We start from the raw sequence: 110,654 nt of genomic DNA, 5'->3' as shown, positions 1-110,654 counted from the left end.
ATCCTGTGTGATACAGTCTGCTGAGCTGTGTATCTAATCCTATCCTGTGCGATACAGTCTGCTGAGCTGTGTATCTAATCCTATCCTGTGTGATACTGTCTGCTGAGCTGTGTATCTAATCCTGTCCTGTGTGATACTGCCTGCTGAGCTGTATCTAAAATTATACAAAATAATCAAAACTTTATTCAGATATACACAAAATACATAGACACAGAGGCGCCATCAGCCGGGCAGGGCCTAATAGGCTCGTATCCATTCTTAGGACCACAGCTGCCATGAAACCTATTGGGACCACGCGGTCGCCATTGACAGCGGTCCGGATCTGAGATAGCGTTGATCCCAGCCGTTGCAGCTGGCACCCAGTGGGGTACTTAGCAGTGGTGTGGTCTGCCCCCATGATATGTTGCCCTTGGTGTTCGGGGGCAACGCCGAACTTCTGCTTCTTCACATAAATACACTGCAGTTTCCTCCAGCCACCACTAGGAGGAGCTGAGTGCAAAGATTTTACAGTTCCCCTTGTGTTCAATGGTAACGGTATATCTTTCAAGACGCTTAGCTCCTCCTAGTGGTGGCTGCAGTTTTATCATGTACTGAAACCTGATTTTGCAGACTGTGAATCTATACAAAGCAGGTGATCAGCCAGAGTGGCCTGTCCCCATGGGCTGTTCAGCGAGACCCCACTTTCTGGGCTAAAACAGCATGAAGATTGTCATGACTCCCATAGACGGATAACAGGGGCAGAGTTTTAATGTGAAGTCATTTTTAGTTTGATTTAAAGTCGGCCTGCTTTAATGTATTGGGTCAGGACAGTTAGGACCATCACCTACAGGCCTCATTGTTTGGTGGCGCCCCCTGTGGAAAGGTGCCGCTACATAGTATCAGTGTGTAAGTCCTGAATTATATACAGTAGCTATATTCTAATATATAGGAGCAACATTATAGGAGTCATATTCTTGTACATAGGGGGCAGTATTATAGTAGTTATATTCCTGTACATAGGAGGCAGTATTATAGTAGATATATTCCTGTACATAGGAGGCAGTATTATAGTAGTTATATTCTTGTACATAGGAGCAGTATTATAGTAGTTATATTCCTGTACATAGGAGGCAGTATTATAGTAGTTATATTCTTGTACATAGGAGGCAGTATTATAGTAGTTATATTCCTGTACATAGGAGGCAGTATTATAGTAGTTATATTCCTGTACATAGGAGCAGTATTATAGTAGTTATATTCTTGTACATAGGAGCAGTATTATAGTAGTTATATTCTTGTACACAGGAGCAGTATTATAGTAGTTATATTCTTGTACATAGGAGGCAGTATTATAGTAGTTATATTCCTGTACATAGGAGGCAGTATTATAGTAGTTATATTCCTGTACATAGGAGCAGTATTATAGTAGTTATATTCCTGTACATAGGAGCAGTATTATAGTAGTTATATTCTTGTACATAGGAGCAGTATTATAGTAGTTATATTGTTGTACATAGGAGGCAGTATTATAGTAGTTATATTCCTGTACATAGGAGGCAGTATTATAGTAGTTATATTCCTGTACATAGGAGCAGTATTATAGTAGTTATATTCCTGTACATAGGAGCAGTATTATAGTAGTTATATTCTTGTACATAGGAGCAGTATTATAGTAGTTATATTCCTGTACATAGGAGGCAGTATTATAGTAGTTATATTCTTGTACATAGGAGGCAGTATTATAGTAGTTATATTCTTGTACATAGGAGGCAGTATTATAGTAGTTATATTCTTGTACATAGGAGCAGTATTATAGTAGTTATATTGTTGTACATAGGAGCAGTATTATAGTAGTTATATTGTTGTACATAGGAGGCAGTATTATTGTAGTTATATTGTTGTACATAGGAGCAGTATTATAGTAGTTATATTCTTGTACATAGGAGCAGTATTATAGTAGTTATATTCTTGTACATAGGAGCAGTATTATAGTAGTTATAGTCTTGTACATAGGAGCAGTATTATAGTAGTTATATTCTTGTACATAGGAGCAGTATTATAGTAGTTATATTCTTGTACATAGGAGCAGTATTATAGTAGTTATATTCTTGTACATAGGGGCAGTATTATAGTAGTTATATTCCTGTACATAGGAGGCAGTATTATAGTAGTTATATTCCTGTACATAGGAGGCAGTATTATAGTAGTTATATTCTTGTACATAGGAGCAGTATTATAGTAGTTATATTCTTGTACATAGGAGCAGTATTATAGTAGTTATATTCTTGTACATAGGAGCAGTATTATAGTAGTTATAGTCTTGTACATAGGAGCAGTATTATAGTAGTTATAGTCTTGTACATAGGAGCAGTATTATAGTAGTTATATTCTTGTACATAGGAGGCAGTAATATAGTAGCTATATTCTTGTACATAGGGGGCAGTATTATAGTAGTTATATTCTTGTACATAGGAGGCAGTATTATAGTAGTTATATTCCTGTACATAGGAGGCAGTATTATAGTAGTTATATTCTTGTACATAGGAGCAGTATTATAGTAGTTATATTCCTGTACATAGGAGCAGTATTATAGTAGTTATATTCTTGTACATAGGGGCAGTATTATAGTAGTTATATTCTTGTACACAGGAGCAGTATTATAGTAGTTATATTCTTGTACATAGGAGGCAGTATTATAGTAGTTATATTCCTGTACATAGGAGCAGTATTATAGTAGTTATATTCTTGTACACAGGAGGCAGTATTATAGTCGTTATATTCCTGTACATAGGAGGCAGTATTATAGTAGATATATTCTTGTACATAGGAGGCAGTATTATAGTAGTTATATTCTTGTACATAGGAGGCAGTATTATAGTAGTTATATTCCTGTACATAGGAGCAGTATTATAGTAGTTATATTCTTGTACATAGGGGGCGGTATTATAGTAGTTATATATCTCAGAGGACTTTGACGCCTCTAAAGGCTCATTATCATGACCCCCTGGTAGGTATAATGAGGGTGTAGACCAGGCATGTCCAAACTGCGGCCCTCCAAGCCTGGATAGCTTACAGCTATTAGAGCATGCTGGGAGTTGTAGTTTTGCAACAGCTGGAGGGCCGCAGTTTGGACATGCCTGGTGTAGACGGAAGCAGTTTGTATATATCTCAGTGGTCTCACCGACCATGCAGACGACCTCCAGTACATTTTCGTTAAACCATTCGCAAGTCTTTGGCCTACAGACCAGAGGACAGGGATGTATCAGATGTGATGATCACTTACTGCAGTGTTTCCCAACCAGTGTGCCTCCAGCTGTTGCAAAACTACAACTCCCAGCATTCCCGCACAGCCAAAGGCTGTCTGGGCATGCTGGGAGTTGTAGTTTTACAACAGCTGGAGGCACACTGGTTGGGAAACACTGACTTACTGGACCAACTGTCACAGGGTAAAGGCGTCTTGCACAAGAACATTGTGTGCCCGTGGCTGTATTCACTTGAACGGTTCCGCAATCACGGAGAGGTGGAACGGAAGCACGGGTCGGAACCCCACGGAGTGCTTCCGTGGTGTTTCTGTCTGTACCTCCACACTGCAAAAAAATAGAACTTGTTCTATTTTTTATTTTTTTTTGCAGTGAGGACGGATCACGGACCCATTCAAGTTAAATGGGTCTCAATCCGTCCCGGCCGCCGCCCGTGCATTGGGGGACAGCAAATTGTGGTGTGCAAGAGGCCTAAGTGCTGATTTTCCTGTATGTCCATGGCATACTGCAGGAGGAGGTATGAGTCCTGGGGCCTCTAATCTAGTGTTACCCCCCCAATCAGTATTACTGCAGGGAGCAGAACATTATTTTCTTTTCCTATTATTTTTGCCAATAGAAGTCAAATGACTGCTGACTGCATTAGTCCCCGTTCCCTTGTATTGGAAGTTGAGGGTCGTGTTACGGCTGATGGGTGTATCCCTCCCCCTAATATCAATCATCTTTTCTACGGATGTGAGCGCAGCCATAGAGTAAACTTCCGTTATTCCCTTGGTTCTCTCCATAATGACCTCACGTCCGCATCTTTTCCCAAACTTACCGCAGTCTACTGACCAAATATGAAAACCGTTGCACGGAGATGTGTCTTGTGCCGCCATTTTCTTTTTAGACAGAGGACACCACAAATCTCGGTTCTGGAGTGTCAGAATTTATTGCAAAGACTCGTTTCCATTGCTTGTGTACAATGAGCACTTTAGAACAGTCGCCTTCATTAATCCGAGTTACAAAATACATGACACAGTCAGAGACAGGGTTACAAGTGTAAACATTCGCACCTCGCCGGCGCGGTCGCACAGACACATGTAGTCACACACACACAGAGGCCAAAAGAAGATTGCACTTTAAAGAGAGAGCAAATTACGAATGAGCGAGCGAGGTTCGCCGCTGTAGTGTCTCCACGCGGATCTGTGGACATGGAATTCACATGAGTTTCCTTTTGTGGTGCGTTACCAGTTTTTAACACAAGGTGGCGTCGGTGTAATCCGTCGTGCACTTTAATCTGCAGAGCTTTAACTACAAGTCCCAGAATGCAGATGGCAGGGCAGGCTTTAGGTATAAGCTACCAACCCATCGGCTGTATTGATTGGCACTTGTGAGAATCCTTAAAATTGTGGCAGAGAGAAAAAAAATATGACCCAGAACTGGAAGCGTCCGGGGCAAAGATTAGGCTTTAAGGCGCGGTGAGAACTTTGCATTCTGGGTATTGTAGTATATTTGGAGAATGTGAACTGATGAATTAGAACTGACAGTTTTTGGGGTTTTCCACTTAATGTTACGCTGCATCTGAAGAAAGGTTCTTATTAGCTTAAAGTGGTTGTCCAGGCCCCTACCGCTGAAGGATAGGCCACCAATATGTGACGGGTGAGGGTCCCACCGTTCAGCATGTAATGGGCTGAGCTGGTTGCTGCAGTGATGCTCCGGGACGTCGGACCCCCACCAATCAGATAATGATGGCTATCCTAAGGATAGGCCATAAACAGACAAACCCTTTACCATGTAGACTTTTGCTCCAATGAATCATGTGTTTCCAGCTCCTATGCGGAGCCATGCATCTCCATGCGGTGTCAGGGACAGGTGGAAGGGAGTATGGTTGCGGGATCAGACTAAACCGGGGTGGTTTGTAGTCTGTAACCATAGAGAGACACATAGGTCTGCAGAAGAGCTGTATACACAAAACACTAGATTTTCAGATGCAATTAAAGAATGGTTGCAGAAGTCTGCACGCCCTGTAATTGTGATGCTGAAACCTCCAGTGAACAATCCATGGTGATAAATAAGTCAGAAAGTTGCAGAACTTCTCATTCTGCAGTATATCTAACGCATTTCCGTTCCTCACCATTTTCAAGATCTCTGCTGCTTGTCAGAAAATGGGAACATCCTAGTTTACAGACAGACCCTTCTCATGGGTTGCTGAGGATGGTCTAGACTGGATAAATTGCTACGAACCCCCAGCTGTGAGAAGTCTATTAGAAATCTGCAGTTCCCTCAATTATTTACGGCAAACCCCTTTTCAGATGTCAGAACATTAGAAGTGATGACAACATACAGATACAGCAGAGCTGAGTTTGTCATTTGGTGTTACATGGGACTGCCTGGGAGCATGCACCAGTACTGACAGAGCGCGTTCTTAAAAAGCATTAGTGACACATTCACCTCTGCTACATCAGTGTAGGAATGAAAGATTACACCGTCAGTCGGAATAGTCTCCTCGCTGCAGGCTTATAAAACCCACCCATTGCAAACCCAGAAAAAATACAAAAGGCATCAACTTCAGGAAACGACACAGCAGAGCCACCGCGCGGGGACGACGACAAGGGAGTCATAACGCCGGCGCCTGCAGGACTCCATGATGGCTTTTCCGTTCAGGAAGGTGATGGAGTCAGATATGCGGCATATCCGGCGAGCTCCTTGCCTTGTCTTTTGGTTATGGTATACAGGCAGTAAACATGGCATCGAGCTGCTAATATATCTCCAGCAAACCGACTGTGGCCGCCATCTTGGATTTAGAGGGGGGGAAAGAACCCTGAAAATGTAGAAATCTGACCTGATTGTGCAAATAGTGTAGAGAAAGCACTAAGGCCGCAGGGAATGTGTGCACAAGAACCGGTCCGACGGGAAGATCCACGACCAGACGGTTCATCTCCAGGCAAACAGCAAAACCCACTTTCCGGAGCCATCAATGAAGCCGGAGCCTCCCCTGTAAACGCTGGCGCTGCGGCCACCATAGTGGAGAAAGAAACAGGGCTGATGACGTCACTGCTGAAATCGCCCAATCAGCGTCGGCCACAACCTGGTTGCAATCGCATCGAAGCACTCTATTAAAAAAAAAAAATTAACCCCTTCACTGCAGGCGAACAAACGAAGCCGGGGCTCTGCCTCTACGCCGTATATACAAGAACGGAAAAAGCGTCCAAACAAAGATGGAAAATAACGTCATTTCACTCTAGCGTCTATTTACAGTCAATAAATATTCAGATAGGGAAAAAAAATATGATAAAAAGATTTTTACACTAAGAAATAATTTTTTTTTTACAATAATAATAATAATAAAAAAACCTCCGCAGATCTGACCGTCGCTGCCGGGAAGCTGAAATCGCTGAAATTGTTAACTTGGCCCCAAATTTTTCTTTAACAGAAAATATTTACAGGAGAAAAATGACTGTACAGGTTTGGAGGAGGGGGCGCCGTTTAACCCTGTGATGCCTGCAAAACGGGAGAGACCATTCAAGCCTAGCCTTCCGCCCCGTGGAAACGTAGGGGGTCGATGTTTTTGTGGCGCGGGATCTTTGGTGCGGTTTGAGATGCTGGATCGGTCAGTGGTCACGAGAGGCCATCAAAGGCGTCTCCAGGTTTTTACAGGTTAAAAAAAAGTTTTTTGTTTTTTTTTCCTTTTTACAAAGTGCTTTTTTTTTTTTTTTATGAAAAATGCACAGAATTATGGTATCCACAGGGTGTATGTACATTAAGGTCCCTTTAAGGGGCTAGATGGCTAGTGTCGGGCCGGTCTGCCTCTCATAGCCTTCCGAGTCTCTTAACTGTCCGCACCCAAGACTGGGCTGACTCCATTTAATACTGGCACCCTGGGCATGGCACAGGCTGGGCACTGTCAGAATCCATGGTCTTCTTATCTACTCAACCCCCTTCCCTTAAAGGCACCTGTGGCATGGAGGCGGATGCTGGGATCCTGATGGCGTCGGCTGCCCCTGAACTTGTCTCGTGTCGGCCTTTTATTTGGAGTCCGTTCAGTGGAGACCCCAAAAACTCCACACAGAAATCTGCTCTTGGTTGCCAGTTTTGTAAAGTCAGAAGAAAAGGCCGGAGAGGGGCTCATTCCATAGGACGCAATAGTCGTCCTCCCCCTTGGAGAAAGTGCTATCCTTGGATCCCTCCAGAGCTCTGGCTGGGGTACGGTGGGCAGACCTGGGGTATCAGAAGATGCCCTTTGCTATCTTGAGTCCTTTCTGTTTCATGCGGGGTAACGTGGAGCTGGACCCGTGCTTGATTTTTACCCCTTTGGAAAAGCCGCGTCTTTTCAGTATAAAGTCATAGTTGGCTCCTGAGTTCATGGCGTAGAAGACGTTGGCATTATCCGGGATCTTCAATTCTGAGGAAAGACAAAAAAAAACTCCAAATGTTATTGTGCCCATAGACGCCATCACCCAGATTTCACGATTTGGACAACTACAGCTGCCCTCGAGGCAGTCACCCAGCTTAATGGAGGAATTTGTATATTTGTAGATTATCATTATTATCATTGCATTACTGTTCAAGGCTCTGGGAAAGCTGGGTGAGCAGCGGTGGTAGCCATATTTTCTGGCACCCACAATACTTGCTGCTTTACCTTTAAAGACCCGAAACTTGTCACAAGTTTCATAGAAAGTGGCCGGGCTGGTCTGTAACCGCAAAACATTTCCTGTCCCATTGCAGAAATTCCATTACCTCTCTCCTCGGAAATGATCTGAACAAGTTCGTAGTCCTCCGCCCGCTCCCCGTCCAGGTTGTGTTTTGCCATTGCTTTGCGGATCACTATGGGGGTCTTGTCCTGACTAGTTACCTGCGGAAAAATGAGAATGTGGACAGGGCGGTCAGAGAGAGAAGATTAGATAAAGGTTCTGCTTTATTTCCAGGAACTTCGCCACTTCTGAGAGCTGCAATACCAGACATAGCCTCTGAACGAGAGTGGCGCCGTTTGACAGGTCTACGCTGGGAAGCACATGGGGGGGGGGGAGATAACTCACCAGGATGCTCTTGTACATATTGCCGTTGTCCACGTCTAGGCTGACCCGGATGATGCAGCAGTCATCTATCTGCTGGTTGTAGAGAGGAAGAGACAGAGATGAGTAACTGGAGATCCCGGAGACGGAGCGCTTGTGCGTCCGAGAGGCAGACACAGGTGTGGAGGAGACAGACGAAGAAGAAGCGCTGCTTGACCCTGATCCGATGCCGGACGTGTCCAGAGACGAGAGCGACGTCGACTCCCAGAACTACAAGCACAAAAAAATGAGTGTCAGATATTGGTGGAGAAGAAGCAGACCTTTATAATACACAAGTGAAGAGCCCCTGTGTATTATAAGAGAATAACGGACCGCCAGCTATAAATTACGGCCCACCGCCCCTTTATAGCCTTATAATGTACAGCTGTGGTCACGTTATCCGGTATATTGAAATGTAGACGACAAGCAGGAAGAGGAAACTAAACCCCTAATGGCCTTAATACTCTGCTCGGCATTGGCTCACATGTCTTTCTGGGAAAGCTGGGTGAAAACCAATATGGCCATCGTTACAGATCTAGGAGAAGGAAAATAATCTGCCTTCTTATGCAGTAGTACTGGAGCCTGGGACATCAGTCCGTCTCTGTTTAGGAGCTTGAGTGACGCTTCCTACAGAGGCAGCCATTTTGTTTGTCATCTACAGTATTTACTGCACCACTGATGACATCATCTGTGACTGGACTTGCCCATTTGACTCTAGGGGTGTAATTTCCCGCTTACACTGAATGACGCAAAAGTTTTCTATAATCCTTTTCCAACACAGCAAAACACAGAGAGCAGGGACTGACCCCCAGGGGAGCACAGCGTTCTGTGGCCTGTGCCGGCGGATCTTTGGGCTGTTCCTCTCGTACCTTCTTCTCCTGACAATCCGGGGACTCGGGCACAAAGCTGATGTTTATCTCCTCCACGTCAGAGCTGCTGGACCCGGCAGATGTCACACTGACGGAGTCTGTGGTGTCGTTTCCGCAAAGGTGCGGGCTGCATTTCAGCTGATCGAAGGACTTGGAGTGAGAGCTGACGCTGGCGCAGGGCTCTGAGCTGGGAGGCTGACGGCTGCGGGAGACAGAAGGGTTAATGGAGACCATCGCAGCCAGAGAAGTGGTGCCAGAGTCTGGCAGCTGCTTATCCCCCCTCCAGTGAAATACCATGCAAGCTTAGTGAAAGGCTGGAGGGTTAGATACTCTCTGGCCCTTTAAATCTGGGGATACTCACTCGCTCCATCGTTTGATGATTCCGGTGTTTTTCTTGGCTTTTAACGTGTTGCTCGCAGATTCGGATAAAGGTTCGATCTCACAGGATAGGCTATAGCTGCAGCACAAGAAAAATATACAGTTAATCCTGGGACAATTACTGTAAAATTCCTGTGATCTGACCTCAGCAGGCGCCGGATTATTAAACTAATTATGTTCATATTACAGAATTACATAAATAGCAACTGCCTTATGATGGTTGTGATAATAATACAGTCGCCACAAAAGATGGATTTGCACATTCTGCAATTTTGCGCCATGGACAAATGCACTGGTCTTAGATCTAGATGCAGAATTGCTGCAGATTTATCACTTTCCATTGCAAAGGGTGAAAGCGCGTTCTGCGTGCAGCTGATTTGTCCATAGGGTAAAATTCCTGTTAAGTGCACACCTTGCTGTTAGTATCTACATTGGAGATTTTCCACCTGCACATCCGCCACGCAGGGCCGCACCCATAAACCGCTCGTCACCTCACCTCTCTGCCTCGGTCAGCCGCTCCACGCTGTGAAACCACTCCACAAATGCCTCATCTGGGATAAAACTGTAGTTGTTACAAGCCGACTGCAGAAGCTTTATCTGAGCAATCACCTCAAACTCCTAAAAGTGCAAAATATATAAAAAAAATTCTAATAAATCAGCCCAAAGGAAGCAAAACGTTAACAAAAGCGGCACAAATTTTAGTAGAAAACTGACAGTATATAATAGGATTATAAAAGACACTCACCTTCCGTCTCTTCTCAAAGTTTATAAGGCCGCCCTATGGACAAATCAGCAATAGGTTAATCAGTAACCCTTGCAGCATTTTCACTTTGTGCATCTTTATATTATCTACTGATTACCCGACAGTCAGGATGTAAAGATACTGACCTCTAAATAGTCCTTCATAGCAGTGTCCAGCATCACCAGGTCAGTAAGAAAAGTGCCGAGGTAAGGAATGGTTCCTTGCATGACGCCCTGCAAAGAGCATAAAATAATATATATATAATTAATTAGCACTACTGCAATGCAACACTAGGGGGCGCATCTTCTGGTCGTATCGCCTCCTCATTGGTCTGTACATAGATGCCGACATGTCGCTTACCATTTCTCTTTGCTGTTGGTGTCTCTTCTGTGCTCTCTTAGGGTTAATATCAAGGGTTGCAAATTTGGAAGTGCCCTCCTGAAAAAGGTTAACAAAGGGTTACGTGTCCCGCAGAGGGCAAGAACTCTTCACAATACAAGGGTGGGTGTTAAATCACTTCGGATTCCTGGTAGATCGCCCACATCAGGGCAGGCGCCGGCAGCCTGAGGCTATTGAATCACACAGCAGCCCCCCCCCCGCGCATTGATAGAACGCCAGATCGGCGAGTTGCAATGTGAACTATGTGCAAGCAATTGTTTTGTGGTTAAAGTCACTTGGAAATAATAGGTGGAATCCTCGTGACCAATCCAGAAATAGGAGAGGCCGTGGATTACAAGCTCCTGCTGCAAACCAGGGACATAAAGGTGCAGCTGCCATGGGGTTTATGGGGAATGTAGACACAGGAATGCGATTGGCTGATGTTCTAGGTGCACCACTTGGGCTCAGCTGGCGTTGATGGGGGTTGTAGTGCAGGAGGGAATCCCTCCGCCTCCACATGGAGAGTATCTCTGCTGCTCCCCAGCACGCCCAGTCTGACACATGAACGTGCACTTGGCCTGATGTGTAAGGGCGTGAGCTGAGGGTTTCCTCGTTGATAACAGCAGCCGTGTCTGGCACGCACACATGAATCATATCAGGGGAGCCCCACACATATGACGTGTGCAGAAATACCGCAATACACTAAAAACATGCTTAAAGGGAGAGCATAAACAACTGCTGCCCTGTCCATTTAACACAGCATGTGACCTGTCCGGGGGAGAAGTGTATAGAAATGGAGAAAAATGGCTGCCTTCTTCCAAAAAAAGTGTCACTCTTATGTGTGGTATTGCATCTCCGCTCTATTCACATCAATTGAAGTAAGCTGCAATACCCCAGACAACCTATGGACAAGGGTGGAGCTGTTTTTAGTAGAACACATCAAGTTTTTCCCCATCCTGCACAGCCCCTTTCCTCACCTTAATCAGCAGCTCCCGGCTTAACGAGTGGTTGTTCTCATCAGAGAAGATTTCGGAGAGTTCTGTGAACGTCCTGAGGCTCTCCCTGAAATAAAGAGATTATTTTATAATGCACAGCGCCAAACAGTGGCCTCTAACCTGATGCATAACTACAACTCCCAGCAGGCCGCGACCGCCTCTGGGGTGTACTCACCGTGACACCTCATCCCACGTTTTCTTTAGCCTGTGGATGGCGTTACACTGGAGCGCAGACAGAATGGCACGGAGAGAAGAGAAGTTCTTCAGGATGCGACATTCCTACGGACAGAGGGTACAGGGCAGAAGACTATTTAAAGGGCCCCGAGCAAACGTTTCAAGATAAAATGCATGTGGCGAGGAAACCTAGAGCACTTACCCTGGCCACGTCTATCCAGCGCTCCACCACCTTGGCTCTCTGCTGGGGCTTCAGTGACCGGTCGCTCAGGCACGTGGATATGACGCAGTTGGTGACGCTATTGAACTGAGAGACGGTGGCGCGGATTGTAGGTGCCAGGTGCTCCTTGCCCTTCTTGTCCCTTTGGGACCAGATACAACCCAGGCAGTGATATGGCACCACTTTCTTAAAGAGGTCCTATGACGGACAAAAAGAGCGTTCAGCTGTATGCTTCAGCCGGATAAAGTACATATGGCTTTTATAGTCAATGTCAATTTAAAAGCTCAATTTTTCTGAAGCAGAGCTCCAAAACCCCAGCACTGACAGTAAAATTGTAACTGCAGCCACCACTAGGGGGAGTCCACTGCATACTGCATTATTACTGAGATCAATGGATAATCAGTATGCAGTGAGCTCCCCCTAGTGGTGGCTGCGGGTCGCTGAATTTTACCATATCATACAGGGGATTTGGACTTCTGTATCAGACAAATGGGAGTCCGATCCCTCTGGCAAATAGCTATATTATAACCTGAGCAAACATATAGCAAGATGCAGATATGGTTCATATATAATAGAGGACACCCGAAGCAAAGAATGCGGGTACTCACAGCATCCATGACTGTAAACTGTTCTGCCACCATCTCCTGCTGGAATGACAGGAAGTCCGGTTTCCCCTCCAGGAGGGCGCTCTCCTCCACCAGGCGGAAGGTGCAGCTTGTGTGGTCCACAACTGTAAAACACAATGCTGTCAGGGGCAGGCCTTTGTGCGAACAGAGGCGGCCATTTCTAAGGTTGTCACCTTCCTAACTTACCATACTGATCCAACTCGCTGATCTGCTGCCGCTGGAACTGTGACAGTAGATTGCGAGCTCTGCGCTCCAGGTCTGAGCCCGGGATGTTGTGCCGTACGTATGCGATGAGCTGCTTCAGACACACGTAATCTGGTGCTTGTCGAAAATCCTCTGAATACTGATCCAGCCAGGCTCCCAGGATGGAGGAGATGGTGCTGAAAAGAGGAGACATGCTTTGTTAACATTCTCTGGTCTTCTGTAGAGTGTTAGCTCTGTGGGTCAAAACACCGTCGGCATTGTGCTGTCATTACATGAGGGATTGCTGCACTATATATATATCTTCCAGACGGGATTATGTGGTAAACCTGCATGCCCTCCAGGGCACGGTCTGGATTCACGTCTCCTCCTTCTACTCTTTCATCTTACAGAACAGGATTTTGTGGACACAGAAGGGAAAGGCTTTTGTTTGTTTCCAGGCTGGAAAGTCCCGGCATTTTGCAACATGACTTCTACAATAAGAAGCTTATAATTGTGCTGAGCTAATCAAATGTGACACAGACTTTTATTAAAGGGCCGGTACACCTTAAATCAGCATCTTCAGGTCATGCTTATGGATGCACAGAGCATTTGGAAAGATATTTTCACATTTTGCTATGTTGCTCCTTGTGCCAAAATAAATATAAATTCTGCACTCAACACCCCATAATGAGAAAGTGAAAACAGAATTTCACAAGTTTTTGCAAATAAAAAGGAAAGATAATAATTTGCCCCGGACATAAGTATTCAGCCCCTTTGTGACATTTAGCTCTGGGGCCTCCAATTTCTCTTGATTATCTCTGAGACGTTTCTTCACCTTCATTAGAGTCACTCAGTGGATTGGGTACAATTCGGAAGGGCACAGCCCTGTCTATACAAGAGCTCACATCTGACAATGCAGATCGGAGCAGGAACAGAGGCATGAGGAGGAGAGAACTGCCTGTAGAGCTCAGAGACAGGACTTTGTGGAGGCTCAGATCTGGAGAAGGGGACAAAAACATTTCTGCTGCACTGACAGTTCCCGAGAGCACAGTGGCCTCCAATATTCTTACATGGGAGAAGTTTTTGAACAACCAGGACTCTTCCTAGAGCTGCCGACCTACCTAAGTGATTGGGGGAGAAATGCCTTGCTAAGGGAGGTGACTGAGAACCCAATGGTCCCTCTGGCTGAGCTCCAAAAGATCCTGTGTGCAGATGGTCGACCATCACTGCAGCCTCCACCAATGTGGGCTTTATGGCAAGGTGGCCGGAAAGAAGCCTCTCCTCAGTAAAGGACACATGAAAGCCGCCTGGGGTTTGTAACAAAAAAAAAAGACCCGAAAGGACCTCAGATTGTGAGAAACAAGATTCTCTTAGCTGATGAACCCAAGATTGAACTTTCTGACCACAATTCTAAGTGTCATGTCTGGAGGAACCAGGCGCCGCTCATCACTGCCCAATATCAACCCTACATTGAAGCATGGTGGTGGCAGCATCATGTCCGGAGGAACCAGGCGCCGCTCATCACTGCCCAATACCATCCCTACAGTGAAGCATGGTGGTGGCAGCATCATGATGGGGCGGCGGGGGCAGAGAGACTGGTCAGGGAGGAGGGAAAGCTGAATGAAGTACAGAGACAGAGACATTCTTAACGAGAACCCTGAATCCAATGGAAAATCTTTGGAGAGACCTGAAGACGGCTGTCCACTGACAGCCCCCGTCCAACCTGACAGAGTTGGAGAGGATCTGCAGAGAAGAATGGCAGAGAACCCCCAAATCTAGGTGTAAACCTTGTGGCATCATCTCACTGGAGGCTGGAATCACTGCCAAAGGGGCTGAAGACTTATGTCAATGTGAGATTTTAGTAAAGATTTCTAACAATCTATTTTTAATTTATCATTATGGAGCATTAAGTGCAAAACTGGAATTTTTTTCACATGTCGCTGCCCTGTTCTGAAATTAAAAAGAAAAAAGTGAAAGGGTCTAAAGACTTTCCGAGTACATGTCCGTGGTAGGTCTCAGCACTGGAGAAATGTGACATGGTGACGATTATGGGGAGGTTTCTGCTCTTCTCGTCACTCCTCTTACAGAAGGACACTACAGTCACTCTTTCTCAGGACTGATGTGGCTGATAACAGGGTGCAATAGACTGTATTCACCCGGGCTACAGTATAATCAATGGGTCTCCAGACTAATAGGACGGACGGCAGGGAGCAACAGATTGCATTTGCCTGCACAGCTCTGAGAGGCCAGACTGCTTGCAGAGGTAGTGTGTGCCTTTGAGGTTATCAAAATGGCCTCCACACATATCGGGTCATTATAAAAATTCCATCTGCACATAAGGCGTCAGTGATAAAACACCCGCTGCTACTATATGGTCATCTGCAGTATCTGTGAATGAGTCTGATCTCTGCTCGGGCAGGAACACCTTGTATTTCTGGGTGGCAGCCATTAGTCCTGCCGAGGTTTATCAGCAGCAGATGGATGATCACACTTACTTTTTCAGCTCGATCCGATCGTCGATGGTATTATGGGAGTGTTCGCCGTTGAGCTGAGGGTGAAGACGCCCAAACCTTAAAGAGAAAAGACGTTTCATTTAATATAGGGTGATGTATTAGACCAGGCATCCTCAAACTGCGGCTCTCCAGCTGTTGCAAAACTACAACTCCCAGCATGCCCGAACAGCCTACAGGTATCAGCCTACAGCAGGGCATTGTGGGAGTTGTAGTTTTACAACAGCTGGAGGGCCGCAGGTTGAGGATGCCTGTATTAGACGTTCACTGGTTCTTGGACGCGGTAAGTTGTCAGACGCAGATCTATTGTGTTCAGGGTTGACTACAGCGCTCATTATCAGTTTAAGGATAGGTTATCAGTATCTGATCAGTTGGGTACCGACACTCCTGTACCGCCGCTCGCAGCAGCGCTATCACCTTCTCCCAGATTTGCCTAGGCCATGTGACGTCACGTTCATCGGTCACATGGCCTATCCGAGGATAGGTCATCAGTAGTGTTGAAGCAAACTTGTGTTTTAAGTTCGGGTTATCGAAGAATCGTGTTATGGATTCTAAATTCCGTTATGGTCAGTGGTAGCGGAATCCATAACGCAATTCTTCGATAACCCGAACTTTAGACGCCGAACTTAAAACACAAGTTCGCTTCAACACTAGTCATCAGTTAAAAAATCCCGGAGAACCCCTTTAAAAGGGATATTCCTGAGGAGGGTCGGTCTTTCAGACTCACTTGTTCAGCAGCAGGTCCAGGACCTGTTTAGTGGTAGCGAATGCCCGGTAGGTGCACAGGAAGATGGTGACGTAGGTGGAGTCGTTGCCTTTGAACGCGGAGACCAGGTATTCCACCAGCTTCTCCAGGGTCCCAGCCTTGATGGTCCGCACCTTGCATGTCTCATACAGGCTCAGGGCCGTCTCGTTCTCAAACTAGATAATAAAAACACACGTTGTCGAACTTTAGAGTGAGCATGCGAGAAGGTTTTCTAGCTTCTAGGCCCCAAGCATTAATATCTGCACCTTGTCAATCTTCCGGTGACACAAGAAGTCAGGGAAAGCAGTAAAATACTCTGACAGGGTTTCACTTTTCTTGCCCCAGGTCAGGTGGGGGTTAGGGGTGAAGTTTAGGATCTCCAACCTCTAAAGAAAGCATAGCTGCAGTTGTAGAGTTCACTGGAGAACCCCCTTATCGTCCCGAATTTCATTAGCCGGATAATTAGGGACTTGTATAAGGAGGGTGTGAAGTCGCCCTTGACGCTCTGCAGCCGCCTTGAAGAATATCCTGATATAGGACAGGATGCCAGCAGCTATTTGCGGCTTTCCTTCCTTCAAGTGCAGAGGACTGGGCGATATAGTCCCCGAGGAGGAGAGGAATGTCAGGACTGGGGAGTTCTGTAATGTCTCACACTTATCCTTCCGTTCATGGGTTTCTATAAACTAAACTATTCCCCGCGGAGACTGGCCGGGTCACTATTCTCAATTGGCTGCATGTTACCGTATAAGCTTGGCTGACCTCAACTTGGCCGCCGTCATCCCCGCCGCACCCCCGTCCTTGACAGGGAGGCGGTCGGTCTAGCAGAGGTATAAAAAAAAAAAAAACACACACATGTTGTTTAACTCTGTCTGAACATGGAGGCTTCTAGTCAGATGGCAGCCAGAGATTTCACAGCCTAGGAAAGGACATGGGGCAGAGGCGGCCATTTTGTCGGTGATCATAAGAACAGAGGCAGCCCATAATTCATAAGCATGGATGACAACCCCTAGAGTAGCCCCTTAAAGCCATACCTCAGCCCAGCACCTTACCACTAAGACATAGAGGCCACATGCAGATGCATGAACTGCACTTCAACGTGTTAAATCTATTTTAATGGTCTGCATTGGGCTGGCAGTGCCAGGCATTAGTGAGGGTGGCAGACCTATGCATGGATTCTTGCTGTCCACGTCTGCCCCGACTACAGACATCATTTGTACACAGCTCCACTCCCCCATCCTGGGTGGATACATCCCACCATCTTCCTCACCGTAGTGTCCCGGGGTCCAGAAAGCCCGCCTTCAGCAGTGCCCATGGGGGACGGGACCCTGCTCACCCCCAGCCATCGCTGCCCCTTGTTGGCCGTGTGGTGCAGCTGCACTTTCCGCAGGGAAATGCTGTAGATAACACCGTCATCCACCTCTTCTCCGATCTCCTGGGCGGAGCTCTGTAAGGACGAGACACATAAGGGGTTAATGCGCCAGTCTCATGATTCCAAACAATCACACCCATCATGCACTAACATACAATATTATTCTATAAGGTGCAGGCTGCAGTGCTAGTGATCCGCTGCATGCTGCGAGTTGTAGTTTTGCAGCAGCCGGAAAGCCACAAGTTGGGGGTCGCTATCCTACAGCAATATATTGTCCCGGTCTGGGCGCCCCCATGCTGATCATGGCATCGCACAGAGGGTCCCAGAGCATTGGGCGGTGCCCACCATACACACGCTGCCATAAAAGCTTCTTGCCACTGGAGCGGCTTTCTCGACGGCTTCCATATAAATCCTCTATGTAATGTAATCGGATCCGGGGCCTCTCTGATAATGACACCCACCACACGGCGCCCGTCGCAGCTGCCAACCACCAGATGGCCGAGAAACGGCGAATCACATAATGAGCACAATGCGATTAGCGGGTAAACCTGTAACGGGATTACATGTCCTTCTCTCCATCCATCGGAGCAAGAAATGTAGGAGATCGAATTCTACGCCTCCCACAGCGCAATACACCCCCGACCAACGCACTGGAAATGAGCCGCTGCTCCACAGCATCACAACATGTACAGCTAGAGTGCCAGCTCCTGGGACAAGAGATGCCTAGACCAGTTCTAGGCGAGGACACCCTAGTAATGCATATGACCAGGGCAATGAGCGTAAGCTTCTGGGGCAAGAGATGCTTAGACTAGTACTGGGAGAATACACCATAGTAATGCAGCTGACCAGGGCAATGAGTGTAAGCTCCTGGGGCAAGAGTGGCAGTCGTCACCTCTTGACGGGTCGCAGAAAATCTCAAGTTGATTGTTTGGAATGTTCTCGTAACAAGATTGAGAAGGTAAACATGGCGGTCACACTTTACCACTTCTGAAGTGACCTCGTCAGAGGCCATCGGTGCCAGACCGTGAACGATGAGAGTAGGATAAGGCTCAGTGCACACAGCGCTCCAGCCGCCTGTCCGAGGGATACGTGCGGAAGTATCACACAGGGTAGGATTAGATACACAGCTCAGCATCACACAGGGTAGGATTAGATACACCGCTCAGCAGACAGTATCACACATGGTGGGATTAGATACACAGCTCAGCAGACAGTATCACACAGGGTAGGATTAGATACACAGCACAGCAGACAGTTTCACACAGGGTAGGATTAGATACACAGCACAGCAGACAGTATCACACAGGGTAGGATTAGATACACAGCTCAGCAGACAGTATCACACAGGATAGGATTAGATACACAGCTCAGCAGGCAGTATCACACAGGATAGGATTAGATACGCAGCTCAGCAGACAGTATCGCACAGGATAGGATTAGATACACAGCTCAGCAGGCAGTATCACACAGGATAGGATTAGATACACAGCTCAGCAGACAGTATCACACAGGATAGGATTAGATACACAGCTCAGCAGACAGTATCACACAGGACAGGATTAGATACACAGCTCAGCAGACAGTATCACACAGGATAGGATTAGATACACAGCTCAGCAGACAGTATCACACAGGATAGGATTAGATACACAGCTCAGCAGACAGTATCACACAGGATAGGATTAGATACACAGCTCAGCAGACAGTATCACACAGGGTAGGATTAGATACACAGCACAGCAGACAGTATCACACAGGGTAGGATTAGATACACAGCTCAGCAGACAGTATCACACAAAGAGTTAACCTCCCGCTGCTTTCCTTCCTCATACTTTGCAGTCACTTATGGTTTTATGTACATAAAGAAAAATACCCAAAATTTCATTCATCTTCCTTCCTCATACTCAGATCTTGGAAGACCGGCTGACCATTGTAGAATGATGGGGGGTGTAGTACAGTGTGCTTTTTGGAGGCTGTATCATTGGCTTTAATACAGTTGACTGTGCTGATGTATCTCTCACGATAGGATTAGATACACAGCTCAGCAGACAGTATCACACAGGATAGGATTAGATACACAGCTCAGCAGACAGTATCACACAGGATAGGATTAGATACACAGCTCAGCAGACAGTATCACACAGGAGAGGATTAGATACACAGCTCAGCAGACAGTATCACACAGGATAGGATTAGATACACAGCTCAGCAGACAGTATCACACAGGGTAGGATTAGATACACAGCTCAGCAGGCAGTATCACACAGGATAGGATTAGATACACAGCTCAGCAGACAGTATCACAGGATAGGATTAGATACACAGCTCAGCAGACAGTATCGCACAGGATAGGATTAGATACAAAGCTCAGCAGACCGTATCGCACAGGATAGGATTAGATACACAGCTCAGCAGGCAGTATCACACAGGATTAGATACACAGCTCAGCAGACAGTATCACACAGGATAGGATTAGATACACAGCTCAGCAGGCAGTATCACACAGGATAGGATTAGATACACAGCTCAGCAGGCAGTATCACACAGGATAGGATTAGATACACAGCTCAGCAGACAGTATCACACAGGATAGGATTAGACACACAGCTCAGCAGACAATATCACAGAGGATAGGATTAGATACAGCAACTCCATCACACAGGATCGGCTTAGATACACTGTTTCACAGTAATTTCCTCTGCATTGCACTTTCCTATACACGTCAAGCTGCTGCACCTTCAGAAGTGCGTACAATTCTGTGTACAGAGGAGCTTGCAATCTAACCACAAGTGCAGGGTGCTATGACTAGTGGGCTGACGGGTGAAGAATCACACGGGCTGAAGGAACCACATGTGATAACACCTCACAGGAGGCATCATATGCAGCAGAGGTACGAGGCATTGCTCCTAACCACTGAGCCATCCTGATCTGCCCAGCCTTAAAGGGACAGTAAAGTAAATCTGCAGGTTGTACCCAGGCATCACAAGGGTGGATCTATATACCCTGCGGAGTTCATGCCAGGTCAGGCAGCTGGCGGCTCTTCGATGCAAATCTGATCCCTTCATTTCATAAGAACCGATAGTCTAAGGCATGCTGGGTAATAAACAAATCGGGCAGACGAGACACACAGAGCCGGCTTAGCAAGGGTTAATATTTTTTTTTTAACATAAAATAAGACACTTACTGGTAACCTCTGCTAGTGGGCGACAACCAATACGGCCTCCATTGCATCTGCAAAATGAGTAGTCACCCAGCTTTCCTGGACTCCCGAAGGCAAGTCTCCCTGATTATACAGCGATGTGAAACGTGCGAATAGAGTGGACAGATGTATAAGAGCCTGGGTGATGTGGCGGCCATATTGGTTGTCACCCAGCTTTTCCAGAGATGGATTCTATTGTAGATTATTTTTGGGGTGGTCACATGGCTGCTGTTGTGGTTTATATTTATACCCTGTTTTGTAACGTTCACTTCCTCTTTTTACTTCTTATTTTTATACTAAATTGTTAATGAGTCTGAAGGAAACTCCAAGGGGGAAGCAAGTGATGATGGGGAAGGGGGCATGGAGGGCGTCCGTGGACATGCAGAGAAGTGGCGGTGGTGGTCCCAGAGGTCAGATCCTCATCGATCAGACACTTATCACCTATCCTGTAGGTCCCCTGAAAATAAACGGATCAAAGAGAACAGCTGTGGTGGAACCCGGCAGTAAGTGTTCATCCTCCCTACAGCGCCACCACAGGAGAAATGAAGTATTACATGGTGTCCACTGAAAGTTTTAGGGATTGTCCCTAGAACGCATAGGGATAGTCTTAAGTTTCTCTTCCAGCCTAGTGGAGGCTCCCATACTGAGGATATCGCTCCTCTCTACTTCCCTTTATTAAAAAAGACAACAAAACAAAAGCAGAGATGTCACCAAGACAAGAAGCAGCAGCAAAACGTGAATGGCGAAAGGATCATGTACTATTGTGGTAAAGTTACCCAAGTATTAGTCATACAGTAACAATAGCAGGACACATAGTGACGGTACGAAACAAAACACGGCCTGCAGCCCTGGTTGTCACTGCGGCCAGGTCACATTATATGGAGGTGGTGGCGGAAGAGTGATCATGGAGACTATGTATAAAACAAACACAGAAAATATTCTATACAAGTAAAAAAAAAAAAAAAAATATGAAAGATTCAAATAATTTATTTTAAAAAAAGTAAAAAAAAAAAAAAAAGGAAAAATAAAAGTTGAAAATTCAAAAAAAGGAAAAAAAAGTTAAAGAAAAATAAATGTTAAAAAAATAAAATATAAAAAAAATGTAAACTGCATTTATCTGATCAGATCCCATGACATCATAAGAAAACCCAAGCGCTGTAGCTCCAATATACAGACGCGGCGGCACTTTGCGTGCAGAGGGTGAGCGCGGCTCGTCATCCGCCACGGGGTCTTGTGACACCACCAGAGGCGGCCAGGAGCTCAGCAGCAGATTAGGCCTCTAAACCGCTTAGCTCCAGCAGGAGACAGACTGTTCCGATTTGGGAAGCTGAAAAGGCGAGGCATTGTTTCTTGAAAATTCAACAGAAAAGCACATCTTAATGACCCCCGCCGCGCACAACACCGAATATAATCCAAGGGGGCTCGGGGCTGATTTGTACACGCCAGGCCTCTCAGTTTCATAACGTATTAGCCACCAATTCCTCGTGTCTCCAGTCACATCCAAAGCTGCATCTACGATTCCAGGAAGCAGCGTGTTGTGGGCGTTCAGAAGCGTCACACAAAGTGCAGATGGTCGGTTTCCAACAGAGGACCGGCAGAATTATGAATGCAGCTCTGGAGGTGACTGGGTTATAATAAAATGGACTGTCTACAGTGACGAAAGCCATAAAATCTATCATCAGCAGAAATCTACAACCAGGCCGCAATTAAACATGGCGGATGTCACCCAGCGTCCCGAATATAAAAGGTCACGAATGCGGACGGAATAACACTTCTCTGACATTTCCGCACGCCATCATAACCTATCATTTCCCCTTATATAATATCATTCCTGACGCTTACTATAAATACCACGCCGTGAAATAAACCTGTCCAGGGCGCGGTGCGGAGGTTGGCATCCTGACACAAAAGAAAAAAAAATATTAGATAATTCTAAATATTACAAAATGTTTACAAATTGTTACAACTGAATGTCAAAAAAGTAAAGAGATATAATACAAAAATGCAAAAAAGATAAATAAATTTGCTAGTTTTTACTTAAACTCACATTGAAGTCTGTATTTACTTTATTTTTTTATAGAAATTCTGCAATTTTATATCTGTTGCCGACCAATATGGCTGCCAGCTGATCTGCAAACCCTCCTTTACCTTATTGCTGTGCCACTCCCTGAGTCTGGGAAAGCTGGGTGACAACCAATATGTCCGCCACTACAGCACCCAGCTTTCCCCGATCTTATGTTAGGCCTCCGGGTCTGTCACATGCGGAGTTAATTCGACCCACTAAATACTCGAAGCAGATGTAATTCGCTCAGTGTCAGGGCAGAGAGGAGAGTTTTTGAAGGCCTTTTGAGTCAATAGATTGGGCTGGGGGGGGGGGGGGGGGGGATCTTGGCCTCTTCTCTCTATTTGCCTGATACAAAAGCTGTTTGCCTGGAGTCAGTGGCCGGGGACAATGCGTCGCCCAGATGCAGATGACCTCTCACAGAAAGAGGGACTCCGAATTACACGGATGGATGGACCGCCGCTGAACACAGGCCTCCCCTCCATCATACAAAATGTACCATCTACTAAAGAAGGGGCGGCCGATAATAGGAATCTGTTCGGGAATAAAAAGACAGACTCCTCGTCTGCATACTGTAATGAGGTATGAGGTTCTCGGTGCCTCAGAGCAATCCCAAACTGCTAGAGGTCAAGCTAACCTCAGTTCTGAATGGTATATATGTAAATAACTAAGGTAAATAGGGCGCGTTACATAATCTAGTTTGCATATGCAAACGACTCTTACCTAAAACCCTATTTATAGTATTAATTTCTGGATGCGATGATTTGCAAATAAATTAGGACGGGGTTTCCGTGACAGAATTGACTTCCAGATTCCTGGATAGGGCATGCCCAAAATCATCGGCGCATCTCATTTCTACCTGTAGACGGTGTCCTGAGGACAGTACTGTGCACTACAGTGCGGTATATGGCTGATGGTGGGGGGAGACGCATGTGCAGGAATGTACTGTTTCCCTATGGATCCAGCACAATCCAGGCTGTATCCGGTTCACTTGACAATGTCCCTAAAATGTGTTACCATAGCAACATTCACCGGGGGTTTCGGGAAAGGAGGGGGGGGGGGGGAATGTCCTATTTTGCAGCCAGAAAAAAAAACTAGAGGGACTCCTCATGAAAACAAGAAATATAAAAAAATAAAATAAAATAAAAATTACAGACTAACACAATGTAATAATATTTATATATATATGTGTGTGTGTGTGTGTGTGTGTGTATATATGTGTGTGTGTGTATATATATGTGTGTGTTCCGCGATCACTCAAAAACACAACCATCGATTGTAACGACACTTGGTATACACATCCTTTGCTACCTGGAAAGAAATCCTGTGGGGGTCCTCCGCCCCTGCACAGCAGCTGCATGGAGTCTGTTTGCTCTGTTTTTGCTGCACACATTTTGTTCTGTAACTCAAATACTCATCGATCGATTTCTACTAAACTTGGTGACATATCACTTACTATCTGGGAAAGAATACTGTGGAGGTGACATGCCGGTACACAGGGAGTTTGTCTGTCTGTTCTTTATGTGCGACCAAATGACTGGACCGATCTTCACCAAATTTGGCACAGAGGTACATCAGGTGTCCGGGAAGGTTTTAGACCAGGTCTGAGCTCTCTAGGACGTACCGTTCATGATATATTCCCCAAAAATTAGCCAATACAAGCCTGCAAGTCTTTCTCTTCATATCCCACCTGCCATACACACGGTCGTCACATGTCCCTTCTCATCCAATAGAAGCTCACAGGCCCTTAGTCTCCACACACACAGCTTTACTCCAGGTTTCCATAACAACCCAGCCAACCCAAGTCGCACGACACATAAGGCACAACTACGCTGCTACATGCATCCATCTTTGATGGATTTTTTTGCGACTGTCATGTCGCAGTCGCAGCGCAACACCATAGCCTATCATTATTAAAATTGCTGAGGCTTAAAGGGGCAGGGCCCTGTGGAGGTCACTGTTAAAGGGGCGAGCACTGTGGAGGTCACTGTTAAAGGGGCGGGCACTGTGGAGGTCACTGTTAAAGGGGCGGGCACTGTGGAGGTCACTGTTAAAGGGGCGGGCACTGTGGCGGTCACTGTTAAAGGGGCGGGCACTATGAAGGTCACTGTTTAAAGGGGGTGCGCCTGAGAAGGTCAATGTCAAGGGAGTGAGGTACTGTGAAACTCACTGTTAAAGGGGTGGGCTGCTGAAACTCAAAGTTAAGGGGACGGGCTGCTGTAGGCGTCCCATTGTAAGGAGGCAGGGGGGTCAGTGTTAAGGAGTGAGGTGCTGTAAAGGTCACTGTTAAGGAGGCAGGAGCACTCTGCGGGGGGGGAGTCAGTGTTAAGGAGGCGGGGTGCTGTAACTCAAAGTTAAGGGGACGGGCTGCTGTAGGCGTCCCATTGTAAGGAGGCAGGAGCACTGTGCGGGGGGTCACTGTTAAGGAGTGAGGTGCTGTAGAGGTCACAGTTAAGGAGGCAGGAGCACTGTGCGGGGGGTCACTGTTAAGGAGTGAGGTGCTGTAGAGGTCACAGTTAAGGAGGCAGGGTGCTGTAGAGGTCACAGTTATGGGGGATACTGTGGATATTTTTTAACGACACACAGAAACATTGAATAAAATAGATGAAATATACCCATGCGAAGCCGCGTTCTTCTGCAGGTATAATAATATAAAATATAATCATTTGGGGAGAAATTCTAAAATAAAAAATGCAAACACTACAAATATAAAAAAAAAGGGAAAAAAATGCCTGGAATTTAGCGTTTTGTTGATTTTTGTAACCAGTAAATCTGGGGTTACAATCATAACATCTGAGTTTTTGTTTGGATTTCTATGAACTTAAAGGGAACCTGTCACCGGTATTTTGTGTATAGAGCTGAGGCCATGGGTTGCTAGATGGCCGCTAGCACATCCGCAATATCCAGTCCCCATAGCTCTGTGTGCTTTTATTGTTTAAAAAACCCGATTTGATCCATATGCAAATTAACCTGAGATGAGTCCTGTACTTGAGATGAGTCAGGGACAGGACTCACCTCAGGGTATTTTGCATATGTATCAAATAGTTTTTTTCACACAATAAAAGCACACAGAGCTATGGGGACTGGGTATTGTGAATGTGCTAGCGGCCATGTCCTCAGCTCTATGCACAAAATCCCGGTGACAGGTTCCCTTTAAAGTTCAATGAACACTTTTTCAAAAATGATGCCCCAAAATAAACTAAATAAAAAAAAAAATAAGCATAAAATCGAAGTCCTTGGGTCCACGTGGCTTAGATGTACCAGTTACTGCAGAGTCTGAGCTACCAACATGGCCGCCAGCGGTCACCAGTCTGCCCATCTTTCAGATCTGACCCGTACCGGTAGCCATACTGGCAGTCATCCAGCTTCTGAAAATATCTTTTGTAACTTTTTTTTAAATTATTTTAGCGGTGTATATTATTATTACTTAAAAAGGGACATTTTTCCCCTGCACCAAATTAGCGGCCATCTTGTTATTGCTAATAGATAGCAATTAGTCTTTCAGTGGAGCACGACCTCAACTTCGCTGCCCCCTCCCCGCAGCCCATACAATAGAAAGTCAGTTGTGAGGGACATATTGATTCTCCTGAGAGACGTGAATCGCTCTCTTTTTAGACAGACGTCCCCCGGGACGAGCGCTGTTTACTGTGGAAAGTAAAGGCTCCGGGGACAAGGAGTCAGAAACCTCCAGTGATAAACCTGTCCGAGAAAAATAAATAAAAAACACAAGATAAGGACTGGTGACTGGCGGCCATTTTTACCCCTCCCCCGAGTCCGATGACACAACCTGAGATGGGTATGAAGGAGTGAGTGGCGCTTCCCCCCCCCGTCACTTCAGAAAAGAGTGAAACTGGTTAATTAGGGAAATGACTCGTCAGAAAATCCATCGCGGTTGTCAAGTGTAGCAGCTTCGGAAATACCGGAGGATCACTTCTGCAATTATGTCTGAGATTTATTATGGAGAACAAGCGGCGGCCTGCCCGCGGTGCTCACCTACGCCGTATCATAACTGTATAGCGCTGTAATCCCATATGGCCGCACCCTCTGACCTAAAAACACCTGGTGGCGGCTGAACAGAATGATGGGAAATGTTCTTAAAGGGATGCTCTGGGCAAAACCGCAGGAGGTGGAGTGTGACAATTTTAAGTGTCCTTAGCATCCCTGTGCCAATTCAAGACTGCAACACAACGCATCCGTTTTACATGGAGTGTCCCTTTAAGGCGCAAAGAGAAAAAAAAAAAAAAATAAGGAAAAATTCCTCTGAAGCATCACTTCGCTTCTTCTGCCAAGGAAAAAAAAAAATAAACACTTTTCAGGCCTGACAGCCCCCGGACGTCATCTGGTTTCCACTACTATGAAAAGCTTTTGAGAAATTGGGTCATTTTTTTTTTTTTTTCTTTTGGGAAAATGGAGAAAAAAAAAATTATTCTCACACTGCAAAAATGTAACACTTTACACTGACCCCCCCGGAAGCTGAGAATTAACAGACATCTGCGTTTAATTCCAATGGAAGTTTTTCATGCGAGCGTAAAATAAAAAAAATTAAAAATAAAGAAACAAAAAACATAAGGAATCCATTCCGCCGACGCAAATAGAATAGAAAATTCCAAAAGAACAAATTAGTCGTTAAAATAAACGTGAAGAACAGCCAGAAATCAAGAAAAACTGCTAGGACAAAAACATATTAAGGCCTCATTCACACTTCAGTGTTTGGTCAGTGATTTCCATCAGTGATTTGTGAGCCAAAACCAGAAGTGGAGCCTCCATAGACATGAGGTAGAAGGGAAAGATCTGCTCCTGTTCTATGTTTAGAGCTGCACCTGGTTTTGGCTCACAAATCACTGATGGAAATCACTGACCAAACACTGAAGTGTGAACGAGGCCAAAGAAAAAAGTTTTCAGTTTTTATTATCTCACGCCTATCGGAGGCTGCACTACTGAGACATTTTGAGGACATGTCCCAGAGTCGTCTCCATCAGCGTTCACATATGTACTCGTACATCGGTCACGTTTTCAGTAGGAAATGTTCGCCGTTTAAAGGGGAGGATAGGTAGCAAATATGTCTCATTTCTGCCCTGTGTGAACACTCCAGCCAATCAGAACCCTAGAAAGAGGTCATGTGACACTTCCTTGCAGTCCTGTACTGTATCGGTAGTCACTGGGACAAGGCTCCTCCTCCCAGATATGACTGTCTGTAACCCCCGGAGGCTATTCAGAGGCTGCGGCTGCGCCTACTAGTTCATTTTTGAAAGGACGCCCTCTAGACGCCCCAATTTAATCTTGTGACGGTTCCCCTTTAACATCTCCTCGTTATTGCCTCTCAGATTTCAGCCCAGTCAATAATTAAGCCGCAAATAACGCTAATTGATACTTTCCAGCGATTGCTCTGCGAACAATTAGCTCAAATGACTTGCGGTTGATGTTTTTCATAACTTTTTTTTTTTTTTTCCAAAATGGCCGAGAACGTGTGTGTGTGAGGGGGGGGGGTGTAGAGTCTGCAGATGGTGAGAGACTCTGCCAGGAAAAATAAACTGGGTTCCAGAATGGAAAAAAAAAAAAAAAACGAGCGTAAGGAAGGACTATTACTGCAAATACTGCACCTTGCTGGAACGTTTAACCCCACGCGGTGCAACATGATGACATTTTAATTTTTTAAATTTTTTCCCCTCGTTCCTTTCATTCCTGACTGCAACAATAATAAATTAAAAAAAACGTCAGTAAAGCAGATCCAGGATGGGGGAGATAAGCCTCCACGTTGGGTGAGAGGTCGATGGAGGTAAATATTAACCTGTACAGCAGATAACAACCAAAGTGCTCACATTGTCTCCTGCACTTTCTCAGGACTCCTGCCAGGACCGGCGCAGCGCATTCTTTTTGTACGTTTTTTTTCTGTATTTTTTTAAATATTTGATTATTTTTGCTCTCACATCTATACAGTTGTTTTTTTGTTTTGGGCATCAGCTGATTAAGTCATCCCCCGAAGAGCCCCATCCTCCTGACTCCTAACCCCAATCAGAGAGTCCCCAGTACACAAACGGCAGCTAATTTCGACGTTACTGGCCGACCATCTAATATGCCTGTAGGTGCCCCAACATCTCCAAAATCAGAGGTCGGGCATTTTGGATTTCAACATGCCTGACCACTTGTTATGGGAGATGTCTGATGGCAACTTAATCCCCTTGTCCCGTTGAGAACACATGCATGCTCGGTCAAGTGAGCATGTGTATGGGGGAGGCTTGGGTTGTAGAAGAAGCCATACTCACCCCTGTCAATCTCTGTGTATGGGAGAGGCTTGGGTTGTAGAAGAAGCCATACTCACCCCTCGTCAATCTCTGTGTATGGGAGAGGCTTGGGTTGTAGAAGAAGCCATACTCACCCCTCATTAATCTCTGTGTATGGGGGAGGTTTGGGTGTAGAAGAAGCCATACTCACCCCTCGTCAATCTCTGTGTATGGGGGAGGCTTGGGTTGTAGAAGAAGCCATACTCACCCCTCGTCAATCTCTGTGTATGGGAGAGGCTTGGGTTGTAGAAGAAGCCATACTCACCCCTCATTAATCTCTGTGTATGGGGGAGGTTTGGGTGTAGAAGAAGCCATACTCACCCCTCGTCAATCTCTGTGTATGGGAGAGGCTTGGGTTGTAGAAGAAGCCATACTCACCCCTCATTAATCTCTGTGTATGGGGGAGGCTTGGGTTGTAGAAGAAGCCATACTCACCCCTCGTCAATCTCTGTGTATGGGGGAGGCTTGGGTTGTAGAAGAAGCCATACTCACCCCTCGTCAATCTCTGTGTATGGGAGAGGCTTGGGTTGTAGAAGAAGCCATACTCACCCCTCATTAATCTCTGTGTATGGGGGAGGTTTGGGTGTAGAAGAAGCCATACTCACCCCTCGTCAATCTCTGTGTATGGGGGAGGCTTGGGTTGTAGAAGAAGCCATACTCACCCCTCGTCAATCTCTGTGTATGGGAGAGGCTTGGGTTGTAGAAGAAGCCATACTCACCCCTCATTAATCTCTGTGTATGGGGGAGGTTTGGGTGTAGAAGAAGCCATACTCACCCCTCGTCAATCTCTGTGTATGGGGGAGGCTTGGGTTGTAGAAGAAGCCATACTCACCCCTCGTCAATCTCTGTGTATGGGAGAGGCTTGGGTTGTAGAAGAAGCCATACTCACCCCTCATTAATCTCTGTGTATGGGGGAGGTTTGGGTGTAGAAGAAGCCATACTCACCCCTCGTCAATCTCTGTGTATGGGGAGGCTTGGGTTGTAGAAGAAGCCATACTCACCCCTCGTCAATCTCTGTGTATGGGGGAGGTTTGGGTGTAGAAGAAGCCATACTCACCCCTCGTCAATCTCTGTGTATGGGGGAGGTTTGGGTGTAGAAGAAGCCATACTCACCCCTCGTCAATCTCTGTGTATGGGGGAGGTTTGGGTGTAGAAGAAGCCATACTCACCCCTCGTCAATCTCTGTGTATGGGGGAGGTTTGGGTGTAGAAGAAGCCATACTCACCCCTCGTCAATCTCTGTGTATGGGGGAGGTTTGGGTGTAGAAGAAGCCATACTCACCCCTCATTAATCTCTGTGTATGGGGGAGGTTTGGGTGTAGAAGAAGCCATACTCACCCCTCAATCTCTGTGTATGGGGGAGGTTTGGGTGTAGAAGAAGCCATACTCGCCCCTCGTCAATCTCTGTGTATGGGGGAGGTTTGGGTTGTAGAAGAAGCCATACTCGCCCCTCGTCAATCTCTGTGTATGGGGGAGGCTTGAGTTGTAGAAGAAGCCATACTCGCCCCTCGTCAAGCTCTGTGTATGGGGGAGGTTTGGGTTGTAGAAGAAGCCATACTCGCCCCTCGTCAATCTCTGTGTATGGGGGAGGCTTGAGTTGTAGAAGAAGCCATACTCGCCCCTCGTCAAGCTCTGTGTATGGGGGAGGCTTGGGTTGTAGAAGAAGCCATACTCGCCTCTCGTCAATCTCTGTGTATGGGGGAGGTTTGGGTTGTAGAAGAAGCCATACTCGCCCCTCGTCAATCTCTGTGTATGGGGGAGGCTTGAGTTGTAGAAGAAGCCATACTCGCCCCTCGTCAAGCTCTGTGTATGGGGGAGGCTTGGGTTGTAGAAGAAGCCATACTCGCCCCTCGTCAAGCTCTGTGTATGGGGGAGGCTTGGGTTGTAGAAGAAGCCATACTCGCCCCTCGTCAATCTCTCGCTGCTCCCGTTCCGACACCAGGTCTCTGCTGCTCTCTGCTTCTTGGTCCCGTCTTGACACACAGGAAATGCCTGCTTAGCCAATCACTGACTGAGGCGGGTCACTGCTGCGGCCGGTGATTGGCTGAGCAGGCATTTCCTGTGTGTCAAGACGGGACCAAGAAGCAGAGAGCAGCGGAGCCCTGCTAAGTGTCAGAATGGGAGGGGAGAGTATGGATTCCTTTACTATTTACGCCTTTAGCAATAATTTTTACCCCCGGCACAACCCCTTTAAGAACACCCAGAGTGGGCCATTTGTATTCTCCAGCTCCCTGACGGTCCCTATTGGTTGGGAGCCGGATGCTCATTCACATGACCGCGTGTGTGCCCTTGTCAATTCACTTGAATAGGCCGGCAATCCACAATATACGGCATAAGATAGGACATGTCCCATCATCTGTGGTGTGGAGACATGGAACAAAAATCCCACGGCAGCGCGTCCCATCGGTGCCTTTGCACTGTATATTGAGGATTGTAGACCCCTTCAAGTCAATGCATCCGCATCCGAGGGATTCTCATGGCTGCTGCCCGTATATTGCGGAACTGCAGTTTGCGATCCGCAATACGGGCATGGACGGCCTACGGTCGTGCGAAAGGAAAACCACATACACGTGGATCCATACTAGGCTGTAGACATCCCATGTACCGCTGTATGGCACCCACCTGCCAAGGTCATAGCATCTGATGGATCATTGGAAACCCAATATCATTTCTCATATCTGCCCTGTTTAAAGCCTCTCAGCCAATCAGAACCAAGAAGAGGTCACATGACACTTATTTGCAACCCTGTCCTGTCCACGTGGTCATCGGGACACGGCTCCCCCACCTTCGAGCTCCCCGTCCGTCACCCCCGCAGGCCATGTAGAGGCTGCACCTACTAAGATCATTTTTGACAGGCCATCCTCTAGACCCCAGACTCGAACCTGGTGACAAATCCCTTTAAAATCTCGTCATTGTCTCTCTGCCTTCAGCCAACTCCATAATTAAGACGCAAACGGATGAGCCCTTATTGCAAGGGTGGGACATGACTAACCACCTCATCCTTGGCTCAACTACAACTCCCACAATGCTCAGCGAGGAAGAAAGTTGATGAATGTAGTCACTACAACACAATAGTACGATTAGAGGCCATTATCACAAAATGGCAAACACACAGACATAATCTGATCTTCCCTTTAGTATCTAACACAAATAACGTTATCACAGCGACACAAAGCCCCCCGCCCCCCATACAACACTGCCGCACCAGAGGGCCATAACGAGGCAACAATCAAGCCCGCAACACAATGGCGATTACAAAAAGTGTGAAAAACCTGGGACATGACATCACCAGGGTCAACAATGACATCATCAGGTCAGATCAGTCCATCTATGGGACCACCACAGGGTAACCAAGAGCAGAAGAGAAACCCCGTCCAGAATGGATCTAGCCCCAACTGCAAAGCATCATGGTCTGAAATTTCAGGACCATAAACAATACATTTTGCCTTTTTTTTTTTAAATATATCTAATAATTGTATCCCAGTAAAACTGGGGGCACATGGAGCTGCCCTTTAAGAGACTTCAAAGCTCATTCGATGGCTGAAAAATGGGTCACGGCTGGCGTCATCAAAAGGATAAGACGCAATGAAATGTAGGAGCAGCGCGTAAAACGACGAGGAGCCGCAGGCTTTCCCACTGGGGTAACGCGTCGCATGCATTGTGAGCGGCCGGATCGGGGCACGTATAGACTGTACACTGACGTCAGCGCAGGTAACACAATGCAGATGGAGAGGTCACACCCAGCATTGGTAATAACCCTCGTCGTTGTGACAAAGTGGCGGGGCGGCTAGGAAATACACGGGCCAAAAATAGAAGAAAATAATGCAAAAAATTCAAATAAGCGCTGACTAAGGAGTGACGCCTGCGGGCAATCCTGATGCTACAGGGAGCACTGATTGGTAATAGGCACTCTACCGACCGCCATGGAGGCAGCTTTCAGAATATTAGGTAATCGCTGGACAAGCAGTTGCCCAACATTCGCCCTGTAAACACATGGAGGTCTATGGAGTGGTGAAGGGGGTGAGCCTTCTCTGGCCGCCGGGCTCAATTTCTGCTGAGGTTAAATGCAGTTTGGGAAGTGCTATGTAAGCGGTTTTCTGCCATCTTACGATGTAGACGGCTACCCCCGACTCAGCCTCTGCTCTGCAATTCCTGTATCCCAGAGAGAGAAGGATGCAGAGGAATGCAGCGCGGCAGATGAAGAGGAGGCGCATCTGCTAAGTATTAACACAGGCTGTGATTTGTAGGGGGTGGGGGGCAGCGCGGCCCCTCCTGTGAACTCTGCCGAGTATAAACAAGAGCCCCTCTGCCTGCTCCAAAATATTAACCCCCTGGAGTCCACAACAAGGACAAAAACATACATAGTGATATACACAGATGTACCGGCACAATACACACATGTAACACATACATACACTATATAATATGTTATATATATATATATATATATATATATATATATATATATATATATATATATATATATTTCTACACATACTATACATATTGTATCAACAAACACAAGGTACACAGGCAACGATACACCCTACACACGTACATATAGTACCAGATGCCCCCGGCCGCCATGTTGCTGGCAGTGGAGCCCGCTGTGCCGCCTGCGGCTGGGACTTGATCCCTTTAATGTGATCCATAAGCAGTGCGGGCGTGGACGGTTTTGGGAGCCCAGCAATGAATATACAGTATCAGTTATATCAATGAGCCGTCCTGCTACTTTGTCATAGACTTTGTCACCATTTGCAACATCTCTGCTTACTGTCAGCAAACAGGCACAACACTGTTTACACTGGTTGCAAAACGAATGTATACAAACATTGTATCACTGTAGGTAACAGTTATCAGCATGGAGCCAGAGGGTTATCTGCACTGATGCACTGTAACAAACCTTCAGCTCAGAGGCGATAATGGATACGAAGAGGCGACGGTGGCGTTGCTAGGGGCGACCAGCGATTCTGCATCATTCCAGGTGGAATCTCCCGACTACTTCTCTCCAGATAGAAGTGACGCCCGGCAGCTGACACGCGGCGTGCGACGTCTTCTGCCGCTTATCTTTCCGTTTACGGGATCAGACGAGCGGTAAATAATTCAGCACCGATCACACAGAAAAAAAAATAAAAAATCTGACACCAAGAAATGTGACCGACGGCAGCACGCTGCAAGATACTGGCCCCAATATGGCTGCCACACAGCTTTCCTGCAGTCCTGAAAGGCAAATCTGCCCAGTTATATAGTAATACAGCAACACAGGGGAGGACGCTGGGACTAGAGAGAAATTCCTTCCATCCGGCACCATCCTGACAGTCTGATAATCCAGCACACAATATACCGTGGAGACGTCTCCAAAGGGACGGCAGCAGAATTTGGGATAACATTAATTTTGGGCTCTTATAGGTTCTCTACCGCTACACGTGATCTTTATAGACCTCTCTATGACCGTCCTATAATCCAGAATATTTAATAATCTCACACCTATCAAGATACAACTCAGGAGATCACAAAATAATCAAGAACTTTTGATAATCTGGCATCTCTCAATATAATCTAGGAAATTCCCTAATCTGCAGATATCATGTGATAACCCAGGACATTTCCTAATCTGCACCCATCAAGAAATCAACCAGGACATATAATCTGGCACCTATCAATCAATAATCCAGAACATTTGATAATCTGGATACATAATCTAGTACCTTTCATCAATATTCCAGGACATTTGATAATCTGGCACCTATCTAGAGATCAACCAGAACATTTGATAATCTGGCACCTCTCAGGTCCCACTGATTCTGGATTAGGCTACTCCCTTTCCGCTATTAAGATCCTTCATAGGATCTCAATAGCGGGGGAAACCGCTTCCGTTTTGTCCCAATTCATTGTCAGCAGCGTTTTTCTGTCTACGATGTGGTGCGGACAGATCCGTTTTTCACGGACACAATAGAAAACGGATTCGTCCCCCATTGACTTTCAATGGTTTTAGAGACTGATCCGTCTTGGCTATAACAGATGCATGCGGTTGTATTATCAGAACGGAGGCGTTTTTGCTGATCCATGACGGATCCAGAGGACTGCCCTATCCCTGGCCTCAGCGTCCTTCCCATAGCTGGCATTCTGGGCCGAGCTCCTCACGTGCAGTACGCCGTTATTCACACAGTAGGAGTGGAGCAGCTGCTGACACGTCGCTGTCACCCTGATGGCATCTCACCGTCCTCACAACAACAAATACTGCAATTAAACCGTGGAAATAATTAAGACGGAACAAGAGCCCTTCAGGGAGCCTCCGCCACCATTAGATTGGGGGGGGGGGGGGGGTCGGCTTTCTTCTCCGTCAGAATCTCCATGTCCAGGGGCTACAGTCTTTATGATGGAAACTTTTTCGCCTTTGAGAGAGAATTTGGAGTATTTGGCACCACTTATCATAACTGAAAACCCCCATGGCCAGCTGTAAATGACATGTTGATGCAAAGGGTTAAACCCTGGACGTCTATTGTCTTTGGAAGATCCGGAGGAAGGAAAGTGAAGCGGGGGCCCAACCAGAGCCCACTGGGACTCTATATTACTACTCTGACAACCAATATGGCGTCCATGGCAGCTCACAAAAGGTTATCCACCCAGCTTTCCCAGGCTCCTCAGTGTTTTCCCTGGCTCCTTACTTCTGTATTAGCAGTGTCTCTGGTTAGCTATATGAACACCCAGCATTCCCAGGCTTCTGAGTATTCTCCCTGCCTCCTTACATCTTATCCTTACTTCTGTATTACCAGTGTCTCTGGTTACCTATATGGACACACAGCTTTCCCAGGTGCCTGAGTATTCTCCCTGCCTCCTTACATCTTATCCTTGCTTCTGTATTAGCAGTGTCTCTGGTTACCTATATGGACACCCAGCTTTCCCAGGCTCCTGAGTATTCCTCCTGCCTTCTTACTTCTATATTAGCAGTGTCTCTGGTTAGCTATATGGACACCCATCTTTCCAAGGCTCCTGAGTATTCTCCCTGCCTCCTTACATCGTATCCTTACTTCTGTATTAGCAGTGTCTCTGGTTATCTATATGGACACCCGGCTTTCCCAGGCTCCTCAGTATTCTCCCTGCCTCCTTACTTCTGTATTAGCAGTGTCTCTGGTTAGCTATATGGACACCCAGCTTTCCCAGGCTCCTGAATGGGCAGACTAGTTCTGTAATGAGACCACCTCTGGCGCAGTCACCTGGCAGATTTGCCATTTAGGACAGTCATGATGGCCCTACTGATCGTCACCCAGCTTTTTTAGAAACAGATATGAAGGATTGCGGGGCATCATCTACCATGTACGCGGCTCTACAGTAAACACTCAGACGCCAGGTAACAATGCTGCGCCCATTAGTGTATTCTGCAGAGGTCTGGAATTATCATGGAAATGGTACCACAAGCGCCGCCCCCGCCCCGGCACCATCCTTGGCCTGTTCCCTCCACACTTTGATCATCTAATCCCTTTCCCAGTCCAGATCCTTTGGAAGCAGAAACTTTGCCCAATAAACCGATCCCTGAGAACCTGAAGTGGTTTTTCCATCCACCGTAATCCACTGATGATTAAAATTCCATCTGCGGCCGCTCACCTCTGGGCACCACTGCCAAGACAAACCGCGCCGACCCGGGGGCACTCATTTAACCCTTTACAAACTTGTGCAAAATCAGTATGCGACGATGGTATGTGCAGAGGTATGGCGCCCGCTTACTGTCCGGACACACGCGCGTTCCGCAGATTCAGCTAATCTGATTCAGAGTCACGTAAATAAGTCACAATCAGCGGATAATGAGAAGTTCTGCAACTTTTCTAATAGACTGCTTCCTCATCGTTCAAGATCTCTGCTGGCGGTCAGTGAATGGCTTTGGGGTGTCGTTACAGCTGGTGTAATTTTATGTCGCAGCCGGATCCGCGCATCTCACATGGCGGTTTTGACGTGGACTTGGATGCGAATTTGCCGTAGGAGTACTGCAGGATTGCTGCGTATTTCAGCCTCGCAAGGCAAGTCGCAGCAATTCTGCATGTAAATCCTGCCGATTTGTCTGCGGAGGAGAACGTGAAGGTATCCTTAGTGTAGGATCACATTTGTGTTTAAAGGATCTGACAGAGAACAGCCTGCCGGAATTCAGCGGATCTAGCCTAGCCGGATACTGCCGTTCACCGCCGGACGCCACTGACTTTAATGGGATCCGGCAGGGATGGAGCCACTTTCCAGCTGGAGAGGAGTCGTTTCATGCAACCAGCACTTATGCCGGAAAGCGTCCGAATCCCATTACAATCAATGGAGTCCGCCAGTGAACATTGATATCCAGCTAGGCCGCATCCGTTAAAGCAAATGTGAACTTACTCTAAGGGCTCATGCACACCAACGTTGTTTGGGTCCGCATCCGAGACACGTTTTTTGCGGACAATAGGCTTTTCTATTACGGTTGACCCATTCCGTTCTGCAAACTACAGAACGCACGCGGGAGGTATCCGCGTGTGCGCGAGCTCTAAGGGTATGTTCAGATGAAGGATTTCGTCTGTACTGTGTTCTCATGCAGACCCGCACTAGGTTTAGTGCCATCGGCTTTGCGAGGAGTCTGCTCAGTAACCGCACCATGAATGGATCTGGCCATTCTTAGGGCTCATGCACATGAACCTATTTTCTTTCCGTGTCCATTTCAATGGGTCCGCAAAAAAAAAAACAGAAGGTACGTGTGCATTCCGTTTGTCCGTATTTCCGTTTCGCAAAACAATAAAACATGTTCTATTATTGTCCGCATTACGGACAAGGATAGCACTGTTCTATGAGGGGCCAGCTGTTCCGTTCCGCAAAATACAAAATGCACACGGACATCATCCGTACTTTTTGCAGATTCGTTTTTTGCGGACTGCAAAAAACATACGGTCGTGTGCATGAGGCCTAAGCGCGGTCTTGAAAAACATTTGGAAAAAATCCTCATCCTGAACTGCGGCGCAAACTCCCATCGAAAACAATTTGAGGTGGTGAACACCTGGTTTTCGGGACCGAAACCCATCTGAACATATCCTAAGACTATGGTCACACGCTGCAGATCTCACCCTATGCACTCGCAGCATAAGATTTATAAGTAGCTCCTTAGGGTAATGAAAATCGTATCTATTGTGGTGGTGCTGTACTGGCTCGTACTGGTTAGCCTGGAAAACTGGAACCCATTCTTAGGCCTCATGCACATGACCATTGTGTGTTTTGCGGTCCGCAAAACAGGGATGGCGTCCGTGTGCGTTCTGCCATTTGCGGAACGGCACGGACAGCCATTGATATAACTGCCTATTCTTGTCCGCAAAACGGACAATAGGACAGGTTATATTTTTTTGGGCGGGCCGCAGAACGGAGCAACGGATGCAGAAAACACACAGAGTGCTGTTCGCATCTTTTGCGGCCCTATTGAAGTGAATGGGTCCGCATCCAAGCGACAAACTGCGGCTCGGATGCGGACCAAAACAACGGTCTTGTGCATGAGGCCTTACTCAGAGAGCTGCAGTTGGTTACCATGTATCAGTGTAGATGGGATCTGTACTCCTGAACTGATACACTGTAACAAACCATCAGCTAGGACAATACAGGTTATCGACCCATCACTGACAGCAAGCAGAGCTCTTGAAACAATGAAGAACTGTAAGCCAAAGTACGTTCAAAAACTGCAGAACTTCTCATTGTATGGTAAATAAGATGGACTCTAGGACGGAGTCTTGTATATGATGTATAAGTAAGTGAAGTAAATAGAAAGTCTCACCTCCAAGGGGGGCAGATCAGGGTCTAGCTGAGTGAAACTGCTGAGGACTACAGGACTGCTGTCCCCGGCCACCTCCAGCTTCACCCCATCCCAGAGACTTCTTATCTTCCTGGAGCCATCGAACATCTTTTCTGGGGTGCTGGTTTTGTCATGATGAGGCTCCAGCAACATTAGGAAAATCATAGGGGCCGCTTGTCAGTTCAGCATTTCTATGGGGTAGAGCTGGGATCCAGGACCCTCCCAGGTTGGGGAGGGGGGGTTACTGGAGCTGTGGCCCCATATTCTGTCTGCAGGATCCTATCCCTGCGATCTTCTGTAACCAGATCCTCCGTCCTGTGCCGAGACTTTGTATCCCTTGGGTTTTAGAAGGTTCTTCTAGGCTTGTAATATCCTCTGTGATGATACAATGTATCTCCTGGCGTGACTGCAATACATCCACTGCTGTTCTGGGATCCTCCTATGATACAATGTATCAACAGCTCTGAAGGGAGTTGTAGTCTTCTGTGATGGGACTTGATACAATGTATCTTCTGTTCTTGGATCCTGTTTATACAATGTATCCACTGCTCTGTATGGAGTTCAGCTCCTGATACAATGTAGCCACTGCCCTGTGTCCTCCAGCCCTGCGCTCTCTTCTCTTCTGCCTGTGCTGCAGGATTTCCAGGGCTGTGGGTTTTGCCATTCACACTCTGAACACTCCCACACAGTGATGTAAGAAAACATGTCCTCACCCTCTGATATGCAAACAAGGAACCCGGCTCAGCGGGTGAGAAAACCTGGCCTGGATCCGCCTGTCACTGGGCTGGAGGGAGCGCTGCATGAGGTTTTGTGTGTTACAATAGAAAGATCTGCAACTTTCTAAGAGGGACAGTCTAAGGGCCAGTTCACACAGAGCTTTTGGCACTGATTATGGAGTGTTTCTGCCTCAATATCACCTCCAAAAAAACACCTCACAGCAGCCTATCATCGGATTTCGGTTTTTGGGTTTTTAGGCTACTTTCACACTTGCGGTAGAGTGATCTGGCACGCAATTCCGTCGCAATCTGCAAGCAAATGGACAGCATTTGTAGACGGATCCGGATGCAGAGCCGTCTTACAAATGCATTGCAAAAACGGATCCGTCTCTCCAGATGCATCCGGAGAAACAGATCCGTTATATATATTTTGCTCACATTTTTACCGGTCTGCGCATGGACGGATCCGGCATTGCGGTATTTTTAATCCAGCACTAATACATTTCAAATGTAAATTAATGCTGGCATTCCGGCAACTGATCCGGAATTTTGGACGGAGATAATACCGCAGCATGCTGCGGTTTATCTTTTGCCTGATCAGTCATAATGACTGAACTGAAGACGTCCTGAACGGATCGCTCTCCATTCAGAATGCATCGGGGTGAAACTAATCCGTTCTTTTCCGGTATTGAGCCCCTAGGACGGAACTCAGTGCCGGAACAGAAAGACGCTAGTGTGAAAGCACCCTTACACATGTAAAAAAAAAGAAGCTTGGAAAAAAAGCATCGTGCCCCATCTTGGGGCAGAATCGGTGCTGAATCTCCCATTGAAATGGATAGGGAGCATAAAAAAATAACAGTTCATGCGTTGTTTTGTGCGTTTTTTGGCACAGGTCTGCGTCAAAAACCTCAAACTGAAAATGCATCTTTGTACTGAAGTGAACACTCATTGGGGCAAAAAACAAAAAAAAAAAAGATGCATCAAAACACGGCAGAAACCGCACAAAAAAAAGTGTGAAATCTACTAAAAGGCACCCACCTCAAAAAAGAAATCAACTTTTTCCTAAATTCAGAAAATGAATTCGCAGGTGGAGATTTTTGCCAAAATTTGCACCACTTTCTGGGTCTAGCATTACTAAAGGCTTTAGGCCACGCCCTTTCTGATAAACCACACCCACTGCATCAACATATTGAGATGGCGGGGTAAATGGCATCATACTTGCGCAATTTGTGATTTTTTTTTGCGTAAACTGCAACTTTTTGCTGAAAACTGGGTAATATAATACATATAGCCCTATTGTGTCTCAATTCTTGATGATTTTCTATATCTCTGCTTCATGTCAGTGAATAGCAACAGCTCAGCTTGCCTGCACTGATACGGTCAGGACAGAGTTTTCCCCCATCTTATCGCTAGGATATATTGTCACTTTCTAATTGGTGAGGGGTCCAGTCAAACCTTAGAATTTAGGGGCCCCAGCAATGTTTCAGCACTGCGGACCCCTCATTTTTGTCCCCCCTGCACAGCGGCGCCCTGCTACCCTGCTGTGGAAGGAGCTGCAGCTCCCCTGCGGAGTTAGTGGCCGATGCGAGGTCGTGCAGGGGCAGCAGTCCTAAATTCGAGCTGCAGCCCCTTCATTTTCCCAGAAGCCGAACCCCAACTGACCATAAGGTAACGGCGTATACCAGCAAAATAAGGCGGCAAAACCCCTTTAAGGCCTCCTGCACACTGTGCGGATTACCTGCAGTTTTCAGAGTGGATTCTCATGAGAATAAACTGCGGCGTAATAGATTACCGAGATTAGACCAATCCCAAGTACCATTTCTGCGGATTTCACCCTTTTTAATGCAAGGGTGAGATCTGCAGAAAAACTGCATCAAATCCGTAAGTAACACGTGGTTTTCGCTGCGGAAACGCATGGAAATTCTGAAGGACAGCCTGCACACGTGTACAGGAAGCCTTAAGGGCTCATGCACACAAACATATTATTTGTCAGGTTTTCTTTTTTTTTGCGGGCCCACAAAAAAGAAAGAAAACGGAAATGACTCCGCGTGCGTTCTGTGTCTGTATGTCCATCGTGCCGCATAAAAATAAAACATGTCCTATTATTGTCTGGACAAGGATAGGACTGTTCCATTAGGGGTCGTCCTTGGCGCAAAATGCGGAATGAACATGGCCGGTGTCCGTGTTTTGCAGATCTGCAATTTGCGGACTGCAAAACACCAACGGTCGCGTGCATGAGCCCTAAGGGTGGGACTAGACGCTGACTTTGGGTGCCGCGCTGCTTAAATCATATCTAATGAGTTGAAATCCAGCAGGTTTGGGTTTCTGCCGCATTCGCTATCATTACTCGTTTATTTAGCGACATTGTCCAGCAGCAAAAGTCGCCTTAAAATCAGAGGATTGACAAACGTAGCTACTGAATCTGGAGCATGCTAAAATCCAGCAGCACGCACTCGTTAACGTACTGCCACGTTATGTCCCACTTTTACCGTGGCGGGGGTCAGTTCTCTTTTGCCGCGGGCGCCCTTCGCTCTCCTGCCCTGGAGCTGCTCTCAATTCATCACTCCCTGCACAATGAGAGGAAACATAATCCGCCCGTCACTTATTTTCTAAGCTGATAATTGCCGACAATTCGATTTTTCGAATGACTCCACGGAACGGATTCATCACTATGACGGCTGCATCGCTTCATGATTAACCGCGTTGGCCATCATCATTTCATTTGCGACTATTGGTAAACTTGCGGCCCTCCAGCTGTTGCAAAACTACAACTCCCAGCATGCCCTTCTGTAAGACGATCGCTGTAGGCCGTCATGGAATGATGGGAGTTGTAGTTCTGCAACAGCTGGAGGGCCGCAGGTTGAGCATGCCTACTGTAGGCTATCCAGTTTCACAACAGCTGGAGGGCCGCAGGTTGGGCATGCCTACTGTAGGCTATCCAGTTTCACAACAGCTGGAGGGCCGCAGGTTGGGCATGCCTGGCTTAAGGGGTCTGATATCGTTACTCTTTAGAGATAAGTGGCACAAGAGATACCTGGCAGCTGCTTATCTCCATTGCTATGATCTCTGCACAGCTAACATGCAGGTTATTGCAGACCACAGATCCAGGAAATGAATGGAGGAGTAACTGAGGGTGCTCGCTAGGCAGTAAGGGGGTGACAAATGGCAGTCTTTGGAGGCAGGGATGTGATTATGTGAATATGGGGGGAGATCGGGATGGGGCAGTTGGCTTTCACTATGCCTGATCCTGAGCCACCGCCAGGAGGTGTCCTGCTACCTGTAGACCCTGGGAGCTGGAGCTATACATGGGCCCCTGGCAGTGTCATCCACATAGCCCCCACATCCTGCGCTTTCCCCTATGTTCAGGCCACGTGCACACCTGGGACTATTACAAGTTTTTGGAGACTTGGAGGAGACAGGGCTTCCTCCATCAGATGCCTCCCTGGCCAGAAGAACAGAATCTCAAGAACATCATTTACTACTGAAGTATCGGATCACAGACCTCAGCCCTCTGCCCAGATGTTACTTATTAGGGCGAAGGGTTTCTCGCTTGCACCAGATGTTACAGGATCCATCAACAGGAACGCTTTCTGTAACAAGTCAGCAGTTCCAGCTGGAGAGCCAGTAAAGCTCCGCAGAGAGATTTTGGGTTTTAAGTCCATTTCCTCGCCGTTTCCGAGAAGTGCTGAGCTGTCGCCCTGCGGTCTTCTGCTGAGGAATGTGGACAAAACAGGAAGTTCATGGGAAAGGAGCCGGAGATCGCGGCCAATGGGACGGCGGCATTTCACTGCACTCGTGGTTCTGCTGACTCCGCAGGATTCCCATCATTCTGGGACACGGCCGGAATAATACAGAACATGAAACCCGCCGTTCTGGGCGATTCTCCATCACGGGGGGAAATCAGAATACGATGAGGTCGCTGAGATGTTCCTCCTATGACAGATTTATACTTTTCTATCACACAATATCCGTTCTGTGACCCAGAATATTTTATCAAAAACAAGGACGTAACTAAAGTGCTGTGGACCCCACATCAGATTGTAACCTGACCATACGTACCGCCATAGACCTCCACATAATACCGCCATAAACAGCCCACATAATAATAGCTGCATCACCACATAATACTACTATATATCGCCACATAATACCACTATATAGCGCCATATAAATAATACTTTCTTAAACAGCCCACATAATACTGCCATATAGTCTACACAATACATAGCCAAAAAATGATCACATGTACATTATCTCAGGCAATTCTACACGACCTGGTAGCAGCCTGGAAAATTCGACACTTATTTTCTGAAATTTTTGCAAAAGTGTCTGTTTTTTCACAAATATCAGGGGAAAAAAAACGGACAGAACGATGACACGTGAAAGACCCTGCACTAGCCCCTGTGACTTTTAGGTTAGGGCTACATGGCGACGTGTTGAGTGATATAGAAGGAACAACTACACCGCAATATGTGTCGCCCAACATATTTCATGATAACAGTCTATGGTGTCGCAACGCGACACGACAGTCACAGTCGCAGCGCAGCACCATAGACTAGCATTATCAAATATGTCGCCGTGTAGCTCTAGCCGCACTCCCATAAGAACCTATCTGATGAATGTACAACTGCAGGGGGGTTTGTCCGCTGGGACCCCACTGATCACCTCCTGTATGAATGGACCGGATAGTGCACACGTGTGACCGATCCTCCGTACAACGGGGACTGTATAGTGCAGCACTCACCTGTCTCCGTCAGTCCCATAGAAGTGACCGAGCCCCCTCCATGCAGACAGGGGACCCCTGCTCCTCGTAGCACCCAGAGAGCATACATTTATCACCTACTGATAAATGTTGTTCAAGGGCCAATCCCTTTAAGGGTACGACCACACGCTGTGGACGCAGCTGGCTCTTGTGTGGTTGGACTGCATTGTTAATAGCCGTATGGCACCTTCAATACCACGCGGCCATTAACAATGCAGACAGACTAAACATTGTAGGTTTCACTAGTCGACCCATACGGCCGCACAGTACCGCACCACGTGGTCGGACCTTGAGCCAACACTAAAAGTGAAGCCAGCAAGAAGAAGAAGCAGCAGCGCTGCCGTCACAGGTCACAGTCCAGGCTCTCGGCTCCCCAAAAACTGCATGTGTTTCCAGCCTTAAAGGGACTGTCCAAGGTTAGAAAACACATGACTTGTGGGCCCTTACAATCCCTTATTAATTATGAGCCCTTACACTAGATTGTAGTGCATGCCCATTTCCTGACACGCTCCCCTATGGTCAGGTTAATCAGATGGCCTAAGTCCGAAGGAGAAAAATGCATCCTTACAAGGCCGTATATTAAAGAGCCATTATTAACCCCTGCCAACACGCCCTTTTACAGCAGCCATTAACGAGCCAAAAGCCGCCAAACACACATGAGATAAACCTTGGCTGACAGCTATAGAATTCCAATTCAGCCATGCACATGCCTGCTAGGTTTGGCTGAGCCTGCGATCCACCCATACACATGCATGCTCGGTTTGGCTGAGCCTGCGATCCACCCATACATGCTCAGTTTGGCTGAGCCTGCGATCCACCCATACACATGCATGCTCGGTTTGGCTGAGCCTGCGATCCACCCATACACATGCATGCTCGGTTTGGCTGAGCCTGCGATCCACCCATACACATGCATGCTCGGTTTGGCTGAGCCTGCGATCCACCCATACACATGCAAGCTCGGTTTGGCCGAGCCCGCGACCCACCCATACACATGCATGCTCGGTTTGGCTGAGCCTGCGACCCACCCATACACATGCATGCTCGGTTTGGCTGAGCCTGCGATCCACCCATACACATGCATGCTCGGTTTGGCTGAGCCTGCGATCCACCCATACACATGCATGCTCGGTTTGGCTGAGCCTGCGATCCACCCATACACATGCATGCTCGGTTTGGCTGAGCCCGCGACCCACCCATACACATGCATGCTCGGTTTGGCTGAGCCTGCAATCCAGCCATACACATGCATGCTCTGTTTGGCTGAGCCTGCAATCCAGCCATACACATGCATGCTCGGTTTGGCTGAGCCTGCGATCCAGCCATACACATGCATGCTCGGTTTGGCTGAGCCTGCGATCCAGCCATACACATGCATGCTCGGTTTGGCTGAGCCTGCGATCCAGCCATACACATGCATGCTCGGTTTGGCTGAGCCTGCGATCCACCCATACACATGCATGCTCGGTTTGGCTGAGCCTGCGATCCACCCATACACATGCATGCTCGGTTTGGCTCAGAAATTTCCCCGCGGGTGCAATACATGACATGAACGCATAACGCCCGCACTGAATCCATTCATTTCAATGGATCCGTCTACATGAGCAGTTTTTTTTCACACATCAGTTCTGCGTTGCATGAAAAACGTAGCATGTTCTATATTCAGCGTTTTTCACGCAGCCCTGGCCTCATAGAAGTGAATGGGGCTTCAGAGAAAAAAGCATTGCATCCGGAAGCAAGTGCGGATACAATGTGTTTTTCACTGATGGTTGCTAAGAGATGTTGTTTGTAAACCTTCAGGTTTTTTATCACGGGCGCGAGAAACGCATCAAAACGCATTGGCCCCGCGTGGAAAAAACTTAACCACTGAACGCAATCGCAGACAAAACTGACTGAACTTGCTTGCAAAATGGAGCGAGTTTCACTGAACGCATCCGGAGCTGATCCGCACCTAATCCACATCATTTGTGTGAAAGAGGCCTTTTCTTTCGGACTACAATGGGAGCCGTTTCGGTGATCACCTTCAGGGGACCAATTAGCAGCTGGAGGCCCGGGGTGACACGTCTACATGCTCGGCAGCACATACACAGACAAAGCACAACAACAACAACTCCTTCTCCCAGGGCCGCAGGGTTATGGTAGTGTCCTGCTGGGGAGGGGGGGTCTTCTCAGATGGAAGTGGTCTTACTGGGACGCTGAGTACTGTAGATCATCGGCACTGGAGGACGATTATAATCTCCTAGAAGATGCAGACAGACACTCCACCAGAATCGATGGAAGTTGTGGTGTCATGTAAAAATAATCCCAAAACACAAAAAAAATATTATAAACATAAAAAAGATAAATACTATAATAATATCCAAGTTTTCCTGCACAAGACTGAGCTATAAGCACGTCTCCTGGAGCTGGGCTGGTCGCGGCGTGCTGTGGCTCCTCCGCTAATCAGTGGGGTGCCGAATCATCTATACCAGACCTGGAAAACCATTTTAACCCCTTTACTGCCCTAGACCATCAGGGATGCAGACACTGCTAGACTTGGATGCGGTGATTATTTTCATAGCATATTCTGCAGCGCTTTACTGGAAACCAAGACAAACGCGGGGAGAAGGTACAGGCTCCATGCAGAGGTCGTCATTGGTCCGAGGACCCCCTGCTAATCACTGAGCCACCGTGCTGCCCGTATACATCGCATTATATTCGTTTGCTGTGGTTCTGTCACGTCCAGCCTACAGGGATCAGCGCCCAGGTCCCGAACTGCCCGCTCACTGCCCACACTGGCTTAGGCCTCATCACGTGCCATATGAATGTACATTCGCCACCTGTAGGTTATAATTTTGCTGCTACTTAAAAGACCCCCAGACATAAAATACAGCAAATATGGCCGCCGTCCAGTAACAGGACTCCCCTGACAACAGCTCATCAGGACACAATGTCCCTTTTATTAGTCGCCAATAACCATCCATGACACTGATGACGCCAGCCCCCCTCCATTGTCCGGACCGCTATGGCCATACATGATAACGCCATCATTCACCGGGAAAGTTTGGTTTTGTCCATTCCTTATCAGCACAAAGAACAATGAGCCAATTAACGGATATAAAGTACAAAGTGATTCAGTCTCATTGATTAAAATCTAATTACATGAAAGTCACTATACAAATAATACCGCCATGAAGTGCACACATAATTATACTATGGAATGAAATAGCGCTATAGAAGACTTAAATAATACTGCCATGAAGTGCACATAAAATTACATATAGAAAGAACAGCAGCACTACATAGTACCCAAATACTGCCATAAAGTTCATGCATAATTTCACTATAGAACAAAATGACAACAGCACTATATGGGACCCAAATAATACCACCATATAGTGCACACAAAATTATACTAGAGATTGAAATAACAGTGCTATATAGAGGGAGATTTATCAAAACTGGATTAAAGCAGAACTGGCTTAGTTGCCCATAGCAACCACTCAGATTCCTCATTTTTCAGAGCTCCTTTGGAAAATGAAAGGTGAAATCTGATTGGTTGCTATGGGCAACTAAGCCAGTTCTACTTTACACCAGTTTTGATATATCTCCCCCATAGTACCCAAATAATACCACCATAAAGTGCATGCATAATTATACTATAGAATGAGAAAACAGCGCTATATAGTACTCAAATAATACCGCAATAAAGTGCACACATAATTATACTATAGAATGAAATAACAATAACAGCGCTATATAGGACCCAAATAATACCGCCATAAAGTGCATGCATAATTATACTATAGAATGAGAAAACAGCGCTATATAGTACTCAAATAATACCGCAATAAAGTGCACACATAATTATACTATAGAATGAAATAACAATAACAGCGCTATATAGGACCCAAATAATACCGCCATAAAAACGGCCATGAAGGCTGCTAGAAATTTTCCACCAGGGAACGGGACATTGTTAGAGGCTTATAAATGGGGCCCTAGGACAGTTGCCCCCTATAAGGGCTCATGCACACGACAGTATTTTGCGTTCAGTATACTGGACGTTTTTTTGAGTTCAGTATGCGGAACATATACTGAACCATTCATTTCAATGGTTCAGCAAAAAATACTGAAGTGTCTCCGTGTGCATTCCGTTTCAGTATTTCCGTTCCGTTGAAAGATAGAACATGTCCTATTCTTGTCCGCAAATCCCAGTGCTTGGCTCCATTCAAGTCAATGGGTCCGCAAAAAAGACAGAACACATACGGAAATGCATCCGTATGTCTTCCGTATCCGCTCCATTTTTGCTGAACCATCTATTGAAAATGTTATGCCCAGGCCAATTTTTTCTATGTAATTACTGTATATGGCATACGGAAAAACGGAACGGATCCGTAAAAAACGGACCGCAAAACACTGAAATAGCAATACTGTTGTATGCATGAGCCCTTATAGTGTGGCTTATAAATTAGGATTGCCCTTCAGGACTCTATAAGGCAGCCATATTGGTTGTCACGCAGCCGGACAGACTAGGACCGCTCCAGGACATGTACAATGTTGGCCCCCACTGACTTATAATAGGGATCCACTAGTCTGACGGGATCACAGGGATACATAAAACCGAGGGATGGACGGCGCGGCTAGTCCGCTGGTGATGGGTGCACGTCTCCTGGGAAAGTGGCGAGTTTTCCCTCTGATAATCGGATAATCCAAGTAGAAAAAGGCTCAGCAGCCGAAACGTTGCATCTGGATTAAAACCAACTCATATGGGATGTGCCGTGTCCACTGTCCTTTTTCTCCATTGGATTTTCCGGGGATCAGCCTGTCCTTACACCACACAGATGTCCCTCCTCGAAGGCCACGCTGAGGTATCTGGGGACACAGCGTGTCACTGCTGGAAACAGGCGCCGCTGGTCTCTCACGTGTGCAGACATGACCGTTTATCCCGGCTGTCAGCGCAAACCTGAGTCACCGCAACGTGAAATTCCAGAGAGTGAAATCACCGCCGCCAGCTCCCCGTTATCACCAGCTCATACAGATCCGCGGGTCCTCAGTTCACAACCCTAATTGTAACGGATTGGGTCGCTCCTCAGCCGGTGCCGTTAAGCGTCCCACTGGGATATTTTTGCTTTCATTTATGCAGACGACTGGCAACAAGTAAAGGCAGAAAATAGAACACAAAGTAGCAATCAAGGGGCCCCAAAGATAGATGGGGCCCCAGCAGAAGCGGATTTAATCCCCCGCGCTCCCTCCACCCTGGAGGAATGCTCCTCCCCCTGTTACCCCCTAGGCTCAGCCCTGTCTCTATCTATCACTTGTATCCCTTTGAGCATGCATCCGTGGATTTTTGGCGGACATACGGACTGCAGAAAATCGCGGAAATGTGGACAGTATGCTGTCCGTAAAAAAAAGCGGACGTGAAGTGCGGACGAGGCCTAAGGCATTATGACAACCATGCGACTTAATAGGATATAGGTTGTCAATGAGACCACCCCTTTAAAGGGGTTGTTTGACTCGACAAAATAATAAAAGGTTGCAGTACATGCTACTGACGTCATTACTGAGGCCACTGATTGGCTGCAGTGGTCACGTGTTAGCAGCTTGTAAATGAAGACTGGCGGGAGCGGCTGCGCTGGATTGGTGGTGGTTTGAGAGCAGAGTGCTGTTTTTATTAGCGCGTTTGCTGCTTTAATATTGCTTTAACATTCTTAGCGCAGTCGGCGGGACGTTGATGTCTCTTAATGAGCCACGGCTGGCCTCCTTGCTCACAGGATCACCAGGGGTCCTGGATAATGGACCACCTGCCGCGTCTAGGGAGTGAGGCCTCATGCTGCCGACTGTATCCGTTTTGCAGTCTGTGTGCCATCCGCATTTTTATTGGCGGACTCATTGACCTCGATTGGTCCGTGGTCTGTAATTGGTGGATGATTTGTGTGCTCTCTGCCTCCACAAATAGATAGAATACGTCCTATACTTGTCAACAGGTCCGCAAAAAATGCAGATGCAACACGGCCAGTTTCTGTATTTTGTGGATCTGTGATTTGCGGACCGCTGAACGGATACGGTCGTGTGCGTTAGGCCTTACCCTGTATTTACCAAAGGAAACAAACCTAGGTAGTGTCGTTACTGCTGAATATTAACGAGACTGGTGCCCGTGTCAGTGTGTTCTACATGAGGGCGGCATTAACACCGTCCTATAGCAGCTCACGGACACCTGCAGCGGCTGCTCAGAAACTACAGCTCCCAGCATGCCCTGACTGCTGGAGAGCCCCAGGCTGCTGCAGAGTAACGTGACTCAGTGTCTGAATGATCAGCAGTCACCCATTATCTTCTCAAGGTGGGATATCTGGCCTTATTCCCGGCAGGGGGCATACCCTCGGGGCGGATAATCTGCGAGAGGGTCTGAGTAACGAAAGCTTCGCCACTGCCAGGAACCTCTCATCCTCCCCACTGGGCGCCGGTGAATCATCTGCGTATCATGAAGGGCGACCGTCGCCACCACTCTGCCCCCCTGGCGAAACAGAGGACGCACCCCCCAACAGGGCGTATAAAAATGTTTTTTTTTTTTTAAACTAGACCCCCCCCTTTTAATACAAGCTGAGGTTCTCTGCAGCGAGTACTCCTCAGTCAGCAGGATTCAGCTATTACATAATCGAGGACTTTTACAAGACTCTATTCTGGGAATACGAGGGCTGTGAAGTGGGAAATGGTAGACAAGCGGCAAGCACCAAGAAGTGTCCGTAAATCAGCGGCGCCCAGGTCGCGCAGTGAAGAGGGAGAGTGTGACGACACAAGGAGAATTCCTGCCGACACAAGGAGCACTTCACCCCAAAAAGCAAACGAATGCAAGTGTCTGAGGTCACAGCTTGTTCTAATTCTGTCTCTAGGAAAAGCGCCCAATATGGCCGCCGTTACAGCTCTCACAAGGAAGGGGTCACCCAGCTTTTCTCAGACTACCAGACTGCATGACTAAAGGAGTGCGGCCGCGCAGAGCAAGCAAAAACCGCACCGGCAAACGTTATACCGCAAATAGGTGCACAATTTTGTAGCAAAAAAGGAGGAGCCGCATAGTCATTAAAAGGGGTTGTCCGACAAAAAATATTTCGCCGTTTTCATACTTTTGAAATTGCATGTAATTAAAAAATTTTGGATAGCCGCTGAGTTATCCCATAAAATGCATCTGTATAGCGCCACCTGCTGTTTGTTTCTATTGCCTATTTCAGAGGTGCATTGTGGGAAAGTCAGATCTCAGTTATCCAATGAGGGCTCAGCAGCTGGGTCACATGTCTGACAGCAGGGTTGTGAACGCGGTTACCTGTCTGAATAGAGGAAAATACACAAAAAAGGCTACATGCACACGACCGTATGTTTTTCGGTCCGCAAATTGCGTATCTGCAAAAAAAAACAAAAAAACTGACGTATGCCATCCGGAACGAAAACGGAAAAAAAGAAATTGTGTGCAAGAGGCCTAAGGGCTCATTCACACGAACGTGTGAGGCCCATGTTGTAGACGGAAAAATTGCGGTCCGCAATGCACAGGCACCGTTCGTGGGGCAGTCGCATGGGGATTCACTTGAATGGATCCGCGATCCTTCTGTTCCGCAAAAAGATAGAGCAAGTTCTATCTTTTTGCGGTGCGGAAGCACGGAATGAAACCCCAGAAAGCACTCCGTAGTTGCTTCTGTAGTGTTCCGTACTTCTGTTCTGCATCTCCGGATTTGCGGACCCATTGAAATGAATGGGTCCGCATCCGTGATGCGGAATGGCTACGGAACAATGCCCGTGTATTGCGGATCCGAAAATGCGGTCCGCAATACGGCAACGGGCATCACACGTTCATGTGAACGAGCCCTTAGGCCTCTTGCACACAAATGTTTTTTTTTCCCCGTTTTTGCAGATTCCGTTTGCGGTCCATATGCGGAAATATTCATTTCGATGGTTCCACAAAAAACAAACAAACAAAAAAAAATAAAAAATAAATAAATAAAAGAATGTGCTCCGTTTCCGTATTTCCGCTGAACACATCCTTAGGTCATCAGTTTTTTGCGGATCCATGCTCACTTTGCCCATGTGTATACTGTATAAACACATTACTGTACATTATATTAATGATTAAAAATGTTATGTTTCTTTCTGCGATACGCAAACAACGGATCGCATACGGAAACCATACAGAGATTTTTTTACGGAACGGAAAAACGAGGGATCTGTTAAAAAGGGACCGCAAAACACTGAAAAAGTCATACGGTTGTGTGCCAGAGGCCTAACTCAAAATCTGCAAGAAAGGAGCAAAGTTGCTCAGGTTTTAGGTAGATTTAGGCTACATGCACATTAACGTTAGGGCTCCGTGCCCGTGCTGCGGACCGCAAACAATCACTTGAATGGGTCCGCAATCCGGAAGAGACGGAGTATTAGGCCACGGAAGCACTACCAAGTACTTCCATGGCATAAAATCTGCAGATTACGTGCAGATTTTAATGTGGAAAAACTGCGGCAAAGGGAATGAGATTTGCCAAATCTCATGTACAATTTGCATATTTTTCACAGCGTGGATCTTGAACGTCACAGGCGACATAAGGGCAAAAGCGCAACAAAATCCTCAAGTAAACGCACACAGATTTTGGTGCGGAAACTTACAGAAGTGTGTATGTATACTTAGGCCTCGTTCACATTTCTGTTTTTCACAGAATTAATATTAATTAACCTGCTCGCATTTCCAGTTTTCCGCAAAAAAAAGAAACGAGAGCATGCACTGCTTTCACATATGTGTTCCGGACCAAACAGGCCCATTTAAGTGTATGGGTCCGTGAAAAAACACTGACACAACATGGAAGGCATCCGTGTTCCGCCAATGGTTTTTCACGGACCATAACGCTCTGCAAATAATATTTTCAGCTGAGTAGTGTCTGTAGAATATGGATGAAGCAAAAAATGGACACACAGACCGAACACGGATTCTTCATGGATGAAGTGTGGACGCCAAACGGACCCAGAAATGTGACCGAGGCCTCGGACTCCAGCGGCTATGGTCCAATACAGTGACTCCTACAGGTTGCACGATGTTACTGCACCCTGGAGATAAATCGCCTCTTCAGGTAAGTGCGGAGGAGTGACTTACAGTCAGGGGCTGGTTTCTCCTTACCGTCTACGTTCCCCATGATGCCATTTTTGGCTCACAGAGCAGTATTTCAGCCGGACACCAGCGCCGGAGCATCTGCACCAAACTTGGCATTTCATAGCTGTCGGTGCGGATGTGAACCTGAGGTTATCGTACATTTCGTGAAAGAAACTTGTTTTTCCTGAAAAAAGTCAGAACCTGTCATATTCCGGTAGATGTACAATCCCCACAGACTGCCAGGAACAGACGTCACCTGTATTTCTGATATGTCAGTGCGTTCTTATCTGAGGCACATACATAAGTGCAGCAGCATGCTGGGAGTTGTAGTTTTGACACAGGTTGGAGACCAACGAACTATAGTATCACTGGCATGTTATGGGGTACATTGCAGAAACTGAATGTGTGTGTGGGTGTGTGTGTGTTGGGGGGGGGGGGGGGGGGTTACAAAAAGAAAGGAGAACTACCAGTAAAATCCAAATGGAGTGGGCCTTTGCGTTGCCCCATACACAAAGCGCCCCTCCCCCATAGACTGGTCAAGTAAGGATGCAGTGTATCCCAAATCCCACCCAAACCCCCCGCAATGTCCTAAGGTACTCTAAGGGACCCTTTGTCCAATCCTATGATGGCAGGTCTGGACCCTGGCACCTCTTCAGGTTGCTTCCCATGGCTCCCGTCCCCCGTTGGGACACCCCAAGGGGCAACTACCATAAGATTATCTAAAGGCATTATGGATGTGAAAACATTTCTTCCAGTCGTTGTGGCACCTCTGCTCCGGCGTCCCCCATGACAACACTTCCTGTGCAGCTCAGCGTTGTGGACTGGCAGAGATGTCATGGGGACTCGGAAGCAGAGGAGCCGCTCGCTTCAATCACAGAGGTGGAGAAAACACTTTTGATCATTTTTTTTTATGGTTTCCGATTCTACATCATGAAGAGGAAAGTGACAGAACACGGCAACCGCAGAGGAGATCACTTTTTTTTTCGGCCTCTAATTTTGCGAAACCTCCAAGCTAAATTATATTTTTTGCATTGCGCCCCGGAGTACATGCACTGACGGAAAGTCTTAAGCGGGTCTGATATCGTTCCTGCGGAACACAGACCACAACTCTGGCCCAGTCCCCCCGCGCCGAGAGACGGGACAGAGAAGAGACATACACACACAGGCCTTGCCTTCATGGGAAGCTGATGTTCACCGGCTGGAGCCCAGGATTCTGCTCCCTTCTGCAGAGTTCCACCAGCAGCGAGATCATCCCCAATCCCCCTCAGATCCTCCACAGCTGCCTGTTGGTGACTGAGGCAAGGAGCTCACCCTTGGCAGAGAGGTCTCCTCTCAGCTACACCCACGCAAAAACAAGGAAAACCAGAGAACGTTAACCCGCTCCTCTGGTATTCTCACTCTGCAGCGTTCCCTTTAACACATCGACTGCTGGAGCGTCCAACAGCCCTAAGGCCCATCCGAACATTCTTATGGAGAAAGGCAGAGAGACCCGAGAAGACCGGTCTTCTGTTCCATAGTACCATAGTAATGTAATCAGTGCAACGCATAATCCAGTGGACTAATATGTATGGAAGGTGCACAGGCAGTCTCTACACTAGGGGGTCTTGTGCCCGCAGGTGCAGATCGAGGACAGTCTTTTCACTAGGGGGTCTTGTGCCCGCAGGTGCAGATCGAGGACAGTCTCTTCACTAGGGGGTCTTGTGCCCGCAGGTGCAGATCGAAACCAGTCTCTTCACTAGGGGGTCTTGTGCCCGCAGGTGCAGATTGAGGACAGTCTCTTCACTAGGGGTCTTGTGCCCGCAGGTGCAGATCGGAACCAGTCTCTTCACTAGGGGGTCTTGTGCCCGCAAGTGCAGATCGAGGACAGTCTCTTCACTAGGGGGTCTTGGGCCCACAGGTGCAGATCGAAGGACGGTCTCTTCACTAGGGGGTCTTGGGCCCGCAGGTGCAGATCGAGGACAGCCTCTTCACTAGGGGGTCTTGGGCCCGCAGGTGCAGATCGAGGACAGCCTCTTCACTAGGGGGTCTTGGGCCCGCAGGTGCAGATCGAGGACAGCCTCTTCACTAGGAGGTCTTGGGCCCACAGGTGCAGATCGAAGGACGGTCTCTTCACTAGGGGGTCTTGGGCCCGCAGGTGCAGATCGAGGACAGTCTCTTCACTAGGGGGTCTTGGGCCCGCAGGTGCAGATCGAGGACAGTCTCTTCACTAGGGGGTCTTGTGCCCACAGGTGCAGATCGAAACCAGTCTCTTCCCTAGGGGGTCTTGTGCCCGCAGGTGCAGATCGAGGACAGTCTCTTCACTAGGGGGTCTTGGGCCCGCAGGTGCAGATCGAGCACAGTCTTTTCACTAGGGATCTTGGGTGCAGATGTGTTCAGATCCGCAGGCTCAGGGGGTCTTTCCCATGTAATTATTTGGGGAGAGTTGCAGTGAGCCCTATTTGGTTCCCTTTGCATTGCTGTAAACAAAGAAAGGCAGGGATCATCCAAAGCCAAGGAATATTGAGGGTCTTGATTGGGGAACCCCTGCTATTTAAAAAGTTTACAATGGGCTGCTGCCTACAACCACCGCTAGGGGTAGGTTTCTATATGCTCCATCTGACCCCACCTATGTCAGTGGGATGCTGCAGACACTTTGCTGAGATGTTTTGCCCCATGCAAACTGTGATAAGAGACGTTCCTTCAACCGGCTCCCATTCCAGAGCACGGCCAGGGCCATCTCTAGACCAGACCCCTGGGAGGTTCAGACCGAGGTGCAGGTAGCTGATGCCTCGGTGATAATGACCCGCCCGTGCATGGCCCTCTACACACCTGTCAGTCTCGGAGTTTACCTGAGTTCTTGGGCACCACCAAGTGGAAGCAATGTGAATGCACACCTGTCAGTATCACCAGGGTCACATTTTGGACTTTCCCAGGAACGTACCTAGGAAGGAACAACCTAAAGCTGCCCCCTAACCCAAGACAAACTCCAAGACACAGACGACCATCAGAATGGGCAAAGAAGAAAAATCATCCCAGATTTTAGGACGTTACCTACGTGACTGGAGGAGCCCTTTAAAAAAAAGAAATGCTGATCCGACACTCATCCGCTTAAAGGGGCCCCTAAACCTGCCTAAATGTAGGACAAAAGAAGTCTTTGCACTGTTCTCCAAATACAGCCTGCAGTATAAAGAATGGCGGATCATGTCTATATCTATATATACTCTGTACGCATCTCTGTATATGAATACATTGTGTTACATGTGCAGTTTGCAACATAATTGCCAATGAGATCCATGCCTAAGCCTGGATATAACCATGGCAACAAGATTGAAAGCCTCAATTCTTTACACTGCAGGCTGCATCCAGAGAACTCTAAAATGATGCAAAATGACAAAGAAAGAATTACAGGTGTATACAGATGTTCTGACTGAACGGCTTCTCACATAAAAAGGCTTTGAGCCCCTTTAATCGAGGGGGGGTCTGATTAAATTTTCATACTATAGGATGTGAACTCTGCCACCCCTGAAGAAGGGGGGCAAAATGGGGCTGGAATGTCATCTCCCATGAACCCGCCTGAGGCTGACATACCAGCGCTGGATTCTGGTCCTGGGGACATTCCACAACCTTGTCCTTCGGTCTCCGCAGAGCAGCTGTCACAATGTGTCAGTTATCACCGCCCCTTAGTCACCGGGACTCTGAATGTAATGCTCAAATATGACCGAAATGTGAAGCGTGCGTTCCTGCTAGGTGTCATAATGCAGAAGGACCTGTAAGGTGATGAATTCACACCCGTCAGCCTAAGATTAAAGTGGTTGATAACAGGGGGCAATAGTTCCCAAGCACAAGGAGGGGCTCCGTCCGGAGGGCCCGAGTTCAATGACAGAGTAAGGCGGTATTCACACTGTGTTTTGCAGCGTCCATTTGCCACTTGCACCCGGAAAGCTCAAGGCGCACACATCAAATAAAGGCATTGGGCCCATGCATCCAATAGAGGTGATGGATGGCGATATAGCTCTGCCGTACGGAATAGCGCGGTCTGCTGTGCTGTTCCATCCACAGGCGTCTACTGAATGAACGTATATCAGGCGCGGTATACATTTTTGGCCAGTGGAGTCAATGGGCGACATAGTCCTTTACAGGACTATACAGTGCCACCTGTCAGAGGTACACCTCCTGATGTATACTGCAAAACGCACTGGGAAAGCTGCCATATGCTTCCATTCCCGTGCTGACTATGGGGGTCCCACCGCATAAGGCAGGGATGTCCACCTTCCCAACGCCCCCAGTATAGGACATGAGGAAAGCGCCTTTAGGTCTTCCGGCAATTGTCTGCGCCACGAGCGGCACCTGCTCAGCATTTGTACAGACCCTATATTGTCATAGTTTTGCAGGAGCCTGAAATGACAAGTGACAGAGACCTCTCCGCCGTGCAGGGCTGAGCGCACGATGGTTCACGAGGACAGCGAGTACAGGCGCCGTCATTGTGCTGGAATGTTTGTTGTGGATTCTGGATTTTTACTGCCAGGGGGGTGGGGGGGGGGCACAGGACCAAACAATAGCGCCCTGTTTTGTGTTGGCCACAGGCTGGCACATGAGGCGTACAGTCAGCTTGTGACGCGATTAACGCAGACCCACATTTTATCCTCCCCTGCTGCAAAACAATAGGAAAAAGAGAGAAATAACCTGAAATCGACAATCTAAGGCTTTATCAACGATCAGTCTAAAGAATAGAAGAAAATATGTCACCCCAAAGTCATAATACTAAGAAGTCGTAATATAGAAGGAGCAAAGGGGAAGGAGAACTCCCATTACACTGTACTTTGTACATAGGAGGATTACTACTACTATAATACTGCCTCCTATGTACAAGAATATAACTACTATAATACTGCCTCCTATGTACAAGAATATAACTACTATAATACTGCTCCTATGTACAAGAATATAACTACTATAATACTGCTCCTATGTATGAGAATATAACTACTATAATACTGCTCCTATGTACGAGAATATAACTACTATAATACTGCTCCAATGTACAAGGATATAACTACTATAATACTGCTCCTATGTACAAGAATATAACTACTATAATACTGCTCCTATGTACGAGAATATAACTACTATAATACTGCTCCCTATGTACAGGAATATAACTACTATAATACTGCCTCCTATGTACAGGAATATAACTACTGTAATACTGCTCCCTATGCACAGGAATATAACTACTGTAATACTGCTCCTATATACAAGAATATAACTACTATAATACTGCTCCTATGTACAAGAATATAACTACTATAATACTGCTCCTATGTACAAGAATATAACTACTATAATACTGCCTCATATGTACAAGAATATAACTACTATAATACTGCCTCCTATGTACAAGAATATAACTAGTATAATACTGCCTCCTATGTACAAGAATATAAGTACTATAATACTGCTCCTATGTACAAGAATATAACTACTATAATACTGCCTCCTATGTACAAGAATATAACTAGTATAATACTGCCTCCTATGTACAAGAATATAAGTACTATAATACTGCTCCTATGTACAAGAATATAACTGCTATAATACTGCCTCCTATGTACAGGAATATAACTACTATAATACTGCCTCCTATGTACAAGAATATAAGTACTATAATACTGCTCCTATGTACAAGAATATAACTACTATAATACTGCCTCCTATGTACAAGAATATAACTGCTATAATACTGCCTCCTATGTACAGGAATATAACTACTATAATACTGCCTCCTATGTACAAGAATATAAGTACTATAATACTGCTCCTATGTACAAGAATATAACTACTATAATACTGCTCCTATGTACAAGAATATAACTACTATAATACTGCCTCCTATGTACAAGAATATAACTACTATAATACTGCCTCCTATGTACAAGAATATATCTACTATAATACTGCTCCTATGTACAAGAATATAACTACTATAATACTGCTCCTATGTACAGGAATATAACTACTATAATACTGCCTCCTATGTACAGGAATATAACTGCTATAATACTGCTCCTATGTACAAGAATATAGCTACTATAATACTGCTCCTATGTACAAGAATATAACTACTATAATACTGCTCCTATGTACAAGAATATAACTACTATAATACTGCCTCCTATGTACAGGAATATAACTGCTATAATACTGGTACTGTAGATATGACCTGACACTTGGAGTCTGTCTGGGACGGTTGAGAATATTATTTGTCGTCCTCCTGTCATGGGTTTGCTGTAATTGAGTTTAGCGTGTTGATGAATCCTCTTCTGTCTCTGAGGGCAGAGAATCACGCTGCGCTCATTTATCAGGAGATGGAAGCCATGACAGGAGCCTGAAAATGTCAACAACAAGGGGGCACGGTGTTACACCCGGTCATTGCCTCTCCATACAATGGGCCCATGGTGCGGTGGATCCGAGGGGTGAGGAGCCAAATCTACAGAAAATAACACAATAAATACCTCTGCGTATAGTCGCACGGGGCAGAGGTCGTCCATGGGGAGGCATATGGCGGGTGAATGGAGCCATATGGATATGATGTTTCATACAGAAAACACAGGGCTCAGACACAGTGTGCACAGAGCCTTACCTGCACTGATACATTGTATCAATGTATCCAACTGTGCACATAGTACCCAGGATACAACTGTAACAAGAGCTCAGCTGTGAGCAGGATCAGGGCACGCTCACAATCTGCCTGTAGCTAATCAGAGACGATCCATGGCAGAAATCTGAGGAGGACGCTATGATTTCTGATGGCAGATCTTCGGACAATGTTTCCTCGGATCCGCGCGTCATTCAATTGTTATCATTTAAGATAACAAATGGACACCTTCCCTTTAAGCTTCTATCTCTTATGTAAGGGGCGCCGCGCTGAGGTGTGCGGCCTCTGTAATTTGGGTGACGAGAAGGGACTGGGGACAGATGACTTCACCACCCATCACTGAGACCCCCCGCCGCCCTGTATCATCTAGCGATGTGATGTGTCCTGACAAGAATGCTATCACTTTCACGCCTCACTGCTGGGAAGACGGTGCCTCGGCAGCAGATGTTTGTATGAGGACGTCCATCCGAACGGGACGCTCATGGACTATTTATACACAGTGATCTCTGCCATGAAGACGTGTGCAAGGACCAAGGGCCCGAGACCGACAAGATGGCTTCCTTCTGCACCCCGACGGGACACGTCAGACACCAATGGGCAGTCTCTATAGACATTAGATTGTGAGCAGATCCCACAGGAAGAATCTGATGTCCAGGGCCGCCATGTGCTTCCTCATGTATCCCCATACACACACTTTGTCACATCAGCCAAGCGCAACTCTATTTCCATGCAGGAATGGAAAAATATGGCTGTCTTCTTCTAAGAACAGCGCCACACCTGTTTACGGGTGGTATTGCAAGCTGACTCCACCAACGTGAAGGACACTGAGCTGCAATACCGCACACCACCTGTGGACAGGGGGGTCACTGTTTCTGACTCTACACAATCAGGAGTTCTCTGCAGGTCCGGGACAGGGCGGCCCGAGCACGCTCTCTGGTAATGATTTTCATCGTTAGGCCATGCTCCCCCCCGCCCCCTGACAATGCAAAAAACGGCCATTAAAAATGACAGTATTGCATCCATGGGTGTCTTGTCTATTTTCTGTCCGCCTGTCCGTTTTTAATGGCTGTTTTGCTTGTGGCTCCCAGTACTAATAATGCCCCCATTAGAGACTTCCAGTACCAATAATACTCCCTTTAGCGACTCCCAGTACCAATAATGTCCCCATTAGTGGCTCCCAGTACCAAAAATGCCCCCATTAGTGGCTCCCAGTACTAATAATGCCCCCATTAGTGGCTTCCAGTACTAATAATGCCCTCATTAGTGGCTCCCCGTATTAATAATTACCCCATTAGTGGCTCCCAGTACCAATAATGCCCCCATTAGTGGCTCCCAGTACTAATAATGCCCTCATTAGTGGCTCCCAGTACAAATAATGTCCCCATTAGTGGCTCCCAGTACAAATAATGTCCCCATTAGTGGCTCCCGGTACTAATAATGCCCCCATTAGTGGCTCCCGGTACTAATAATGCCCCTATTAGTGGCTCCCGGTACTAATAATGCCCCCATTAATGACTCCTAGTACTAATAATGCCCCCATTAATGACTCCTAGTACTAATAATGCCCCCATTAGTGACTCCCAGTACTAATAATGCCCCCATTAGTGACTCCCGGTACTAATAATGCCCCCATTAGTGACTCCCAGTACTAATAATGCCCCCATTAGTGACTCCCAGTACTAATAATGCCCCCATTAGTGACTCCCGGTACTAATAATGCCCCCATGAGTGACTCCCAGTACTAATAATGCCCCCAATAGTGACTCCCAGTACTAATAATGCCCCCATTAGTGACTCCCAGTACTAATAATGCCCCCAATAGTGACTCCCAGTACTAATAATGCCCCCATTAGTGACTCCCAGTACTAATAATGCCCCCATTAGTGACTCCCAGTACTAATAATGCCCCCATTAGTGACTCCCAGTACTAATAATGCCCCCATTAGTGACTCCCAGTACTAATAATGCCCCCATTAGTGACTCCCAGTACTAATAATGCCCCCATTAGTGACACCCGGTACTAATAATGCCCCCATTAATTAGTGACTCCCAGTACTGATTAAGTCCCCATTAGTGACTCCCAGTACTAATAATACCCCCATTAGCATCTCCCAGTACTAATAATGCCTCCATTAGCGACTCCCAGTACCAATAATACTCCCATTAGCGACTCCCAGTACCAATAATGCCCCCATTAGTGGCTCCCAGTACTAATAATGCCCCCATGAGTGGCTCCCAGTACAAATAATGCCCCCATGAGTGGCTCCCAGTACAAATAATGCCCTCATTAGTGGCTCCCAGTACAAATAATGCCCCCATGAGTGGCTCCAAGTACTAATAATGCCCCCATTAGTGACTCCCAGTACTAATAATACCCCCATTAGTTACTCCCAGTACTAATAATGCTACTAGTTATTCACTGGCCATGTGAATAGCTCCATTAACTTCAATCGGTTGGGGTGAATGCATCCTAAGATTTAGCAGATTACAGGCGGCGCCACCGGTCTCCTATGGGAGATCTCCGCGCAGCGGCCGCCTCCGAGCTCTGCCAGTGAGACCTGCGGCACCATTTCCATACGTATCACATACAGAATGGTTATCTGCCCTACGTAGCTGACAATCCCAGTCTGCAGGGACAAGGCTCACACAAGCGCTCGTTCCCATCACTGCCCCCTGTGAATATGTCCGCCGATCGCATCTTTTACACGGATGTTAAGATCATCGTCTGTTGGAAGCAAATTCCCCCCCCGGGTGAGGAGGAATGATCCTAGTAGGGATTGTTCGCCCCCATGCTCATAGAGCTCGATCTGCTCATGTATTAAGGAGGAAAGCAGAGGTCAGGAAAGATCGGCCTCCGTGACCATGTGAATCCGGGACAACGAGCTTCCACCTGCATCACACACATGGCGTCTGCCGCAGAGGAACTTACACTCTAATCTCCGGAGCAATATAGTGAATACGGCTGAAATGCAGCCGTGGCAATGGACGTGGGGCAGTGTGGTGGTCAGGTTTGCCAGCCAGCGTGCAATGTCTCCTGTGCAGACATCACTAGTTTGTGGAAAGTTAAAGGGGTATTCTGGTTAGATTAAGTTATCACTCCTCCTCCCCCCCCCCCCCAAATCATGATAAAGGGGGCCTTGTACCGCCTGAAATAAATGGTGCGGCATGCAGACTGTAGCGTAACTCCATTCACTCTCTATGGGATTGCCAGAGACAGCTGGGCGCTCGGCTACTTCCAGAAGAGATGAATGGAGTGGTACTGCCAATGCTCAAACTGCTGCTCCATTCATTTTGGAGGTATGGGGTCCTTGTTCTAGGTGGGGGTCACAGTGGTTAGACCCACCACGATCCTGAGGATAGGGTATAACATCATCTAAACAGAACGGCCCTTTAAGGATGCGTGTGGCCATACGCTTATTAGCACATGAATGTCTGTATGTTGCCGTGCACACGCACGCCTCTGCAGGTGTCTGTACCCTGTACGGTATTATAGCATGTGACGCCGTCCTTCTATATGCTGACCCAGGATTACCAATAAAACAGAAAGTGCCGAGAATCATGAAAACTCCAGAAAATGTCAGCAAAACTGCAGAGAAACAGGAAGTGAAGGTGACCCGACGTAAACCCCCAGCATCCCGAGGTCGGCGCTCCCAGATACTTCCCTTTAATTGGAACTTAATCTGAATTAAATCTTCTACCCCCTGGAGATTCTCTTATGTATCTAGTACATCCATGGAGGAAGAAAGGATTATGGCAGAGGATGCATGTAGAATCCTCCGGTCAGAGGAGTAGCATGAAGCCTCCGGGGCTTGGTCGTAGGCGGTATAATCGCCCAGGAAAGTGGGCAACCTCTGCACCCTGTCGGCAGTCGTCATCGTCCCCCCACACCGAATGAAGGGGGGGATGTCGGGTGAACCCGTCTGCCAATTTCGGTAGGACCGGGGACGCTTCTATGTGTAAGGGGACCTCCTGACAGTAGATGTCGGGGCAGAGAAGGATCGGGAAGATGGATTTCAATATGCCCAATCCTTTTCTGCTCACAGAAGATAAGCTCTCTGGCAGTGGTTTACACCCTTCTCTTACTGAAAACACATGCACACTTGGCTGAACCAAGAATGCATGTGTATGGGAGTTAAGAGGAATGGCGGTCAGCTGAACGAGAACTCGGCTGACGGCTGACGGCTATGAGAGGCGTATGGCCAGCGTTAGATGAACACAAATCAACCAATTTGGATGGGACCAATAATGTGCAGGTGGGTGTCCTGACCCCTACAGGCAGGTGTGAACAAACATTGGGCATGTTGGATTTCAACATGGCTGATCCTTTACTCTTCAGGGAGACAAGCTACTTCCCCCTGTCCATACTGACAACACATACATGCTCAGCCGCGCATGCATGTGTATGGAGGACTCAGAGAGGGATCTCTCTGACTGGCCCCATACCCCTTCCTCATGGGTGAATGGATCCTGTTCATGATTTCCCTCTCCATAGCATAAGATGCGAATGGAGACTGAGGGGGGAAAGGTCACCTATCCTTCAATGGTCGGGTACATTAAGCACGCCCCATCAGGATCGAAAGAATGCAGCAAAGAGTTAACCAGGAGCCTCAATTCTTTGCAAGACTTGCAGAAAATGAGGTTTCAGGAGTTCAAAAAACAAATAAAATCACATTGTGCTGCGGCTCCTCCACAAACCACAGGCCGGATTTCACAACGGAGGTAGTGCTGATACAACAGAAGTGTCCACAGGGCCCGGGCAGAGGGCCACGTGACTGTCAGGAACCCGGCGGCCATGAATGAACAGGCCCAGCTCATTCACTATTGTTTTCTCGTTCTTTTTGTCAACCTGTGATTCCTGGAAATGAGAGAAGTCATTTCTGTGGAAATTTTTCACTGGAAATTGCCAAAGAAATGTCACCTTCCTTATAAATGTGTCGTATCTAACGTCTCACGTGCACGGCCATGTTTCTCTATCGTCTCAGCACCGAGATGTAATTCACATGATTTCGGAGTGTGCCCCCATCCTAATGGACTTTTAGACTAAAAATTGGCGTGTTTGCTACACAGATGTGAAAACACTGAGGTTTCCGCAGACGCCTTCACCCCCGACTGTAATAACAGATAATTAGAAAATTAAAGCACAAGCTAAAACCTTGAGGGTGACGGCGTTAATTAATTCAGAGCAGTCTGCATTCGGCTTGTGATGCCTGGAGGGTAAGGGTTGTCTTCTCTGAGTGGTCCCATTCTACGGACAGAGTGGGCAACCAAACTGTGGAGGGGGCGGAGGACTCTGACCAGCGAGGCGCGGGGGGGGGGGGCGACGACGACTCGGACCACCGAGGCGGGGGGGAACGACTCAGACCAGTGAGGCGGGGGGATATTGGGATCGAGGAGGAGGACCAGCGAGGCGGAGGAGGAGGAGGACCGGCAAGGCGAGGGGAGGAGGAGGATTTGGACCAGTGAAGCAAGGGAGGAGGGGAGGGGTGGTCTCGGACCAGGGGGCAAAGGGGAGGCTTTTGACCAGCAAGCAGAGGGTAGGCCTCGAACCAGCAAAGAGGGAAGGGGGTCTTGAACAACAAAGCAGGTGGAGGTGTCCGAACAACCCAGAGAAGCAGTGTTTCGGACCAATGAGGCAGGAGGGAGGCCTTGGAACAGCAAGGAAGGTGGAGTTCTTGGAACAGCAAGAGGAGAGGTCATTGAACAGCGAGGTACGAGTAAGGTCTCCGACCGGTGAGGTGGGTGAGGGGGGCTCAGTATCTGACCAGGGAGATAGGGGGATAATTCTCCTACCATCGGCGAGGGGAGGTCCCTTATCACTGAGGGGGGTCCCTTATCACTGAGAAGCAGATCTATGAAGCATAGTCATGCAGTACGGCACCATGCGGTATGTCACCATTAAACAAGCCATAAATCTAAAGAGTCAACAAAATCAGCCACAGAGCGGCAGCTTACCATGCTTGGCACTGGGACACGGAGGCAGAAGGACTCTAAGATTTTGGCCAGGTAGTTGAGGTACAGGTTGTCTTTCTTTAGGGGCAAGGGCCCCTCCTTTGGTGCCAGTGGCACGTTCATACCTGGGCGCTGCTTCTGACCTGCTCTTATGGGTATTTCCTTCCACTACGGCACAAACCCTCCGATTGTTAGGTCTGAACATTCCTTAGTCATCTTCTTCCTTCTTAGTTGTTTACTTACCGCTCGCACCGCCCACTTAATGCCAGGTTAGCAGCTGGCACAGCAAACCTGTACTAAACCGCAAGTGAGTCAAAGTATAAAGTGTCTGACTAAAGCAATAAAGGACGGTGGGACGGGGGGTTCTTTCCGGAAAATAATAATAATTGTGGGATCAAATGGTTAATTATAAATAAATAAGCAAACATGGCAGCAAACCCGACCATGGAGCTGTCAGGAGGGAAGAAGGAAAGGTCCTGCAGCCATCCGCCTCTGTCGCAACGTATCACCGCAGGTAACAGAGGATACTATGGGCTGTATACAATTGTAACAAACCCTCAGATCTGAGAAGTATTAGGTCCAGAAGGATTTTTGGCCTCTGGTTGCAAATATAAAGCTGGTCAATCATCGCTCGCACCACGTCCTTATGAAACCCTGTACTCTGCCAAAAAGGAAATCCTTTCATTAAATGCCCAGCACTGATGCCAAGGGGCGCCCGCCACCAGCTGGGTTATAATGTGCTCAGATTCCATATCTGTAACTGGAGAAGCTCGGCCCCTGTACAGTACAAGAGGCCCCCCACACCGGGTAAGGACCACCCAACCTGTACAGGATATTCCTCAGTGGAAAAACAAAAAACAAGCAGATCCAGACCACCAAGATATGAGAACCAGTCCTTCCTGTATATCGGGACCGGACCCAGGCTTAGAAAATTCACTATTATCCTTCTTCACATTCAAACAGTTCACATTCATCCAGGGTATGACATTACTTATCCTGTACTGATCCTGAGTTACATCCTGTATTATACTCCAGAGCTGCACTCACTATTCTGCTGGTGCAGTCACTGTGTACATACACTACTTAGCCTGTACTGATCCTGAGTTACATCCTGTATTATACTCCAGAGCTGCACTCACTATTCTGCTGGTGCAGTCACTGTGTACATACACTACTTAGCCTGTACTGATCCTGAGTTACATCCTGTATTATACTCCAGAGCTGCACTCACTATTCTGCTGGTGGAGTCACTGTGTACATACATTACTTATCCTGTACTGATCCTGAGTTACATCCTGTATTATACTCCAGAGCTGCACTCACTATTCTGCTGGTGCAGTCACTGTGTACGTACATTACTTAGCCTGTACTGATCCTGAGTTACATCCTGTATTATACTCCAGAGCTGCACTCACTATTCTGCTGGTGGAGTCACTGTGTACATACATTACTTATCCTGTACTGATCCTGAGTTACATCCTGTATTATACTCCAGGAGCTGCACTCACTATTCTGCTGGTGCAGTCACTGTGTACATACATTACTTATCCTGTACTGATCCTGAGTTACAGCCTGTATTATACTCCAGAGCTGCACTCACTATTCTGCTGGTGCAGTCACTGTGTACATACATACATTACTTATCCTGTACTGATCCTGAGTTACATCCTGTATTATACTCCAGGAGCTGCACTCACTATTCTGCTGGTGCAGTCACTGTGTACATACATTACTTATCCTGTACTGATCCTGAGTTACATCCTGTATTATACTCCAGGAGCTGCACTCACTATTCTGCTGGTGCAGTCACTGTGTACATACATTACTTATCCTGTACTGATCCTGAGTTACATCCTGTATTATACTCCAGAGCTGCACTCACTATTCTGCTGGTGCAGTCACTGTGTACATACATTACTTATCCTGTACTGATCCTGAGTTACATCCTGTATTATACGCCAGAGCTGCACTCACTATTCTGCTGGTGCAGTCACTGTGTACATACATTACTTATCCTGTACTGATCCTGAGTTACTACCTGTATTATACTCGAGGAGCTGCACTCACTATTCTGCTGGTGCAGTCACTGTGTACATACATTACTTATCCTGTACTGATCCTGAGTTACTACCTGTATTATACTCGAGGAGCTGCACTCACTATTCTGCTGGTGCAGTCACTGTGTACGTACATTACTTAGCCTGTACTGATCCTGAGTTACATCCTGTATTATACTCCAGAGCTGCACTCACTATTCTGCTGGTGGAGTCACTGTGTACATACATTACTTATCCTGTACTGATCCTGAGTTACATCCTGTATTATACTCCAGGAGCTGCACTCACTATTCTGCTGGTGCAGTCACTGTGTACATACATTACTTATCCTGTACTGATCCTGAGTTACAGCCTGTATTATACTCCAGGAGCTGCACTCACTATTCTGCTGGTGCAGTCACTGTGTACATACATTACTTATCCTGTACTGATCCTGAGTTACATCCTGTATTATACTCCAGGAGCTGCACTCACTATTCTGCTGGTGCAGTCACTGTCTACAGACATTACTTATCCTGTACTGATCCTGAGTTACATCCTGTATTATACTCCAGAGCTGCACTCACTATTCTGCTGGTGCAGTCACTGTGTACATACATTACTTATCCTGTACTGATCCTGAGTTACATCCTGTATTATACGCCAGAGCTGCACTCACTATTCTGCTGGTGCAGTCACTGTGTACATACATTACTTATCCTGTACTGATCCTGAGTTACATCCTGTATTATACTCCAGGAGCTGCACTCACTATTCTGCTGGTGCAGTCACTGTCTACAGACATTACTTATCCTGTACTGATCCTGAGTTACATCCTGTATTATACTCCAGAGCTGCACTCACTATTCTGCTGGTGCAGTCACTGTGTACATACATTACTTATCCTGTACTGATCCTGAGTTACATCCTGTATTATACGCCAGAGCTGCACTCACTATTCTGCTGGTGCAGTCACTGTGTACATACATTACTTATCCTGTACTGATCCTGAGTTACTACCTGTATTATACTCGAGGAGCTGCACTCACTATTCTGCTGGTGCAGTTACTGTGTACATACATTACTTATCCTGTACTGATCCTGAGTTACATCCTGTATTATACTCCAGAGCTGCACTCACTAGCCAAATCTCAAGCATAATGTAATTATAGGGACTGTCCAGTTTGGCCGTCATTCTTTATACCTGGAGGGTGTCCCCCTAGGGTGAGTTGATTAAGCGGAGATGTACAATCTGATATTGTGGTGCAGCTTGTCAGTGAATCCTCATGGGCACATCTTTATTTTTGTGGATTTCTCTCGAATTATTCAAAACTGCAATAAATCTAATTATACTGTCCCTTTAAACCAACCCCTGTCATACATATGGATGGCTACAGGCCCTGCCTAGTGTGAATTGCGGCCTGTTCACAAATGACTGGAAGGCTGTGGATTTCCCTAGCAATCCACTGTTTGCAAACAAAGCAGAAATGAAAGTGCGTTTCTATGGAGGGGGGGGGGTAAGCGCTCACCCCATGAATCACCTGACACTTTAGGACGACACACGCCCGTCGTCAGAACGAAACTGAAATGTTATGAAGCGTAAAATCCCAGGGAGCGGGAGGCGCTTTGTGACGCTGCTCTCTGGCTATGTGCACAATGCTGTGCGTCCGATGCTGCATACCAAGCACCCTTTACTTTCCAAGCCGTACAGTGATGCCTCCGCGTGGTGAAAGTGATTATCCCAAGTCATCCTGGCCGCAGACGTGGCAAATGTTATCTACGGCCAACTCATGTGTTTAGGCCAAAGTGGGTCTTCTGCAGCGCCTAGGACCCCCCTATATCAGCTAGAGGAAGCACTGGTGTTTACATGGCGCCTGTACAGTACACAGCAATCAGTGGTCCAGCAGATGCTCTCTGCATGGTCTGGTTAGTAGAGGGGGCTCCTGAAGAGACCCCTTCTATTTAAGCCAAGGCATCAACCTTACAAGGGTTCCGCGCCTTCAGTCACACTCGAGTCACAGAAGAGTCTAGACTGACTGAGTTAGGCCTCCTGCACACGACCGTTGTGTGCACCCGTGGCTGTTGTCCCGTTTAACGTGTTTTTCTGCGGTCCCATTGACTTTCAATGGGTCCGTGGAAAAATGGGAAACTGCACCGTTTGGCAGCCGCATCCATGATCCGTGTTTCCTGACCGTGAAAAAAATGTCCTATTTTTTTCACGGCCAGCGGGTCCTTGAAAAATCACGGATGCACACAAGATTGTCATCTACGTCCGTGATCCGTGTCCGTTTTTTCCTATCATTTCAATGATAAACTTCAATGGTAAACTTGACTTAGATTTTTTTTTTTCATTTTTCATGTCCGTGGATCCTCCAAAAATCACGGAAGACCCACGGAAGAAAAAACGGGCACGGATCACAGAACAACGGAACCACGTTTTGCAGGACGTTTAAAAATACTGTCGTGTGCAGGAGGCCTTACAATTGTAGCAAAAACTCAGCTGCGAGACGGGATCTCAGCTTTCAGGTGTAAACATGTTTCTATTCACTGTCAGCAAGCAGGTACTGCTGCAAATCTCAAAATGCCCGACACGGCAGATGAGCGAAGTGTCTGGTTAGCTGCCCAACTCATCCCAATAGGACGCCATGGGGACTTGCTTCGCTGAGGGTTCGTTACTATTTGGCAAAAGTAAACAAGATCCGCCGTGAATCACTTCTCATCAGTATGCACTGGGTGAATCCCTAGCAAATATAAAACGTATATTGACATGCGGCAAGAGATTTCCGTGACTGCTCTAGTTGTAACAACCCTTAACCAACCATCAAATGGCCTTTGGGGCCCCATGGGGTCTCATAAGCCAGGAGCGCCTGCAGCCACTGCAGTGATTGATGCAGGTTGCCATCATCTGATATTGCACAGGGTCCCCCCCCAATCCCTGCACCGGGGGTCTACTCACTTCCTGATCCACCAGCAGGGGCATGTCCCACATGCACATCTTCACCGGCTGCAGCAAGGCTTTCTGTAGTGTGAATGCCGGCCTCTGCTCCATCGTTCCCTCTGGTCCTTCGTCTTCTCCTTAGTCACCGCTCAGCAGCTCATTCATTGCTTGTCCTCGGCCTGTAGGTCCCTCCTCGATGGAGCCACCACTGAGCGTCGGGCAGTAGTAACAGGTGATCCTTTTGTTTTGAAGGGATCTTGGAGGTGTGAGGCTTTACGTAGAGGTTTCCGTCTCCCTCCAAGATATGAAAAGCTGTGATTCCCTCTCACCCCACCCTGTGAGCGTGCTACAACAGGCCGGGAGGATCCGTCTCCAGGAGCTCATCTGTATTCTGCAGACATGAACAGCCCCTCTGCCTGCGGTATACACCACTTTATGATACCACGCTGAGATGGAGGGGAGCACAATCCTCCTGCATCCGCACGCCGCTGAGTCGCTTACCCTCTGGTCTGCACTGCAGCTTTGTCTAATGGGCTGAGCTGGGTAAAGCCTCTGTTTGCCCAAAGATGCAAGGAGCTGATAATTGAAAGGTTTAGCACCCAGATGAGGCCCACGTGGGTGGTGGCGCACGTACAACAGCAGACTACGACCCCTCATAACAATAAACAATATAGGGTTCTGTTGCTTTGGGGGGCACTAGATGAGGCACACATTGAGTCCCCTTATAGACTGCAACCGCTAGAGGTCATCATCATTGCCTACAATGGAGAAAATAATGGGTTCAGCATGCAAAGCACCCAAAAGGGCGCAAGTTATGTCTAGCATTCAATTTCTGTGTCATTCAGATGTTTTTTCAATCACTGTAAAAATTTCTGCTTTCTGTCAATAAGTGGGACAATTCTGCTTTACAGTAAAAACTTGCATCTGAGGCCGGGTCCATGAATTTCAGTAGTGAGCGAAAACCCCTATAAAAGTCCAGCGGCCTCCCAAAGAGAAACACTGGTCACGGGGACCCCTTTACTGCTCACCTCTATTGACAGTGGTGGGCTACAATCTTACATCAGGACAAAGCACTAGAAAGAAAATGTGCAGCATCGAAACATTCACTGCAATCCAGAAACCAATCACAACACGGTGCAAACGCTGCGTGCAAAGGTCGCCATACATCCACTTGTAGTGCATCAGGTAGACATCCATGGCACAGTTACCTCTGCCGCATCGATCCGAAAACTAGAAGGGATCGTCCGTTACACGATGGAAATAAGGACAGTGGTGTTGTCATAGCAACCGATTAGACGTCAGCTAACAGTACGTGGATACGGGATAGAAAATAACAATGACCAGTGCGGGTTAACAGGTACCGAGGGCAACTTCCAATCACTGCTGCCGTGACCTTTCCAGAGCGACACAAATATTTTTTAAACTAAAACTGAGATTTATTCTAAATGTCGCTACTGTCAAAACGCAGCGAAAAATCGCTTTACTGTGGAGAAAACATCTAGTTTCTATAGTGTTGAACATTGTACAGGGAAAGAGAATGTACTAAAATATTAGGAGCAAAAGGAAGGAGAACTCCCATTATACTGTACTTTGTACATAGGAGGATTACTACTACTATAATACTGCTCCAATATACAAGAATATACCTACTATAATACTGCTTCCTATGTACAAGAATATAACTACTATAATACTGCCTCCTATGTACAAGAATATAACTACTATAATACTGCTCCTATGTACAAGACTATAACTACTATAATACTGCTCTCTATGTACAAGAATATAACTACTATAATACTGCCTCCTATGTACAAGAATATAACTACTATAATACTGCTCCTATGGGTAAGAATATAACTACTATAATACTGCTCCTATGTACAGGAATATAACTACTATAATACTGCTCCTATGTACAAGAATATAACTACTATAATACTGCCTCCTATGTACAAGAATATAACTACTATAATACTGCTCCTATGTACAAGAATATAACTACTATAATACTGCCCCCTATGTACAAGAATATAACTACTATAATACTGCTCCTATGTACAAGATAGACTATAATACTGCCCCCTATGTACTATAATACTGCTCCCTATGTACAAGAATATAACTACTATAATACTGCTCCTATGTACAAGAATATAACTACTATATACTGCCCTCCTATGTACAAGAATATAACTACTATAATACTGCCTTCCTATGTACAAGAATATAACTACTATAATACTGCTCCTATGTACAAGAATATAACTACTATAATACTGCCTCCTATGTACAAGAATATAACTACTATAATACTGCTCCTATGTACAAGAATATAACTACTATAATACGGCTCCTATGTACAAGAATATAACTACTATAATACTGCCTCCTATGTACAAGAATATAACTACTATAATACTGCCTCCTATGTACAAGAATATAACTACTATAATACTGCTCCTATGTACAAGAATATAACTACTATAATACTGCTCCTATGTACAAGAATATAACTACTATAATACTGCCTCCTATGTACAAGAATATAACTACTATAATACTGCTCCTATGTACAAGAATATAACTACTATAATACTGCCTCCTATGTACAAGAATGTAACTACTATAATACTGCTCCTATGTACAAGAATATAACTACTATAATACGGCTCCTATGTACAAGAATATAACTACTATAATACTGCCTTCTATGTACAAGAATATAACTACTATAATACTGCCTCCTATGTACAAGAATATAACTACTATAATACTGCCTCCTATGTACAAGAATATAACTACTATAATACTGCTCCTATGTACAAGAATATATCTACTATAATACTGCCTCCTATGTACAAGAATATAACTACTATAATACTGCCTCCTATGTACAAGAATATATCTACTATAATACTGCCTCCTATGTACAAGAATATAACTACTATAATACTGCCTCCTATGTACAAGAATATAACTACTATAATACTGCTCCTATGTACAAGAATATAACTACTATAATACTGCTCCTATGTACAAGAATATAACTACTATAATACTGCTCCTATGTACAAGAATATATCTACTATAATACTGCCTCCTATGTACAAGAATATACTACTATAATATGCTCCTATGTACAAGAATATAACTACTATAATACGCTCCTATGTACAGAATATACTACTATAATACTGCCTCCTATGTACAAGAATGTATCTACTATAATACTGCCTCCTATGTACAAGAATATAACTACTATAATACTGCTCCTATGTACAAGAATATAACTACTATAATACTGCTCCTATGTACAAGAATATAATTACTATAATACTGCTCCTATGTACAAGAATATAACTACTATAATACTGCTCCTATGTACAAGAATATAACTACTAATAATACTGCCTCCTATGTACAGGAATATAACTACTATAATACTGCTCCTATGTACAAGAATATAACTACTATAATACTGCCTCCTATGTACAAGATTATAACTACTATAATACTGCTCCTATGTACAAGAATATCACTACTATAATACTGCCTCCTATGTAAACAATGAGCTTTCCTCATGATTTATTGGGATGAGAGCAGTTGATGGTCCTGTATATAATCGTGGCACCCCCTTGTGTTTGGTGGCTTGTTAACGTCCCTGGCAGCCTCTGCACATGTAATGAGGCCTGAAAGAATGAACATTGTCAGGATTCCTGTCCGTTCACGTGTCCTGATGAATCAGCCAATATCCACAGGGTGTGAACAGCGCACATGGAAACACTCAGTCTGACAACAAAATAAACATCTCGGAGCCAAGGAGCTGCAGAAAGTCACCGGGATAGAAAGTACCTACAGATGTCACCAGGACAACCGGCAACAGAGCAGAGAAACCAGTGACCACAGGACACATAGTGACACACAGAACTATCTATCTGCATCTCCCATCAAATATCTGAATATTATATATAGATATATATATATATATATATATATATATATATATATATATATATATATATATATATATACACACACACACACACACACACACACACACATACAGACGTGGACAAAATTGTTGGTACCCTTTGGTCAATGAAAGAAAAAGTCACAATGGTCACAGAAATAACTTTAATCTGACAAAAGTAATAATAAATTAAAATTCTATAAATGTTAACCAATGAAAGTCAGACATTGTTTTTCAACCATGCTTCAACAGAATTATGTAAAAAAATAAACTCATGAAACAGGCATGGACAAAAATGATGGTACCCCTAGAAAACACAGAACATAATGTGACCAAAGGGACATGTTAATTCAAGGTGTGTCCACTAATTAGCATCACAGGTGTCTACAACCTTGTAATCAGCCATTGGGCCTATATATATGGCTCCAGGTAATCACTGTGTTGTTTGGTGATATGGTGTGTACCACACTCGACATGGACCAGAGGAAGCAAAGGAAAGAGCTGTCTCAAGAGATCAGAAAGAAAATTATAGACAAGCATGTTAAAGGTAAAGGCTATAAGACCATCTCCAAGCAACTAGATGTTCCTGTGAGTACAGTTGCACATATTATTCATAAGTTTAAGATCCATGGGACTGTAGCCAACCTCCCTGGACGTGGCCGCAGGAGGAAAATTGATGACAAATCTAAGAGACGGATAATCCGAATGGTAACAAAAGAGCCTAGAAAGACTTCTAAAGAGATTCAAGGTGAACTTCATGCTCAAGGAACATCAGTGTCAGATCGCACCATCCGTCGTTGTTTGAGCCAAAGTGGACTACATGGGAGACGACCAAGGAGGACACCATTGTTGAAAACGAATCATAAAAAAGCAAGACTGGAATATGCCAAACTACATGTTGACAAGCCACAAAGCTTCTGGGAGAATGTCCTGTGGACAGATGAGACAAAAATCGAAGTTTTTGCCAAGGCACATCAGCTGTATGTTCACAGACGAAAAAATGAAGCATATCAAGAAAAGAACACTGTCCCTACTGTGAAACATGGAGGAGGCTCTGTTATGTTCTGGGGCTGCTTTGCTGCGTCTGGCACAGGGTGTCTTGAATCTGTGCAGGGTACAATGAAATCTCAAGACTATCAAGGAATTCTAGAGAGAAATGTACTAGCCAGTGTCAGAAAGCTTGGTCTCAGTCGCAGGTCATGGGTCTTGCAACAGGACAATGACCCAAAACACACCGCTAAAAACACCCAAGAATGGCTAAGAGGAAAAAATTGGACTATTCTAAAGTGGCCTTCTATGAGCCCTGACCTCAATCCTATTGAGCATCTTTGGAAGGAGCTGAAACATGCAGTCTGGAAAAGGCACCCTTCAAACCGGACACAACTGGAGCAGTTTGCTCATGAGGAGTGGGCCAAAATACCTGCTGAGAGGTGCAGATGTCTCATTGACAGTTACAGGAAGCGTTTGATTGCAGTGATTGCCTCAAAAGGTTGCGCAACAAAATATTAAGTTAGGGGTACCATCATTTTTGTCCATGCCTGTTTCATGAGTTTATTTTTTTACATAATTCTGTTGAAGCATGGTTGAAAAACAATGTCTGACTTTCATTGGTTAACATTTATAGAATTTTAATTTATTATTACTTTTGTCAGATTAAAGTTATTTCTGTGACCATTGTGACTTTTTCTTTCATTGACCAAAGGGTACCAACAATTTTGTCCACGTCTGTATATACACACACACATATATACACATACACACACACACAGTACAGACCAAAAGTTTGGACGCACCTTCTCATTCAAAGAGTTTTCTTTACGTTCATGACTATGATAATTGTAGATTCACACTGAAGGCATCAAAACTATGAATTATCACATGTGGAATTATATACATAACAAAAAAGTGTGAAACAACTGAAAATATGTCATATTCTAGGTTCTTCAGAGTAGCCGCCTTTTGCTTTGATTACTGCTTTGCACACTCTTGGCATTCTCTTGATGAGCTTCAAGAGGTAGTCACCTGAAATGGTCTTCACTTCACAGGTGTGCCCTGTCAGGTTTAATAAGTGGGATTTTATTACATGACACGGAGGCGAGTATTGCTATCTCTTTCTTTACTAGATTTAACAGCAGCAAAGAAAAAAAAAAAAAAATACAAGTCAAACAAGTTGCCATGGCAACAGAACCCTCCCCTATGATCCAGTATAATAGGTCTGGACCCCGAACACTCCTCCTCTTTCTTTGCTGCTGCTTCCACAGATAAGTACTTGTGTGGGCTAATCTGTGGGGCTTCATTTTGTTAAGGGCATTATCTCCCTTCTCAATTATTTAGGCAATTGTCCTTTACTTTACTCTGTATATGGTTTACTGTCCGTGTATTTCTCCTTAGGTTTATATATATATCTATGTCAATTTCGTTATTCTTTTGTTCTGTGGGTTTCCCTGTATTGTTTTTTGTTCCTCAGGTTTCGGTCGGTTAATTCCGTCTACCGCCCCCCGCCTGTTTACCCTCTTACTTTACAGGTTCTCTCCAGTGCGCTCCCGTCGGCGGCCGTTGTCTCGCGGGACTTCGGCCGCCATATTCTTATCTCGTCTTCTGTCCTGCTTCTTCTCCGATTCTTCGCGCCGTTTCTTTGCCTGTTCTCGCGAGATCTCGCGCTTCCTTGCCTCCAGCATCGCGAGATCTCGCTCCCGTCCGTTCACTGTGTATTCCTTGCTCCTAGCATCGCGAGATCTCCCTTGTGACAGTGTGTTAGTGTGTTGGTGCGGACGGTTTTTTCCAGCAGTAGCGCTCCTTGCCTCAGTGTTTCCTGCTTGTTCTAGGTTGGTTGTCTCCGGGGTCCTTACACATATTAGTGCCCCGTCCATATATTCTATACTCTGATCCTGTCCCAGGCCATATATAGTTTAGTCAGGCATATATAGCTGCTTTAGTTTTTACCATGACTGATCACAATCAGCGTACCCCCACTCCTAGGGACTTGGAGCAGTTGTCTCTAGCCCAAGAGTCTGTTGCTGGTCAGTCTGATGATCAGGCGCTGGCGATTCGGCGTTCTGTTGCTATGGCCATTCAGTCCGCTATGGGGTCCATGGCTTCGGCCATATCGCACTCCATTTCTGAAGCTTTCCTTTTACATAATCCGCCCTCTAAGGATAGTTCCATCCCTGCACCCTCTAGTTCTCGGGCACCTGCCCCTGAATTACCTGCCTCCAGAACCAGTAATGTTGGTGAGTTACCTGCCACCCTAGATAGCGCGCCTCGTCCGCGCAAGAGAGCCTACGCCCGCCAGGCAGAAAAGGCGAGGCAGTGGAAATGCGCCAGAGCGCAACATGACACTGAATCTGACTCCGATCATTATTCGGATGAGGAGGCACAGGATGATCGTTTTTACGGTACAGAGGAGGAGGGTTTAGTCCCTTTGGATATGGACCCCCCCGGTCCTTCTTCTAACCCGGCCTTACCCCTTACTTCCAATACTGATGGTTCCGTGGAACCCTCCTTGGCCATACTAGACCCAGCGGGAGAACCGCTTTTTGATCCGGATGCACTTCACCATCCCAGATCCGCTGAATGGCTCCCCTCTGAGCATGTTGCCAAATACTTGGAGGCGAGAGTTCGCCAACCTCTTAGTAAAGAGGCTAGAAACAAGTTACGGGCTGAATGCCCCAGGTCAATTGTTCCCAATAAGGTCTGTGAGACCCCTCTGGTGGACCCAAAAATGTCCCAGTATTTAACTAAAGTCAGGATGGAATCCCCGCAGAGGGCTTGAATCTGCTCTAAAAGCCTGCCAAGACAAGGTCTTAGATATTTTGGGCCCCCTGACTAAAATATTTGAGTTGGCTGAGGCCGCTAAAGCTCAAAACACGCTGGTTGACCCGGAAGAGCTACGAGGGTGGGTCCAGCGTGCAGTATGTATCACTGGAAATATCAATACGTCCCTCTCTATTGAGAGACGTAAGGCCATATTGTTTAAAATTGAGCCGAAACTCTCAAATTTGGCATTAACGGAAGCAGGCAAGGATGCTCAAGGCCTCCTTTTTGGAGATTCTTTTATAAAAGATCTCTCCCGTTTTGTTGGGGCCTTTACAGCCTTGGATAAGGCTCAAACGTCTATGAGACGCGTTTTTCAAGGTCGGGTCTCCACCAGGGCCGGCAGCTCTAGGGGCCGCCTGTCCGGCCGTTCATCGTTCCAGACCCGTGGTTCGGGTCGAGGCTCCTTCATGTACCGCAACTCCAATCAGGAATCCAGGACAGCCGTCTACCTTCTTCCCCTCTCGTGGCCCGGCTTGGAGATCCAGAGGCTCCAGAGGTTTCCCAGCTTCAAGACGTCCATTCGGTAAGTCTACCAACCCCATCCCTTTCTTCAGTTTCCTGTGTAGGGGGAAGACTCCGTCTTTTTTCCCACGTTTGGGCTACAATAACCTCGGACCCATGGGTTCTCTCTACTGTACTAGGTTTCCGAATAGAGCTAACCAGATCTCAGATCTACATTCCCCCTCCAGACCCGTACCATCTTCCTGCTTCAAAACTCCTCCTTTTGCACAAGGAATTATTGGCCCTATTCCGGAAGGGCGCCATAGAGCCGGCCCCATCTTCCTCCATGGGAGTGCTAAGCAATATGTTTCTTGTGGCCAAAAAAGGGGGCCAAATGCGCCCTGTGATCAACCTCCGTCCACTAAACGCCTTCGTCCTTTACCGCCATTTCAAAATGGAGGGTATTCACCTCTTGAGAGACATGCTCCTTCACGGCGATTGGATGGTAAAGTTGGATCTGAAGGACGCCTACCTGACTGTACCAGTGTCCGAGGTTTCCAGGGACCTCCTTCAATTCCGATGGGGCAAGGAGATATGGAGATTTACTTGTCTCCCATTCGGTCTTTCCTCAGCTCCTTGGGCCTTTACAAAATTATTGCGCCCGGTTGTCTCCTACCTTCGCAGTCGAGGGATCCGTCTCATCGTCTATCTCGACGATATCCTTCTTATGGCTCTGGATCGAACTACCCTTCTGACGCATTTGAGTTGGACAATAGACCTACTGTCCCGTCTGGGTTTCCTGCTCAACCTAGAGAAATCCTGTCTCACTCCGGCCCAGGAGATGGAATTTTTGGGTTTTTCCATCAATTCCATTACAGAAACTCTCAGTCTTCCGTCTTCCAAGGTCCAGGCGATTCGCAAAGAGCTTTACCGGACTCTATCTCTCCCGCAGGTCTCCCTGCGTCAACTGGCCCGTGTCATCGGCCTCCTTTCGGCCTCTATCCAGGCAGTTTTTCCTGCTCCCCTGCAATACCGGGCCATGCAACGCCTCAAGAACTCTCATCTTCTGGCGGGCCTTTCGTATTCGGACCTGATCACCTTGGACGTGGCAACCAGGAACGAGTTGACTTGGTGGATTGGCAACCTGGAGGTCTGGAACGGCAAAGCGATTTTCGCCTCTCGTCCGGATTTTACTGTCGATTCGGATGCCAGCCTTCTGGGATGGGGAGCCTTCTGCGACGGAGTGACCACTGGAGGACGCTGGTCTGCGGAGGAATCTGCCTTACACATCAACGGCCTAGAGTTGCTCGCGGGCACCTTCGCGATTCGCAGTTTTGCGAATGGATTGACCGGAACCTGCATCAGACTACGGATGGACAACGTGTCGGCCGTCCGTTATGTCAACGCCATGGGAGGCACGCACTCATCGACCCTGTCCCGACTGGCTCGGGAATTTTGGACCTTCTGCCTTTCCAGGGACATCACCGTAGTTGCAGAGTACCTACCCGGTCTCCACAACACTCACGCGGACTGGAGTTCGCGTTTTCTTTCCGATTCCAGCGATTGGAAGCTAGACTCGACTGTGTTTGCTTCTATATCCTCCCTTTGGGGACCCTTTCATTTGGACCTTTTTGCATCCCGCTTGAATTCTCAGCTGCTCCGTTTCTACAGCTGGCGTCCAGATCCGAACGCGGAGGCAATAGACGCCCTGTTGCAAGACTGGTCGGGTCACCTGATGTATGCCTTCCCGCCATTTGCCCTTATTCCCCGTGTCCTGGCTCAGATTCGCCAACAGAGGGCCGAACTAGTCCTGATTGTCCCGTTCTGGACCACACAATCTTGGTTCCCTCAACTGTTAGAAGTCCTGGTTCAGTGCCCATTTCTTCTCCCAATGTTTCCGGATCTCTTTGCTGGATCCTTTGGGTCTTCAACATCCTCTCATCCTGGAGGGATCTCTACAGCTCCTCGCCTGCAGGGTCTCGGGGGACCCTGGCAGGGCGCTGCAATTTCGGACTCAGCTAGACGTCTTTTGGAAGACGCATGGGCTCCCGGAACCAGACGGTCCTATCGTGCGGCCTGGAAATCTTGGGCTGACTGGTGCATGGCTAGGAACGTGGATCCCTTATCAGCTCCTGTGACGGAGATTTTGGAATTCCTCACATCTCTGTTTGACAAGGGTAGGGCGTATCGTACGATCAATTTGTATCGTTCGGCAATTTCGGCCTCTCATCTGGGTTTTAGTGGGGTTCCTGCGGGTCAACATCCCTTGGTGTGTCGTCTTCTTAGAGGCTCTCGCCTTTCGCGTCCTCCCAGGCCACGTTTTTCTTCTACCTGGGACGTTTCTTCTGTCCTTTCTCTTTTTTCCTCCTGGCCGCCCAATCCAGACCTTTCCTTGCGTCAGCTTTCCGCTAAATTGGTATCTCTCTTTTGTCTAGGTCTCTTGTAAGAGAGTCTCTGATGTTAGGGCCTTGGACTACGACGCTCGATTCTTTTACTCCGGAAGGGGTGGTGTTTAATATCACCCGTCGCACCAAGACCAATATTCGATCAGTGTCTTACCCATGTTTCCCGGATTCTCCATCTCTATGCCCGGTCGCTTGTCTGAGAGAATATGAGTCCCGTACTTCTTCTCATCGTATCTCCTCCTGTTCTCACCTTTTCCTATCATATCGCCGTCCTTTTCAACCTGTCACCAGCGTCACCTTGGCCAGATGGGTCAAGTGGATTATGTCCCAAGCGGGAGTGGATACTGCGGTTTTCACCGCACATTCCACCAGGGGTGCTGCTGCAACTTCCATGGCAGTCGCCGGAGCACGATTGGAGGATATTATGCGTCTGGCGGACTGGTCCCGGGTGTCTACATTCCGTGAGTTCTATTTTCGGCCTTCTTATCATGCTTTTACTTCAGTTGTTTCCCAGCTTTAAACTCGCAATTTTACTTCTGAGATTGATACCTTCATTATGCCATGTTTTTAGTCTCCTACTGTATTTGAATGTTTCCCTTGATGCAGAACATCTTGTTGATAGCTTTGTCCTTCTTCCTTAAAAGGTCGATTACCCTTTGTTTTTTCTTTCTCAGGATGAACTTCCCTATTACGCTACAACGACTGACGGCAGCGTCTACCTTTTCGTTTTCCAGCTCTGCGAATCCGGTTCCATGAGGATTTCGTCTTAAGTTTTCCTTTTCAGCTGGAACTTTTCTTCAAGTTGGGTTGTTCAGTTCTTCTGTTATGGAATCATCATCAAAGAAAGAGGAGGAGTGTTCGGGGTCCAGACCTATTATACTGGATCATAGGGGAGGGTTCTGTTGCCATGGCAACTTGTTTGACTTGTATTATTTTTTTTTTTTCTTTGCTGCTGTTAAATCTAGTAAAGAAAGAGATAGCAATACTCGCCTCCGTGTCCTTAATAAAATCATGACTTTACGTCATAAAATAGGAAAATCATGCAATTTCTTGCCTTATAAATGGGGTTGGGACCATCAGTTGCGTTGTGGAGAAGTCAGGTGGACGCACAGCTGATAGTCCTACTGAATAGACTGTTAGAATTTGTATTATGGCAAGAAAAAAGCAGCTAAGTAAAGAAAAACGAGTGGCCATCATTACTTTAAGAAATGAAGGTCAGTCAGTCCGAAAAATTGGGAAAACTTTGAAAGTGTCCCCAAGTGCAGTCACAAAAACCATTAAGCGCTACAAAGAAACTGGCTCACATGCGGACCGCCCCAGGAAAGGAAGAGCAAGAGTCACCTCTGCTGCGGAGGATAAGTTCATCAGAGTCACCAGCCTCAGAAATCGCAGGTTAACAGCAGCTCAGATTAGAGACCAGGTCAATGCCACACAGAGTTCTAGCAGCAGACACATCTCTAGAACAACTGTTAGGAGGAGACTGTGTGAATCAGGCCTTCATGGTAGAAGATCTGCTAGGAAACCACTGCCTCCTATGTACAAGAATATAACTACTATAATACTGTCTCATATATAAAGAATATAACTACTATAATACTGCCTCCTATATAAAGGATATAACTACTATAATACTGACTCTTGTGTACAAGAATATAACTACTATAATACTGCCTCCTATATAAAGGATATAACTACTATAATACTGCCTCCTATGTACAAGAATATAACTACTATAATACTGCCTCCTATATAAAGGATATAACTACTATAATACTGCCTCTTGTGTACAGGAATATAACTACTATAATACTGCCTCCTATGTACAAGAATATAGCTACTATAATACTGCCTCTTATGTACAAGAATATAACTACTATAATACTGCCTATGTACAGGAATATAACTACTATAATACTGCCTCCTATGTACAAGAATATAACTACTATAATAATGCCTCCTATGTACAGGAATATAACTACTATAATACTGCTCCTATGTACAAGAATATAACTACTATAATACTGCCTCCTATGTACAGGAATATAACTACTATAATACTGCCCTCCTATGTACAAGAATATAACTACTATAATACTGCCTCCCATGTACAAGAATATAACTACTATAATAATGCCTCCTATATACAGGGATATAACTACTATAATACTGCTCCTATGTACAAGAATATAACTACTATAATACTGCCTCCTATGTACAAGAATATAACTACTATAATACTGCCTCCTATGTACAAGAATATAACTCCTATAATACTGCTCCTATGTACAAGAATATAACTACTATAATACTGCTCCTATGTACAAGAATATAACTCCTATAATACTGCCTCCTATGTACAAGAATATAACTACTAAAATACTGCTCCTATGTACAGGAATATAACTACTATAATACTGCTCCTATGTACAGGAATATAACTACTATAATACTGCTCCTATGTACAAGAATATAACTACTATAATACTGCTCCTATGTACAGGAATATAACTACTATAATACTGCTCCTATGTACAAGAACATAACTCCTATAATACTGCTCCTATGTACAAGAATATAACTACTATAATACTGCTCCTATGTACAGGAATATAACTACTATAATACTGCTCCTATGTACAAGAATATAACTACTATAATACTGCTCCTATAGACCATTATATAAAATACACCAGTTTCTTTCCTGTATACTTTCGTTGTGCGCTCTTATCTTTTCGCTGGGTATCGGTTATATTTTTGTGGCCTCTGTTATTGCAGATTGTATCTTCTACAATCAGGAAGTCATCTCTCACACAAGTATTTTTCGGTGACCGATAAGCGTGATGCGTCCGTCAATATCACGTAGAATTCTGCTGTATTTTCGGCCTTGTTATCAGTTTAGAATTTCAAGGACACGAAAATACAGGAAGAGGAGAGAAGTGATAAGTGCTGGGGCCCGACCTCCACACCTCACAGGAAGCCCCCGCATCCGATCTGCACCACACGGGAAAGAGATGGCGACACACAGACACCGCAAACGCACCCAACGTGAGCAAGAGGTCAGGGCAGATGCCAAACAACACAAGCAGTGACATCAGCAGAGCGCCACCACGACCCTGAACATGGAGGAGATAGAGCGCTGCTGCGGAAGACCTACGGGTGGGGGCTTTACTGCCTCCTCACTGACATTAATTCATAGTTTTTTTTGTTAGTTTTTTACAAAAATGAACTTCATTAAAAAGGGGTAATATTCATGATAGAGTTAGATACACAGCTCAGCAGACAGTATCACACAGGATAGGATTAGATACACAGCTCAGCAGACAGCATCACACAGGATAGGATTAGATACACAGCTCAGCAGACAGTATCACACAGGATAGGATTAGATACACAGCTCAGCAGACAGTATCACACGGGATAGGATTAGATACACAGCTCAGCAGACAGTATCACACAGGATAGGATTAGATACACAGCTCAGCAGACAGTATCACACAGGATAGGATTAGATACACGGCTCAGCAGACAGTATCACACAGGATAGGATTAGATACACGGCTCAGCAGACAGTATCACACAGTATAGGATTAGATACACAGCTCAGCAGACTGTATCACATAGGATAGGATTAGACACGCTGCTCAGCAGGCAGTATCTAATCTTTTGCTGTACACCACACGGTATGTAGTATAAAAGGTGCAGTTACACAGGTCATGAACGCTCGTTCCCCACAATCTATCCGTGTAAATGTGCCGCCGATCACCCAACGCTCGTTCATGGTCCTGTCGCTCGTGCAGTCACTGCCGATCACGGCTTCTGGGCTGCGGATCGTGCGGTATAAACAGGGATCTGCTGCCCAGAAACCATGATTCTGTATGAGGACGAGGGATCGGTAGAGCCACCACTCATCCTCATACTGTGGAGGTGATCTCCACATGCGTCTCATCCACTGAACGAGCAGCCGAGTGTCAGGAAGGAACGCTATTTCCTGACAGTCGGCCCGTGTAAATCCAGCTTTAGGCCCCTTTCACACAAGCGAGTTTTCCGCACGGGTGCAATGCGTGACGTGAACGCACAGCACCCGCACTGAATCCGGACCCATTCACTTCAATCCGTCACACCCGTGTGAAAGGGGCCTTACTCTTGTTTTGTAGGAGTTCCCCTTTAAAAAGGGTGACTATTCCTGATCTATTTACTGTGGCCGTCAGCTCTGGGTCCATCACACCTTCCATTCCACTGACAGACACATCTGTGCGGAGTGCCCAGCGGGTGGCAGTATAGGAAGCTTTAGGAGGGCTGATGGCGGAGGCCCTTTATATACACTGAGGAAGCGTCTGATTATTTTGGCACAGTCCCTGAGATAACAGAAACCTATCTGCACATGAACCCCTCCATCTACAGAAAGCGATCACCCCCCCTCACCCACTTGGCTCTGACCTATTCACTATACTTCCTGCCTGACAATAACAGGAAGGTCCCATCCAGAGGGATTAGAAGGGGGGAGTTCCTGAACCTACAGCAGGGGCATGGGGGGTGTCACGTGAATTCTGCTGTTTTTCAATCATTTTGGGATAAAAGATGAAGCGATTGTGATGGAATTGTCTATGTCAGGCTTCTCTTATCACAGGGCAGGGATACATTGTGGCAGCTGCTGCTTTCTGACCTCATACTTTGTTGCAGATTGTTTAACCCTTTTCTCTCCAGCAGCCTTACACAAGTTAGTAGGCCCTGCAGGAGATACTAGCAGTTGCTTAAAGGGGAATTCTATTAAAATGCACCCGTCACGTGACAAGAGTGAGCGGCTCCAAAAAACAACAACTCTATGCATGCCAGGAAAGTTATGATGGGAGTTGTAGTTCAGGGTAATAAAAAAAAGTGTGCCCTAAACTTTGGCTTTACGGCTGCTGAAGACTACAACACTCTCCATGCCAGGCCATGATGGGAGTTATAGTTTAGGAGAATTAGGAAGAGCAATGCCTCTTAAAACTTTGTAAAGCTACAACTCTCTGCGTACCAGGCCAGCCACAGGCAGTCAGGGTAGGATGGGAGTTGTAGTTTATAGTCATAAAAAATAAAAAAATAAGAAAAAAAAAGCGTTTCTTACCCTTCATGGCTGCCGAAAACTATCACTCTCTGCATGCCAGGTCATGATGGGAGTTGTAGTGTAGGATTAACAAAAAAAGAAGCGTGCCCTAAACTTTAGTCTTTACGGCTGCTTTAGACTACAACACTCTCCATGCCAGGCCATAATAGGAGTTGTAGTGGAGATGAATTAGGAAGAGCAATGCCTCTTAAAACTATAGCTTTATGCAGTTGCAAAACTACAACTCTCAGCATGTCAGGTCAGACACAGGCTACTGATGGACACGGTGGGAGTTGTAGCTTAGGGTTGTCAAGAAGAGCAGTGTTCACTAAACTCTGGCTTTATGGCTGCAGCTTTATGACTACAACTCTCAGCTGCGGGCTGGTAGCTGTAGTTTAGGGGAATCCAGAAAAGCAGTGCTCCCTGAACTATAACTCTCAACATGGCAGGCCAACCGCTGGCTATTAGTCTTGCAGCAGCTGCAGAGCTCTTCTTAGTTCCCCTAAACTAAGTGGGGTTAATGAAGAATCCCTAAAAAGGGGATAACATAAAAGCAGGCGCTAGGGGGCGCTGTGAGGGGATGGGGATCTGATGTGATCACCTCGCATCTTACACAGAAACGAGTAACTGTGGAATTCTCCTTTAAGCAATTTTCTAATAAATCCTGCAAACAGTAGCTTTCCTCGGCACATACCCCATTGTGTCACTAATGAGCCCCTCTGTCAGACACCCTGCTGACGGACGCCACCGCAGTACCACCGCCGAACGCTGACATCTGACCTACTTCTATGGACTGAGCAGGACTCAAAAATTAACCCACTGTGTAGAGCCGCCATATTGTGCATTCTTATTGTGGTGCAGGGATCATCCAGCTGTTCTGAAACTACAGCTCCCAGAATCCTCCTCTTACTTCTGTGGGAGCATGTGTGCATGCTGGGCGTTATAGTGCGTATTCACATTTGCCTACCGTGTCGCCATCTGAATGGCACGTTGTATCTGTGCAGTGACCCCGTTATCTCAGGGGAGCGATGTCAGAGACGCCACCAGCCATTAGAGGCCATGGGGTCAGTAACACAGTCTCAGACACTGGAAGGAAGGTCTTCATCTCAAGGAAGTTTTCAAGGTTTAGAAATGAAAGGTCCGGAATTTCTTTAAAAATAGGACAAATCATCAGCCCGCTGGGGCGCCAATTAGTGATGACCGGCATTGCCGTATGTAGGACACGATGTATGGTACATCCGTGGCAGATTGAGCTTCTAGGAAGCCCACGCTATCTGTGTCTACAGTATATACACATATATTATATAAAGCGGAGTGTATGTCCGCTAAAGAAATCCGCACGGTCGCATTTACAATCACGAAATTTGGCACACTGGTACATCAGGTGTCCGGGAAGGTTTTAGACCGGGTCTCAGCTCTCTAGCACGTACCGGTCCTGAGATATTCCCCAAACAAAATGCATTAGCCAATAGAAGCCTGGCCACATGACCCTTATCAGCCAATAGAAGCTCAGACCCTTAATCTTCACATACACACAGTTTTACTCCAGGTTTCCATAACAACCCAGCCATTTTTCTTCACTGCTGCAGGTCAGCTTTAAAAGGGGCAGGGCACTGTAGATGACACTGTTAAGAGAGCGGAGTGCTGTGGAGGTCACAGTTCACGGGCAGGCAGGGTGACCATTCAGGCCACCCTCAAAAGACGGACTGAAAAAACCTGCACCAGGTCCAGCTAAGCCACGCCCCTGGTCCATTTAGGCCACGCCCATCCCACTCCGCAGCCGACGGAGATTGAAAAAATGAAGGTAAAAATCACCTAGTATCAGCTGCAGGGGTGGGAGGGATGGTGACTTTCTTCCTGCAGCTCACACTCAGACAGCACAGTGCTGCGGTCTGAGAGTGAGCTGTTCAAAAGGACATCCCTGTGTCCGTCCAGGCCCTGCGCCGGACAGTGAGACTGAAAGCCGGACTATCCGGACCTCTGGTCACCCTAGTGCAGTGATGGCTAACCTTGGCACTCCAGCTGTAGTGAAACTACGACTCCCAGCATGCTCCATTTATTTCTATAGAGTTCTGAGAGCAGCCAAGCAAGGGGGGCGTTGTAGTTTTACCACAGCTGGAGTGCCAATGTTAGCCATCACTGCCCTAGGGGAAGACTGCTGTGGAGGTCACAGTTAAGGGGACGGTCCACTATGGAGGTCAGTTTTAAGGGGTAGATTGCTATAGAGGCCACTGTTAAGGGGGCGGAATGTTGTTGAAATCACTGTTAGGCCTCTTGCACACGACCGTATGTATTTTGCAGTCCGCAAAAAACGGATCCGCAAAAAATACGGATGACATCCGTGTGCATTCCGTATCTTGCGTAGCGGAACAGCTGGCCCCTAATAGAACAGTCCTATCCTTGTCCATAATGCGGATAATAATAGGACATGTTCTATTTTTTTGCGGAACGGAAATACGGACATAAGGAAATGGAAAGCACACGGAGTAACTTAGGTTATTTTTGCGGACCCATTGAAGTGAATTGTTCTGCATACGGTCCGCAAAAAAAGGGATTCTATCATCAGATTTAACCCCTCTAACCTAAACATATGCTCATGTCTAGACTAATAAGAATAATCCTAAGCTGGCCTTATTAAACCTCACTGTGGCTCCATTTGCCCAAAAAACAGGTTTTTATAACCTGTCAATCACTTAAGGTGCCCAAGGGGAGGTCCGTTAATACAGGGTGCCCGGCCACGCCCCTTGCCGTCCGGTGCCCAGCGCCGCCTTTCCTGTCTTCAGCGCCACCTTCTACAGCTTAGCGCCGCCTCCGCAATCCTCCCCGTCCCTCTGCCAGATCGGTGCTGAGCTGTAGAAGGCGGCGCCGGGCACCGGATGGCGAGGGGTGCGGCCGGGCACCCTGTATTAACGGACCATTCCTTGGGGACCTTAAGCAAGTGATTGACAGGTTATAAAAACCTGTTTTTTGGGCAAATAGAGATACAGTGAGGTTTAATAAGGCCAGCTTAGGATTCTTCTTATTAGTCTGGACATGAGCATATGTTTAGGTTAGAGGGTTTAAATCTGATGACAGAATCCCTTTAAGGAGATGGGGTACTGTGGAGGTCACTAATAAAAGGGGCGGGCCGCTGTGGCGGTCACTGTTAAGGGGGCGGGATGCTGTGGAGGTCGCTGTTAGGGGGCAGGATGCTGTGGATGTCACTGTTAAAGGGGCGGGATGTTGTGGGGGTCGCATAAAAGGACTAGCGCTGTGGAGGTCTCTGTTAAAGGGGAGGGCGCTGTGGATGTTACCGTTAAGGGGGCGAGCACTGTGCAGGTCACTGTTAGTGGCCTCCACAGTCCCCTACTATTAAAGGGCTTCTGTCACCCCACTAAAGTCATTTTTTTTTTTTTTTTGGGCTAGTTACATTCCTTATAGTGCGATATATGAAAATATAATGCTGTTACTTACTTTCATTCAGCCGTTTCTTGTAAAAACGAAGTTTTATAATATGTAAATCAGGTCTCTACCAGCAAGTAGGGCGTCTACTTGCTGGTAGCCGCCCCCTCGTCGTGTTGATTGACAGGGCCAGCCGCGATCTCCTCCTCCGGCCGGCCCTGTCAGCATTTTAAAAATCGCAGGCCTCTGTTCATTCGGCGCAGGCGCTCTGAGATGAGGAGGCTCGTCTCCTCAGAACTCCCTCAGTGCGCCTGCACCGATGACATCACCGAAAGAGAAGAAGTCATCGGCGCAGGCGCACTGAGGGAATTCTGAGGAGACGAGCCTCCTCATCTCAGAGTGCCTGCGCCGAATGAACAGAGGCGCGCGATTTTTAAAATGCTGACAGGGACAGCCGGAGGAGGAGATTGCGGCTGGCCCTGTCAATCAACACAACGAGGGGGCGGTTTTTTGCGGCGGCTACCAGCAAGTAGACGCCCTACTTGCTGGTAGAGACCGGATTTACATATTATAAAACTTCGTTTTTATAAGAAACGGCTAAATGAAAGTAAGTGACACCATTATATTTTCATATATCGCACTATAAAGGAATGTAACTAGCCCCAACAAAAAAAAAAAAAATACTTTAGTGGGGTGACAGAAGCCCTTTAAAGGGGCAGTGGGTTACTGTGAGGTCACTGTTATGGGGCAGGATGCTGTGGATGTCACTGTTAAAGGGGCGGGATGTTGTGGGGGTCGCATAAAAGGACTAGCACTGTGGAGGTCTCTGTTAAAGGGGAGGGCGCTGTGGATGTTACCGTTAAGGGGGCGAGCACTGTGCAGGTCACTGTTAGTGGCCTCCACAGTCCCTTACTATTAAAGGGGCAGCGGGTTACTGTGAGGTCACTGTTAAGGCAGCAGGGTACAGTGGCAGTCACGGTAGAGGTCACCGTTAAGGCCGAGGACTAAAACCTATGGTCAGTGTTAAGGGGCAGGTGCTGTAGAGGTCACTGTTAAGGGGGCTGGCCCCTGTAGAGGTCATTGTCAAGGGGGTGGGGTGCTGTGGAACTCACTGTTAAAGGGACAGGCTGCTGTGAAGGTCAAACTTAAGGAGGTGGGGTGCTGTGGAGGTCCAATTTTAAGGAGATGGGTCACTGTAGGGGGGAGGGTCAGTGTTAAGGGGGCGGGGTGTTGTAGAGGTCAATGTTATGGAGGATACTGTCTATATCTTTTAATGACACACACAAACATTAAATGAAATATACACGAGCGAAGCCGCGCCCTTCTGATAGTATATTGTAAAAACCAATGTCCGTCTGTCTGTCCTCTGTAGGCATCCTAACGCCTGAACGTTTGGACACCACATTTGGCACACGGGTCCATCGGGGGGTTTTAGTAAAGGTCTCAGCTCTCTAAGACGCACCGTTCTTCAGATATTCCCCAAAAACGTGTTAGCCAATAAGGGCTCACAGGTCCTTCACTCATATCCTGCCATACACATGGTCAAATGACCCTTATTAGACAATAGAAGACTGCAGGTCCTTCATGCATATCCCAACTACCATACGCACAGTCACATGACCCAAATTAACCAATAGAAGCCTGCAGGTCCTTCATGCATATCCCAACTACCATACGCACAGTCACATGACCCAAATTAACCAATAGAAGACTGCAGGTCCTTCATGCATATCCCAACTACCATACGCACAGTCACATGACCCAAATTAACCAATAGAAGACTGCAGGTCCTTCATGCATATCCTAACTACCATACGCACAGTCACATGACCCAAATTAACCAATAGAAGCCTGCAGGTTCTTCAGTCTTGACATACACAGTTACACCAGGTTTCCATAACAACTCAGACATTTTCTCCCATGTTATAGGTGCTGGGGCGCTATAGAGGTCACAGAACAGGGAGTGGAGTGCTGTGTATATACATATATACTGCATACGCAGCACACTACATTATAGGCCCCTACCCAGTATTTTTGGCCAGGGGGTCCAGGGGGTGTGGGGGTTGGTGCAATTGCAATCACATGGACCCTCATTTACTGCACTATATTATGAAAGAGTCTTTAGCACCTGCTGAACTACAAGTCTCAGCATGACTACAGATGCAATTTAGCCACAAGCACTTTAGGTCATCAATGCCGAAAACCCCACAGGGCGGCATTCCGCCCCATCATGTGCTTCCCGGATTACCCCGCGCAGGGAGGCGGGGGCGTGCTGAACGCTTGCTACTTTTCAGGGTTATAAATTTAGCAGCGAAAACTCTAACAATGGAAACTTTCACAACTTCTATGGACAAATGAGTCACAGAGCAGAAGAATAATCAGCACATTTCACTTTCGCTGACGCAGAAAATCACAAAAATACTGAATTCACCAGAACCAACCAGACGAAGAAAACTGCAGGACTGAGGTACTGAGGACGCCTATCGGGGAAGGCACTCGTTATAGTCCCACTAATGAGATCATGTGACACACGAGGTGAGGCTCACAGTCATTAGAGGGTCGAGTCATTATTACTATTAATTATTATTAGGAGGCTTCTTTATTGTATGGGCACCTGCACCAGTAATATACATGAACCCACAGCGCCACCCTGTGGACAGAGTGTTACAGACCAGCGCATGATGGGACAGGATCCGCCAGCTCAGCAGACAGTATCACACATCACAGGATTAGATACACAGCTCAGCAGACAGTATCACACAGGATAATATTAGATACACAGCTCAGCAGACAGTATCACACAGGATAGGATTAGATACACAGCTCAGCAGACAGTATCACACAGGAGAGGATTAGATACACAGCTCAGCAGACAGTATCACACAGGATAGGATTAGATACACAGCTCAGCAGACAGTATCACACAGGATAGGATTAGATACACAGCTCAGCAGACAGTATCACACATCACAGGATTAGATACACAGCTCAGCAGACTGTATCACACAGGATAGGATTAGATACACAGCTCAGCAGACAGTATCACACAGGATAGGATTAGATACACAGCTCAGCAGACAGTATCACACAGGATAGGATTAGATACACAGCTCAGCAGACAGTATCACACAGGATAGGATTAGATACACAGCTCAGCAGACAGTATCACACGGATAGGATTAGATACACAGCTCAGCAGACAGTATCACACAGGATAGGATTAGATACACAGCTCAGCAGACAGTATCACACAGGATAGGATTAGATACACAGCTCAGCAGACAGTATCACACAGGATAGGATTAGATACACAGCTCAGCAGTACAGTATCACACAGGATAGGATTAGATACACAGCTCAGCAGACAGTATCACACAGGATAGGATTAGATACACAGCTCAGCAGACAGTATCACACAGGATAGGATTAGATACACAGCTCAGCAGACAGTATCACACAGGATAGGATTAGATACACAGCTCAGCAGACAGTATCACACAGGATAGGAATTAGATACACAGCTCAGCAAGACAGTATCACACAGGATAGGATTAGATACACAGCTCAGCAGACAGTATCACACAGGATAGGATTAGATACACAGCTCAGCAGACAGTATCACACCGGATAGGATTAGATACACAGCTCAGCAGACAGTATCACACAGGATAGGATTAGATACACAGCTCAGCAGTCAGTATCACACAGGATAGGATTAGATACACAGCCAGCAGACAGTATCACACAGGATAGGATTAGATACACAGCTCAGCAGGCAGTATCACACAGGATAGGATTAGATACACAGCTCAGCAGACAGTATCGCACAGGATAGGATTAGATACACAGCTCAGCAGACAGTATCACACAGGATAAGATTAGATACACAGCTCAGCAGTCAGTATCACACAGGATAGGATTCGATACACAGCTCAGCAGACAGTATCACACAGGATAGGATTCGATACACAGCTCAGCAGACAGTATCGCACAGGATAGGATTAGATACACAGCTCAGCAGACAGTATCACACAGGATAGGATTAGATACACAGCTCAGCAGACAGTATCGCACAGGATAGATTAGATACACAGCTCAGCAGACAGTATCACACAGGATAAGATTAGATACACAGCTCAGCAGACAGTATCACACATCACAGGATTAGATACACAGCTCAGCAGCAGTATCACACAGGATAGGATTCGATACCAAGCTCAGCAGACAGTATCACACAGGATAGGATTAGATACACAGCTCAGCAGACAGTATCACACAGGACAGGATTAGATACACAGCTCAGCAGACAGTATTCACACAGGATAGGATTAGATACACAGCTCAGCAGACAGTATCACACAGGATAGGATTCGATACACAGCTCAGCAGGACCGTATCACACAGGATAGGATTAGATACACAGCTCAGCAGACAGTATCACACAGGATAGGATAGATACACAGCTCAGCAGACAGTATCACACAGGATAGGATTCGATACACAGCTCAGCAGGCAGTATCACACAGGATAGGATTAGATACACAGCTCAGCAGGCAGTATCACACAGGACAGGATTAGATACACAGCTCAGCAGACTGTATCACACAGGACAGGATTAGATACACAGCTCAGCAGACAGTATCACACAGGATAGGATTAGATACACAGCTCAGCAGACTGTATCACACAGGATAGGATTAGATACACAGCTCAGCAGGCAGTATCACACAGGATAGGATTAGATACACAGCTCAGCAGACAGTATCACACAGGATAGGATTAGATACACAGCTCAGCAGACAGTATCACACAGGATAGGATTAGATACACAGCTCAGCAGGCTGTATCACACAGGATAGGATTAGATACACAGCTCAGCAGACAGTATCACACAGGATAGGATTAGATACACAGCTCAGCAGGCTGTATCACACAGGATAGGATTAGATACACAGCTCAGCAGACAGTATCACACAGGATAGGATTAGATACACAGCTCAGCAGACAGTATCACACAGGATAGGATTAGATACACAGCTCAGCAGGCTGTATCACACAGGATAGGATTAGATACACAGCTCAGCAGACAGTATCACACAGGATAGGATTAGATACACAGCTTAGCAGACAGTATCACACAGGATAGGCTTGGATACACCGCCGCAGCAGCACACTGGACATGGAAATAATTTTTTATGGAATTCAGCAATATTTTCTGATGTGGAATGCACCTTGTGCTGTAAAGGCCATGCTGGTAGTTGTAGTTCCACAGTAAGGGCACACGATTATACAGATGAGTCAATGAGATCTAATTAATAACTCGCTTACGCGAAGCTGGCAGGAAATTCTCATGTATGGGATGTGTATCTGGTTTGTTACTTTTGAGGAATTCCTCACTTCTCCGAATGCCCCTGAGTCATGCGACAATTATCACACTGCCAGGTGCCATTGAACGTGTTACTAGCAGAACAGCAACCCAAGACGCCATCTCCAGGATCCAGAAAGGCTGATCTCATCGCCAATTAACGAAAGAAAGAACAATCATTCCTAATTGACATCTGCTACAAGATGCAATCACATCAATGTACCAGGGACTCTGCCGCCACCCTGTGGCAATATGATGCACTGCATGTGGCACAAGGAGAACACAAATGTGTTTTTATAGAAAAAATAATAATCACATAATATGACTTACATTTTGCTGTTGCCTACCTACCTCAGAGGCAGGGCGAGTGCTGACCGCAGTCAAATGAAACTTGACTATAGATGAAATGGATGAATTGAGCAAAATACACCAGCAGTTTACATATCTTTTCTTCTGATTGTTTGCTTCAGTGTACCAGTGCAGGTAGCACAGACCAGACACACTGCAGCAAACCCTCAGTATCCAGCCTACAGCCACAAGGCCCCTACAGCACAGGTCTATTCGGGTGAATGGGAAATCTGGAGAAATAGTTCAGTGACATCACTGTAATCAGTAAAGGACATAAATCATATCACTACAAGCATGCAGATCATTTGATGACATCATTATCCCCTGGGGCAGCAGCCTTAGGCTACTTTCACACTAGCGTTCGTCGGTCCGCTCGTGAGCTCCGTTTGAAGGAGCTCACGAGCGGACCCGAACGCCTCCGTCCAGCCCTGATGCAGTCTGAATGGAGCGGATCCGCTCAGACTGCATCAGTCTGGCGGCGTTCAGCCTCCGCTCCGCTCGCCTCCGCACGGCTAGGCGGACAGCTGAACGCTGCTTGCAGCGTTCGGGTGTCCGCCTGGCCGTGCGGAGGCGAGCGGATCCGTTCAGACTTACAATGTAAGTCAATGGGAACGGATCCGCTTGAAGATGACACCATATGGCTCAATCTTCAAGCGGATCCGTCCCCCATTGACTTTACATTGAAAGTCTGAACGGATCCGCTCAGGCATCTTGCGCACTTAGAAATTTTTCTAAGTTATTAATGCAGACGGATCCGTACTGAACGGAGCCTCCGTCTGCATTAATATGATCGGATCTGTTCTGAACGGATCCGATCAAGCGCAAGTGTGAAAGTAGCCTTACTATGTTATTTTGGCAGTGTGAGGAGGCCACTATAAAAAGGTTAGCTGATGTCACTATAAGCAGTTTGAGGAGGTCACTATAAGCAGGGAAGCAGAGTGATGAGGTCACTATAAGCAGGGAAGCAGTTTCATGAAGTCACTATGAGCAGGGAAGCAGTTTGAGGAGGTCACTATAAGCAGGGAAGCAGAGTGATGAGGTCACTATAAGCAGGGAAGCAGAGTGATGAGGTCACTATAAGCAGGGAAGCAGAGTGATGAGGTCACTATAAGCAGGGAAGCAGAGTGATGAGGTCACTATAAGCAGGAAGCAGAGTGATGAGGTCACTATAAGCAGGGAAGCAGAGTGATGAGGTCACTATAAGCAGGGAAGCAGAGTGATGAGGTCACTATAAGCAGGGAAGCAGTTTGATGAGGTCACTATAAGCAGGGAAGCAGAGTGATGAGGTCACTATTAGCAGGGAAGCAGAGTGATGAGGTCACTATAAGCAGGGAAGCAGAGTGATGAGGTCACTATAAGCAGGGAAGCAGAGTGATGAGGTCACTATAAGCAGGGAAGCAGAGTGATGAGGTCACTATAAGCAGGGAAGCAGAGTGATGAGGTCACTATAAGCAGGAAGCAGAGTGATGAGGTCACTATAAGCAGGGAAGCAGAGTGATGAGGTCACTATAAGCAGGGAAGCAGAGTGATGAGGTCACTATAAGCAGAGATGCAGAGTGATGAGGTCACTATAAGCAGGGAAGCAGAGTGATGAGGTCACTATAAGCAGTTTGATGAGGTCAATATAAGCAGTTTGATGAGGTCACTATAAGCAGGGAAGCAGTTTGATGAGGTCACTATAAGCAGGGAAGCCGTTTGATGAGGTCACTATAAGCAGTTTGATGAGGTCACTATAAGCAGTTTGATGATGTCACTATAAGCAGGGAAGCAGTTTGATGAGGTCACTATAAGCAGGGAAGCAGTTTGATGAGGTCACTATAAGCAGGGAAGCAGTTTGATGAGGTCACTATAAGCAGGGAAGCAGTTTGATGAGGTCACTATAAGCAGGGAAGCAGAGTGATGAGGTCACTATAAGCAGGGAAGCAGAGTGATGAGGTCACTATAAGCAGGGAAGCAGAGTGATGAGGTCACTATAAGCAGGGAAGCAGAGTGATGAGGTCACTATAAGCAGGGAAGCAGAGTGATGAGGTCACTATAAGCAGGGAAGCAGAGTGATGAGGTCACTATAAGCAGGGAAGCAGAGTGATGAGGTCACTATAAGCAGGGAAGCAGAGTGATGAGGTCACTATAAGCACGTTAGAGTGATGAGATAACTAAGCAGAGAAGCAGTTTGATGAGGTCACTATGAGCAGGGAAGCAGTTTGAGGAGGTCACTATAAGCAGGGAAGCAGAGTGATGAGGTCACTATAAGCAGGGAAGCAGTTTCATGAAGTCACTATGAGCAGGGAAGCAGTTTGATGAGGTCACTATAAGCAGGGAAGCAGAGTGATGAGGTCACTATAAGCAGGGAAGCAGTTTGAGGAGGTCACTATAAGCAGGGAAGCAGAGTGATGAGGTCACTATAAGCAGTTTGATGAGGTCACTATAAGCAGGGAAGCAGTTTGATGAGGTCACTATAAGCAGTTTGATGATGTCACTATAAGCAGGGAAGCAGAGTGATGAGGTCACTATAAGCAGGGAAGCAGTTTGATGAGGTCACTATAAGCAGTTTGATGAGGTCACTATAAGCAGGGAAGCAGTTTGAGGAGGTCACTATAAGCAGGGAAGCAGTTTGATGAGGTCACTATAAGCAGTTTGATGAGGTCACTATAAGCAGTTTGATGAGGTCACTATAAGCAGGGAAGCAGAGTGATGAGGTCAAGCAGTTTGATGAGGTCACTATGAGCAGTGAAGCAGTTTGATGAGGTCACTATGAGCAGTGAAGCAGTTTGATGAGGTCACTATGAGCAGTGAAGCAGTTTGATGAGGTCACTATGAGCAGTGAAGCAGTTTGATGAGGTCACTATGAGCAGTGAAGCAGTTTGATGAGGTCACTATGAGCAGTGAAGCAGTTTGATGAGGTCACTATAAGCAGTTTGATGAGGTCACTATAAGCAGTTTGATGAGGTCACTATAAGCAGTTTGATGAGGTCACTATAAGCAGTTTGATGAGGTCACTATAAGCAGTTTGATGAGGTCACTATAAGCAGTTTGATGAGGTCACTATAAGCAGGGAAGCAGTTTGATGAGGTTAGAGTTAAGAAACTTGATGATGTCATCACAATCAGGGAAAACAGTCTCTGCCACTAACTGGAGGTCTTCCAATGTCATGATGTCAGTAATCCTCTCTAGTAGTGTACTCCACAGACAATCCCGCCATACTGACCGGTTGGCCATAGGTTATTCAGGAGCAGAGCCAGGTCTGAGCAGCCGGGCCCAGCGTGAGCCCAGATTAGAACCATGCAGACAGTCCATTTACATTCTGCCAATACAACTACAACCTGGCAGAGTAACACGGCGATCAGCGGCAGGCATGTCATCCAGGCCAACGGCTCCAGACAAGCCACGTCGCCACGCAGCACTGTGCATACCGCCAGCAGCTACTCCCATCTCTCTCCCTGTATATTATAGGGATATTACAAGACAAGGCGCAGAGTGCTTTCCTACAGGCCATTAATGTGTACCCATATAGGTGGTGGCGGCCATGGCATGAATGGTGTTATACAGACGGAGAGACGGCCCTCTGATGTACCTACAAAGGAGAGGGGACGGCGTGATGACATCACAACTCATCCTTTATACCCATGCCTATATGAAATATAAGCAAGGCCCATGTAGGAGGATAAAATCAACAAAGTGACTAGCTGCCAAGATGGCGTGTTTTGGCCGGGAACAGTTTACAAGCTAGGAAAAATGCCTAAGCTTGACTATACCGCCAAAGAGCGCCATTTCTAACAGTGTTGTATTTATATGGACAATAATACTGCAATACCACATACAACCTGTGGAGGAGTGTGGCGCTGTTCAAAGAAAACAGCCATGTCTCACTAGGCCTGGACAACCCCAAAAGATCCCCTTTAAGCAAAAAGGGTCTAAATATAATCCATAATCCATGGCTGCCACTGCCCCCCGCCCCCCCCCCCAATACCAGCAACATACGGTACTGACACCCCTAGATATCTCCAAGACCAAGAAGCATCAGTGTGGCCAAAGCTGCTTCTAAACAAGCAGTTAGAAGCAAGGCGTGGGAACCCCATTTTTTATGGCGTTCCCCTTTAAGAATGACTAAAGCCATGACGCACCAGCGATGACATCACCGGACACTGTTTATACGATTATAACACACTGCAATACCCTCCTTGCTTCCAGTTATAAATCCCATCCACGTTCCTCTATCAGAAGAAAACACTTCCTGTCCGAGGGGGTCCGCCGCCACGCTTTACCCACTAACGTTTCTGCCCGTCACGTAATATTCTATACAGTACAGCACGTGTATCCGATGTATCCTACCTGAATATCGAGCATCATCATTATATATGGTCCTTCATCCTCTCCCAGGGGGTCATGAAATCCTTGGAAGAGCTGAGGTGGTTAGAGGGCTCCTCAGGGTCGGCTGCCCCCCACCCCGCGGTCCAGAAACGGGTGGCACAGATTAACGCCCTGTCAGATGATGACCCATGTTATGTCAATCAATCAATCCATTGAGCAGCGGAGGCCTTCATGCGTCTTGAAGGACTATCCAAGTGGAGCAGGTGTCAGTGGTGGTAACCCTACTCCAGCAGCCTCCACAGGAACCATATCATCAATCGGCCAATGGTGCTGAAAGCAAAAAAAGAGAAAAAAGAAGGGTCTTGTGGGAGAGAGCAGGAATTTAAAGGGACAGATGATTGCATCCTGATTCCGGCTACCTATAAGGTAAAGGTTGTCTTCTCTAATGGAAGACACCAGAGGTTCCTCAACATCTTCTTGAGATCCATTGTGCTTCTCAGAGGTTGGAGGTAGCTGTCCTTGTCTCACCTTAGGGAGTAAGGAGGGGTCTCGATGGAAAAGAGAGGGGGGAGCTCCGAGCAATCAATGCTTCCGACTGAGGGAAAATGACCTGTGTGATCTTATTAGGGTGTCAGCCTTCCTTCTGGAGAGCGGTGGTGGCTGCAGAGGAGGATGGAGCTGTGGATGAGGCACGGGGTCTTCTTGGAGACGTCTTGGTCTTGCGTGTGACAGACAAGGGCAGAGAAGGAATGTCGGTCTCCTGGTCATAGGGAGACACATTGCTCTGTAGCTACAAAGGCCATGGAAGCAGGGAGGAGAGGAGAAAAGAGAGAGAAAGAGAAGGGAGGAGGGGAGAGAGAGAGCGCGAGAGAGCGTCTGCTGGCAACCAATGACAGCAGAACAACCACACACTGCAAATGCAGAGACAGAAAGAAGCAGAATTTCTGCAAAAATATTCCAGGTCACGCTCCTGGATACAATGTAACGAGTCAAATCTCCCTATTTACACCCCGGGAAACAACGTAGCAAAGCAGGAAAAATATGAGGAAATAAAGGTTTATGGCAGTGCACTCGCTAGCAGCTGGTGTGACAGTACGGGAAGGGCAGGCACCAGGGAGTGCCCCACGTAATTGCCTGTATTAAATGTCCCCTCGCCCCCCCCCTCTGTCAATAAACCAGCCATTTATGGTATTAACCGCCCCCTTACATAAAGCACAGGGGGATCCGCTCCCAAGAGAGAGCGCTGCATCTACCTCTACTAACACTACAAGGAATGGATTAGATGCTGCTGACTCTGGAATTCTGCTTTTAATGGAGATGGCAATGAGGCATGAGGCACTGGGTGCCTCATGGCTGGGATAGATATGACATATATGGCTCCTGACCTTTGTGCACAATAGCCATACCTGTACATGTAGGTGTCTTGCTAGAGAAAAAAAAAAAGGCCACAATTTTCTCAATTTGCACGAATCCTATTAATAATTTTAATAACTTTTTTTTTTACATTTAGAAATTTTGGAGTCTGCAGGATAAGTGAAAGTGGCAGGAAATAGAGCGACAACCCAGACACCGGTCCCAGGGGAAAGTGACAGACTGTCAGGGGCTCAGGTTACTGCACCTCCTGCCCGAAGTCCAGCGGAGTAACATCCAGAAACCGAGGAGCTGCCATATGTCTGTCTGCTGAGTCACCGCTACACGCAGGAAAGATGCCAACCTCCTGGACATCTAATGGTCTGCAGGGGACTCCACTCAGACCTGTCCAGGACAAGAGAGGGCGGCATTAGTTATATTCTTGTACAGTCGTGGCCAAAAGTTTTGAGAATGACACAAATATTAGTTTTCACAGTGTTTGCTGCTAAACTGCTGTTAGATCTTTGTCTCAGTTGTTTCTGTGATGCAGTGAAATATAATTACTCGCACTTCATAAGTTTCAGAGGCTTTTAGCGACAATTACATGACATTTATGCAGAGTCAGTATTTGCAGTGTTGGCCCTTCTTTTTCAGGACCTCTGCAATCCGACTGCACATGCTCTCCATCAGCTTCTGGGCCAATTCCTGACTGACAACCCATTCTTTCATCATCACTTCTTGGAGTTTGTCAGAATTAGTGGGTTTTTGTTTGCCCACCCGCCTCTTGAGGATTGACCACAAGTTCTCAATGGGATTAAGATCTGGGGAGTTTCCAGCCCATGGACCCAAAATGTCACCGTTTTGGCCCCCGAGCCCCTTAGTTATCACTTTTGCCTTATGGCACGGTGCTCCGTCGTGCTGGGAAATGCATTGTTCTTCACCAAACTGTTGTTGGATTGTTGGAAGAAGTTGCTGTTGGAGGGTGTTTTGGGGCCATTCTTTATTCATGGCTGTGTTTTTGGGCAGAATTGTGAGTGAGCCCACTCCCTTGGATGAGAAGCAACCCCACACATGAATGGTCTCAGGATGCTTTACTGTTGGCATGACACAGGACTGATGGTAGCGCTCACCTTTTCTTCTCCGGACAAGCCTTTTTCCTGATGCCCCAAACAATCGGAAAGAGGCTTCATCGGAGAATAGGACTTTGCCCCAGTCCTCAGCCGTCCATTCACCATATTTCCTGCAGAAGATCAATCTGTCCCTGATGGGTTTTTTTGGAGAGAAGTGGCTTCTTTGCTGCCCTTCTTGACACCAGGCCATCTTCCAGAAGTCTTGGCCTCACTGTGCGTGCAGATGCGCTCACATCTGCCTGCTGCCATTCCTGAGCAAGCGCTGCACTGGCGGCACTCCGATCCTGCAGCTGAATCCTCTTTAGGAGACCATCCTGGCGCTTGCTGGACTTTCTTGGACGCCCTGAAGCCTTCTCAACAAGAATTGAACCTCTTTCCTTAAAGTTCTTGATGATCCTATAAATTGTTGATTGAGGTGCAATCTTAGTAGCCACAATATCCTTGCCTGTGAAGCCATTTTTATGCAACGCAATGATGGCTGCACGGGTTTCTCTGCAGGTCACCATGGTTAACAATGGAAGAAGAATGATTTCCAGCATCACCCTCCTAACAGGTCAAGTCTGCCATTTTAACCCAATCAGCCTGACATAATGATCTCCAGCCTTGTGCTCGTCAACATTCTCACCTGAGTTACCAAGACGATTACTGAAATGATCTCAGCAGGTCCTTTAATGACAGCAATGAAATGCAGTGGAAAGGTTTTTTGGGATTAAGTTAATTGTCATGGCAAAGAAGGACTATGCAATTCATCTGATCCCTCTTCATAACATTCTGGAGTAGATGCAAACTGCTATTATAAAAACTTAAGCAGCAACTTTTCCAATTTCCAATATTTATGTAATTCTCAAAACTTTTGGCCACGACTGTACATAGGAGCACTGTTATAGTAGTTATATTCTTGTACACAGGAGCAGTATTATAGCAGTTATATTCTTGTACACAGGAGCAGTATTATAGCAGTTATATTCTTGTACATAGGAGCAGTATTATAGCAGTTATATTCTTGTACATAGGAGCAGTATTATAGTAGTTATATTCTTGTACACAGGAGCAGTATTATAGCAGTTATATTCTTGTGCATAGGAAGCAGTATTATAGTAGTTATATTCTTGTACATAGGAGCAGTATTATAGTAGTTATATTCTTGTACATAGGAGCAGTATTATAGCAGTTATATTCTTGTGCATAGGAGGCAGTATTATAGCAGTTATATTCTTGAACATAGGAGCAGTATTATAGTAGTTATATTCTAGTACATAGGAGCAGTATTATAGTAGTTATATTCCTGTACATAAGAGCAGTATTATAGTAGTTATATTCTAGTACATAGGAGGCAGTATTATAGTAGTTATATTCTAGTACATAGGAGGCAGTATTATAGTAGTTATATTCTAGTACATAGGAGGCAGTATTATAGTAGTTATATACTTGTACATAGGAGGCAGTATTATAGTAGTTATATTCTTGAACATAGGAGCAGTATTATAGTAGTTATATTCTTGTACATAGGAGCAGTATTATAGTAGGTATATTCTTGTACATAGGAGCAGTATTATAGTAGTTATATTCTTGTACATAGGAGGCAGTATTATAGTAGTTATATTCTTGTATATAGGAGCAGTATTATAGTAGTTATATTCTTGTACATAGGAGCAGTATTATAGTAGTTATATTCTTGTACATAGGAGCAGTATTATAGTAGTTATAGTCTTGTACATAGGAGGCAGTATTATAGTAGTTATATTCTTGTACATAGGAGGCAGTATTATAGTAGTTATAGTCTTGTACATAGGAGCAGTATTATAGTAGTTATATTCTTGTACATAGGAGGCAGTATTATAGTAGTTATAATCAGAAATCTTTTACTACTTTGTCTCTATTAACCCTGTAATGTGACTTTCATGTCTGTAGAATTTCTCTAATGATTAGCCCACATCTTTTATAAATAACATTGTAATATATTCGGGTTTGAAGTAAAATGATGGGTGACCCAAACATAAGATACCTTCTAAATTCAGACACTGAAGGACTTTCCTGGTAACCATGGTAACAGATAGGATAGATAACGAGAACCTGCCCAAGCATGGATATGCGAGTCTATTCCTAGGAGGCTGGAAAGGAAAAAAATGCATGAATATTACATAACTCAGACTGCTGTACGCGCTGCTAAATATAGTCAGATGTGGTTGGACCGGCAGAGGTAACACAGGCCACCCCAATAATTCATACATTCATCGGCTCCGCCATTTTGGGGTAGTAAATGTTATAGCACTGTGATGGTGTGACCGAGTTAGAAAATTGCTTCACCCTCTCAACCCCATTTTCATAATCCTTGCTTGTTGTCAATTAATAGAAACCAGTGTAGCCGAGTGCTGCACTAGACGTACTTGTAACAAACCATGAACCTGTGCTAGCAGGACCAGGTTGGGACGATGTACATACACTGACAGCAAGCAGAAGGTGATAACCCATCCAGATCTAGTCCTGACCACACAGAAGGACAGCTTGTCACACTGTGTCTACAGATATACAGTTTAATTTCACTACCAGCAAGCAGAGGTCTTGCTATTGGTCTTTTCCTATACATATTAGGAATCACTGGCAGCAGCATGGAATTTACATGCGGTCAGATTACACGTTTCCGTGAACTTGTGATATTAGGAGATCTGACAACCCCTCGGCAGGGAGCCGTGTAATGGGAGTCGCGGAGAGCGCTCGGGCACCTGATAGCTGGCACGGATTGATTAAACCGCTGTATAAAAATTCTGGAAAGCCGCTGCTGCTGGTGCGTACGCGCTGTCGGCTGCCGTTCCCATGGCGACGGCTGGATTAACTGTGGATGTCTGTGTTCCTTCCTAGGAGCTATTGTGCGGTCTCCACAGAGTCCGGGAGGAGAGGGGACGGGGTGGGGATTAGTATTCCCATGACAGCCGCAAACACCGTTAAATTCCTCATCACCTCGTCGCTTCTTCTGGCCGAAATTATAATCATTAATAGGAATATTTTTTAACACAATTATGACTGAGGATCCAAAACGCATGCTGGGCGATGAAAGGGTTAACAGGGCTGAAGGTCCTATAAGAATGGGACGCCAAGGTTACATATGTGTATGGATACGTGGTGATCCCGTGTAATGTGATCCCGTGGATGACAGGCGGATCTATTTCTGAACAGGAATGATGGATCTCCAGCCCTCACTGACACCGGACAGGAGGCTCACAGTATACAGCGCCAAACACCACGTATGGTATATATATGTATACACACACATATGTATAATACACATATATACCTACTATGTAATACATGCTACTCACAAAGTTCGGGCTATTTGGATTTTGGGTGAAATTTATGGAAAACATAAAACGTTCGGGCTCCGGTGATATTATATCATGGAAGTCAGGCATTAAGTATAAAGCAGCAATGGTGTCTCCTCATCTCAGAGCCGACCCCAGTGCTGGGTACACCGCCACAAAATGTCAGCTTCTCAGTAACTTGTCCTGTGGCCTTGAGCATCCATAACAGCCTGACAACGACGTCTCCTGCTCTTCACAAGTCGCCTTATTGTCTGCTGAGGCATGGCGTCCCGCTCTTCTTGAAGGGTGGCCCTCCTGAGGTACAGAGTTACGAGCCTCTACACGGCGACTCAGCTGATCCCATAGGTTTTTAATGGGATTCAGGTCTGCATAAAGTGCAAACCACGCCATGTGAGGTTCACTAATGATGTGACCTCGATGAGCTTGAGCTTTGTCCTCCATGAAGATGACATTAGGCCTGTGATGGTCATATAGAGGCTCAATGACTGGATTAATAGTGTTCTTCTAGTAGTCTGGGCTGTCACTGGACCATTCACAGAGTGTAGGGCAGTTCTGTACTGACTAGACACACCTGCCCACACTGTAACACCACCCCCACCAAAGGCTGATGCAGAGCGCTCTCCTTGACGTCTCCAACATCATTGGTGGCCATCATTTCCGCTCAGCGTGAATCGAGTTTCATCAGTGAACAGCACTGAGGACCACTCAGTGTAGATGGTTCCTGGCCCATACAAGACGATGAGGCCTGTGCCTGGTGGTGTGGTCAGGTACCTTACAGGTGGTCTAGCAGGCAGACCACGTTTGAATGGTCTGAGGTGACACTTGGGTGCCTCTCTTCTCCCTTACATGTGCCTGGAGTTGTGTTGCATTCATCATCCGGTTCCTCAGGGCATTGTTTACAATAAAACGGTCATCAGTGTGGGATGTGGCCAAAGGACGTCCACTTCTCTGCCTGTGACTCTTCCAGTCTCTGTATCTCTGATACAACCTGCTGAGGACACTCTGTGACACTCTAAACTCAGGGGCCACTTCCATCTGAGAACATCCTGCTTGAAGCCTCACAATGGCGAGGTCATGTTCATCAAATGTTAGGCGTAGTCTTGGTCTCATGATGTCAGAATGTGAGCAGCATGATGAGGAGGACTGTTTAATACCAATTCTCATTGAACTCGGAATTGGGCGATTCATGGATCAAACACCTGTTGTAAATTTAGCTGTTAAGCTCCTCGTTAGAGAACAGCAAGTTGTGCAAAAAGTCCTGAAACATTGAACAGTTGGACGTGTGCATTCAGAAGGTTAGAGAAGGTCACATTAAGTTCTCCGCATTTTAGGTTCATCCTGAAATCTCACCCACAACCGAAATATCCCTAACATTTTGTGAACAGTGTATACACACACACACCTACCATATAATACACACACTGTATATATACACACACACACACACCAAATACACACACTGTATACACACACACACACACCATATAAAATACACACACTGTATACACACACACACCATATAATACACACACTGTATACACACACACACCATATAATACACACACTGTATACACACCCACCATATAATACAAACACTGTACACACACACTGTATACACACACACACACCTACCATATAATATACACACACACACTGTATACATACACACACCTACCATATAATATACACACACTGTATACACACACACACCTACCATATAATATACACACACTGTATACACACACACACACACACCTACCATATAATATACACACACTGTATACACACACCTACCATATAATATACACACACTGTATACACACACACACACACCTACCATATAATACACACACTGTATACACACACACACCTACCATATAATACACACACCTACCATATAATACACACACCTACCATACAATACACACACTGTATACACACACCTACCATATAATACACACACTGAATACACACACCTACTATATGTATAATAGGGGTCGTTCCTGAAAAAGAAAATATTTGTAACTTGCATTTTCCCCAGTATTCCAAGAATATAGTGGTGTTTAGTCTGGTGTGGTATCACTTATTATAGGGTTAGATACAGTGGCTCGGTAGACAGTATTACACTAGGTAGGCTCATACTTCAGCTCTGCAGACAGTATCGCACACAATAAGCTTAGCTCAGGGATGTCCAACCTGCGGCCCTGTATGCACTGATAGCTGGAGGGCTGCAAGTCGGACATTCACAGCTTAGTCTTCAGCTCAGCAGACAGTATCACACAGGATAGGATTAGATACACAGCTCAGCAGACAGTATCACACAGGATAGGATTAGATACACAGCTCAGCAGACAGTATCACACAGGATAGGATTAGATACACAGCTCAGCAGACAGTATCACACAGGATAGAATTAGATACACAGCTCAGCAGACAGTATCACACAGGATAGAATTAGATACACAGCTCAGCAGGCAGTATCACACAGGATAGGATTAGATACACAGCTCAGCAGACAGTATCACACAGGATAGGATTAGATACACAGCTCAGCAGGCAGTATCACACAGGATAGGATTAGATACACAGCTCAGCAGGCAGTATCACACAGGATAGAATTAGATACACAGCTCAGCAGGCAGTATCACACAGGATAGGATTAGATACACAGCTCAGCAGACAGTATCACACAGGATAGGATTAGATACACAGCTCAGCAGACAGTATCACACAGGATGGGATTAGATACACAGCTCAGCAGACAGTATCACACAGGATAGGATTAGATACACAGCTCAGCAGGCAGTATCACACAGGATGGGATTAGATACACAGCTCAGCAGACAGTATCACACAGGATAGGATTAGATACACGGCTCAGCAGACAGTATCACACAGGATAGGATTAGATACACAGCTCAGCAAACAGTATCACACAGGATAGGATTAGATACACAGCTCAGCAGACAGTATCACACAGGATAGGATTAGATACACAGCTCAGCAGACAGTATCACACAGGATAGGATTAGATACACAGCTCAGCAGACAGTATCACACAGGATAGGATTAGATACACAGCTCAGCAGACAGTATCACACAGGATGGGATTAGATACACAGCTCAGCAGACAGTATCACACAGGATAGGATTAGATACACAGCTCAGCAGGCAGTATCACACAGGATGGGATTAGATACACAGCTCAGCAGACAGTATCACACAGGATAGGATTAGATACATGGCTCAGCAGACAGTATCACACAGGATAGGATTAGATACACAGCTCAGCAACAGTATCACACAGGATAGGATTAGATACACAGCTCAGCAGACAGTATCACACAGGATAGGATTAGATACACAGCTCAGCAGACAGTATCACACAGGATAGGATTAGATACACAGCTCAGCAGACAGTATCACACAGGGTAGGATTAGATACACAGCTCAGCAGACAGTATCACACAGGATAGGATTAGATACACAGCTCAGCAGACAGTATCACACAGGATAATATTAGATACACAGCTCAGCAGACAGTATCACACAGGATAGGATTAGATACACAGCTCAGCAGGCAGTATCACACAGGATAGGATTAGATACACGGCTCAGCAGACAGTATCACACAGGATAGGATTAGATACACAGCTCAGCAGACAGTGTCACACAGGATAGGATTAGATACACAGCTCAGCAGGCAGTATCACACAGGATAGGATTAGATACACAGCTCAGCAGACAGTATCACACAGGGTAGGATTAGATACACAGCTCAGCAGATAGTATCACACAGGATAGGATTAGATACAACCCCAGTGAGGTGATACAAGCTCCACAGTAACATTAATGTCTTCCTGGTAGGAAGCTGCAGACCATTTTACTCACCTTTTACCCGCAGAGGTAGCACAATGGTTGTCCAACCACAATTTTACCGCTACCAGAGCGGGCACCACCATAAATGTAATATGTAGCGTTCACACAGCTGAGGAGCTGGTAATAGTGCAGGAAAATAAAGCTGCCCACCAGCGCTCTATCATCGCAATCAGCTGTGCTGCCACCTAGTGGTTATCATCAACACAAATCCCAGAGAAGGCTGCCACCCGCAGCCAGCATGGAGTTACCAGTGTGCAGCCTGTGTGTTATGATCAGCCTGGCACGCGTGAACTCGCTCTGCTCAGAGGGGTTTGCCCAGGGTGCATGCCCCCTCTGTGACGGAGGTCCTGTGCATCACTAGACGTTACTCCCCACGAGTCTCTGTGATGTTCTACATATTATGCCTGCTTTGTCGAAATTTGTGTCACACCCCGATCTCTGCCTTTAATTCTTTGAAAAATACCGGTCATGTTTAGCCCAGGCAAATCCATAAGGGCCTGTCCACGTGTGATACTGTCTGCTCTCTATCCAGGGACCAATCTATGTCAGTGGTATACAGCGTGTCTACAGGTATATACAGTGCATACAGTATCCCCGCCTATTGCTTTATAGGCGGGCAGGCGTGTGCGTGACACGTTAGCACTTTGCCTCCCCCTAGGTGTTCCCCAGCGATACCCTCAATGCATCCCCTCCTTGCACTGATAAACTATTCTCTGCTCCATCAGTGTTTGTAGAAAAAGAAAATCCGTATAGAAATCCCAGGAGATCAGATCATTCCACGAAGACATGTCTACCGCGCAGCACCAACTACACTCCCCATCATGTAATATTAGGGTCCTGATACACAGCACAATAACAAGCACGCACTGGCGATATGAAAGTGAAGGGTCCCACTACATTGCATTCAATATAAAGTGGTGCCATAAGAAAGCACAAC

The 110,654-nt window shown here is 46.4% G+C and overlaps 1 protein-coding gene across 6 annotated transcripts; it reads right to left on the bottom strand.

Annotated features, from left to right (window-relative positions):
* Window positions 1–4,148: 4,148 nt before the first annotated feature.
* Window positions 4,149–100,092, bottom strand: RALGDS (ral guanine nucleotide dissociation stimulator). 6 transcript variants are annotated; one of them, XM_044305214.1, is made up of 18 exons: window positions 100,063–100,092; window positions 17,357–17,533; window positions 16,072–16,265; window positions 15,330–15,404; window positions 12,838–13,031; window positions 12,634–12,755; window positions 12,008–12,223; window positions 11,807–11,910; window positions 11,614–11,698; window positions 10,619–10,696; window positions 10,405–10,491; window positions 10,262–10,294; window positions 10,013–10,134; window positions 9,500–9,595; window positions 9,076–9,340; window positions 8,255–8,500; window positions 7,956–8,070; window positions 4,149–7,620 (listed from the first exon to the last, which is right to left on the bottom strand). In XM_044305214.1, the coding sequence occupies exons 1-18, from the start codon at window positions 100,081–100,083 to the stop codon at window positions 7,445–7,447; spliced, it is 2,406 nt and encodes an 801-aa protein (XP_044161149.1). In that variant the 5' UTR covers window positions 100,084–100,092; the 3' UTR covers window positions 4,149–7,444. The 6 variants fall into 6 exon arrangements, with proteins under 6 accessions (XP_044161149.1, XP_044161148.1, XP_044161147.1 ...); XM_044305213.1 differs by lacking the exon at window positions 100,063–100,092 and adding an exon at window positions 70,940–71,081; XM_044305212.1 differs by lacking the exon at window positions 100,063–100,092 and adding an exon at window positions 65,951–66,100.
* Between the last annotated feature and the right edge of the window lie 10,562 nt (window positions 100,093–110,654).

Source organism: Bufo gargarizans, chromosome 9 (assembly GCF_014858855.1).
Source record: "Bufo gargarizans isolate SCDJY-AF-19 chromosome 9, ASM1485885v1, whole genome shotgun sequence".
In the NCBI taxonomy this organism is placed as follows: Eukaryota; Metazoa; Chordata; class Amphibia; order Anura; family Bufonidae; genus Bufo; species Bufo gargarizans.
Note: the sequence above shows the minus strand (reverse complement) of the source record. Positions and strands in the feature narration are given on the sequence as shown.

Coding starts and splice junctions, on each gene's coding strand:
- RALGDS (XM_044305210.1), bottom strand. CDS start 38,954: ATGATTTTCCTAATGTTGCTGGAGCCTCATCATGACAAAACCAGCACC. Junction 10,697..11,613: donor GCCGGGAGCTGCTGATTAAG/GTGAGGAAAGGG, acceptor AACCTTTTTCAG/GAGGGCACTTCCAAATTTGC. Junction 7,621..7,955: donor GATCATTTCCGAGGAGAGAG/GTAATGGAATTT, acceptor GTCTTTCCTCAG/AATTGAAGATCCCGGATAAT.